Raw genomic sequence first — 121,896 nt, forward strand, 5'->3', positions numbered from 1 at the left:
TTCCCCAAGCAAGGTATTATATGAGCTGTATTGCCTACAAGTATGACCAAGAGATCCCTTCACCTATACAGCCCCACTCACTCATAGGCTTGAAATTCTACCCCAAGCATGGTGGGCCAAGAACACTGGGCCCCAGTCACTCTCACCCCCACTTACAAGGCTGAGTTTCCACACCAGGGAAGACAAGCCAAGAAGACAAAGAGTTACTGCCCCTGTCCAGCAGCTCATTTATATAGTAGCAGTGTTACTCCCAGAGAAGCAGGTTGCTGTCCCTGTCCCTTTCCAGGGTATTGGAACAGAGGTTCTGTTAAAGGGGAAGGCAGGCCATAGAACAAAGAACTCCTCATGTTATTTCTCAGGGAACTGACTTTACTTGTAACAAAATGTAGGGAAGCTCAAGCCCAAGGGAGATTTAGGTAGAGCACAAGTAAGAAGGGCCAGTAGCTCCCTGACACCAACATGTGAAAGGTAGATTACTTAGAAGCATTACGGAAGAACTAGGGAAAGAAACAGATAAGAAAAGGGGCACCTGGGTGGGTCAGTGATTGAGCATCTGCCTTCATCTCAGGGTGTGATACTGGGGTCCTGGGATCTGACTGAGTCCCACATCGGGCCCCCTGCAGGGAGTCTGCTTCTCCCTCTGCCTGTGTCTCTGCCTCTCTCTCCCTCTCTGTGTCTCTCATGAATAAATAAATAAAATCTTTTTTAAAAAACGAAAATCTTAAAAAAAAATCATCATAGGGTCAGAGAAGTGTCAAAGACTGGCAGCAAAGATTACCCTGAAAAGGGCCTGACTTTATTTTAGAGCAGACTGCTGAGCAATTTAAGGCCTGTTCAACACAATGGATCAATCAGCTAGCAATTACTGGAGGCTAACAGCTAGGTATAATGTTAATAGAAACAACAGACCAGCTAGAAGCTTAATAAGGAGATTAAAAGAGCCAAAGAGAACCCTAATTCAAGGCACTGTCATCCCAGGTGAGAGAGGAAGAAGTCAGGGGGGTTATGAGTATGCCCAAGACTGTATGGTTAAAGTCTGCATAGGGAAATGGACTTTACTGAAATAGTCCATCCAATTCACTAAACAAACAAACAGACAACCAAACCACAGTAACACCTGGTGTTGGAGGAAGGGGAGGAATCAGTAACAAGAATCGCTACAAGATGTTAAAATATTTAGTTTTTAACAACAACCAAAATGTAAGACCATATACTATTTCCAGAAGATATTAAAAAAACAAAGATTTATTTATTTATTTAATATTTATTTTTATTTTTTTATTTTAGAGAGAGAAAGAGCAAGTGGCGGGAAGGGCAGAGGGAGAGGGAGAGAATCTCAAGCCAACTCCCTGCTGAGCATGGAATCTGACATGGGTCTTGACCTCATGACCCTGATATCATGACCAGAGCTGAAACCAAGAGTTGGTGGTGCAACCAACTGAGCCACCCAGGAGCCCTGAAAATATACTTTTAGATTTAAAGATACAAGTAGTTTAAGGGGTGGGGGGGTGAAGGGGGACACTGCACCTGAGTGGCTCAGTCCATTAAGTGTCTGCCTAAAGCTCAGGTCATGATCTCAGGGTCCTGGCATTGAACCCCACATCAGGCTCCTGCCTAGTGGGGATCCTGCTTCCCCCCCCCCCCCCCGCCTGACTTGCTTGTGCTCTCTCTTTTTGTCAAATAAATAAATAAAATATTTCAAAAAAGACACAGGTAGATTAAAAATAAAAGGATGGAGAAAGGATATCGTAAGGCAATAAGGTAAGAAAGCTGGAATGGCTATACAAATAACAGACAAAATAGATGTTAAGACAAAAATATTTTATTTTATAAAAATAAAAGGGCCAATTTATCAAGAAAATATAGTCATTATAAACTTCTCTATAACAAATGGGATTTGTCCCAGGAATACAAAGCCAGCTAACCATCCACATGTCATTTAGGATAACATCATATCAAAAGAATAAAGGACAAAACCACAGGCTATTTCAATAGACTGAGAAGAGGTATTTAACAAAATTTAATAACCCTTCATTTTAAGAATACTCAACAGTGTAGGAATGGAAGGGAACTTCCTCAACATGAAGAAGGCAATCTATAAAAAAATCCATCCACAGCCACCATCATCCATAATGGTGAAGATTAAATACTCCCATAAGATCAAGAACAAGACAAAGATGTCTGCTTTTGCCGCTCATATTCAACATTCTACTGGAGGTTCTAGCAAGGGCAATGGGCAAGAAAAATAGGTAAAAGATGTACAGATTGGATGGGGAAAAGTAAAACCATCTGTATTTACATGACATGTCTTTGTATATATAGGAAATCCTAAATAATTGAATAAAATACTCTTAGATCTAATAAGTAACTTCAGTAAACTTTCAGGATATGACATCAGTATACAATAACAAACTGTATTTTAACAATGACAATTACAAATACCAAAATGACAATGACAATACCAAAATGAAATTAATAGCATCAAAAGCTAAATTTCTTAGGAATGATTTTAACAAAAGCAATGTAAAACTTGTGTTCCAAAAAAACACAATGTTGAAAGCAGTTAAAGAAGACTTAAATAAGTGGAAAGATATCCTTGTTCATGGATCAAAAGACTTAATATTGTTAAGATGGGAATATTCCCCCAAAATGATCTACAGATTCAACACAATCTCTTTCAAAATCCTGTGTCTTTTTTTTCTATTCAGAAATTGACAAACTGGTCCTGAGATTTATATGGAATGTGCCCATAAAAGCCGGTCTCCAAAAAAATTCTTGAAACGAGAAAAAACAAAGCTAGAAGACATACACTTCTCAATTTCAAAACTTACTGCAGAGTTTGGGCGCCTGGGTGACTCAGTCAGTTAAGTGTCTGACTCTTGATCTCAGCTAAGGTCATGATCTCAGGGTCACGAGATTGGCCTGGTTAGGCTCCATGCTCCATGCAGAGTCTGCTTGAGTATTCTCTCTCCCTCTGCCACTCCCCCTGGTCACTCTCTCTTTCCTTCTCTCTCAAATAAATAAATAAATCTTTGTAAAATAATCTTTACAAAGCTTTAGTAATCAAAATTATGTGATATTGGCATTAAGAATGCACATACAGGGATCCCTGGGTGGCGCAGCGGTTTGGCGCCTGCCTTTGGCCCAGGGCGTGATCCTGGAGACCCGGGATTGAATCCCACGTCGGGCTCCCGGTGCATGGAGCCTGCTTCTCCCTCTGCCTGTGTCTCTGCCTCTCTCTCTCTCTCTGTGACTATCATGAATAAATAAATAAAATCTTTAAAAAAAAAAAAAAAAAAAAGAATGCACATACAGATAAGTAGAGCAGAACTGAGAAAACAGAAATCAATCTTTTCATTTATTGTCAATTGATTCCTGACAAGTGTTCCAACATAATTCAATAGGTAAAAAATAACTTTTGGGGGGCACCTGGGTGGCACAGTTTGTTGGGCGTCTGCCTCTGGCTCGGGTTGTGATCCTGGGGTCTGGGATTGAGCCCCGCATTGGGAATCCCAGCTCAGTGGGGAGTCTACTTCTTCCTCTCCCTCTGTGTGCTCACTCCTCTCTCTCAAATAGATAGATAATAAATCTTTAAAAAATAAAAAAATTAACTTTTTCAACACATGGTGCTAGAAAACCTTATATCCACAAGCAGAAGAATGAAGACATACTCCATCCTTATACCATACTTAAAAGTTAATTCAAAATGGAGTATGGACTAAGGTAAGAGCTAAACCCCAAACTACAAAAAAAAAAAAAAAAAAAAAAAAGGAATAAATAATAAATTTTAATGATCCTGAATTAAGCAAAACTTTCTTATATACACAACCCAAAGCCACAATGAACAAAAGAAAAAAACAGATAAACTGGATTTCATCAAAATAAAAACCTTGTGCTCCAAACTATACTATCAAGGAAGTGATAAGGTCAATTCACAGAATGGGAAAAAAATCTTGTAACTCACATGTCTGATAAGGGACTTGTATCCTGAATGTATAAAGAGCTCTTACAGCCCAATAATGAAAAGATAAATAACCCAAATAAAAAAATGGACAAAGGATCTGAAAAGGCATTTCTTCAAAAATTGTACATAAATGGCCAATAAGTACATGAAAAGAGGCCCGATACTATTAGTCAAAGGGAGAGATGATTCAAAACCACAATGAGATGTCATTTCATACTTGCTAAAATGGCTAAATAGTAATGATAATAAGAAGAAAGAGGAATAGGGGAAGAAATGTAATAACTAATGTTGCCAAAGCTGGCAAAGATATAGCAGGAATGTAAAATGCTACTGGAAATCTAAAATGAGTCAGTTTGGATTTCTCAAAATGTGAAACACAGCATTACCACATGACTCAGCAACTCTACTCTCAGATACATACCCTCTGATGTTTCAAGAACACATTTTGCATTGTGCAGGTTTCCGAGACTAGAACTGAGAAGATGAGACATTTAGGAAGAGTCCTGGCAATTGATAAGAAGGAGCCTTTCAATTATATCCTCATTGTTCAGTTGAAACAAATTCGTCCTTATGTGTGTTTACATTGTAATACAATCCACATGATAATTATCAGTTTATTTAATTCCTTGAGAAAGATCAATTGAGAAAGTTTCAGGGCACTGTAGGGCACTGGATACTTACCCATCCATTGGTGTACATAGAAAGAGTTATGTTTTTGTTTTTTTGTTTTGTCAGAGAGAGAGAGAGAGAGACAGAGAGAGACAGAGAGAGTAGGGGAGGGGCAGAGAGAGGGACAGAGAATCCAAAGCAGGCTCCATGATCCTGAGATCATGACCTGAGCAGAAATCAAGAGCCAAATGCTTAACCAACTGAGCCACTGAAGCACTCCTACATAGAAAGAGATTTTAAAGGTAAAGGGAAAAAGACCACTCTCACTTGCAAGACAAAGAATGAAAGGAATTATTCTGGAATTATAGGTCAGCAGCAAGCTACTGAAATGTGTCATGCTTTTGGTCTAATTATCCAATAACTGTATGGGCAGTAGAAACCCGGCCTGCTCTGACCTTTGGTGCCAGGTGCCAAGAATCCTTGCTATCCTTGTCCTCTGCCCTTGGAAACCCATCTACTCACACAGTCCAGTGGTGGGGGAGGAGTGACCTGCTGTCCTCTCCCCAGTGGATCCCTTATAATTTAAGTGACCATATCCGGTCCACCCTCATGGGACTAATTAAGGGTGGTGCACCCAGCAGAGGGATCATCCATTCCCCTAGGTCTCCAGCTGTGCATAGCTGGAAGCAGAGTTTTGGGGGCTTGGTCCTCTTCCTTTTCACCCTCAGTTTTGTTTCCCGAAGGCAACTTTTTTTGTCTTAAGAGAAGCTGCAAAAGAAACGAGGGCTGACATTGACTCCCTACTCTGTACCTGCGTGCATGATGGTTAGAAAGTCCACTCTCTCCCAGAACAGGTTTCAAACAAAATGATGAGCACCTGTTTCCTTCCTTCCCAGAGTGTCTGGCAGTAATTGACTTTACCAGAAATTATTTGTGCAGTACTTTTGGGACCGACAGAATTAGCTGCTTGCCCCTGAGCTCCTGTTACTTTTTCATAGCTGAACTTTGTATTTTTTGTTTCCCCCCAGGAAGAAGAACAAGAAAGCAGAGCTAGAGAACTGGCCAGTGCTGTCCAGAAACATGATTTGCTTTCCAAGCCCATAGCTAGCAATTAAGCTGGATGGCCTTGGATGGAGTTCTGGCAGACGATACCCCTAAATTGAAAGGCTGCATCCCACGCTGGAGTGAAGTCAAGAGCTTTGACCCTGCTTTCAGGACAGGAGAGCTGAACTCTGTTCCTGCTCCCCAAAGTCAACTTTCCACTGCTCAGAGAAACAGAGGGGGCTGCTGAATTGTTTCATCAACTCTGGAAGAGTCCCAAACGTGATTCCCTCTTGAAAGCCACAAGATCAGACCTGTTTCTGGGGTATATCCTGAACACTCAGCTCAGATATAAGAGAAAGGCTCTTACAGGGAGGTAGCTTTTTGATAATTGAAGCAACTTGGAGAGGATTATGTCTTTTTTAAAGTTTATTTTGCTTATTGAGATATAATTCATGTATAGCATTACACTATTTTCAGGTGCACAATGTAGCGATTGGTATTTGTGTATATATTCCCAAATGATCACCGCACTAAGTCACACTAAGTTAGTACGCATCAGCACACATACTTACAAATCTTTTTTCTCGTGATGGTAATCTTTAAGATTTACTCTCTCAGCAACTTTCAAATTACAGTGCAGTACTATTAACTGTAGTCACTACATCCCCAGGACTTATTATTTCATAGCTAGAAGTTTGTACCGTTTGACCACCTGCACCCTGCACCCACTTTGGCTCTCCCCCACCCAACCACTACCACTGGCAATCACAATCTATTCTCTGCATCTATGAGTTCATGTTTTTATTTTAGATTTTAGAAATAAGTGAGATTATATGATATTTATCTTTCTCTGAGTTATTTCACTTGGCATTATGTCCTCAATGTCCGTCCATATTGTCACAAACGGCAAAATGTACTTCTTTTTTTATGAATGAATAATGTATTCCTGTGTGTGTGTGTATGTGTGTGTTTGTGTACACACTACATTTATCCATTCATGTGTGGATGGACACTTAGGTTCCTCCATGTCTTCTATTATAAATAATGTTGCTGTAAATATGGGTGCATATATTTTTTTGAGTTACTATTTTCATTTCTTTCATATAAATACCCAGAAGTGGAATTACTGGATCGTATTGGAGTATTATCTTTAATTTTTAAAAGAATCTTCATGCTGTTTTCTGTAGTGGCTGCACCAATTTACATTCCCACCATCAGTACACAAAAGTTTCCCTTTTTCCACATCCTCACTTGTTATTTCTGGTCTTTCTGAAAATAATCATTCTAATAGATATAAAGTGATATCTCATTGTAGTTTTGATTTGCATGCCCCCGGTGAATAGTGATGTTGAGCACCTTTTCATATACCTGTTGATCATCTCTATGTCTTCTTGAAAAATGTCTATTTGGATCCTCTGCCCATTTTTTTTTATGGCATTGTTTAGTATGTTTTGCTATTTAATTCTGTGAGCTCTCTCTGTACTTTGGATACTAACCACTTATCAGATGCTTTGTAAATATTTTCTCCCATTCAGTACATTATCTTTTCATTTTGGTGATGGTTTTCTTTGCTGTGCGGAAGATTTTTATTTTGGCTTTCCACTTATTTATTTTTGCTTTTGTTGCCTTTTCTTTTGGAGTCAAATCCAAAATATCATTGCCAAGACTGATGTCAAGGAGCTTAGAACCTATTATTTTCTTCTAGAAGTTTTATGGTGTAAACATTTATGATGAAGTCTTTAATCCATTTGGGATTGTGTCTTAATGTTGTTAAATGAATTTGTGCCCATGATTCTTAGTCCAAGGTCATTATAGAACCACCCAGGTAAGAGAGATTTTACTCAGTTAAGATATTCTCTGTGGGAAATAAGAAAGGACTTCTGGGACACAAGAAAGCAAAGGCAAAGGTGAATTTAGAGGTCTAGACATTATTTCTACCTTCTCCCCACTCGTGTTGTGGCCTAACCAAAGTTGAATTTGGTTTGAGAACTAAGAACATGCAAGGTTTGTAAAGCCCTTAAACAAAAGTCATGAACTGTCAGTGCAGTTTCTTGTGATATAATTGACATAGCTCTGAGGACCAAGATGAGTGGGGTACCAAGAATGGTGCTACTTTGTCGGGTACTACTTTTTACTCTGACATAAGTCTTATTGTGTGGAGAAGGTGACTGGTTTCTGTGATCAATAGAAAACTAGAAAGCTGGAGAAATCATCCACAGATAACCTGCATTTGCTCCATCTGGGGCAGCCAGCTTCATTCCATTGAGTTCAGTGTTGGTGTGCATACACACACTGTGTGTGTGTGTGTGTGTGTGTGTGTGTGACAAAAGAAAAAGAAAAGGACTGAGGATGTGATCTTTTTACAACATTATGTCCACTTGCAATGGAGTACCCATATCTACACACCCAAACTGGATCTCATTCTACTGAGAAATATGTTAAATGATGTGATTCTGGTGTAATTGAGTCCCTTTGAGAAATGTCTATATTCTGCTTACCCAACAAAAAAGAAGAATCATTTAGTTAATTTTAAGAGAAGGGAAAAAGACAGGTTTGGGAAAGTTAAAAAGAGCTCCTGTCAGGGGTGCCTGGGTGGCTCAGTCAGTTGAGAGTTTGCTTTCAGCTCAGGTCATGATCTCGGGTCCTGGGATTGAGCCCAGCATTGGACTCCCTACTCAGTGGGGAGTCTGCTTCTCCCTCACCCTCTCCCTTTGCCTCTGCCTTCTTCTCTCTCTCAAATAAATAAAATCTTTAAAAAAAGGAGAGTGGGAGAGAGCTCCTATCAGAGTAAGTTGTAAATACCTCTGGGTGTAAGTGGGATGGATTTCCTTATCAGCATTTCCTCAAGCAAAGCTCCAGAGTTTGATTCAACAACTATTGACTGAATGACCCTGTCACAAAGATGTTGTCCAGAACAAGAAGGCAAAAGGAGGAAGTCAATAGAGGAGAAATGAGGTGAAAGAACACAAAGGAAAAGCATGATTCTCCCCACCAAAAACCAAACAAACAACAAACAACAAACAAAAAAAACCCCTGCTTTGTTTGGTATTATTTTCTTTAACTCCAAAAGCCACGACAAAAAAAAACAAAAGCCACGACAAATTCAAATGGCAAACCCTAAGGTGAGTACTCTGAGATATTAAGAAGGAAAAGAGAAAAGTTTTGCCTTACATTAGTCAGGACAATTTAGGTTCTGCCGCTGTAGCAAATAATCCTGGAACTTCAGTGGCTCAACACAGCAAGTTTACGTCTCACTCACATTATGGTCCAATGTGGTTTGGGAAGTCCTTCTTTGTCACACACCAATGCCATCTCAGGCATGTGGACTCCGAGATCACGATGGCAGGAGAGGGAGTGTGGAAACATTATTCCCGCATGTATTTGCCTCTGTGTAGAAATCACGTATCATTTCCATTCATGTTCTAGAAAAATTTGTCTACATGTCCTCATCCAACTACAAAGGAGGCTGGGAAAAGTGACCAACTTGTATGTTCAAAAAGACGAGATGATCTTGGAGAACACATAGCAGAATCTACTACACCTCTGCAGTAGCTCTAATTAGACTCAAGGTGCAACCCTGTTAGTGATCATCCACCCATGGCTGAGTGTTGATTCATAAACATCCTCCTGTGGGACCTGAGCACCCGAAGCGAAGGAGACTCTATAGAATGTCGCAAGGCAGTGGTGGGACAAGAATAAAGCCGTTTCCTGCAGGTATCTTCATAAGTGCAACTGTTCAATAGTCCACTGAGAGTTGGAGAGGCTTGTGAAAAACCTCTAAACATGAACTGAGCCAGATTAGAAAGGTAAGAATGGCTGGTATGAGGTACTTAAATGTGTAAAATTGTGGTCCAAAACTTGCCTTAGTGTAATTGGTTTTGAAAAGGACACCAAAATTCACTCATGGTGGGTGCAGCAAGATGCTAGGTGGGGCTTTCCCAGTTGACTCTGATTTTGGGCAGACATCACAAATTTAAGGATTTGTCATTAAGGAATGACAGTGCCCTCCTGGTCTATCCAGAGGTGTTAGACAAAACCCCTGCAGGACTTCCATGCCACAGCCCCTAGCAGCCAAGAGAAGAGGCACTTCAGCCCTACCACCAGAGAGAGTGCTCTAAAAGGACAACTCAGAGGGGTAGCTTGTCTGCCAGCTGGATAATTAACATTTGACATCCCCCCCCTGCCCCTGGCTGAAGGTGTGGGGAGCTGAAGAATTATCCTTCCCACAGCAGCCTTGGTGTTGGGATGTAGAAGAGTTTAAACAAATCTTGAGAGAACAAATGGGACATTTCTCCATTGGGATTCAAAGATCAGCCTGGTGCCTGACCGTCAGCAGAATATCATTGGCAGCGGGAGGTCAGCTGGGACCATTGGGATGGCAAGAAAGTGGGCATCTGATTCCTCATGAACCAGGTGACTCACACTGAAAGGACTGGCTGTGAGGTGCTTCACCACATTGGGCAAGGTTTGAGGGGGTCCAGAGAAGGCAATTCGTGGGAGTCCCGGTGGGGCTGCAGGGGAGGGGAGCCTGTCCCTCAAATTCACCAGAATGCCGCGCCCAGAAGGAGCTAGTGCTTTGGCATCACGTAGAAGAGAGGGCACTCCACCATTTGGAGACAATTTCAGAGGACACCATCTGAGTTAAGATCTGTCCTCCTCCCCTCCTCTCTCTTCCCCTGCAAACCTGATGAGGAGAAAGACAGGAGGACACAGAAACAAGGAGAGAAAAGTAGACCTTGTCCCCCATCCCACCGCCGGTCAATAGACTCACAGGATGTAAACTAGAAGTGGAGAGGTTTGAGCTGGATTTGAAATTAAAGTTGTGATATTAGACAGGGCTAGACTTCAAGTTTTTGTTTTAAAACTAAATAGAATAAGTTAAAATAATAGAATAAAATGAAATAAAAATAAAATATACTAAAATATATTTTAGTGAGGGGTAAGACACATGTAGGTTCACATCACCACAGAGACAATCAGGCTCTGTCTTGCTTCAAGTGTCCCTTTGTCACACCCTCCTGGAAGCCACAGATCTAATCCCTGGAACCCACAGATTTCTCCTTGGCCACAGATTTGCCTTTTTTTTTTTTTTAACATGCCACATCCATGAAAAAAATGTAATCTTTGGAGATTCATTTTTTTCACTCAACATGCTGCTTTGAGATTCATCCAAGGTACTGCGTCTCAGTAGTGAACTGAGAAGTATTTAACTTTCTACATGTACAACTATTTACGTATCGATTGGGCCTGTGCCCATTATCACTTTATTACCTGTCAGCCCCCAATTGACCATTCATCACCTGCTCTGCGTCACAGCCAGGGGAAGAACGTCAAGCTCCATCAGTAGTGGGAGCTGGAGGGGCATTGCCGGAGGGTCCTGGGTCCACCTGCCACCCCTTCTGTTTTCCTCACTCGTGCTGCGACATCACTGAGCAGTGTGGGTGTGTGAGACATCTGTCGAGCCCCACACAAGCCCTGCACTCAGAGTGAGCAGTCTTTCAGTGACCTTGCCGGCCTCAGGCCCACGGTGGCACTTCTGCCATCCCCCAGGCACCCCCACATCAGCAGCCACTCTCCTGCGGACCAAAGTTTATTCCCTCAAGCTCCATCAGGGTGGACACGATGTGTTCCAGACCTCATTCCCCCAGACTTGTGCTGATGCTACCTCAGGTCTGTCCACCAGCCTCGGGTTGCCATGTCCCAGACACAGGCAACCGGGAGAACTTTGCCATTGGCTGGTACTACACCTTCTTTAATGACATCTGCACCCCAGCTGGAGGAGGGCCCCCTTCCAACTCTGTCTTCCTATTCTTTTTTGGCCCTAAGATACTTCTGATGTTCTTTTCACATTTTTTTGTAGATACTCTCTTATAGCCAAATAATTCTTTAAATTAAAATTTCCCCTTTAAAATTACTGTGTGGTTTCCATCTTCTGATTGAACCCAGACTGGTACTAGTTGAAGGTCATTGAGGTTTGTTTGTTTGTTTTCCAGATATTGATGATATCCCGGGATCGAGCCCCACACCAGGCTCCCTGCATGGAGCCTGCTTCTCCCTCTGCCTGTATCTCTGCCTCTCTCTCTCTCTCTCTGTCTCTCAAGAATAAAGAAATAAAACCTTAAAAAAAAAAAAAGAATCATCAGGCAATATTTGTGTGGATATATTTTTGCACTTTTGCCTTTGTTCCATTGATCTATCACTTTGCCAATATTACATTGTCTTCATTCCTGTAACTTTATATTGATTCATAAAATTGAGTAGTGTAACTCCTCCAACTTTCTTTTTCAAATTGCTTTGGTTATTCTAGATCATTTGACCTTCCATATAATTTTATAATCAGTTTGCCTGTATCTATAAAAAAAATCTTGCTTGGATATTGATTGAAATTGTGTTAAACTTCTAAATCAATTTGGGGAGATTTGCTGATTTGAGAATATGTTGATTTTTTTGTATCAATTAACATGCTATGCGTGTCCATTTATTTAATTATTTTTTAATTTATTTCATAAGTATTTTGCAGTTTTCAGTGTATGAAACATTGGCATGTTCTGTTGATTCACCCCTAAGTCATTCTTTTTTTGAAAGAAACTATTGTAAATGATAGTGCTTTTTAATCTTTGGTTTTGAATTGTTTATTTGCTGGAGATTTGATTTTGGTTAAAGTCATCTATTAGCCCTAGGATTTTTTTTTTTTTTGTAGCTTTCTTTCTATACAGAAAATCAAGTGGGATAAGGACAATTTTATCTCTTCTTTTCCAAACTGAATGCATTTTATTTCTTTTTCTTGCATTGTTGTACTGGTGAGAACTTTCAGTACAAGCTTGAATAGGTTGTGAAAGCAAACATCCTTGCTTTTTTTTTCCCCCAATGCCATGGAGAAAGCAGTGTGTCACAATCAAGAATGACTTTAACTACATTTCTTTTTTTAACTATAGTGAGAAAGTTTGTTGAGAATTTTTATGATGGGTGGGTGATAAATTGTCAGATGCTTTTTTGGAATTGATTAATTATGTGAATTTTCTTCTTCAGACTGTTAATATGGAGGGTTATATTGAAAGATTCTTGAATACTAAACCAGTTTTGCCTACCCAGGATACCTTAGCTATGGTTTATTGTAGCTATGGATTGCTGGATTCAGTTTGCCAATATTTTCTTGAATATTTTTGTGTCAATGTTTATAAAGAGTTTTGGTTGACAATTTTCTAATGTTTTGTTTGGTTTTGGTATTAGGAAGATTCTTGCCACATAAAATAACTCTGGGAAAGGAACTAGGGGTGGAAGGGGAGGTGGGTGGGGGGTGGGGGTGAATGGGTGATGGGCACTGATGGGGGCACTTAATGGGATGAGCACTGGGTGTTATTCTATATGTTGGCAAATTGAATACCAATAAAAAATAAATTTATAAAAAAATAAAATAACTTTGAAAATGTTCCCCTCTCTCTGTGTGTCTCTCATGAATAAATAAATAAATAAAATCTTAAAAAAAAAGAAAAGAAAATGTTCCCTCATCTTCTATTTTCTGAAAGAAATTGTGTAAAAGTTGGTGGAGGGTTTTTCTTCTTTAAGTGTTTGGTAGAATTAGACAGTGAAACATCTGATTCTGGAGATTTTGCACTTGGATATTTTAAACTACAAATTCAATTTATTTAATTGTATTTGTAATTCAGCTTATCTATTTCATCTTGGATATATTTTCATAGCTTGTAGGTTTTTTTTAGAATTTGTTCATTCCATTTAGGTTGCCAAATACATGACTGTGTGGCTATCCATAGTATTCTCTTCTCATCTCTTTAAGATATGCAAAGTCTGTAGTGTTATTATTTATTTCATTCCTGATTTTGTAATTTGTGTCCTCTCTTTTTTTTTTTTTGATCAGTGTTGCTCAGGGTTTATCAAGCTTATTGATCTTTTCAAAGATCCAACTTTGGGTGTTGTTAATTTTTTCTATTGTTTTCCTGTATTCAGTATAATGAATATAATCATTTTTTGTACTTTATCTTTATTATTTTCTTCCTCTTCTTGCTAAAGTGGAAATTTAGATTGCTAATTTGAGATGTTTTCTTTTTCTAATACTTAGAACTTAATACTTTATATTTCCCCCTAAGCACAACTTTGGTCCCTCCTGCAAATTTTGATAGGTTGCATTTTCCTTCAGTTCAAAATACTATATAGTTTCCATTGAGACTTCCTGTTTTAGACAGAGACTATCTAGAAATGTGCTAATTTCCAAGTGTTTTGAGATTTTTCCCTATTACGTTCTGTTATTAATTTCTAGTTTAAATCCATTATAGAAAATGTATTTTGTATAATTCTTTTATTTTTTGTAATGTTTGCTATATGACTTAGGATATGGTCTATCATGGAAAATATTCCATGTGTACATCAAAATAACACATATTCTGCTGTTATTGGGTGTTCTGCTATAATCGTCAAATAGATCCAGAAATTATCAATGAAATGGTATTGTTCAGTTCTCTGTCCTTAAGTTTTTGTTTACTTGTTTTATCAATACCTGAGAGGAGAATATTAAAGCCTCCAGGTACAAGTGTGGATTTATCTATTTTTTTCTTTTGGTTGTCAGTTTTTACTTTGTGTATTTTGAATCTCTGTTGTTAGGTGCGTACACATTTAAGATTGTTACATCTTTTTAGTAAATTTATGCTTTTAATCATCATTGATATTGTCTTTATCCCAGTAATTTTCTTTGCTCTGAAGTCCACTTAAGTTGATATTTATACAAGAAATCCAACTTTCCTGGGATCCCTGGGTGGCGCAGCGGCTTGGCGCCTGCCTTTGGCCCAGGGCACGATCCTGGAGACCAGGGATCGAGTCCCACGTCGGGCTCTCGGTGCATGGAGCCTGCTTCTCCCTCTGCCTGTGTCTCTGCCTCTCTCTCTCTCTCTGTGTGACTATCATAAATAAATAAAAATTAAAAAAAAAAAGAAATTTATAAGAAATCCAACTTTCCTTTAATTCTGATCATATAATATATTTATATCTAACTTTTATTTGAGATATGTTTATTGTAGAGGGAATATAGTTGGGTCATTATTTTAAAAATGTATTCTAATAACCTTGTCCTTTTAGTAGCTATATTTATATATTTTACATTTAATATAATTATTGATATGTTTAGATTTATGTCTACCATTTTATTACTTGCTTTCTGTTTGCTTCTCAGTTTTTTGTCCCTTTGTTTTCCTTTTCTTTCCCTCTTTTGGGTTAAACAATTTCATTCTTCTATTTTCATTTAAATTTGTTTTTTAATGCATGGGAAATATCAGAAAGGGAGACAGAACATGAGAGACTCCTAACTCTGGGAAATGAACTAGGGGTGGTAGAAAGGGAGGTGGGCGGCTGGGGGGGTTGGTGACTGGGTGACGGGCACTGAGGGGGGCACTTGATGGGATGAGCACTGGGTATTATTCTATATGCTGGCAAATTGAACACCAATAAAAAATAAATTTATTAAAAATGAATAAATAAATAAAATCTTAAAAAAATAAAATCTTTATGTTAAAAAAATAAATTTGTTCTTTGTTTTAGTGGTTGCCTAAGGCATTAAAATAGGACATACTTATGTTTTCACTTTCTATTTAGAATCAAGATTTTACCACTTCAAGAGCTATATAGATACCTACCACCACATAAGTTCCCCTTCCCTCTCTTGTTAACTTATATCTACCTACATTTAAAACCCTATCAGAAAATGTAATTTTTGCTTTCAGTGGATTGTGTCCTGAACATTTTAAATATTCTGTTATGCAACTTTGGATCTTGTTGAAATCCTATGTAGAATGCTATTTTTATTTAACAAGCACTTGACCCAGTTGGATTCAAGCCCCAAATTCTAACCAGCCTTGTGGTTTCAATGTCAGTTCTATTTCACGGTCTTTCAGTTCTACTTAGACTTATTCCATATATACACCTTTCAGTGGTCAGTCTGGAACTCTGGAAATGGCCTATTCTATAGTTCAATTCTCAAAATTTATGGTAGTCTATCTGGGGCCAGATTCGTGTATATGCAGCATAGGAATGAGACCAGGGGTTTGCAAGCAACCTCATGGGTTTGCTTTCCTGGACTCCTTTCTGTCTGCAATCCCCCAGGTACTTTCTGGTTCTAAAGGCCTCTTAACTTCTTCTTCTTCTTCTTTTTTTTTTTTTTTTTGCAGTTCTCTGGCTAGAGTGTTGGTGTTTTTGTACCTACTCTGCAGTGCACTTCCCCAACTGCTTGTATGTCTACACCTAAATGGTAAAAAGACAGAGAGTCCCAAAAAGGACAATCAAAAGAGGTTTGCCACACTCTCTAGGGACCACAGCTTCTTGTATTAAAGTGAACAGTTCCCCTTCCACAGAGATGCAGGCTCCTAAGGGCCCTCTTGCCTCAGCTTTTGCAGAATTACATAGGGGCCAGAAAGTAAAAGAACCTAGAAAGGAAAAAAAATAGGAGAGTGTTAGGAAACCCCTTTCCCAGTCTTTAAGGTAAATGAGAGGGCTTCTTCTGGAATCCTCTGTCATTACTAACATCTACTTCTGAATTTCAGACTGTGTTGAGTCCAAGCCAAGGGATATCAGAGGAAAATAAAATCATGGAACTTTGAATTCTTGTCCTCTTTAACCATTCTGCTCTGATTTACCTTCAAAATCTTCAAACTGATTCTCTAAGCATTTTATTCAGATTTTATAGCTGCAGTGAGTGTGAGAGACAGTATACTTATTCCTTCTTACCTGGAATTGTGATCTGGAAATAATATAGATAGAAAATGTAGCTATTAAAACCCAGAAGACACCAGGATGGTGTGAAATTTGCCTGAGGTGTCATCTAGAATTAGTAAGGAGTACTCTCCAGTGTGTATTAGAGGTAGAGTGACATCATCCAAACTAGGACACATTTTCAGAGTAAGATTTATAGTTGGACAACAAATCAGAAACTGGAATATATGGTCACCATATCTAGAAAATGGAGTGGGAAATGTAAACACTTTTCTTATTGTAGTGCACTGAGTTCAACTGTTTGGTTACCATTAGTTTCTTATATACAGAAAAATTTGTTTCAGCTGCCCAGTTTGTTTGGATTGATTTGCATGTAAGAAATGTAAATCAATCCTTGTTCCAAATGCTAATTTTTCATCTTCTATGTATCTAATAACCTGGAAAAAGTATAAAGTATATTCCATAAATGTCAGCTTAGAGAGTTCCCCCCTCCCTTTTTTTTTTTTTTTTTTTTTTTTTTTTTGAGTAGGTACACACCTGAGGCTGAGTTTGAACTTCTCTGAAGCTAAGAACAAAACTCTGGACCACTGGATAGATCAGTTTTAGCAAAATTTATTTTAGGATAAAATAAACCTGGGTAAACTGGCCCAAAAGAGGTTTCTGAGTCTTAGATCTGAGAGAGAAGCTGGCAGGAAAACCAGGGGTTCTGGCCATCACCATGGCACAAGGACACAATGACAGTGTGGATTCTTCCCCACTGAGACCCTACAATGAGCCTTCCCACAAGAAACTTCCTCCAGGAATAATTTATACCTTTTAACTCATCTTTAACTTCATCACTGAAATTCCCAACAAGGATGTTGCTTGGTGCCAAAGCCGCAGTGGTTTTTATGATGTGGGAGCCTCTGTGGAAAAAGAGTTCAGAGCATTTCATACAGGCTCCAAGCGGTGGCTAGATGATGCTCGATGACTTCTGTCCATCCTGAACTGGGATCACGCTCATATGGTGAACGTGACACATTACAGTCAAATGAGTCCAGAAAGTTGCTTGTCTTATTGCTCAAATGCATCATTCCACTCAGACAGGGATGACAGAGTGTGAAGATTTTACATTCCTATGTGACCAGAATATTAACTACAGATTGAACTCTCCTAAGGAGGACACACGAGAATGAGATCCATCTGGTCCATCAGAAACTACGACTGGGTGCTCTAGCATAGCACCCTGTCACTTGGGACTCACCTGGGATCAGTAGGTCAGGAAGCATGTGCAAGGAGTGCCAGCCTCGCCGGGCAAAGGGCTCAGACCAGAAAGTTCTGTTCAAGCTCCATTCTTGCTGCCTTTTGACCAACGTATGCATTTATTTCCTGAACTCTTAATCTGGGCTGCTAACTCCTGCGACTGCCTTTCTACTTTATAAGTAAATACTCGGCCATTCCTTGTCTCCTCATTGGCCTGATCTTTTTTTTTTTTTTTTTTTTTTTAAGATTTTATTTGTTGGGATCCCTGGGTGGCGCAGCGGTTTGGCGCCTGCCTTTGGCCCAGGGCGCGATCCTGGAGACCCGGGATCGAATCCCACATCGGGCTCCCCGTGCATGGAGCCTGCTTCTTCCTCTGCCTGTGTCTCTGCCTCTCTCTCTCTCTCTGTGACTATCATAAATAAATAAAAAAAAAAAAAAGATTTTATTTGTTTATTCACATGAGAGATAGAGAGAGAGAGAAAGGCAGAGACAGGTAGAGGGAGAAGCGGGCTCCCTGCGGGGATCCTGATGCGGGACTCGATTCCAGGACCCCGGGATCATGACCTGAGCCAAAGGCAGAGGCTTATCCTCTGAGCCACCCAGGCGCCCCAGGCCTGATCATTTTGACCTGCTTGTACCTACTTCCCGTGGCCCAGGGTAAGGTTGTGTACTTCATGCTCTGCCCAATGGCCAAGGGGATAGGAGGGGCTGAAGTTAGCCCTACATTGCTCCCCTAGCCTTGTGTCCAGCACAGGGCTGTGCCTCAACCCCCCACCCCTGGAAGGGCTCTTTCCTCTATTTCATCTGCTCAGAGGGGGCACTTCCCTCAGGGACAGAGTAGAGACTGATGGAGGCCCTGTCTGCCCCTGGTTCCCCCGTGGTTTCTGCCTTTCGCACTTGTTTTCTGTACTCCAGAGTTAATGGGTGAACACGGATGGAATAAAACTAGGTGTTTCTTTCTTTCTGAGGAGCTTTAGGCAAAGTTTAAATCATTCACTTCTAACAAAGTAATATTTATTTGATTGCAAATATATATATATACACACATATATAAATTTATACGTATAATACTTAACAGACATGAGAGCAGAGCAACAGAGCAAAAGTGGCTGTATCTGCCCATTCTGCTCAGACCACTTGGAAAGTCTCTGGGGCACTGTGTGCTGAACGCATGCAAGCATCTAGAGAATTTACTCTCCCTCTGCCCACAGAATATCAGAGGCTTTAACCAGAGGTTCATTATCATTCTGGGGCCTGTCAGACTTGCTCAGGGTCGACAAAGCCCTCCCCATCTTGTATCAGCTGGATCCGTGCTGTGTGTTCTTTCCACTGACATCTCTACTCCCCAGGGATGGGAAGGAGGTGGCTCAGGGTCTGTCCGCTTGACCATTCTCTAGGCTGGGAGCTCCTCCCAGTGGTTTCTGTTTTACTGAGTCATTTCCAGTGAAAAACTTTGGAGATACTTCCGAGATGGTTCCACCTGAGTCCTTTAGAGCTTTTCACTGGCATGTGGTAGCGCATCTGAGTCCAGAACCGGGAATTGGGAGGGACTGACTTTAAGTTTCTCCAAGTGACTGTGGGCAAAACCCGGAGAGCTTTCTTCACAAGATGAGGTAGAGACTCTGGCTCTTGGAAGGAGCAGAACTTAATTAGAATTAGTTTCAGTGTTTTATCATCCAAGGCAAGATTCACTGCTGCTTGTAGTTCAAAGATACTGGGTCCATTAACATAGTTGGGGCTCAAGATAAATATTCCTCTTCTACTTTTCTTAATAATGTTCACAATATCCTCTGCATACACTGGAAATAAAGAATTCAATTAACTGTTATTGCTAAACCTGGGGTCTTAATAACCCCGAATGTCCCAGATCGACCCAGATTGTTCCTTGCAAAGGCACTTGTAGGGAAGGAGGGAAGGAAGCATGGTTTACTATGTCACTTTTGCTGCATCAACTCTACTGACAGTTGAAGACAGACTCTAGTGTCCGGTGATTCTCAACTTTCCATTCCTCTCTTTGTGTTCTCTGTCCTCAAGCTGTCAATTCCTTTAGGAGCAAAGCTAGTTGGCATAGTTAGGAATAACAGGGGGACACAAGATGTCCCAGGCTCCATGGTGGGGTGCCTGGGGCAGAGGGAGGGGGGAACTGAATGAGATCTGTACCTCTGATGAGTGGCCAGGGTTGTGCCCCACCTGACCCAATGTTGAGGGTTGTGGCCAGCAGAGTCCTACAAAGCCAGGGGACCATCTGTTTCGAATGACAGAGATAATTTCCTACAGAGGAACCAGGAGCTATATCTTTGATTGGGAAGGCCTGCTACATGTTCTGCAACACATGTCCTTCTGTGCCGTGGCCCAACATAGTCTAAGCTCATGAAACTTTCCAGAAGATGTGTATCCCAACAGAAGGAATGACACCAAAGCCCACAGAGCACTTTTATTCAACTTTTCTCTTTGTTCTATATCTTCTCTTGGCACCCAGGACCTACCTCCTCCTGGGGCCACATCTCTGTCGAGCAAACACAAGTTGTATCCGTACTTATTTTCCAGAACTTCAGGGAACAGATTCAGAGCCAAGTATTCCTCACTTAAAGATGAAGTGGCCTCATTCTCAAAGGAGCTCCATTTCGCATAGGATATGAAAGCATCAAATACCTTTTTGTCTGAGGAAGAGAAACGATTAAAAAAACAGTCAACCATTTACATGTTTCTCACTATCGTGATGTATCTACATATGCTTGCATCCTATGATGTATGGGCAAGAATTAAGTGTTGAGCTCCTTATTGAACTGATTTAACAATAAAACACAGCAGCTGTGTCCATTTTATTTTATTTACTTTTTATTTTTGTGTCCATTTTAAAATCACATTGCTGAGTAGTATCGACTGTCTAACCAGATTCGAATTCTAATTTATGACACACTGCTGCCTTTTCACTGAGTTCAGATCAAACAGCTGTGGCTTCTGTGATTAAATCACAGGGATGAAGGAGGTGGGGGGGGAATTCCTCTGAGTTTTCTTTGCACTGTGCTGTTGCTATCTCATGAGTTACACATCCTAAAGGAGTCTGTTCCATCAAAGCATGGTAATATCCAGCAAGCAAAGCACTGCCAGGACCCAGCAACTTGCACAGGAGACAGCTGACGGCACATGTACCTATATTAGAAATCCTCGTGTGTAAAATGATGTAATAATAACTCCCCGGTGGACTGTTTCCAGGGTTGGGTGATATAATGTATATAAAGTGCTTGGTGTCTGGCTCACAGCAGGCACAAGATAAATATCTTTTTCCCCTGCTTTCTAGATGGGAAATCATATTTATAAAATTCGTTTCAGGATATTTGCAAAGTCTCACATGCTTACTTCCGTTGAGTGGATTATTACAAATGCACATCGAGTACTGGGATGTGTTATGTAGCTAACTAACCAAGAAAGGTAGAGAATCTCAAAAGTTAACTTATGGGCTTTGGAATCTGGACATGCCTGGTTCAGATTCCAGTCCTCTGCACCATGGCGGGCAAATAGCAGTGTTACAAGATAGCAAACAATAGTCCAGGTGGCAGATGCTTGCTTAACATGGACATAAGGAGAGGCCTTAGTGGATGAAAATGCCAGCAATAGAAAAAGAAGGAGAGGGGAGGTCCAGGAGATGAGAAAAGGGGATGCCAAAAAACCAAGGCCCAGGGGGCTCATCTGCAAAGCTCCTCATTGCCCAGGTGGGAAGGAGGAGGAGGCTCCTGGGCCATGGTGGGCATGGAAGGTCTGTGTGGTTTAAATGTGTGACACACCCCCTCATCACCTCCATTCCTTCCAAATCCTGTGAAACTCCAACGAGCTTGGGTTTTTCTCTAACTGGAAGCATTACATTTCTTTGGTAATAAAATTAGTGGGAATGGGAGTATTAGGTCCTTCTCAACTCCGACAGTCTATGTACGTCTAAGATTGTGGATATTTCACATTTATGTCCAAGGAAACAGACATTTTGCTGTAAAACCTTAGATTGGCCACAGAGGGTGCTAAATCTCCATACTTTAAAACCAGGCACTGCCTCCTCATCAGCCACTGTGTAAAGTAAAAAGGGAAAGTACAGATTTAAAAATTTCATGATCAACTCTTCTGTACAAGCTCTAGAATCTTAAGACAAGCAGCATTTTAGTAAAAATATACATATATGTCATCCAGGGGAATGAAGAAGACATTGGTTAAGTAGCTTGCTCAATTCAAAAAAGCTAAAAAGCTAATTTAAGGAAATAAACCAAAAAAACCAAAAACACAAAAAACCCAACACTCTTAGCTTCAGGATTTCTTGCATGAATTCTCAATAATTAGTCTAAAGAAAGGTACGATTGATACATCTCTTTACCTGTCCTCTTCCTGGAAATCTGACAGCTCCTCACTGCGTTCCTGGTGTGGGGCAAGCCCTGGTATAGGAAGTGATTTTCCCCAGAATCCAGCAAAAGGGATCCTGCCCTTTCCAAGCAAGAGAATCACTCACTAAAACTGCAAACCTTCTAATCTTAGAGACCTCCAGGGCTAGGAAAGCATGCGAACAGCTCTTCTATTCTAAAGAAGCAAACACTAATCAGTATGATCCTGTCTCCTGTGGAAGTGGACAGATAATTCCATTTATTGTAATAGTACTTGGGTTTTATAGAGTTTCACACTCTTCGAACATTGACACCATCTTCAAAACCCTCATTTTATACGTGAGGCTAACTGAGGTAATAGCTAATGGGGGCTCTAAGCCAAACCACCTGAGTCCAAATCCTTGATTCTAACACCATCCTGCAGTCCAATTTTGGGCACAAGACTTCATGTCCCTCTGCCTGGCTTGCAGGATTGCTGTGACAGTTCTCCTAGCTAATACACCTGACTTGCATGCCCTCAGCACTCAAGAGGTAATAATAGTTGGCACCATCTACCGAGTGTTTACTACATGCTGTTCTCAATGATTAATATGTCTTAACTCAATGAGTGCTCATAGCATTCATTGTAATTGTGATTACAATCCCACTTCAAAGGAGAGGAAGCAAAGGCACAGAGATGTCAGGTCATTTGTCATATTGCATTAGGTTGGTGAGCAGAGAGATTATTTTCAAGCCCAACATGCTCTATCTACCATAATACCATTGGTCAGCAAGATTCCAGTAAGTGAACCGAAAAGCAGTTGTTTCTCCACCTGCTCCCAGCTCTCCCAGGTGTGAAGCCACCACATCTGGAAGAAGGTCTCAAAGCCAGAGGGCATGACTTTCTCCATTGGGGAACATCCATTTCTTGAGCTTCTCCCTCTAAGCCAGTTCTGAGTGGAAAAGCCAGAGGCAAGTTGAGGTCACCTTACCCCCGAGTGTCTCATCCTTGCTCTGGTAGGTTCGGTACAGCAGGACTATTTCAATCCAGTACATGTAGAGCAGAGCACCTGCCGTCAGCATGCCTGCCAGAGTCATGACGGTGCCAAGTAAGATGTATATGAACACCACTGGGGGAAACATGGTAGGCATGAGCAAATACAGAGACAGCTTTCCTGGGACAAGAGCACATTCCGGCCAATGCTGTGGGCTGGCCCAGCACCTTTTCTGACTCTATTATTTTATCAAAATCACTGCTCTTGGAAGCTTTCTTTCCTCTTGAATCTGGAAACACATGCGATTACATCTTGGGGCAACTGTCTTACAATGAATTGGAGACAATTCACGGGAATGGGCTATTCCTGATTGAGGTGGCCAGGGAAACTGGTCATGGCCACTCTCATTATTTTCCCCCCATAAACCTCCACACCACCCATTTGGATCCCTCTCATTGCATATTAGAAATTATTTTCATGCACTATCATCACTACTAAAGTCTAAACTTCCTGAGGCCAGGAGCTACGTGTGGCTTGGTTTCACACCCTCCGTGGCACCTAACACACGAGCCCTTCCACACACCTCTGCTGATGGGAGCCCCATTACAGAGCAGCCACTATGGCCAAGCACAGATTCTGTCTAACGTAAGCCTCACCAGGATTCAAAACTTGCTTGTCCTTGGAATCATTTATTAATTGAATGAATGAATGATATCAACTTCATCATTGAGTATCTTCTTAAAGAAATTTCAAACCTTTTCTTTACCAGGCATTTCCACTGCAGTTTTAAAAGGCTGTGATCTGTGATATACACATACCACCCAGAGCAGTGAGCAAGATGACTCTTCTCTCCGTTCTCCAATACCCAATCATCACATTCTCTGGATGGAGAAGCAAGGAAAAGAAAACCCTAAAAGGGATCTAGGTCCTAACACAATACCTGTTGCACAGGACATGCCCTTTAGGTATTTGTAGAATGAATAAATGAGTAAGTGAATGAATGAATGAATGAATGAATGACAGGTTTTTCCAACAAGCCTCAATACACAGGGTATTAGTTAAGAGGACCAGTTCTGGATAACTGATATGAAACTTATTAGTGATGTGTCCCTGGTCATAGTATTAAATGGCTTCATATGAGCAAAATGCATAGTGTCCAGCATGCAGCAAATATTAATTGCTATCATCACTGTCACAAATCTCTAGGAAAATTCCCCTTCTCTCAGATAAAAGCTGTTGTGTGCATGGTGTGGCAACCTTCCAGGCTTACCTCCTTTCTTTTCTTTCAGTTGGATGGACTGGGTAGTGTTCCCGATGGAGTTCTGGGCAAAGCAAATAAACTTCTTGCGAAGATCCCTCTGAGTAACTTCTTTCAAGTGGATAACGCGCTCATAGACTTCATCCTTTATGGTGTGCTTAACTCTAGGTCAGAAGGATGGATACCCTACTCATTCAGTAGCATAAACTGACCAACTCTTGCTGTATTTGGAATTCATACTAGCAGCCAACAGTTTCGGCTTTCAGAAGAGCTATGGGATCAAATAGTAGCAGGAAGTGCCAGAAGAGCATAATATTGACCATCTTGTGATGGGAGCTCATTTTTGATTATTGAATCTGCTGGGCATCATTTTACTCACTTAATCAGAATTTAATTTAGTGTGGGCCTCATCTGACCTCCATTACTCTGAGCACTCCCCTTGAAAACAGACAATAATGATAATTTAAGAATAATATTGAATACTGACTCATTTCCACAAAGGGCTTATCATGTATCTGTGCTCACTCTTTTGAACACTAAATGTGGACAATTAAGTCTCCTTCATGCCTCACTTCACTGGAGCCCCCATAAGGTAAGAATATGATCATCCTAACTTAACCAGCAACACAGACCAGGCACAAGAGGTGGGTGACAGCCTAAGGTCACTCTGCTTGGAAGTGGCACCCTGAGTCCTGGACCTAGGTCATTCTGCCCCACTCAGCAAGTTGTAAGAGTCAGTATTTATTCACAATATGAGTTTCTAAGGTTGCTGATTTATAGTCTGTCTTTACATTGAGGAATATTGTTTATATGGATGGTGTTTTTAGGCTGTGTTGCTTGGAGCCTACAATATCAACTCATATTCACTGAATGCTTCCTACTGGTCAGGAACTGTGATGAGTGTATCACCTCTACTGGAGCAGCTCCCTCAAGGGACCTTGTGAAGTAGATGTAAGCATCCATAGATTGCATGTGGTGGGATGGAGTCTTGCAGGGGTCAAGGGTCAAATTGCCAATAGGTGGGAAATAGATTCAAACTCAAGGGCTTGTGTGACCTCCCTTGAGTTAGAAGTCCTTGCTGGATTTTATTACTGTCATCAAAATTTGGTCTTTATTTTTTGCAGTGACATGTACTTTTCAAAATGACACTACACTTGTTCACTGAAATTGTTTTAAAAATCAGAAGCAAGTGCTTAATACATAGACTATTACCTTGGAGCACATTCTGGAAAAACAAGGGAGTCTATTTTTTAGCGATGGTCCTGACAGATTGGATCCAAACCCTCCCTTAATCCTTCCAGGGACCAGCATCTAGCTTCGTGAGGTATTGGATAGCTCTGAATAGCTGGAGTTTTCCTTTCTATTGAGCCAAACTATCTTCCCGGTAAATTCTGTCCACTAATGGGGGTCCTGAGCTCTAGAGGGTGACAAACTAAGTCTAGTTTCCATAAAACATAATGGCTTCCAAGGATGTCAAGAAAGCTATCCCATGTCTGCATCTCCTTTTCCATTTGGATTGCTTCAACTATTCCTCACTTCTCATAGTTTTGGTCAGACGCATTATTGTGCGCTTTCCTCTGGATACATCCCAGGCTGTTAACATGTGGATCCCTGAACTCACCAGGGCTCTCAATGGATGGTACTGGGGAAAATGAGGAGGAGGGCATCCTTCGTTCCCCATTGGTTGGACGTGCTGCTTCTATTCAGGCTGCGTGGGTCGCTACGTCTGTCTGCCTGTCAGCTTGATGTTTCAAGCAGCCTCATCTAACTGTTGCTATAAACCGAACTTCACAACTTAAATATTTCATAATACGGCCTGGTCAGAAACTGCTGTTTAACATGAACTTGCCCTTTGTATTTCCGCGCTTTTCTAGTCACCACTAGGTGGCGCGAGTGGCCACTCCGTCAGCTGCACCTGTTGGCTCACCTCTGGGGGGCCGTTCTCGAGGTTTCCAAAGGTGAAAGCATTTAGGGTGGGCTGCGGAGCATAACAGTCTGCTGATTTCCTTCTTACCTGATGGTCTCGGGTGTTGGGACTTCACTCTCCTGGTCAGAATCTTTAACGTACCATTTCACTACAGGGTTAAAGTCCCTTTGGTGGCCAAATCGTGCCCTGCAGTTAAGAGTTAAAGGCTTTCCTAAAAATGAAGGCGACACAGAAAATAGGAAGGAAGTCCGTGAGAACGCTTTGTCCGGCGCAGGAGGAAGACTCCAACCACAGACCGCTCATTACTGCAATCACGTTGGCAGGTAAAAGAGATTGTCAAAAATAACCCAACATCTACCTGACTCTCATTTGGAAACAAGGAAGACCAAGTCTGTTCATCTCCAATGGGCAATACTTCTATCTCAAACCTGCGACTATATAGGCATAGCACGAAGAATTCTGATGGGGCTGAAGGATAGACCCCAGCAAGATGAGGAATCCCCTCAGTCACTGACTCCACAAAATGAGGAGTCACTGGTGATGGTGACTCACTCAACGCTGATGTTGAGTACAAGGTGCGTCATAAAGAACATTTTACTGCTCACCAATATTTGCATGTTCAAATAACATTGTCAGGTTACTGTAATGTAGTTTAAAGAAGGAATTGTTTAAATATTCAGCAGTTTCTTGAGCAAAGCACTACAGTTGGGAAGCATATTATTACACTTATCCTCTTTCTACTCATTTTTCCCATAAGGGGTATCCAGATACACTGCCTCAAACTCAAATTTTCACCTTGAAACGGTTAAAGACTCCATTCAAAAATCATCTGTGCGCCCTAATACTGTCCCCCTACCCTGTCATACTTTCAAATTCACTGAAACCATACGTGGCTCAGCTATGTTTGAATCATTAATTGTGTTTCTTTCCTCCTTCCTTGCATCCTTGTGATGCCGCTGGTTTTGCAGTCTATTTCCAGAATCAGGACACGCTAATACCGCCATCTAGCGGTATTTAACCATAGTCTCTATTTTTACATTTCTGTAATTAAAAATATTTTAGCATTTAAAAGAGCATTTATTTCACTGCAACAACCAGCATTGATTTTAAATAGAGCAGTTCTCATTTTACTGTGTGAGAAAGTGTAGATGTTATTGAGGTTGATAAAATACAAGGGGACCAGAGGAAAATCACTTTGCCCCTCCTACCCACAAGAAGACACACTTAGGAATATGAGTTACTTGAGCAGGAGATACAGTGTTCCTCCATAATTGTCTTAAAGGCCACACCAAATACCATGTTTGCGAGGATTCATGCTATTCAGATTGGTAATTTGGTTAAATTTACAGACTTAACCAATGGACCTAATACATATAACACCTGTTTCTGGGATGAGTAAGAAAGAATCTAAAATCTGTTGATCATGTCCAATCACTAGTCACCTAACATACAGTTTCCTACATTTCTCAGTGCATCCAGATGAGGCCAGTTTTCTTTCATCTATTTACATATTTAAAACTTGAAACTTAGAAAGAATAAGTAACTCTATCAGGTCACAAAGGTAGCCCGTGGCTCAACCACGATTCACACTTAATTCTATTTGACTTAAAATCCCAAGGCTCTTTGGGGCACCTGGGTGGTTCAGTGGTTGAGCGTCTGCCTTTGGCTCAGGTTGTGATCCTGGAATCCTGGGATTGAGTCCCACATCAGGCTCCCTGTGGGGAGCCTGCTTCTCCCTCTGCCTATGTCTCTCATAAATAATTTTTTTAAAAAATCCCAAGGCTCTTTTCCTTATATCACACTTAGAGCTGCTCCCAGAAGCACAGGTCATTCAACGGAGATAATACAATCCACCTTACCAAGTTCTACTTCCAGCACATCCTTGATGGGATCCAGAATATCTGGTTTGAGAGTAGTGTCTTTCACTAAAAGATGAAAATAGAAATTACTATTTGCACTGGGAAATCTGAAGGCCTGCTTGCTGAAGGTGTGTGCATCAAGTGGCACTTTGATCTAAATGCTTTGCAGATCCCCCTTCAACTTTGATTCGGATTCTATTAAGGCTGGGAACTTAGATTTCCGTGTGAGAAATGAACCTCCCCAAATGACCATGACATCAGGTCATGGGTGCTAATGAAATACCAGTAAATCCTGGTAAATCCTCATCCACCAGGGTGTGCTTTTACTTCCACACCAGCCCTGCTCAACCATCGCTGACCTGAGCCCCCCCGTTCCTGTCTTCTCCTACAAGATTATTTTTCGTACCATCTGGCTTCTTCTCCGGAAGAAGAACGCACCTGAGAAAATGCTCACATCACCTAGACTGGAGTCCACCTCCTCCATCACTAAGTACATGGTTTATTTCAAAATAAAGTTGAGTCGGGAACTCCATTACTCATTTATCCCTCAGCTTCCTGCCACAAACTGCCAAACTGGGGCTTTGTGGTCAAACTCTTCCTGACTATGTCCCATCTCTTGATAAGGGAAAATTCATCACCTCTGCTCTGGGCATGGTCCACTTACTTCTTGGGGACCTCCTTCCCTCAAATACTCCATCTCTCCCCCTGTATATTTGCCTCTTTCTCCTCTCTCACCTGCCCCATCTTCCCATTGGCTTCTTCCCATTGGTATTTATCCATGCTCAGTCTCTCCATCTTAAAACAGAGAAAAATCCCTGCACCCCATTTCCCTGTGGCACGCATTCTCCTTCCTTCCCAGGCAGATCCTTGAAACAGTGCTCTGTGCTCATCTCCATTCTCTCACTTCTTGTGGAGTTGGATTCCATCACTCCACAGAAACTGCTTTGACTAAAGTCCCCAGTGACCTTCTGGCACCTCAATCCACTGGGCACAACTGAGTTTTTCTTCAGCTTTATTTCTCAGCAGCATTGGACACTGCTGAGCACTGTCTCTGGGAACCCTCTCATCCTTTGGTTCCCTGCTTCTCTGCTCTCTAGTTCACCTTCTGCCTCTCTGCTGTTTCCAGGTGTGTGTCTGGGGGCTCTGCTTTCTGTGCTTCTCGTGAATATCAGTTCTCTCCCTTTTCTCTGCTGTGGTGCTGTTCACTCTTTAGGCCTCTTCCCTACAAAAGGTCTTGAACCTCGAAATGATCTCTCTCTCCTATGTCATCAATTTCACTTCCTCCCACTGGCACCCACTGGCTTATGTAAAGAATGACTGCCATCTGCACAAACCCAATGACCAGTTCTCAAACATCACCACTGAAGCAGAGTGTCACTCCCTCTGCCCCGACATTCTTTAGTCACTTGCCCTGGGACAGTTTTCCTCTCTTCTCACACCCCTGCTCCACCTCCTCTGGGGATTCCCTCCTTCCTTCTGACCTCTGCAAGTATTGCAATGCTCCAGGCCTCAGTTCCAGGCCTTCTTTCTATACTAACTCCCTAGGTGACCTCATTCAGTCTCTTTGCTTTAGATAATCATGTTGACCACCCTCAAATTTCATCTCCAGCCCTAACACCTCCAGACTGGTTTATCCAAATTCTTCCTTGCCATTGGGATTTGGATCACTGAAAGTCCTTTCAAACCTAATCCTTGGGGCACCTGGGTAGCTCCATGGTTGAGCATCTGCTTTTGGCTCGGGTCGAGATCCCGGAGTCCTGGGATCGAGTCCCACATAGGGATACCCACAGGGAGCCTGCTTCTCCCTCTGCCTATGTCTCTGCCTCTCTCTCTCATGATAAATAAAATCTTTAAAAACTCTAATCCTTAATTTATTTTTAGATCCTCTTCTTTTTCAGCCTTTTCTTGCTTCATGAATTGGTGTCACCGTTTACCAACTTAACTAGGCCACAAAACAAAAGCATCCTTCGTTTCTCTCTTTACACATTAAATCCATCATCACGTTCTGTTGACGCACAAATAGCCATTTCTCATCACCTTTGCTAAGTCTGTGCAGTGAGCAATCAGGAGCATCTTTTTAGAATGTGCATCAAACCTGCTGCTCCCCCATTTGTGCCCTAGGTCAGCTCTTACCTATGCAATGCAATGCTTCCCTCCATCAGTACCTAACAGAATGTCTATCTAGTTGCTCAACCTAAAACCCCAACTCTTTTCTCCTGGATCCCACCTCTTCCCTCTTCCTCACTGCCAATTTCCAAATCCTTTCAGATGTACCTCCTCTGTATTTATTGAGTCTGTCTGCTTCAGTGCATTCCCACTGCAACTCCTGGTTCAGGCCACCATCAGTCATTGCTCTCTCCATTCCTGCTCCCCCCAAACCCATTTTATACACAGCAGTTGGAGTGATCTATCTCAAAGGCAAATCTATTCATGATGCTCTCCTGCTTAGAACCCTCAAAAGCTCACCATTGCTCCTTAAATGAAGTTCAAACTCACTAAAACAGTGTGATGTCAGTCTTGTTTCCAGACACTCACTCTCAGTGGACCTTCTTTTTCTTCCCAGACTGTGTGTACTCTCTCATCTCCGGGACATTGACTATGCTGTTCCCTCTGCCTGGAACGGCATCTTGACCATCTTCATTGCTCTGGTCTGGGCTTGCCCCTCAGTTCTCACTTGGACATGGTGGGTCCAGGTGTGGGTTTGGTGGGCCTCCCATATGCCCCACTGCTTTCTCTCCACTCATTACAATGCATTGGGATAGCCTGTGTGCCCCACAAAGTGGGAAGTTCTGAGCGGTCACAGAAAATGTCCAGACACTCATGCTTACAGCCTTAACACCAAGCCCAGTGCCTGATACATATTAGATGTTCAACAAATATTTGTGTAAAAAATGAATATGTGAAAGAATGAAGGAGTGAATGAGGAAGACAGGAATGCTTGGTTGAGATGATGCAACAGATATTGTAAGGCATACCTTGGAAGAAAGGGAAAACCAGATTCTGCCCCTGGTTTTGATGGGCTGAGTTATCATGCCTTGAGTGAAGAACAATCACACATCCCTTGGAGGGAGCAAATGGTACAAGTGGGGTACTTGCATTCTAACTTCTCCCCCAAGAAGCAATATAATATGAATGTAAATTACTGACATCCAGGAAGTAGGTAGAAGTGGTTAACTTGGTCTCAGTGTGTGTGTGTGTGTGTGTGTGCTTGTTTTTTTAAGATTTCATTCATTTATTCATGAGAGACACAGAGAGAGAGGCGGAGATATAGGCAGAGGGAGAAGCAGGCTTCCCAAAGGAAGCCCGATGTGGGACTCGATCCCAGGATCCCAGGATCAAGCCCTGAGCCAAAGGCAGATACTCAACCTCTGAGCCACCCAGGCATCCCGGCCTCAGCATGTTTAATGTAATTTGTACATTACACTAAAAGAAAAGGAGGTAAAAATAATCAATGTATTTACTATGAGCTGAGTCAACCATTCTGTAGCTATTTAATACAGAGTATGAATGACTGACTCAGTTGTGTTTTGGCAAAAGCCATGCTTAAATTAATTGCATTATACAATTTATTCATGTCGGCACTTGTTAATCTAGTAAGAATGACCCAGTGGAGAGACTAGGTCCCAGTGGAAAGACTAGGCAGGCCACAGAAGAATAAACCTAACAGACCAACAAACATATAACAAGATATCAAACTTCATGGAAATTTAAATTGGGATTTAAAAAGGGAGAGAGGGGGCAGCCCAGGTGGCTCAGCGGTTTAGCGCCGCTTTGGTTCAGGGCATGATCCTGGAGACCGGGAATCGAGTCCCACATCGGGCTCCTTGCATGGAGCCTGCTTCTCCCTTTGCCTGTGTCTCTACCTCTCTCTCTCCTCTCTCTCTGTCTCTCATGAATAAATAAATAAAATCTTAAAAAAAATAAAAAGGGAGAGAGAGAGAGAGAGAGATCTCACTTGACATCAATCAAAAAGTGTGACAACACCAAACATTATTTGGGAATAATGGGAATCTGCTCCTTGCTGAGGGTGGTGTAAATTGACAAAATGATACCTTAGAATAATAACATATATTTTTAACACAAAACATATTCTATAACATAAAACAATATTCTATTTTTTTAATGCCTACCTACATTTTTAGAAAAGCATAAAGATATAAATGGAAGAATGTATACAAGATTAGACTACAGCTGGGAAGGGAGGAAGCAGGAAAGGATAAAAGCATAGGTCTCAAGCTGTCCCTGCAATGTTTTGTTTCTTTACAGAAAAAGCAAGATTTTAAACATGTGGAAAAACATGAACATGTATTAAAGCTGGCAATAGGTTCATAGTGTCACTTACTGCTATGTATGAAATATTTAACATTATTTTTTAAACTTATTACAAAAATAAGCCAGGGATTGTCAATGCAGGAAAAACCCAACTTGTGACAATTTGAATATGATCCAAAACTAGGCCTTCTCTGGGGGCTGGAATCTAGGTTAATGGGAAAATTAATGTTTTCCCACATTTAAGGCTTCACATGACTACCAGTATATGATTATCTTTTTTTTTTCCCCAAAAAGTAAACCATTACTAAGCCAAAGGAAGTTAACTTTAATTGGGTAATGGGGCTTCAAATCCCAGATCTTGAAATGAAAATCTCACTTACCTATGGTTCTCACTTGAACAACAGCTCTGACTATCCATGAACTTGTATTATCCGACTGAGTGTAATCACATACATATGTGCCCTGGTTGGTTTCATAAACTTCATTCACTACAATTGGGTTGCTCCTTTCTTTAGGGAGTAGTTTTCCATTCTAATCCAGGGGACAAGAAAAATAAGTAATTTTCCTTAACCAGAGATTTGTTATTAATATTCGTCACAACAACAGAAAAACTTCACAAATGAGAGCATCACCCACGCTATGAAGAGCTTCTGTTCAAAAACTGTATTTGTAAGATTCGTATTTGTTCATGAGAGGCGTTTTCAGATACAATTACATTATCTGTTAAGATCGAGGCACCAAATCTGACTAACCCACAAAGAGTTATTTAGCCTAGAATTTCTCAAAGCATGACTCAGGCCTCTGAGAACATTATAGAAAACTCATTTCCTTTAGTAGCTGATACCTCAATGAATTAAAAAAAAAAAGTGTATTTACATTTGTGGAAATTGACATAATTTCTTGTGTAATGAGGCTAAGATAAAGTTTCTTCTCTAAATAAATTTAACTAAAAAAAGGTGAAATTTGAATTTAAAATATTAAGTTAATAACTAAACAGGAATACCTAGATATGACAAAGAATGACCGATGAGTGACAAACAATGAGCTCATGGTGGACCCAAACTAAGGTGAGAGCTAAACTGCAATTAGGAACATTTCTCTCTCTTACTTAGCATATCCATCAGGGATACTCTTCTAAGGTCTAACGTTCTCCCCCAGCTGAACTTGCCATTCTTTCCTGCTCTCATTCCCTGCTACTGCCCCTCCACCCACTTGCCACTCCCTAAATAACCATATTCTTTCTCCATCTATGTGTGTGTACATCTCTCCCACTACTTCCCCCAACTGGGTCGGCTGCAGCTCAGTCTTTAACTCCAACTCAGGAGGTAACTCTCATGGTGGGAGCAATCAGGCGCTCTCCCAGCAGAACCAGTTTCTCATGCTCCCAGACCTCTATGATTGCACATAGCCTTCTGATCATAATTTATGTGCACGGTTACCTCTTCCTCTATCATTGTTGAGACAGCCTTTGTGCCAAGACACATCACTGCTCCTGGACACACTGGCAGGAATAAACAGAAGTCCCTCCAATCAAGACTGCAGAGTCATGACTGCTTTCTAGGATTGAGAGAGTGCTCAGTCGAAGAAGGCAGACCCCTGAGCAGTAAGCCAGAGTATGATGCACTTGGGCAGCCTTGTCTCTGTTCACAGGAAGCAGGGATGCTCCCTCTGGGCTAATCAGAGCCTTGAGGAATATGTGAGAATCACTCCGTTGAAGCTGAGTGCCATCTTAGAAACCTTTGAAATGGAGCTTCTATATAGGAAATAAGGCCAAAAGGAAGAGGCTGATGCATGTAGATGGATCGGGTCTTTGTGTCTCTAGTACACAGCAGACAGGCCAGCAACAGTGAGCTCTTTGTAAATGATGAATGAATAAAGTATGTGTAATTGAAAGGTTTTGAAGCATAAGAGCCATGTAATCACCTTTGTATCACTAGGGGCTAGGACATAGTCGGGGCTAAATAAATATTTGTTAAATGGTGAAGTATCACTGTACCAATAATTCTGTAGCCCCTGACTTCTATGTAGCACATGGCCTTCCAATCTTCAACAAATAGCCCCCAGAGTATATGACTCTTACCACAGCAGTCAAAAACAAAGAGATAAGCAAAAAACAAAACAAAACAAAATCACAAAATAAGTACTTCTTATCTATACAGATTAAAAAATCCTTTCTCATGTACTATTTCATATGATTCACTCAAAGGATCCCCTGACTTGGATTGCACAGACTCTATGAGAAAACTGAGGTTCTGGAGTTTGTGTGTGGCTCTCTATCACAGAGCCAGTAACTGAGAGGACCGAGCATCCATGTGAATTTTTCTAACTCTTGAGTTTCATGTTCTCATTGAGGAATTTCCCTTCCACTTCACCTGCAAACTCAGAGGAACAGGGATTCCCCTACTCCAAGTCTCTGGTGTGGTTGTTGTGGCCCAAGAAGGGACTTCCAGTAGGTTGGCAAGGAACAGGTCAGAGAGCAGCAACGGCAGGCCGGAAGTAAAAAAAAAGTGAGGCAGACCAGGTTAAATATCAATCAGCTGATCTCAGGGGTCAAGGACCTCTTAAAAGGATGGGTCAGGGCATGGGGTAAAAGTCAGAAATAAAACTCTAGAGAATACAAGAATCACATCCAAAGAGCAGAAATTGGAGCAGAGATGTGTCATGAATCACACAAGGAAGTGATGGGCTGCAGAGTCGTGGGCTGAGACCTCAGCTGTGCCACAGGGGGGATGGGTCAAATCAAAATTGCCCTGATTTTTTTTCATAAAAAGCTAAGTATGAGGGCGCCTGGGTGGCTCAGTCAAGGGTCTGCCTTGGGCACAGGTCATGATCCCAGTATCCTAGGATCAAGCCCTGCATTGGGCTCCTTGCTCAGTGAGGAGTCTGCTTCTCTCTCTTCCTCTGCCCCTCCCTCCCTACTCCTGTGCTCTCTTGTTGTGTCTCTTTCTCTCTCTCAAATAAATAAATAAAATTTTAAAAAATGTAAAAAAATAAGCGTGACTTCATATGTATTATTAAGACTTAATAAGATGGAATTAAAAGGAAACATTGAAGAAAACATAAGGGAGAGGTAATTTGTGTCAAGAACGATGGGAGTCCCACTCCAGTAAGATGATAGCAAATGATTTCAGTAGGAAGGGAGGTGCTGATGAGGCTGTTTTACTCAGCTGTGCCACACTCTTGAACAAAATACAGAAGGAGGAACATCTCAGAGTGAACCTGTATGACTTGTTTCAGTAAGTTCTAGACACAAGCGAAGCTTGCAGAAACAAGGAAGACAGTAAAACAGGACTTCTAAAGGAATGTGTAAAGCAAGAAGAGCACAGAAAATGTGTTCTAGTAGGAGCAGTTACTGAAATATTTCCAGCCAGTATCATCAAGCTCTAACACTACTGTCCAGTGCAGCCCCTCTCGGGAGTACAATACACACGGTGCTATTCTGTGGGGGTGGTGCTCCCCAGCATTGGACAACACAGTGGAGCTCCTACTGGGGCTTTTGCTACCTAGTCTGGGAGGACTCCCCGTATGGACATCTCGAGCCCTACCCTCCCTGATGGATTTGACATTTCCATGACTGTTTTAATCACTCATTATGTCCAGATCTGCATACCTGACCTCTTCTCATTCCTCATTGAATTAATGTCTACTTTCTCAACTTGCTAAATGTTGTGAATATATTTGAGCCAGAAAGACCCAAAACATGAGTCATCTCTTTTATGTCCCCCTGAAGTATTTTACCTTGTATTTTATTCTTGAAAATATCACTAACATCCACCAACTTCTTTCTGTTCCCACTGCTCATTCCCTGGATCAGGATTCACACTCATAAAGTTCAATCACATCAGCAGGGACCTCCAATAACCATATCACATAACCAATGTACAACCGTTGTGTTCAGCTCTAACCACACCTCTCAGGAACACTCTGGTCCTACCATGCTGAGCCACTCACCATTCACACGATGTGTCCTTCATGCTTCTGCTTCCATTGCCCATCTACCTTTTCCTGCACTTCAGTCTCTTGCCCTATCCATCAACTGACAGCATTGTATTTTTACATAAATTCTGTACTAATAATTATCTTCTAGGTGGAAAAGGGTACATTATGAAAAGTATCATGAAAAGCTAGATGTTCATCTCTAGCCAAAGTCTTGAATGGATTATTGGACAAATGGCTTATGAGCCCTTAAAAAAGTGGGTTAATATCAGCCAGCTTGCACTCACTACCAACATTCATGCCAGTCTTGTAATTTTCTCCCATGATAAAATGAAGAGACCAGAGGCTCAGAGGAATATAGAAATATAATAGATGTTCTGGCTTCACTATAGTGAGTCATTTGGAAAATACTCTGATGATGTCTTTGTTAAATAAAAATAGATACATACGGGCTGAATGAGTCAACATTTAGGTGACTTTTTAAAGTTAATTGAACAGTAATACTTCCCAAGTTGTGGATTAAGGGACTGTATGTAACTAAAAGGATCATGCTAGAGTTAATAGATGAGTTGACTGGCTCAGTACCAGGCCATTCAAAATGTTTGCTAAGAATATCATGTCTGCATCTTATCTACAAGTCACACAAATCTGAGAATGATGGCTAACATGGTGGATTTCAAAATCAAAATGCCAACCTCTTGATATGTTGAATGATGAGCTTAAACCATCAAATCAGAATTTAATAGGAATACATGTAAAATCATGAACATGGGTTACAATTCTACTCTGTTAGCACAAAGCTGAATTGGCCTGACTGCAGTTCTTGTGAAAAAGAAAAAAACAAACCCTACCTGCCAACTAAGAATGAATCAACCACATAAGGGACCTGTCCCAAAGCTAATGCAATCGTAGACCACATTGATACACTGTTTAGAAGAAAGAAAAAAAAATAGTTTCTCTGTTTTCACTATTAGTTAAGCAACATGTGGATTATAGCATTGAACAGATGTTAGGAGGTTGTGCAGGATTATGAGCACTCTGAGACTGCACAGTGAGAATCACCGAATGGGCCAGTATATTGACCTTGAAAATACTTTTCAGAAACCCAGTCAAAATAATCGGTACTTATTCCTTACTTGGAACCACACTGATTTTAGGTCTAGCCAGTCTCACCAACTCAGCAGTTCCCCATGTCACTAGGCTCAAGGGATGCCAGGCAGTACTAGTGACTATGAGAAGAGGAGGCCATAAAGGAACCGAGAAGGAGAAGTGGCAGGTCTGTGTGTGCACATTCCATGGAATGCAGGGCTCAAATGATGCAGCAGCTCCGTCATCATTGTGGCCAGTGAGTGTGGCCTATGAGTGAGATTGTCTTAAAGCACCAATGGAAAGATTACTCAGGGCACAAGTCTAACTGACAAGAGGTCACAGCAGTGTCACTGACACCTGTATCACCAACACCTGTATCTCAATGCCAACCCCACTGCCCTGTTATAATTTTGCCTACTTCCAAGATTTGCTTAGCCAGAGAACATAAAATGCCCTCTCGTTCAATGCAATTCTCATTTATTTAAGATGATGCCTGTTCAGCTAGTTTTTAATTATATTTTTAGAAATCAGCAAAATATAGAGAAAATGTTTCTTGAGTAAATAATAGATAATTCATTTTAATTCTGACTTCTTGGTCACTTAATAGTTCAGTGAAGAATCTCCAAGCCTACATTTTTTTGATGGGTCAATTAAAAATCTTTTGAAACCCCCAGAGCCTCGAGCCCCTGGATTTATCTCAGTGGCATATTCTGTACATCTGACGGGGGCATCCCTGGCCAGGAGTTTCATCTGAATTCAATAGCACCATGTTTTCATCTGCTCAGCCAGTGTTAGCATATGTCATCTCTTCTGAGGTGGCTCGGATGCGACCCACCCATCACCTGAGTGCCGGGGGTTTAGCATGAAGGCAAGGAGCCTCATGTCTTAGTTGCTGCCTAGTACCACCACTTCTAGTGATACACTCCTTCCATAAGGTCTGTGCGTGCGTGCCTGTGTATGTACGTGTGTGCACATGTGCGTGTATGCATGTGCACACATACATGCAATTAGGAAACATCACATGAATAATGACCTATCCAAATCTGCATCAGAAAGTACAATTTTGATAAGAGCCATAATCGTTCACCCACTTTTAGGACAGATGTCTATTCACTGCTAAGCACATCCTGATGTTGCAATTGAGACCCCAGAGATATGAAATCGAGACCCCACAGACCTCCTTCTGTGAATGTCATACACCGTTAGGATTTTGTTTATAAGAGATACAGGCATAAAACTGACAGCTATTGTGTGGCTTCTGTTTACCTGAAAATGAAAACTGCCTTCAGGGATACAATGATTGAAAATTTAAATGTGTTTTCATCTGAAATGACGGGGGAGTGGTGGGGGGGTGGCAAGCCTGCTTTACTGGCCTAGGAACAGCCGGCCCTGACATGGCTAGGAATCTGTCAGCCCAGATCACAAATACTTTTGAATCAAGAGAAGTTTTGTTCTTAAGAGAACTGAAAATAATGAACAGAACCATGGACTTTGCTGCCTAACCTCATTTTAGAGGTTATGAAATTTGTATGTTTCTTAAGTTAGGAGTTTATGGAGGCCAACATTTTTTTAGTGTCACTTTAAAATACAAATGTGAGACTTACAGCACATCACATCACTTGTTCTCTCTCTGTATATTAATTCTATAGTGGACATGATGACACCTGTCTACCCATTGTCAGCAGGTCTCAAGGGAACCAAGTGAGGATATATCTTCTCATACCCTGGTGCTTGTACCACCAGGACTCTCTGATTGCTGAGTCTTGGAGTGTGTAGAGCCACCAGATAAACATGGCCACTGGCATAACTGACCAGTGGCAATTTTGGGGACGCCTGGGTGGCTCAGTGGTTGAGCATCTACCTCTGGCTCAGTTCATGATCCCAGGGTCCTGGGATCGAGTCCCGCATCGGGCCCTCCACAGGGAACCTGCTCCTCCATCTGCCTGTCTCTGCCTCTCTGTGTCTCTCATGAATGAATGAATAAATAAATAATAATTTTAAAAAGATATTTTTATATTAACAAACATATGTTTTGAAGTTGAATTTAATGTTATACACAACTACTTAAGGCAAAGTTTTAGACTTTCAACAATTATTACAATTACAGGAGGCAATGGAAATTCTATTCTTTGTTTCTGCCACCACGAGGTCAACTACCAGGAGGCTATGTTGACATGGGGTTATGTGACATTTATGTATCTGTTAGCACTTGGAAAAATCGTGAGACACAATGGCAATAAGAATTGTTTTTGTCATGAAGCTTATTCACATGTGGTTCATAACTCAAAATCATTAGGAAACTTGCCTCTTCCTCATCCCTGCCCCTTTTTCCTCTTTATACTGTACTCCCTCCCCCCCACCCCAGTCTCACTTCTGCAAGGCACCTGTTACCTGGGCCATCTGCGTTTGCCATAACTGTCCTCCCAGATGTGCTCTCTTTGGAAAGCATTCCAGTCTCCTATTTTATTCAGAAACCCTCCAGGACTCACTTGTTTGTAGCTCCCTTCCCCATAGGAATGCCCATTGCTTTCCAAAGACAATAGGAAGGAACTTATCTGGTCTTCTGCATTGGCTGATGCTCATAAGTTTATGTCTTACCTCAGGTATAATACACTTGAATTTTAGAAATTTTGCTGGCATGGATGAAAAAGATGGTTCCCAGTGGTTACCTATGAGAGTGACCACTTTAGAAAGTTAGGTCTTCTCTGTAGGCACAAGGTCAGTATTTGCAAAGCTCTAGACCTCAGATCCTCAAACCCACGTTTCTATAAAGTGTCTATGGGTAGGTTACCATAAAAATGATACTTTATGGTAACTCCATAAAGCTCCAAAGCTGAGAAATCATTCTTTGGAGAAATCATTCTTACCTGGTACCAGGTCACCTCTGGACTTTGTGCATCACTTTGGCAGTTGAGGCTAGGGCAATTAATTTTGGCAATGCTACCAAAAAGAAGATATTGCTGTGATACAGAGTTATTTGGTATACAGGATAGATTTGTCTTAGGCTTAACTTCTAAGATGGTCTTGATACAACAGGCCTCATCCTGAGGGGTCCTAGGAGAGTTAACAAAGGCCTATGAACATAGATGTTATATCCAGGTAATACAGGGCTTAGGAATGTTTTCGTATAAGAATGCATTTGGGACGTACCGGATCCTAGGTCTACAGATATATGACCCAGCATTACTTATTCCTGCAGTCAGAAAGCATAGGTTGCTCTTGTCCTGGGTGATGTGAGGAAAGTTGTTAGTTATTTCCCCTAATGAATCACCATTTTGAGTTTGTAGGTACCACTGGACATCAGATAGGTCCTCATGACCACTGCAGGGCAAGTTTTCAGAGCCTTGGGTTGGTAAGAGTTGACTTCTGTGGTGCAAATGGGATTTCTGTAACTCTGTTAGGTCACAAAATAGGACAAACTCCTCACTCCTTGAAGAATATTCCCAGAGCAGTTTTTTGGTGAGGCAATCTGAAAACCACAAGGAACAAAGAGAAAGGGAGGCGCATTAGAAGACAAATCTCTCTCTTGGCAGTGAGTTTTTGTATATGACATCTAAAGCACAAGCAACCAAATAAAAAATATAAGCAAGTATTGGGTGCCTGGGTGGCTCAGTCAGTTAAGCGTCCGCCTTCAGCTCAGGTCATGATCTCAGGGTCCTCTTTCTCTCTCTCTCAAATAAATAAAATCTCAGAAAAAATAAACAAGCTGAACTACATCAAACTAAAAAGCTTATGCACAGCATAAGAAATGATCAACAGGGGGATCTCTGGGTGGCTCAGTGGTTTAGTGCCTGCCTTCAGCCCAGGGCATGATCCTAGATCCCGGGATCGAGTTCCATATCAGACTCCCTTCATGGAACCTGCTTCTCCCTCTGCCTGTGTCTCTGCCTCTCTCTCCTTCTCTCTCTCTCTCTCTCTCTCTTTCTCTCTGTCTCTCATGAATAAATAAATAAAATATTTTAAAAAAATAAATGATTAACAAAATGAAAAGATAACCTATAGAATGGAAAAAGTAAGCAAACCATGTATCTAATAAAATATGCCTGATTAACATCCAAATATAAAAATAATACATACAACTCAAAAGCAAAACAAAAAAAAAAAAGAACAAACAAAACCCCCAAATAAGCCACTTATAAATGGGAAATGAACCTGAATAAGCATTTTCCAAAGAACATATATAATTGACCAAGAGGTACGTGAAAACGTGCTCAACATCACTAGTCATGAGGGGACTGTAAATCAAAACCACAGTAAAATATCACCTCCTACCTGGTAGGTTGGCTTATCAACAAAAAGATAAGAGATAAGAAATGCTGGCAAGGGGGCAAAGAAAAGGGAACCCTTGAGTACTGTTGGGATCATAAATTGGTACATCCACTATGGAAAAGAGTAGAGTCTCCTTCAAAAAAATTAAAAATAGAACTACCATAAGATGCAGAAATTTCATTTCTGGGAATATACCTGAAGGAAATGAAAACAGTATGTTGAAGACACAGTCTGAACCTCTTTGTTCATAGTAGCGTTACTTACAATAATCAAGATACGGAAATAAGTGTTCATCAACAGATGAATGGATAAAGATGTATTACACATGCACACACACACACACGAATATTATTTAGTGGTAAAAAAAAAAAAAGGTAGAAATCTTGCCTTTTTCAACAACATAGATGGATCTTGGGGGCATTATACTAAATGAAATACGCCAGAGAGACCAACACCAGATGATGTCACTTACATGTAGTCTCAAAACAAAACAAAATCAAACTTATAAATAAAAGAGATCAGATTTGTGGTTACCCGAGGCTGCATGAGAAGTGGGGGAATTGGATGAAGTGGTCAAAAGGCACACATTTCTAGTAATAAGATACATAAGTAAGGGGAACATACTGGAGAACACAGTGACTATAGTTAACACTGCTGTATGGTTGATCTGAAAGTTAAAAAAATGCGTTCTAAGGGTTCTCATCACAACTAACGAACAAGGAAGTTTCTTTTTTTCTTTTTTGGTAGCTACATGAGATCATGGATATTAACTAAACTCATTGTGCTAATCATTTCACTACACGCATAAGTCATTTTGCTATCTATCAAATTTGTGCAGTGCTGTATGTCACTTACATGTCAACAAAACTGGAGGAAATAAAGATCAAACTCTAACCTATGTTTATAAAGAGTACATGATTTAATGAGGAATTAAGCTCCCTTGTCTGTCTTCTTCACTGCTTCCATTTAGAAGGTCAGGCTCTAATGCCCTCCCAGTGGACTTGAGCTGGCTAGTAGCCGCAGCACTTAACTATTAAAGACAACTGAACCACTCCTCATTCCTCTTCAACTGCTCCCACTGAACACCTGGCTACCATAACTGGGCTCCTTATTGACGCTTGGTATCAGCTGAAAGCTGTTCACCCCAGTCATTTCTGTCTTCCTGCACCCATCTCAACAGCAGAAAGGAAATGCTCTGCATTAATAGGTCAAGCTGCTGATATATCAGACTATCTGTCACTTCAAATATTGACTTTAAGACTCACAGTGAACATGATAAGCGAAAACCCTACCTGAAGTAGTCATTCCTTTAATTTTCTCTCCTGTGACAAGCCAAAGAAAAATCCAGCCCAAAGAAAGCATCATTCTCCCTGGGTCCTGTCATCACTTCAGTGAGTCTGTTGCGTTGCCAGGCTGTGGTACCTCATGTTTCAGAGCTCCTCCCTGAGAATCGTCTTCATTTCTGTAAGTCAAGAAATGAGAAATGAAGAAATCAGAACCAGTGACCAAAATGCAAGTCGCACAGGAAGCTTTGAAAGGGGCGGGTCCTACCCAAATGCCCACAATGGTGTGTAGCAGTCTCTTTGCATGTGTCATTTCTTATACGTCTGAAGGAGGAAGAGTATCTCAAGCTCAAAGGAAACACTTGGACCTCTGCTCCATACCATATGTTCTTTGGGTGCCCGTTCTTCATGGAATTCTTCTTCTTCTTCTTCTTTTTTTTTTTTTTATGTTATCACCTAGAATGTGTATTTCCATGAGTCATTTGGAAACTTAAATGAAACTTTTCCTGAAAAGGTGACCCACGTTAATTAAAAATGTCAGGACTCCACAGTTATGGAAGCCTCTGCTATGGCTCATATGTGTACAGCTTGAGAATGTCCACGTGTCTATCTTATTTACTAATTATTTGTGTTAACTGTTAGAGAATAGACTCTCTGTTCCGCAAATAAGAAAGGAAAAGTTGTCACTGTCTTACTGTGTGTATCACTCTTCAGCTTGGTTGTAGGAATAAAGAATTTTACCTAAAAATCTGCCCTAAAACACTCTCATACTGGCCTGGGCTTTTTAAAGTTAAGATGGGATGGGGTTGGGAGGGGGTAAACAATCCTCTGAAATAGAAAAAGTGAGGGACAGGATCACCTGAAGAGAGGGAATGAGAACCTGATCTGTGTTCATGGTACTTTTGTCTCTCTTATCAATAGGGTGGCCAGTGGAATTTTCAAGCCATTTATAAAAGATGAGAGATAAGGACATTGGGTGGGTGTCTTCATCCATTTGGGCTGCTTTACCAGAATACCACACAGTGGGTGGCTTATGCACAACGGAAATGTATTGCTCACAGTTCTGGAGGCTGGGAAGTCCAAGATCAAGTCACTAGCATGGTTGTAATCTGCTGAAGGCCCTGTATCTAGTGCATAGTGCCTTTTCACTGTGTCTTCATGTGGTAAAAGTCACTAAAGATCTCTCTGGTGTCTCTTTTATAAAAACACTAATCTTATTCATGAAGACTCTACCCTTATGACCTAAGCAACTTTCCAAAGGTCCCACCTCCTAATACCATTATTATTGTGTCTTTGGAGGTTAGAATTGCAACATATGAATTTGGGAGTGAACACATTCAATCCAGAATAGTGTGTAATGGGTGGTGAGATGTAGCCTAATTGAGGAGAGAGAGGCAGAGATATAGGCAGAGGGAGAAGCAGGTTCCATGCAGAGAGCCTGATGTGCGACTCGATCCCGGAACTCCAGGATCACACCCTGGGCCAAAGGCAGGCATTAAACCGCTTAGCCACCCATGTATAATGGGGTGAGACCAAACAAATAGTAGAGTCCCTGTCCTCAAGCATCTGTCACAATGTGAAGAACAATGTAAAATAAAAAAATTGAAATAGTAAGAAAGACTTTTATTCAAGAATATTGCGATAGAGGAGAGAAATCAGGCTCAATTCAAAATTCAAGAAGAATAGGGGAGGATATAACCAAGGAGCAAGGTAGGCAGTCAGGAGCTAGAAAATTAACTAAGGAGGCATCGAGTGTAGAGGTATTCTTACGAAATTGACCCAACAGAGTTCTTGTGCAAGGTGTGTTAGGGGCTTAGACATCAAAGGTGGGAGGATGGCTTAGCAGGACACTTTTCCTAAGAATGGACTGGGCAGACCAGACATATGACTGAGGCTGTGTTCAAGGCCTAGTGGAGGAGAGGTCTCAGAGAGCCTGACCAAAATTTGGTCATGAAAAGAGTCTTTGTCAACACAAACATGCAAATAAACAATTATAGGAGAATGCAAGACAGAAACCAATATGGTGGTGACAGAAAAGAAAAAATAAAGAGGGAAGGAGGGAAGAAAAGAAAGAAAGAGAAAGAAAGAAAGAAAGAAAGAAAGAAAGAAAGAAAGAAAGAAAGAAAGAAAGGCAAAGAAAAGAAAGAGGGAGGAAGGGAGGGAAAGGAAAAAAGTTACACGAAATGTCCACTGGCCCTTTAGAAACATTCACACAATACCCGTGTTCTTTAGGAAGCTGACAAAATCAATCTCCCTCTCTTTCCACATCTAACCAGCCAATTTCCTCCCCTCACCCCTCCCTGTCTTCGCTGGATATTCCTGTGACTACTGCCTCCACCTTCAACTTTCCTAGGTCCTTACTTTCCAGGTTCCTCTATCTTTTCTTAGAAATAAAATACTGGAAAAAAAAAAGAAATAAAATACTGGGCTTTCCTCATCTTATGAAATTCTTCATTTCTGACCAGTTTCCAATACACACACACACACACACACACACACACACACACACACCCCATGTCTCCAACATCTTCAGATGCAGGAGGAAGAAATTTTAATATCTATAATTTTTATTAATAATTAATGTTTATCTAACAGAAACATTGAACTTAAAGTGCCTTTGGAGATCCAGCTGGAGCACCACAAAGGCAGCTGGGAGGAACTAAGAAATGCTTCTGGGGGCACTGCAGCGGGGGAAGAGTTCAAGCCAGGAGCCTCTGTAAGCTGCAAGGAGAGGGCAGACAGATTTCCCTGAAGAACACCAGCCTGGAGAGGGTGGGTCAGAGCCAAGGCTGAAATGAAAAAGGATAAACCCAAAAGGAAGAAAAGAAACAGAGCATGGAGACCATCTTGATCCTAAGCACAGAGAAAGTCTGGAGGAAAAATGGGATGTCAGTGTCAGGAGCTACAGAGTTGGCATGATAAGGACTAAGAAGTGTCCTCTATATATGGCTCCAATAGATCAATCAGTTTGTGCAGGGAGGCCGGGGGTGAGCTGATGGAGAGAAGCACAAGAAAAGGTAGTAGCAGAAGGAATGTGAGAGGTGAGGACAAGCTGTGTGGTCCACAGTTTACACTGTGCAGGGAAGCCAGACGTGGTGTCTGAGCATTTGTTGACAATGACAGAGCTTGGACACCATTTGGCTATGAGCGGAATGAGTGTGCAGGCGAGCGGGCCAGGTACAAGCGAGAGGAAGGAAGTAGGAAGAGATGGAATCCCTTGGACAGGAGGCTTCAGAGCATTGCAGGGTGGAGGATCCATCCAGACCAGTTTGCCCAGGTGGGGACCAGAGTACTGGCTGCTGACCTGTTGAGAGGACAGCGTGCGCAGGGGAGGAGAGGCTTCATGGGATGGTGGAGCATCTTGAAGAGAGCCAGGCACGGAGACTAGAGTCACTGCATTGTTTATCCCCATTGGTGACAACTGGTGGCTCTTCTTAGAAGAACTGTGGTCAAGGAACAAGGCAGAATCAGCAATTGCCTTTCAAGATGTGGTCTCCTCTTCACCTTTCTTTCCTTTAACTCAAAGAATTAAATCTCCCCATCTCCAGCCTCTAGATGCCTCTAGGCATTTTCCCAAAAAGTGAACCTGAGAATGCCATTTCCATGCTGCAATCATCATCAGCCGCACTTGAGAAAACGAATCCATTCCAGGGACACCTGGGTGGCTCAGTCGGTTAAACGCTGGACTCTTGATTTCAGCTCACGTCATGATCTCAGGGTCTTGGGATCAAGCCCTGCATCAGGCTGTAAGCTCAGTGGGGTGTCTGTTGGAGGATTTTTCTCTCTCTCCCTCTGCCCCTCCCCCTGTTCATCACACACTCTCGCGCTTTCTCTAAAATAAATAAAAAAAAAAGGAATCCATTCCAACCACGGTTTGCAAAACCCTGTGGGACTTGATTTGGCTCTCTCATGTATTATTTTGCATTTTGTCTCCAGAGAGACCTTGTCTGGCTATTGGCATAATGAATTCCATCCTTCCCTCCTCACCACTGCACCAGCCAGCAACCATCTCTTGTTACTTATTTTATATTTTTATTTTTATTTTTATTTTTATTTTCACATGTTCTATGTTAGCTTTATACCTCATTGTCTGGGAACTACAGAAAATCCAGTGTGTGTGCCTATTCTCACTCACTTGATCTTTTTTTTTTTTTTTTTTTTAATTTTTTTTTTTTTTTTTTATGATAGTCACAGTGAGAGAGAGAGAGATAGATACAGGCAGAGACACAGGCAGAGGGAGAAGCAGGCTCCATGCACCGGGAGCCCGACGTGGGATTCGATCCCGGGTCTCTAGGATCGCGCCCTGGGCCAAAGGCAGGCGCTAAACCGCTGCGCCACCCAGGGATCCCTCACTCACTTGATCTTATGGTCAAGTGAAGGCAAACAGAATTTGGCAAATATCTAGATTCCTGCTACTCTTAGCCAATTCCACAAAATGCTCAAGTCACTATAGTTTTATCTGATAACAATGATGTTTTTATAAAGTGAAGACTCCATAAATAGAGATATGTAAATTTTCTTGATAAAGATTTCATGAAAAGGAATTATGTGAGAAATTCACTTTGAAAATTATTTAAGCTCTTTTCTCAACTTATATTTTCTGGTTAGGAAATCTAGTGAAAACAATGTACTAATTCTTACATTTATTTCCTGTTCTTAAGACATAAAAAAAGAGGAAGGAACTTTGGCTCCTTATTTCAGTAACTGTCAGCTTCTATATCCAAAGAACACAGGAGAATATTAATTTTCAAAGAGTTCTACTATATTTCTCTTCCTAGCCAGAGAAATCCCTAGAGAAGACACAACAACCATTTAACTCACACATATTTGGGAATAATGAGTTATGCCTTGAGAAAAAAAGAAAACATTTGTTATTTTGCAAATGACCATTATCATTGCCAAATCTATGGTTATACAGAGAAAAATCAAATTAATTATCTGTATCAGTAGAAGTAAATGTCCTGAAGATGAAGCATCTAAAACTCTTCTCTGACCAACCACCTCAACTAGATAAGGTTTTGTGGTTAGGCTTAGTTGAAAGAATGAGTAAGCCTGTTTCCTTTACAGGAATTTCCTGTAAAGAATATTAGCACTCAATTTCTCAACTTTTTTTTTCTCTTTCATCTTATAAAACTAACCTTTGAAAGTGTAACCCCTATGATATAGGCTTAAGCCTCTCTTAAGACTACTTTTAACTCTGGAAGAGGAAAGAAATCACTCTCCCACACTGTTTATCTAAGGCAACAATTTATTGACAAAGAGGGAAATAAACTTAAAGTCTAATTTCACCAAGGTTTCTTGGTACTATTTATTAATAGAGAAAGCTTCAAAATATAACATATAATTAAGAGCACTACTGTTCCTTTGATAGAACAACTAAAATAACTTAGTAAGGACCCTGAGATCACACTCATTCAAAAGATCTCTGCCGAGGGATGCCTGCATGGCTCAGTGGTTGAGCATCAGCCTTTGGCTCAGGGCGTGATCCCAGAGTACCAGGATTGAGTCCACATCGGGCTTCCTGCATAGAACCTGCTTCTCCCTCTGCCTGTGTCTCTGCCTCTCTCTCTCCGTGTCTCTCGTGAATAAATAAATAAATCTTTTTTTAAAAAAAAGAGTTCTGCTGAGAAAGCATATTGATTAAGCTTCAAGATCACCTTCCCTCAAGAGTCTTACATTCTGATAAAGATAAGGTTGATTCATCTGAGCACATCAGAGCTCCACAACTACCTCTAACTAGAGGAGAACATAAAACACAAATGAAGACTAAATTCACTTTGGGATGAAGGCAAAATAAGTGTTGACCTGAGGTGAGGGTAGGACGGATGAAGGCAAAATAAGTGTTGACCTGAGGTGAGGGTAGGACGGTAGAGAATCAGCAACTATAGCCAGAAATGGACCCCCAAAAGGATCTGCCACTGATCATAAATCTGCCTGGGATTCCAAGACAGTGTGACTGCTTTTCTCAGACCTATTCCAAAATAGGAAGCAGCTAAAAGGATATTCCAGGTGTGTGAAGCTCCAGCCTCATAGTGTCCTGTGGGAGCAACAGGAAGAAAGGCAGCAGACCTGGGGCGGGAGGAGATATGGGTAGACAGAAGGAGAAGGTTAAATGTAAGGTGTTGTTTATGACAGGTATTCAGTAACTGTTGAACTGGATTCAAGTGAATTGGAGTGTGGGAACAGTCCTGAAGTGTAGAGTTCCTAATACAGACCTGGATACTGAATTTAATCACTTTAATAGGATTTGGATAGGTTTTCAGGACATGGGCTATCCCAATGTAGGCTTTGTGGGGATAGCCTCCCAAAATGGCGGCCATCAATTCCTCTGTTCCCCTCATGTGTATTCTGCCTCACATGTCCAGAAATAGGGTCTATTTTCCCTGTCCTTGAATCCCTGTTGATTTTGTGACTTGGATTAGAGATTTAAATGTTAAAGAGTGAATATACACAAGTATTGGAAGAATGGGTAAATTCCTCTATAATCAGGAAATGGATAAATACCAATGCAAAGCAGAAATATAAGTGATAGATCAGGAAAACAAAACATTTGCAACTTACATTGCAACTTACATTGCAGTGTCTTAATAGCTTATATGTAAAAGTCTTCTAACAACAGAGATGAAAAAGATCAATATCTTTACAGAAAAACTGGCAAAAGCTAAGGGTAGGTATTCCTTACATTGCTAATGGGAATGCAAAAGGACAATCCCTATGAAAAGGCAATACTAAGCCAAAGTACATATGCATTACTCTCTGACTCAGAGATGCTACTTCTAGAAATCTATCCCCAAAATATTCTAGCCAAAATTTGAGAAAATGTATGCATAAGACTATTCTTTATAACATAATGTAAAATTGCAAAAGACTGGAAACATTTGAGACTGGTTGAATAAACTTGTACAGTCACACAAATCATGTGTCATGTATCTGTAAGAAAGAATGAGAAGCAGCACCACATGCAAATGGGAAATGATCTCTGAATGTATTATGAAATGGGAAAGCAAGGTAGAAAAATTGTATGTAATATACTACTGTTTATCTGTAAGAAGTGAGAGGATTTGAATATGAATGTATCTTCATTTATAATAAAAATGGAAGGGAATATTGACTTTGCTTTTATTTTACAGATTTGCTCTTCAAGGCCATTATTACATTATAATAAAACAAAACAAAATTTTAAGAAGCAATTCCTAAAAATCAGAATCAAAGAAACTTAACTATTTATTGAGTTGGGTGTATACCCTTGGGTGTATATGAGCAACTGCAAGATAGGCTGTAAAGAGAGAAAAGCTTATCATCACAAACCTGACACAGAAATACAGATGTTGGTCTCAGAGTCCCCTGCCCTGACTGTGATCATTACCGGTGTAGCATGCAGGAAGGACCCTGTAGCCTGCCCACAGCTCATACACACTGCTTCCTGTTAGATCTGTGGCTTCCTTACTCTTTGAAGAGCCTTCCATTGCTCCTGAGCTCCCCTCACAGAGTAGCCTCTGCTCAGAAAGATGGCTTCCCCCAGAGGCTGAGTCTCCTTCCTCAGAGCTGCACTTCAGTTATTTCCTCCTAGTATTTAAAGCTACAAATGGACTTGATCTTGGGCACTGGTTTTGTCATTGTCCTTGCTTCAGACAAGTATGTTGATAGCTGCAGGGAAGCTCATCCTCTCTGCACTTCACTGACCATCCTGGCCAACCATTGGCATCAATATAGTGTGAGCTCCTAGTACCCATGAGAGGTCTAACTCCCTGTATCTTGGCAGATTCCCTGTATCTTGGCAGATGCCATAGTGGACATGCTCCAGTCAAGTGTACGTTTTCATCCTGTGGAGGTCTTGAGTGCTATTTCCCATACCCACCCTCCATCCTTACCTTAGTAGCCTAGAAGAAAGGCTGAAGATCCTTGATACTCCTTTTCCTCCTCTGAGCTAGTCCTAAGCAGCCATCCTTCTTGGCAGGCTCTGCTCTAGACACCTCTAGTATAAGGGGCCGTCCCAGGAAAGTGCCTGCACCCTCCAAAAACTTCTCTCAAGACTCACTGTCCAACAGGCAACTCCCAAGAGAAGAGACGATACATCTCTCTGCCCCCATCTGACTAGCTAGTTGTGTGACCTGGGTCAAGTCCCTGGACTTAGCACATTTCAGGCTTTGGACTATGTGGGTAATAAGCTCTCTCTTTGCTTTAAGAGAATATAACTTTATTTTAATAAACCTTTTCAGTACATAATAAATATACATGGAATATTTTATACATCTCACAGAGCTGGCTGTTTACTGATTCTCTGAGAGGGACCCCACAGTTTAAGGACATCTGAATCGACAGAAGAGAATGCTGTTATTCTATCAGTAACAGTTATTTGTTGGTCCTGGTTGGAACTGTTTGTTCTTAAACTTAAAAATATCCATATGAATTAACTGGCTTGTGAAGAACTAGTACCTGTGCTGGGTATTGAGTGGTTTCATGGCTTTGTAGAAGGAAAATCTCCTTGTGCTCCTGGTTGGAAGGTACAACAAAGAAGGTAGATACAAAGAATCTGACATTTTAAAAAAAGCAGAAGAAGATAGATATAGGAGTCTGTTTTGAATGACTCATACCTTATTAAAACAGGTGGGAATCTATGTTGAGAATGAGAAAGTGGAATCTTCACGTAAGTGACAAAGGCATCAAGAAACATCTCAAAATTAAGGGCACTAGACGAATGGTTTAAATGTCTTTTAAAGCATATATTTAATGTATATATTTAACACATCTAATACAAAATACACTCAATACATTTTATAGCATACATAATATAAAAGCAAAATCAGTCTATGTATTAGAGACTCTGATGATAGCAATAAAATTTCCCTAAACTGTATGTTTTTACACATAAAACATTAAGCTAGTAGTTAAAATTTTTACTTTAGCCACCCAACTAGCCCACAAAATTTTAAGTTCTATAAAAAGTAAATCTCTTTCTCACACTGAAAATCTAATCTCAGGTTTTTAAAAATTTTCAGCAATATCTACCACAGCTTTTAAAAAAAAAAAGATTTTACTTATTTATTCATGAGAGACACACAGAGAGAGGCAGAGACATAAGCAGAAGGAGAAGCAGGTTCCTTGAAGGGAACCCGATGTGGGACTCGATCCCGGGACTCCGAGATCACGCCCTGAGCCTAAGGCAAATGCTCAACCACTGAGCCACCCAGATGCCCCTCCACCACAGCTGTTTTAAACAGTCTGCTTTAAACTTTTCTGGGACATTCATGCTGCAACCATGTATTTTAACCAGGCTTCCAGATTTACCCAACTCTTTACTTTCTGTGTAAGGCGGATATTTGTCCCTCACTCAGTGATTTCCACAGACAGCCATGACAGCCAAGGCCACCAAGAAGGCCCATCCACAGTGCTGGGCTCACCTTAGGGAGATAAGACACGTGTCTTCCAGTGTCAAAAGTTTCATGTGTCTAATGGAGAAATATCTTTTGCTCTACTGATACGCTTCTCTATATATACAAATGTCCTCAAGTCAAAACTGCCTTCCTTCCAGATCTTTTTTTCTTTCCAGATCTCTGCCTTCCATTTTCATTCACTGCTAAATAACTCATCTAACAATAATAACAATTAATAGTGACAATTAATAATAATAATAGAATTAGCCACACATACACTTCTAAGTCTGTGCCAAGAACTCTTGTAAGTACTTTATTTAGATTTATTCATTTAGTTCCCCTGTGAAGTAAGTAAAATTACTATAAATTATAATTTACAGATAAGGAAATAGAGGCATAGATTGGTTCAAAAGGTTCTATGGGGGACGCCTGGGTGGCTCAGTGGTTGGGCACCTGCCTTTGGCCCAAGGGAGTGATCCTGGAGTCCTGGGATTGAGTCCCACATCGGGCTCCCTGCATGGAGTCTGCTTCTTTGCTTCTCTCTCTGCCTCTCTTTCTCTCTGTGTCTCTCATGAATTATATTAAAAAAAAAGGTTCTAGGGGTTCACAGAAGTAAATAGCAAGCCCAGGATTTGAGCTCGAGTGACTTGAGTGCATGGCTCATGCTCAACCATCATGCCATGCCACCTCCACTTTAAAGGCATGTTAAATATGTCATTTTAAAAAAATCAAGCAAGTACCTACCATATTTACTGTGGCTAACAGATAATAGTGACTAATGGCTAATATGGAAAATATGATTTGGCATCTACCCTGCCTGTAAACATACCTGTTAAATAAATAAATGTTTTAGGCCAGTTTTGAAAAACCCAACAGAATTACCTTCATTAAAATGTGTGTCTTTCATGAATAATAAAACAATTTGGGGAAGTTCCCTCCAAACAGGCCCAATTAAGGAAGCCCTTTTCAGTGCTTTAGGGGTTTCCAATAACCCATTGGCTTGCAGCTACAGCTGGAACACATTAAATGTGTCCTGAGGCTGAGGTCCTGCCACGCCTTGGTCCCCTAATGTACACAGCCCCAGCAGCCCTTTGCCACTTCCCAGGCACTGTCCATGGTGCTTAGAGGTAGGCTGCCCAGTGCTACAGTGAAGGCCCCATTCTCGTTATTATGTCACCTACTGGATCATAGAAAATGCTCTTCATGAACTTAAAATCCTTTAGTTCAATCACTGATATTAAAAATATAAAGATATGCCCTTTTAATAAGGCACAAGGTATTTTGCTCCGTGTCCAGCCTCACAGTTACTGAATATGGATTGAGAATGAGCACCTGTAGCCAGTTATAGAGGAGGAAGAAACGGGAGATCCATTGCTTTTGAATTCCATGTTTCCCTGGGAGCAAGTCTTATTCCTAGTAACCTAATGACAGCTTTCATCTTCAAACTGTAAGTAGGATTTTCAGAGAGGTCAATATTTTTAATAGTACCCTTTGGTAAAAACAGGTTCATCGACTCTGGGCCCAGAGCATCAAGAGTTCTTTCTTATATTCAGGTTTCCTAAAGATCAGAACTTTGAAAGAACAGTCAAGTCTTCAGATTCAGCTCTACATGGCTTGACCATTTTTGCAGGCATCAGATAAAGAAGATTTTTCCAGAACCTTGAATTATACGATGGAGGTTTATCAGCATTCCACTTCAGAACTCTGTGAGATTTCAAAAGCTTTAGTGATTGGGGGAAGAACGTGAAGTCACTGACAGGTGTAAATTCAATTAAGATGATTTTAATTTTCCTTTCTACCAGTGCTTCGTGGAGTCCACTTTCAAGTTCATACCTGACTTCATTAGACATGTAGCTTTTACTTAGGACAATGATTAGTCTTCGACTTTTTTCTATCAATGAGTGGATTTCATCAACAACAGCTGAAAATGCAAGATTTAGCATAGTAATTAAGGAGAACACAAAGGGCATATGGGAAATGAAAATCATTTTGCATGGTCTAATTTTGTATTATTTAACTTTACTTCACTAATAAGTTTTTCAAGACAAACCACTTATTCTCAATTTTGTATACCTATTAGAAATAACCATCTAGGTAACAGCAATATTGAACACTTGGCACTTACTCTGTGCCACACTCTCTTCTAAATGTTTTATTTTATATCAGTCAACTCATTAAAGCATCACAATAAGCCTTTGAAGAAAGTATTGTTATTACCACCATTTTACAGATAAGGAAGCTGAAGTACAGAGTCGTTAAGTAACTCAGCCAGAGTCACACAGCTAGTATAAAGCAGAATCAGAATCAGAACCCAGGTGGTCTGCTTCTGGAGAACCTGTTCTAATCGTGATGCTACCTTGCCTCTCCAAAGGCAGGAAGGAGCACACTGAAATCATAATTATATATATATAATATAAATCATAATTATAATATATATATTTATATATCCCATTATTCCAGACCAGAAGCCGACAAACTTTCTGTAAAGGGCCAGATAGTGAATATTTCAGACCCTGCAGGTCACCCTACTCATCTCTGCTATTTAGTTCAAAGGCAACTACAGACAACATGCAAACATATGGCGAGTTGCTGTGTTTCAACAAGGCTGAAAATCTGGATTTAACCCATGGCTGGTCAACTGCCAATTTTGGATCTAGACCTTTACTCCTTCTCAAATAGAAATTTTAATCCAGACTAATTATCATTAAACATACAAACATTCTTTATTTTTATTTAAGAACTAAAAAGAAATCTTTATTTCTTTAAAAGTAGTATATTCTCTCCTTCTAACTGGTAGTATTTTCCCTTATTTGTAATCTAGGAGGGGAAAAAACAGTTATTTCTCATTTGCTGCTATATCTTCAATGCCCATCTCAGAATTTTGTATGAGGAAGGCATTCAGTCAGTATATGTCAGGTGAGTGAATGATGGTGGCAGTAGAAACACTTACATTGCATCCTTGGTAATGCATTAGCACCCAAAATATTCTGACACTGGGTTTCAAATATTTTCTCTAAAAGACCTCAGAGCAAATATGGAAATGTTATCAAATTTCTTGGCTTTGAAATGGAATTTGCTTCAACATATGTTTTATGGTCATTTGTATTCAGATACTAATAAAAAGCTGAGTTTCATAACTAAAATCTCCAATCTCCCTTATTTATCCTCTTCTGACTCTCCTATGATCTGCTGTAATTTTCACACCAGTGTCAATCCAATTAAGAACAATTATTTTCTGGTAATAATGAACTGCATATAGTCCCAAGGATCACATATTAAATTAGGAACTGGTCCTGCTTTACAAACTATTACCAAGAGAGGTATTCTTACTGTGGGACATTTCTAGATAAATGCCTCAGGAGATGCCAATTCTAGGCCTGGTTGTAAAAGTGGAATGCCCTAGGGGGCACCTAGGTGGCTCAGTGGTTAAGCATCTCCCTTTGGCTCAGGTCATGATCCCTGGGGTCCTGGGATTGAATCCTGCATCGGGCTCCCCACAGGGAGCCTGCTTCTCCCTCTTCCTATGTCTCTGCCTCTCCCTCTGTGTCTCTCATGAGAAAATAAATAAAATATTTTAAACAAACAAACAAACAAATAAATAAGGAATGCCCTTTCCCCAAAGGTTGAGAACTGGGAAGCCCAGTAAAAGGGCCAAGCCCCAGAGATGCCACTCTCAGAAGCAATGTAGTTAGCTTGTTTTCTCACTATTGATTATATTGATTTAGCTGGTTATCTCTGGTTTAGAGAATCATGTTCATTCCTTTGTTTTTAAACAAACCAGGATTGCCTTTTGTAAGGCTAAACTATTCATCTTTTATTTTTTTTTATTTTTTATTTTTTTTATTATTTTTTTTTCTATTCATCTTTTAAAAAGAAAATCTCTCCACTAGTTTTCTATCTGGTATTCCCTTTCTTACCTCCTCCAGGCACTACATCCCTTTCAAATATGCATAATTTATACCCAAAGTGTTTCTCCAACACCTCGGGCAAGATCTTCACAGCGAAGGTGTACTCCTCTCCATTCTCGGGTCCACATTCTCTTAGGTAAGACACAAAAGCATCGTATGTTTTCCCATCTAGGATAAATAAGTTTTAATCTTTTAAATATTACAGCGTAAATAAAAGTTTAAGTACAAATTTGAATGAAAGTCACGAAAAATGGAAGTGGAACCATTGAAAAGGAAAAATTAAATAGAGCCTCCTCTTGTCCAAACTCATCAAATTATACTCATTAAATATGTGGAGTTCCTTGTATATCGATTAGAGTTCAATGAAGCATTCAAAAAAGAACACAGAAAATATTTTTGCTAGAAGACCAATGAAAAATAGAACAAGAATATTTAAACTAGGTAATTCATAGGGTCTATCAAGTATTTTTTGGCTCTGATTCTTTTTAGGCATTATTCTTTATCTCTGATTTTTTTTAAATGATCAAAACCAAGAAATAAATTCAATTATTATTAAAGACAAACAAAAAATAGTATGCGCAAATGTCAAATACTAATCAAGCAACCAATTAGCAAAGTGTTTTCTAAGCATGGACCGTAAGACTCTCACTGTTTGACACCATAGAGTGATGGTGAGAAATAAAAGACATAGATCCAGGAAGTAAAGGAATTTAAGGGCAATAAAAGGCCAAGGAGCCCAAATATGTCCTTGTTCCAGGAGTAGAAAACAAATCTCACCTTGGCTTTCTCGTATCACCTAATTCTACCAGCATCCCAATATGTCTACCCTCAAAATGACCCCTGGGAAATGCAAAGACAGAAACAAAGCTGACATTTAGATCTCTCAGCCATTTTGAGTTTATCTTTGTGTATGTTGAAAGAGAGTGGTCTAGTTTCATTCTTCTGCATGTGCTGAGTGAAATAAGTCAATTGGAGAAGGACAAACATTATATGTTCTCATTCATTTGGGGAATATAAATAATAGTGAAAGGGAATAGAAGGGAAGGGAGAAGAAATGGGTAGGAAATATCAGAAAGGGAGACAGAACATAAAGACTCCTAACTCTGGGAAACAAACTAGGGGTGGTGGAAGGGGAGGAGGGCGGGGGGTGGGGGTGAATGGGTGACAGGCACTGAGGGGGCACTTGACGGGATGAGCACTGGGTGTTATTCTGTATGTTGGCAAATTGAACACCAATAAAAAATAAATTTATTATTAAAAAAAAAAGAAGCAAAGCCGAGCATTTACACTGGTGAGCAGGAAGAAACAAGAGAGGTGATTTAAACACTACACTACAGCAACACATGCTGTGATATTTAAAAATATTATATGGCCCTCGATGCCAATATGAAAACTTCTGGTCTGTTGAAAGGTTTTCATTGGTAATAACACCTGCTCCTCTTTAATTCCTGATAATGAAGGAGTATTCAGGAGGCTAATGGGACAAAGTCAAGACCAAAGTGTTACCTAAATAACAAAAACCATTGTACTTACTGGGTAACCACAAAATTATATATACCTCTCTCTTCTACCTTCATCCAATCTATCTGAGAAGACAAAGCAGCCAAATACAACGACCTGGAAACATTTACAAATAACACATGAGCAGATGCAAGACAGTGTAGCACAATAAGCAAAACAAACAGAATCAATGTGGTCATAGAGGAAGGAGTGATCACCAGGGGCACGCTTTCTGAGAAAAGGAAATTCTGAGTCAGGTCCTAAATGATACAATGGATGCTACCTTGAGACTGGTAGAGGAAGAAGGGGAAGCGGGAGGGGAATGGTCTATCCCTGTCTTGTGATAATTGGTTAGATGGTACAGGGGTTGGATTTATGCTTGTATTATTGTATTACTGAGATTATGAATTTGCTGCTGAGTTGAAAGGTTGGATTTATGCTTATATTATTGTATTATTGAATTATGAATTTGCTGCTGAGTTGAAAGCTAAATATTATTGGATCCTTTATCAAAACCTAATAGGACAAAACCATTTTAGGGCCATTTTCCTTGTGGTGCCCCATCACGTATGGTCCACAATTCAGCCCAGTATTTTTAGTGCTGTCCAGCGTCACAAAACACTTTCCATTTCGGGTAAATCTTAAATTCTACCTACAACATTGAGGTTCAGCACTTCAAGTCAGAACCTATCGTTGAGTGAAGACAACTGCTTGGCAGATTGCGTGCATATAAAAGAAAGGACATTTTAGTAAAAACTAGAGAATTAACATGCATATCGAAGGTAGGAAAAGTTGGTAAAAAAAAAAAATAGAGCCAGTTCCTAGTTTAATCAGTAAGTAGGTCCCCCAAGTACTTCTGCTAGATTGCTGTGAAATACAGTATTTAATAGTGTCAGAGCTTGTGCCTCCATTAGTAGCCATTATGTGAGTAATTAGATCAGACATCAAGATGTAAGAAATAAATAAATACACTTTTTGAAAAGGTACATTTTTTGGAGTCATGATGTTATACTAATTGTAATAAACCAGTAAGACAATTCAGTCAAATTTGTGTTGTGATATATAAGTGATACAGTTTTCCTCTTACCATGAAAAATGGAAAAAACGGTTTTTCAACTACTGATTAACTTTCAAATGCCTAATTTCAAACAATTTTCCTCCTGGTTTAACAAATCTTGTAATTTATATTAAAATTTATTTTAAACCCAGGTAATTGAAGAGTTTGCTGGCTTTGATAACTGACAAAGTGAAGTGTTCAAGATAAGGTATTTGAAAGCTAATAATAATTATTTTGGGTCCTGTATAAACAAAACCCTCATGTGAATGGCTATTTGGGACTTTAAGGAGTCAGGCTAGTGCTTCTCAAACTGTGTTTGGTGAATGACCGTGTTTTCATTTAATTTGACTGGTTTGGGTTGATTGGTTTCTTTCATTTCCAATCCTTCATACGCCAATACTGAAAACATTCTTAGATATTGCAGCAATATCAAATTGCTACAAAATTTTTAATTTTTGTACTTGTATCTCTCTTTCTGCCTTTTTCACAAATGATCTCTGTCATGGGTCACATTTTAAGTGGAGCTGATGGAGATCACATCTATAAATGTTTCTTTTTTTTTTTTCTATAAATGTTTCTATGCACACCACACTGGGAGGTAGGAAGTGTGAACTGAACAAATTATCTGTGAGTTGGGTCAAACACCACAGAGAGGAAAAAAAACCTTAGTTGAAGATCAGAAAGAGAGCTATTAGTGAATGCCCATTTTGAGATATGGCACTGCAAGTAGAGACCTGTTCAACAGGTACCAAAAATAAACCTCTCAGCTGGTTGTAGCATTTCTCTCCATCTCCAAAACTGCATATACATGCAGGCTCAAAGCTGAATTAATTAGCTCTGTTAATTTTATATTATTAACTAAAAGCTGTAAATATGAATAATGAATCTAGAAAAATCTCACAGGGACAACATGAGACTTTTTTCATAACTTAAAGCTAGGAGGGTATTTCTACTTGTGACCACAAATCTAGAAACCATAAAAGGATAAACTTGAGTTCATTAAAAAAAATCTCCCATAATGTTAAAAAAAAGTATACCTAAAACTACTAACACTATGTCAATTATACTTTAAGAATAATAAAAAAAATCTTCCACATATCACACTACTATAAACAAAGTCAAAAAACAAATTACAATCTGGGAACAATATTTTTATCTCTATTATAGACAAAAGGTGAACCTCCTTAAAATATAAATAGTTCCTAAAAATAAACAAGAAAAAAAGCCAACAACCCAATAGAAAAATGGCAAAGGATATGAATGAGTACTTTGAGAAAGTAAATGCAAATGAGCCTTAAACAGATGAAAAATTACTCACACTCTTGCATAGTAAGTGCAATGCAAATAAACTGAGATACAACTTTACCTATCAGATTGGCATGTAGCCAAAAGGTTGTGGGTAAGGCCATGGGAAAAAAGTTACCCCCATTCTTTAAAGATGGTAGTAGTATAGTAGTATGGAAGGCAAATTGGCAATGTCTGTCAAATTAACAACTGTATCCGCCCTTTAATAATGACAGCAATTCCAATTTAGGGGCTTTTTCCTTTAGTTATATTGTACACAGATGAAACGATGACTCTACAAAACTATCCGTCATACCACTTCCATAGTAACAAAAGGTTGTGAAAAACTCAAAAGGTGATCAAGTAAGCAGTGATACATCTGCAAAAATAAAACACTGTACAACTCTAACAAATAAGAGACTTTATGAACTCATAGAGAAGTGCATCCAAGGCATAGCGAAGCAAAGTTCCGGAGAGTGTACATAATATGCCAAAACTTGTTTTATTTTATTTTTTTAAGATTTTCTTTATTTGTGAGAGACAGATAGAGAAAGCAATAGAGAGCACAAGTGAGGAAGAGGGAGAATCAGGCTCCCCACTAAGGCTTGTGGGGTTTGACCCCAGGACCTTGGGATCATGACCTGAGCAGATGGCAGATGCTTAATCAACTGAGCCACTCAGGCACCCCCAAGATTTGTTTCTAAAATGGGAGTGAAATTTGATCCTATGTTCATATGTTTTGGATATACTATCAATAACAGACTGACAATATCAATCAATATCAGGCTGACAGGGAAATTTTCTACTGTATCATTTCTTAGACTTTTTGCTTTTTGAACTATGTGAGTCACACACACAAGTGCAATGGATTAGATTGATATTTCTAATTCAGTAATTTTCTTTTTTTTATTAAAGTATAGTTGACATAATTCAGTAATGGGCCTTGATACTTCTTTAAAGAAGTATCAAGTATCAAGAGAACTTCTTTAAAGCACCTTTAGAAATAGAGAAACTGAGACACAGAATCACCGAGTAGAAACAGCCATAGATAAAAACACAGATCTAGAAAGCTAGAACCCAGATCATACGGCTTCTAGTACAGGGTTCTTGCAAGCACATGATGCAGGCAGCCTCCTTTGTCAGGTTAAAACAACGCAATTCCATTTACATGAAGTTTATTGAATGTGCACATTGCATAAGATGCCCAGATTGTGTGTGAATAATGACAACCTCTCACAGGGCATTTAGGAGAACATGACATACATGTATAAAACAATTAAAGAAAAAAGAACAATTAAAGAACAACTTTTGGCAACATATAAGTAAGCACACAAAAAAAGATGATACTAGACAACGTTCACAATGATATGTTCAAATCAATTTTTCCTATGGAAAACCTCTACCCCACACTAAGACAACAATATAATCAAAACGAAATGAAGATTAATGTTTCTTTACTTGGTTTCTTAATGAAGCCATGAGATAAGAAATCCCAGGATTCCAATATTCGTTACCTGTCAATGTTTCATCTTTTCTCATGCAATGTCTATAAAATAGGGCCAAGTCAACTCTATAAATGACACCTATAATCACTAGGCACACAACTCCCACTGAGATCAAAACAGCTATGATCATTCCTCTGGTGAAGACGTAGCCTGATATATCAGCCATATCTTCTAGAAAGAAAAAGAAAAATGGGAATAATAAATGAAAGACAGTTTACCAGTGTCTTCCACCACCGCAGCCCAGCTGTCAGTTTTTACACTGAACACTCATCTAGTTGTCTACCCTACATATCCCTCCCCTTAGTCTACACTCCTGCTTTTAGTCTGGAATACTGCTCTTTCTACCTCAATTTTTAAAGAATAAAAATGTGTACAAGGATATTCAGAGACCTGAACTGAAAGCCTTGTTATATGGCCTATCCCTACTTGAGGAAGGCAAGTCTCTAGGAGGATAAGATACTAGAGTGAAATGCAGAGGGACCCAAACCTAATCTCAGCTCATACACTGAGAACATAAATGGACCTGTGTAGTCTTGAAAGAGAAAGATCGTCTAGGCTCCCCGCCTGGCTCCGTCACGCAGTTTGTGTCCCAGGGAAAGTCACTGATGCCCTTAACTCTCATGTCTTCATCCATAAAATGAAGCCACTTCTGAGTAGCTCTTGGACCAATGGCCCTGGGTTGTACTGTATTGGTGGAGGACGAAGAGGGATGACTCTGGAATGCTCCATCAGGTAGGCAGTGAAAAACTTTAGGAGTCCACTGATGTGAGCCATCAGCTGTCTACCTGCCAGGTCCAGGGACTGGCCCAAGGAAGGGAGGCCTCGGTTCATCTTTGTTGAATGAATGACTGTACCCAAGGGCCCCCTGTGCCCAGGGACCAGCTAAGGTAGGCTGGAGGTGGCAGGACACCCAGTGTCATTAGCCTCATCCTCCATGGAGCTGCAAGCTTGCCTCCCATCATTGTGAATGTGCCAGACCTGCCCTGTCTGCCTCCCACACGACGCTCAGCCACACATCTCTGTCTCCCGGTTTCTACCTAGGTCTGTGGTATGACTGAGCGGGAAGGAACAGAGTTTGTGTTTTCATTCTCTACATGGAATCAACATGCAGTGAACTCCAACTGAGCCCCGGTGAGCCCGAAGGCCTGTGACACAAAGTGGACCACTTCACTTCCCAGAGCTTGTTTCCTGGGGTGTGAAAGGAGGAGTGGTGATCTTGGAGGGGTCTCACAGCAGCAACATTCTAAGCTTCCACAAGCTTATCAAAATAAAACTTTCACATACCTTTTTTCAGCAAGACAAAGTGGATGGTGTCTGTGCCTCCCTCACTGGCCACAGAGCAATTATATGAAAAAAGTAGATTTTTTTCATTAATATTCTCAATTCTCAATATTCTTGATGCATACAATTTGCCTTCCAGGGTCCTGTAAAAGAGGAAATAATTCATCAATAGGCTTTGGTTATTGCCAGCAACATTGCCCACGAGAGAGAAATTCATATGTGCAAATACTCAAAAGCAGTGGCTCTGTTTGCTCCATGGAACCTTCCCTTTCTGATGGGCGCTCAGAGTGTGGGCCACCACAAACCTCTGCTCCTCCAGGGAGCATTAGCGCAAACACAAACAGCCCTCCTCAGGCCACCTGGGGAACTGCCCAGAATGAAAATGCTGGAAGGTAATAATGCTGAGTTAAAAACACAAGAAAACATTCTCTCAATGATTTGTCCCTATTTCTCTTCTCCTAATTACTTAGTGTTCCTCCTAACGGAGGTCTTCACCAATAGTGACAAGGCTGCAAATGGTTCGGCACGGATACAGACTTTTATGAGGCTTATCCATGCAATCCTACAGATTGCTTTTATTTTATTCAGCATTGAAAATAAACTTAAGAATGACACTATTCGGGACCCCTGGGTGGCTCAGTTGGTTGGGCGTCTGACTCTTGATTTTGGCTCAAATCATGATCTCAGGGCCCTGGGACTGAGCCTCGCATTGGGCTCTGAGCTCAGTGTGGAGTCTGCTCGAGATCCTCTCCTTCCCCCTCTGCCCCTTCCCCTGCTCACATGCTCTCCCTCTCTCTAAAATAAAAAAAAAAAAAGTTTTTAAAAAAGGAAAAGGAATCTTTAAAAAAAAGGAATACTATTCTCAGACGTACCCACAGGCACATGAGTAATACCAGTTAAGCTGCTCAGAGAGTATCAGAAAATAACTTAGATGACCAGTAGCAGCAAGCTGTCTTTTTCCTAAAAGATTCAAGTTGCTCTGTCGTTGATGCCAGGCAACTACTCATGATATCTGCTTCCCTGCCAGGAACAACTCTGAAAGCACTCAGCAGGTGGGGTCACTCACCTGCCACACCCCCAGCAGCAGGTGTCTCTAGAACTTGGGACACGGCACCCACCACAGCCTTGAACGGTCTCAAATACATAGAACATAATTCGGTACAGAAGTCACCAATCCAGAAATATCAACTATCTGACTTAAGGGAAAGACCCCAAAGTAAGGCACCAAAGGCCAGTGAGAAGCCAAAACAGATGACAGAAAAAGCTCCTGCACCTAACTCTAAAGAAAGACCATCCTGCTCTCCTAGCTGAACTGAAGCTCTATTTCAAAGTTTGGTGAGTTGGTCTTCTATCCCTCCAAAGATTAGCAATAGGTCACTAGAAGCGGGACCTGCAGAGCTCCAGTGAAGGTCTGATGCTGAGGAGGACAGCCACACAGCTCCCCTGGACCAACATTCACATGTCTGCTACAGGCCAAGGCGACAGACCCCCGCCACACACACTGTTAGGAGCTTGTGGGGCAACTGTCAGCAAGAATGGAGAGCTGCTGGCATGATGACAAAGAAGGTTTTGAAGTGTAAAAAGCAGGGACCAAAACCCTCAAATGTGCAGCCAAAGTGACAGACACCCTGGGATCACTACTCACTAAACCTGAGTGTATCAGTACATTAGTAATTAAGGGAATGTCCCAGAGTCATTTAGAAACACTTCACTGACTACAGGCGTAGCATGTTTTGTTTTATTGTGTTACTGGAAGAACATAGGCTGTGCAAGTATTTTTTTTTTTTTTTGCTATGCAAGTATTAATACACATGTGATTTGAAACTTCTTGCACTAAAGTTGCCTCCTAGATATTTATATCTGACCAATGCTCTTTTTCTTTTTTCTTTTTTTACCTGTTCTTATGGTGTTTCTGATTTCCATTAATGGACTCTTGACAGCAAAATGCGGCCATAATAACTATGTTCCATGTCAATCTGCCAACAATGAATGTCACAGGGTAGGTGACGGGCCCATTAGTGCTTCCTTGAAAACTTACAACTGACAAGCTTTGGAGACTCTTCCATACTTGATAAAATACCTTCATGCTTACTTTTAAGAAAGATAATCATTGCAATAAACATTCTAAAAAGAAGCTACAGACTACCTCTAAAGCACAGGAGGCAAAATCTATGTCAGTGGATCTCATGCCTATCAAAGAATTCCCCACACATATAAAACTGTCTTCAAATGACTATTTCCTTCTTTGGGATTTTCTGTATTTCTCAAGTTTCCGATGATGAATTTTTTTTGAACAATCGGAAAAAAAAAAAAAAAAAAGAAGGTATGCGTGTGAAAGTAAAGTACAGGATGTGGATCTGGAGAGGTAGCAGTAGATGGCCTGCGGGGGGGCACCCAGGGCCATGCAGGGAAAGATACTCTGCAATCTACAGACTCCCTCATGATCTTGCAGTGATGTGTGGGCGTCACAGCAAGGCATGCCTCCTGCACACAAGGTGTGCAAATTAACCTACACAAACCCCAGTCTCCTGACCTGGTCTTTTCTCTGGCACATTACTAAAAATAATTTTTAAATTTTCAAAATCCAAAAAACTGTGGGCTGTGGCCTAGCTAATCTTTTTTAAAGATGTCTAAATAAAATCCCCATCCCCGTCAGAACCTGACTGATCAAACGCTCCTTTTGTAAGGTGATGAGGAAAATCCTCACTGACCTTCTTTTTCTAGTTTAGATCTTGGCAAAAGACTTCTGCATAATTCATCAACTTAGAGCATGGTAATTATAATTATAAAATATGTAAATTATAATTAAAATTTAAACATCCAATCAGCCTTTCAGGACTCTGGTGTTTTGGGGGGGGGGGGTTGTTGTTGTTCTTTTGCAAATGCACTACTGGGTATCTATCCAAAGGATGCAGACATACTGATTCCAAAGCGTACATGCACTCCAATGTTCATAGCAGCAATGTCCACAATAGCCAAACTATGGAAAGAGCCCAGATGCCCACAACTCTAGTGTTTTCTATATCATGTATCTACAATACAATGTGATTTGCATATATCGTGATATATAACACATCAGATATACATACCTAATTCTTGTTATGTCCTCTTCATGTACGTTAGGTTCCTTCCCATTTTCCTCCCACACGTTCCAATAAACTGCATCCTTTTCATTCGCCAAAGCAGAGCAGTTGAGTTCTACATCTTTTCCTATGTAAAAGTTGACAGCCAATGTTCTGATATTGGAAACTCAGATTTCCCAAAGGTTTAAAATGAATACAATCAATATGTGTGAACCTAATATATAAAGTGCTACATCCCAGCAATAAAACAGATATGTACCTTTTTTTTTTAATTTTAAAAAAATGTATAAGGCAGAGCCATTAGGTAAGCAATTATAAGTCATCATCAGATTATGAATCAGCTTCTCTTCAAATGTTTACCTTTGAATCAATTATTAAAACTTGGAGTAGCCAGTGGAATTTTTTTCAACATACAGTTTAGTAGGGAGTGTCAGGCCAACACTCCTATGGCAACTTCTAAAAAAACAAAATGGACGAATCACACACACAAAAATAAATTAGCAAAAAATTAAAGACCTTAAAGTGCAGGGAAAACAAAGAGAGAGAGCAGAGCTGAAAAAGCAGTCAGGAAAAAGCCCTTCCAATCAGAGCTGAGATAGCCAGCCATCTTATTCCTGGGAGAAATTCGTTTTGGTTTACATGGTGTAGAAGGAATCTCACAGAGAAAAGAGAGCCCAGTGGAAATTCTGACAGCTACATGGCTTGCAGGATTATTGCTGTAGAGGCTGCAAAGGCTGAATGGTTTTGCCTACAGTACTTAAGTACATAAGTACTTCATCGTACTTATGAGATAAAGTCCCACTTAGAGTAAAAGGTGTGCAACAAACACCTGACTAAAGCCCCTAAGTGCACCCCGTACCTCCCCTCACTGCAGCATAACCAAACTGCAAGAAATCACAGAGGAAAGTTTTCAGACTCATGAAAAACTATCTCAGATGAAAGCAAGGGAACTACAGGAACAAATGAAGAGTACAAGAAAACATAAATATTTGAGTAATTATAAAAGAATGTGGGCTATTTAAAGCAATAACAAGGTCAATTTATTGTGAGTTTTAGCACATATGCAGGAGAGAAATACATAAAATAACAGCACAAAGTGAGGTAGGAGGACAAATAAATGAACTGTCACAAGGTCCTCACCAGCTGTGGAGTGATAAATGTACAGAGACATACATTTCTCCTTTGCAGTAAGACGAAGATACATATTGCAATCTCTAGAACTACCAATGAAGGATACGGTAGGTGTAGCTAAAGGGAAAACCAAGCAGATTAAATAAAGGAAAGAAAAATACTTTATGAACCCAAAAGGAAGGAAAGAATAAGAAAGAACACGTAAGCCCACTAAAAAACGGGCAGCAAGATGAAAGGCTTCACACCACCTCCATCAGTAATTTATTAAATGCAAATAGGCTACGCACTATGCAGACTGGATTTCAAAACAGATCCAAATACATGCTGTTTATGTGAAACGCATCTTGTGTATTGGATTCACAAAGAGATGTTAAAAGTAAAAGGATGTAAAAAAGATAAAGCCTGCCAATCCTAAACAAGAGAAAACTATTATGTCTATTTATTATCGGAGAACATAGGCACTCAGGAAAGAAGTATGACAGATAAAGAGAAAAATCTTATAATGATAAAGGATCAATTCAATAGGTATCAATTTGTATGTGCCCATAAGAGAACCTCAGCATATATAAAGCAAAGATTGACAGAACTAAAGGATACAGAGATAAATTGACTATCATAGTTGGAGATGTTAACAGCTCCTGGTAACAGATAAAGAAAACACATAAAAGACCGGTATTATGCTGAGTGAAATAATTCAATCGGAGAAGGACAAACATTATATTTTCTCATTCATTTGGGGAATATAAATAATAGTGAAAGGGAATAGAAGGGAAGGAAGAAGAAATGGGTAGGAAATATCAGAAAGGGAGACAGAACATAAAGACTCCTAACTCTGGGAAATGAACTAGGGGTGATGGAAGGGGAGAAGGGCGGGGGGTGGGGGTGAATGGGTGACAGGCACTGAGGGAGCACTTGACAGGATGAGCACTGGGTGTTATTCTGTATGTTGGCAAATTGAACACCAATAAAAAATAAATTTATTATTAAAAAAAAAAAGACCAGCTAAAATATAGATGGGCTGAACAATACCATTGGTTAATTTCACGTCATTGGTCTTTACGGAATGATAAAACCCAAACCTGCAGAACATCCATTTGTGTCAAATGCATTGGAACACTCATCAAGACTCAGGATATTCTGGCCTGTAAGCAAGTTACCTACAAATTTCATGAGACTGAACTGATACAGTGTTGAATATTGGACCAGAATGGAACCTAACTGGATGTCAGTAACAACAACAACAAAAAACAACTAGAAAATTCCCCCAAAGATATGGAAATTAAGAAGAACAAATGATCCATAAATGAAAGAACAAATCACAAGAGAAGTTTTTTTAATGTTTGAACTGAATAGTAATGAAACTCTGGCATACCCGTATTTTTTAATAAACAGCTCAAGTCGTGATTAGAGGGAACTTTAGAGCTTAAAAATGCATGTGCTACAAGAGAGGATAGCTGACATTAATTCTCCTTGTCTCCATGTCGACAAATGAAAAATGAGGTGCAAATTAAGCACAAAATGAGAAGAAAGAAATAATAAAGCTAAGTTCAGAAATCAATCAAAAGCAGGCAAACTACAACTACAAATGGCAACATATTCGGGCTATATTGGGTAGGTGGGGTCCCACAAATGACTGTGACAGGCCATGGGCCAAACTTGTGGGCTTAGGAAACACGTACCAAAGCCTTGAACCCCAGCTTTGCCAGTTTTCACTCGTTTAACTTTAGACAAATTACTGAACCATTCTGGGCTTTGGTCACCTAATCCACAAGATAGGAATAATAGCTCTTGGAGTTGTTTGGAGGATTTAATTTAAGAATATATTGCAATAGCCTAGTACAAAACATGGTTTAGCACATGTGAATTTCTAAACTTCCTTTCCTTCTGGAAAGGAATTACTTATATATAACTGGAGGTGTTGATTCATCAAGACCTATCTAGACAAATCTTAAATGTACAATTAAGTCCATTGATTCAAAGCCCATTGATCTATCAATCAAATATTCAGACCACAGAATAAGTCTGAATCCTTCTTCTAGAGAGTCTTTCACAAAATTTTCATATTTAAAAGTTACCATAAAAACTATTAGAAAAAAGCCACAGCAGGGCAACCAAAACCCTATCTAAAAACCACAAGCGGTTCTATGTTTTCAACAGACTTCATTTTCATCAGCCTAAAAATGGCAACATGCAAACAATGACAGGCTTTTCCTCCCTTTGTAATATTCTTAACTAAACCTAGCATGTGTGATGCACACACAATATTGATTAATCATGAATTAGATTTAGCCTTGAAAGACTCGCTTAACCCCCTTCCATTCTTAAATGCAGAATATATATATATGTCAAAATATACCTAATTCCACCTTCACGTGGTTAAGCTTTGGTCCAAGAAGAACAGGAATTATTTTACTGCGATCTAAAAGTGAAAGAAGAAAAGAAAACTGAGTCAGCATTGCATTGAGCTTCTCTAAGTCAGGTACTTGTGACACACTGACACCCTATAACACAGATTCTGAGAGTCATCCCTTCACATTTACTTCTGCCTTATTGTCATTTAAGTAACAGTTGCAGCTGATATTGCATGTTTTGCTTTCTGTCCACTCAGAGCTAATGTAACTGGAGAAAATGCATTGCATTTGGTTTCCCTCAACTCAAATCTGTGGCTTCTGTAACTAAAAACCAGAGGAAGATGTTCATCCAGGCAGACAAGCACACCTGTAGGACACAAAGTCATGTGGAAGTGCCTTTATTCCTTCTGTCTGCCCCCCTCGACTCCTCGAAGATAGATTTATTGGGCACGGGATTTAATTCAAGAATATATTTTGATCACCTAATAATACAAAACAGTACAATACAAAACACCTACAACAAAACTCCATGCGGTAGGCAAGGCACTGGCTCTCAGGTGTCAACCTTTCCCGTGCAGGCACAGAGGGGAACACCCCTTCAGTCTTATGCTCTGAATGCCTCCCTTGCCTCACCTTAGTTCTGGCCCTGCGGGGGTGTCCACATCTGTGGGCTTAGCTCTGCTTTTGTTCCTGAGTGACTTCTGACCCTGACTAGAGGTACATATACTCTCCGCCTCAGCCTCTTTCTGAATGCTTTCAAACAACCTAGGGCAGCTACTAACTGCAGAACACTTAGAGCATACAGTGAATGTTGAATGTTGTCAAGTTCTTGATAGTCCTACTGTCAGCACCGGCAACTTTCTTTATGATCTAGACTCTCCCTTCTTGTACAGCACGTGCTTCTGGGGCATTTACAAGTAAGGTACAGAACAGTCATTATAGGTGCTCAGAAAATTCCTGGGGCTTACAGGTGCTCAGCAAACAGTGAGTATGCACAAGGAGGGAAGGGAGACTGGGGAGCTCTCCTGCAGCACCCTCACCTACCTAAGCCCTCTCAGCAAGTGTGATGCTGCAGAGTGAAGGGTAGAGAACAGAGTGGTGATTGTGTGGTAAGAGCTAGAAGATGAAACTCGCAAAGTGAAGCCCCCAGCAAGTCAGATTTGGTTCCTTTGGGATTCAGATTCTCTGCACAAGCCTGGAATTCATATAGGTGGACAGCAGGATTTGGGATGTCTCCCAGAGAAATAAGAACTCTCAGGTCTTGAGAATACTGAGTGACATGAGTGGATTCAAGGACAAAGAGGCAAGAGGTGGTTTTGTGGAAAATCGTTATTGGTTATCTTTCTCTGGATCCATCCTTCTTCCCCCCTCAGGAACGTCAGTGGGAGCCCTGGGAAGAGGTGGTGTAAAAGGACACCTTTGAGACAGTATGCCATCTACTAAAACTTGCAGTACATCATTGAAAACCCAGAGACCCTGTCCCCAGCATGTCATCCTGCCCATCTGTCATGTTCAACCTTTAAACTTAGCTCAGTCTCCTGGACTCTCTCTGTACCCTCACACCCCACAGATGAATCCAGTTTCATATACTAGGGTATTCCTGTGTAGCTTATTACTTCTCCTGCCTTATAATCAAGTTCCTCGAGAATTGTATATTATTTACTTCATTTCCTATTTCCCTGATGCTTAGTACAGTTCTTTGAATATAAACACCCTTGACAAATATCTGTTGAGTGAAAGTATAACTAAGCAACAAGAAATTCCACAAATTACTCAAACATGAAATAAGAGTGCTGACTCATGGGAGGCTCACCTTCATAAAGGTCATTTACTACCCCTCCCGGAAAAAAAAATCCTTCCAGTGTGGTGCATGATGCCCAAATGACTTGACCCTTATATTTGACTTAGCGATGTGGTCACAACTCCAAGTAAGTTGCCTCTAGATTCCTGTGCTACATTACAAAAAAAAATTCCATTTTACAAAGACACATTTGTTTCTTTCTGATTCTAAAATTTCTCTTACCTCCAACTACTGTTACATTGAAGGTTTTGGTGACATTAAATAGTTTTCCATTATGATGAATGAAAAACACACAGGTATAATATCCCTGATCATTAAATTCTGCATTCTTCTGTAAAGCTGGGTTTTTATTGTTCTCTATCTTTTCACAGTTCTGTTTTGTACAAAAAAAAATAAAGTTAAAATATATTTTAAGTAAAAGCAGTACCACATTATATTGATTCAAAAATTGTTAAGATTTTTATCGAAAAAGGGAAACAATGAAAACTAGCAATTTCCAAGGTGATGTCCCAGTGACTTAGCACTGCATCTAATTTCATATACTCAGGACTACCCATCCTGGGGGTGGGTAGTGGAGGTGGGAGCAGAATCATTCAGAGACCCAAGTACCTAGCAGACCACCCACCCCCTTGATGTCTTCCACCAGAAGACAATGGACTGATGGACTGATCACAAATGTATCAGGACATTCAAATCCATAGGCACACACAAACGTGTCTCTTCATCACAAATTTCCATATGGGTCACAGGAATGAATAATAGCAAAAAAAGCCACCTTCTTCAATCTAGCCTCCAGTCACCCACAGAAGAGGTTCTAAAGCAATCTAAAATCCAGATACAGAAAATGGAAGCTAAATTGCTAACCCTGACTATGTGACACTGTTCCCACAAACACTGAACAAGGAGAATGTACCACTCACAGATTTCTCTTGAAGGTGCTAAAGCTGGCAGCAACTGGGGCTAGACCCAGAGGGTACTTAGCATGGTTTGGTGAAGCACTCACATATATCCCTCACCTCAGTAAATTGTTTCTTTATATGTCAAATTTTTGAACCCAAACTGTTTTTTCCAAGGCACATTAAAATATCAAAGACTTCATTTTTATTTCCAATCAGTTGATTTAGCTTCCTTGCTCTCCTCCCTTCAGGCAATGATCTGTAATTAGGCTGAGAATGCTGAACCCTGTGGTTAACCATAGAGCTGGAAACATCCTCAATAGATGTATTTTCTAAGTTTAAGTATCCTCATATTGAGACTTCTTGAAATCTAGTACACTGAACCTCACAAATTTATATTACTCTAAAATATTTACACATGACAGGAAATAGAATCAAGTCAACTAGACTGACTTAGACATTTAGAAAACATTTGGATAAGAGCTTTCCCTGAAAAATCACAACAGTGGTAAAGCAAAATATGCAAACAAAGGTTTCTAGGAAATCATCTGTAGCTTCAACTTTCTGAAAGGCTTCTGTCAGGATCACTTTCCCATAAAGATCTTTAAAATTTATGTAACAGAGTCACATTTTTCAGGTTTGTTCTTCTATAGAAATAATATAATTTGTATTGTGCATCTGCATGTATGAATACTATGCATGTGTATATATTATATATGTGTATACTGTAAGGTTATATATAATACATATGTGAATGTGTATATATATATAATCTCTATAGTGTTGTCTAAAAGAGCTCTTACAATTCAAGTAAAAGGGGATCCCTGGGTGGCGCAGTGGTTTGGTGCCTGCCTTTGGCCCAGGGCGTGATCCTGGGGACCCGGGATCAAATCCCACATCGGGCTCCTGGTGCATGGAGCCTGCTTCTCCCTCTGCCTGCTTCTCCCTCTGCCTGTGTCTCTGCCTCTCTCTCTCTCTCTCTCTCTCTCTGTGTGACTATCATAAATAAATAAAAATTAAAAAAAAACAATTCAAGTAAAAGGTATGCCAGCTGAAGAAAATAGATCATCCACAAAAGAAGTAATACTAAGGTGCAATTGATATATAAAAATGTTCAATTTATTATTAAGAAAAGAAATGGGGAAAAGCTACTAAAAATTACAGAAATTTTGCATGTCAAATTCATAAATGTTCTAACAGTATGACTTCTCAGTGTATGTGGTGGTGGTTGAAAAGATGGTTTAGAACTAGTGTAGTTCCCGAGAGAGGAGTTTTTTTTTTTTATTTATTTTTTATTGGTGTTCAATTTACTAACATACAGAATAACCCCCAGTGCCCGTCACCCATTCACTCCCACCCCCCGCCCTTCTCCCCTTCTACCACCCCTAGTTTGTTTCCCAGAGTTAGCAGTCTTTACGTTCTGTCTCCCTTTCTGATATTTCCCACACATTTCTTCTCCCTTCCCTTCTATTCCCTTTCACTATTATTTATATTCCCCAAATGAATGAGAACATATAATGTTTGTCCTTCTCCGACTGACTTACTTCACTCAGCATAATACCCTCCAGTTCCATCCACGTTGAAGCAAATGGTGGGTATTTGTCATTTCTAATAGCTGAGTAATATTCCAGAGAGGAGTTTAATAATGTGGAGCAAAAGCCATAAATCTGCTCATAGCCTTTGATACAATAATTCTACTTGTAGGGATATGATTGAAGAATAAAATCATACATACACCCTAAGACTTATGGGAATGATATTTATTTTAGCCTTATAAATAATAGTGGAAACAAGGAAACTAACAAATACCCCAAACCAGAGGATTAGTTAGACACAAGTGTAATACACAATGGAAGCCCACGTTTGTAAGAGTGTTTAAAGATGTAGGGGAATAATCACAATATAATTTTTAGTGGATAGAGGAAAACTACAAGCCATTAAAAATACCATTTTTTATTTTTAAAAAGCTTAAATACCACTTTTTAAAAGCAAATGTTTACACGCACACACACAAACCCCAAAGTCTCTGGCTGGTGGAATTCTGAGTGAGCTCTACTATCTTCATTGCTCATTTTTGCATCTTCCATTTTTATAAAAGGAATTGCGTGATTAGGGAAAAAGTATATATAATAGAATTTAATTTTTTAAATATATGTGGCAGAAGAAAATGAAAATCCTTAGGCTAGCATTCCTAAAAATTAATTTATCAAAAGAGAAGGAAAATAAAGGGGGGGCAAGGAAGAGGAAGCTGTTATCTTTTATTGAACATTAAATTTGGAGCAGGAACTCATTTCAGCTGCCCTGCCAGGGCACTTTGCTTAGACAGGCCAGCTGAGCTGTGTGTGTGTGTGGGGCGGGGGGGGGCTCATGCAGCTCGCACATGACAAGACAAAAATACTCCTCCGCCAGCAGATCCTCATTTTGGATTTTTGTCTTTTTTTTCCTCAAGTCTTAAGTTAACGTATTTCTTAAAGATTCGTTTACTTATTTTTGAGAAAGAAAGAGGGGAGGGGCAGAGGGAGAGAGAGAATCTGAAGCCAACTCCCTGCTGTGCCCAGAGCCGGACACGGGGCTCAATCCCTGGACCCTGGGATCATGGTCTAAGCTGAAATCAAGAGTCAGACACTTAACCAACTGAGCCACTCAGGTGCCCATTAAAATATTTTAAAAGCATTACCTTATACAGTGATGTTCTATTGGACAGTTTTTGATAGTATGTATGTTCACAGTTTATATGCAAAGATTTTTGAACTTCCACAATTTTACTAATTAGTTGTTTTTCAGCAAAACAGCTGTATTTCCTTCTTGCAATGACATTTAATTTCCATTCACGGGTATCATTTCTATGAAATAAAGATTTAAAGATATTTTATAATTAGTACAGACTTTGCAAATACCACCTTTTAGTAACCAATCCAGTGAAAATCTTTCCTTATTTGTCTATAAATAAGAGACTCATTCACTGATGCCCAGACCCTGCTCTGCCCCGTTTTGCTTCAGTTGCAGCAAGTATTTAACAATTGTCATGGGACAATGGTAAGGGGCAGTGAAAGAGAAAAACCTGAGCAGTTCTACGTGCGCGCACATGCGCACGCGCACACACACACAAAACCCACTGCTGACCATATATTATGGGTGTCTGGACATTGTCTGGATCATTGAAAACTTCAATGATCTTTGGAGATAGACAAGTTCAAAGATTCTTAACCCAGGATGGGACAGCAGCAGCAGGTTTTTGAAGTCCACAAACTCCTGAACTTGTTTTCTGGAAGTTTGTATATATGCATTGGGTTTTTACATTTCTCTAAGCAGTTTCTTCCAATCCTCTTCTCTTCTATTACTGTTGAGTAAAGCCAAGTGTGGAGTGGCTGCATAGCTATATTAGCACTTTATGTGCCTTACTGAGCTAACATTAGTTTGAATAGGTCTTGATGTTGTTCCTTCTGATTATAAATTAGTAGTCTGCAAGACGAAACAACTTTAACACAGTTTTTAAAAAGGAACTTCTAAGCAAGGAAATGTTTGCAACCTGATGTTTGTTTAAGCAGCACATGCAATATATGGATCCATATACTAAATACAACAGCCATGTGTTAGGTTGTCCTTTGTGTCTGACACATTTGTACCCACCCACCCCAGGCTCTTGCAGTCCCCCTCCAGGTCTACAGTGTGGAAGGAAGACTAGCATTTACTGAGCTCCAGGAATTGCACGTGTGTGTGCAATGGGGATGGCGATTTCTCTTATGTGAGGTAATTAAGATAATCGTCACATAAAGCTAAGTACCTCGCCCAAGTTCCCATACTGTACTGCCCAATACTATGCTTTCAGGGTCGATGTGACTCTGGCCCCTCCCTCGGGGGTGTATTCATACAAGACTGGTCAGGGCTGGGCAGGAAGTGGTGGGTGCCTTGACAAGCTTGTCCTAAAGATGAAAGGTAGGTAAGTCAATGGCCGTGGAACATAATACAGCTACCGGCCCTTTGGAAGGGATTCAGAATCCCATTGGCATCATCCTCTTCTCATGTGTATCTAATGTTTTCCCGACTTCAGCCCCTCTGGGCTGGACAGAGATATATTTCTAGATCCTTCTGTCCTGTCACTTATGAGGAAGAGAGCACATGCATATTTCCATCCTATCAGGCCATACTGTTGTCTACATCTGCAATCCCCAGTTCCTAACACTCGGTGAGCACCGTAGCAGAATGCCTCTGTGTCCCTGCCACCGCACTGGGAATGCTGATAAACAGGTGGGCACTGTCCTTGCTCAAGGAGCTGGAAGGCCAGTGTGAAGCTGAGGCAACTGACCCAAAGCAGTGACCGTGCCTCCTCTCCTACAAGGCCATCCATTCCTGGTTACACAAGCCACTCCTGCCACACAAGAAGGGATTTGAAATGCTCTAGCTCATTCTTGGGAGACCCCTTACCAAGTCAATCCTGCTGCTTGTCAAGTTGGTACATGATCCTGAGAGTTCTGCATGCACTTTTCTCTCTATCTCCATGCCCTCCCCTCCCATCTATCATAGAAAACCCCCTCTCTCCTGCATCTCCTCCCTTCTTGGTTGATTTCCTTCTTAAATTTGATCTGACTTCAGGATACAAGCATGTCTCCAGAGGCTTTGATTATTAGCAGAGGAGTCCTGAAAAATGAAAGGATTATCGTTCTAATGGAGGGATTACAGGAGTGGAGTCTGGTCTTCAATGGATTCCACATGAAATTACAGAGGCTCACTCACCTAAATCTGTGCACACATGCACACATGTACACACACACACACACACACACACACACTCCTCTGAGGGAAACAGGATACTCTTCACCAGTGCACCGAATTTGAAAAAAAAAAATCCCCATCTTTAGCACCCCTAGGTGTCCAAAACAACCTGTATAGGTTCCCATTGATTTTTCTTTTTTATCTTTTAAAAGATTTTATTTATTTATTTGAGACAGAGTGAACAAGAGAAATAGCATGAGCAGAGGAAGGAGCAGAGGGAGAGGAAGAAGCAGACACCCCACTGAGCAGGGAGGATTATGATCTGAGCCAAAGGCAGACACTTCACCAACTGAGCCACCCAGGCACTGTACTCCCACCCCCTAATACCCCACCCATTAATTTTCAAAACCACCTCAAGGCCACTTCTCATTACATCACTTTAGTCTCGTGTTATTCGTTATTCATCAGCCTCCAAGACCCTTCAAAGTTCATCACCATAGCCATTGAGCCACCTTGTTTCTCCTGCCCTCTGGGCTCCTCTTCCTGATTCTCCATACCTCTCTGACAGCCTGTCTCTATTTGATGCTTCCACTTTTCCTTCCTAATCCAGGCTGTGTTCTCCACCTTCCATAACAGGGAGACAGTTAATGCCTTAGACATTAGACAGTCCCTACCTGTCTCCAAGTGACATTTTTGGATAGCTGGCTCTTCCTCTCAGTGTGCTCTTCCTGCCCCGTCCAGGGTTCTTTCTTTTCCTTTTTTCTTTCTTTCTTTCTTTCTTTCTTTCTTTCTTTCTTTCTTTCTTTCTTTTCTTCTTTTTCTTTCTTTCTTTCTTTCTTCTTTTTCCCTCCCTCCCTCCCTCCCTCCCTTTCTTTCTTTCTTTCTTTCTTTTTCTTTCTTTTTAAAGATTGTATTTTTTTATTCATGAGAGACACAGGAAGAGGCAGAGATATAGGCAGAGGGAGAAGCAGGCTCCCCCGGGGAACTCAATGTGGGACTCAATTCCAGGACCCGAGGATCACAACCTGAGTCAAAGGCAGATGCTCAACCACTGAGCCACCTAAGCGCCCCTGCTTTCTTCATTTAAATTGTGCCTTTATTCAATCCAGATTGCGGAGATTTTTTTTTTTACCCCATTGGTGAGTATTCATTCTACATTAGTGTGGAAAGACCTAGCTGTGACCCATTTCTAGAATTATCTCTCTTAAATGAACACATAAAATTCACTGGTCAAAACAAACAATGAAAAAGAGTTCTTGAATTTCTTTCTGACTCCTAGGAGTTCCTATGTATAAAAACAAACCAAAATGACCTCATTTTGTGCAAAACCACAGGAGTGATAACAAGGTTTCACTGCGCTATCTCCCTCTGCTTTCAATAGCACTATTGATAATGATCAGGACCCACCCCAGAAATCTACTACATCTGATAGCACACCACCATCACTCACTCACCTGGCCCTGAGCTATCTTCCACAGGTCAGCCAGTCTCAGATCTCTATAAAAATACACACATACTCATATATATATGCAAGTACTACACAATGCCACAAATGTGCCAGATCAACACCATGTCATCAAGCCTAATAAGCCATTACATAGAACATCGCCTGTCCCAGTTACTCCTTCCCAGCTTACCAAATAAAGTATAAAGAGAACTTAGTTCAGTGACAATCACTGAAACATTCAGTTAGTTTCTCTCATTTCATAGAACTTATGACTCTTGATTATGAGTGTCTTGGCAGAGGCTATAGGGGTATGTCCTGGGAAGGCGGTGCAAAGCTCTTTCTGTGTTCCCCTCTCTTGCTGGCCCTGTCTGTAGGTCTGTGACTGGCTGTTAAACCCACGCACCCTTCACTCACACTACCCCCTGATACTCTACAAACCCTGGAAAACTGGACTAGGATGTGTCAGTACCAATTCTGACCTCTCTCCCCAGCCTGAGGATACCACCCAGGGAAGCTGAGGTTGCCCCCTTTCACCATACCCTGAAGGCTTCACTATGGAGCCTTCACCTATTCCATTTGCCCAGCAACTCTATACAATGGGAGCAGCTGAATTGTAAAATGACTTTCATTTGGTACCCACTTATCTTTGGTAAGGATCCCCTAAAAGAAATTAAGGTAATCCTTTGTTAAGATCACTAAGAAGATAAACACAAGGGCAACTATTTAATTTAATTTGTCAATGATGAAGGCTTTATGCATGTTGGAGGAAGGGTAGGGGAGAGTAAATACATGGATTATCCTTTCAGATTGTTGTATATCTGATTTGCTGAACTCATTCCAAGAGTTCTATGAAATATACTAACACAAGAGAAGCTATACTCACCCCATTTGGAAAAAGTAAGATCCACTGTCCTCCAACTCAGCTGGCCAAAACTCCAAAATATAATCGTGCAGAGTAATTCTGGGTGAATTCCTTGAATTTAGCTCAATGCGCCCATGTGATTCATTGCTCTTGTACCATTTTATGGCGGTTGCTTCATTCTTGTGCTCAGATGCTGATGGGCAATATTTCAGATAGAAAGGTTCCCCTCTGACCGCAGTGATGTTAAAACGTGAAGTACAAGTTTCTTCATAAAATTAGCAGAGTAAAATAAAATAAAATTAAAAAAAAAAAAACAGAATGACAAGTGTAAACTTTTTCTTTCCTAATGCATTAGGTGAATAAGCCAGCTTGGTAAGAAAGTCCTGAGTAATCTCAGTGTCCCAATCCTGTGAGTTCTCTTATTTCAGGGTCAATACTTTTACCAACATGAGGACACTCTCAGGACATAAATGTAGACAAAATTTCCAACAGCTTTTCCCAAACAGACAGTACCAAAACTTAACCTACCATAGCTAGAAGACAGAGAAATGTAGTGAAATCTTTTCAAAGAAAATGTTATACATTACAACTTCCTCCTAAGGAAGGCCACAGACGTCACTGTGGTGCCACACCTACCCCAAAACATCTCTAGCTGGGGAAATCTCCGTGGAAATGAAAACAAGAAATCTAGAGGCCTCAGGGTTCCTCATCTGTCTCACCGGAAGTGTCACTTCTCCTGCTCTCAGTCAGTTTACCTGACCATTCCCTGGGCAGGCAGGGGGTTGGTTAAGGTACTCCCATGTAGCTTAGAGTGTGTGTGAGTTCATGATCTCTCTGGGTTACCATGTGGATCATCAAGAATTGATTAATACAATATCACTCCAAACCTGGGTATCTGTTCCTTCCCTCCTTGAGTGCTCTTGCAGGCTCGCTCTCTCCCTCCCTCACTCCTTCCCTCTTTCTCCATCAACCCAGATGCTCTGACTTTGGAAATTTATCTGCTCCTTTCAGCTAACAGGATCATCATTCCCCTCCCTCTGAATATCTGATAGTTCAACATCAGCACTCATGGACCCTTTCCATATCCTATTCTTTGGTGGCTTCAGCTTGGCCTTTTATTGAAGTATAATTAACACACAATGGTATATTAGTTTCAGGTACACGACATATTGATCAACAGTTCTATACATTACTCAGTGCTCACCATATAATGTTATTACAATATTTTTGACCATACTTTGACCATATTTTGACCTATGTGTATTTCTCATCCCTGTGACTTATTTATAACTGGAAGTTTACACTCTTACTCCTCTTAATATACTTCATTCATCCCCCCCACCCACCTTCCCTCTGGCAGCAACCTATTTGTTCTCTGTATTTAAGAGTCTGTGTTTGTTTGTTTATTTATTTGTTTTGTTTTTAAGATTCCATGTATAAGCAAAATTATATGATATTTGTATTTCTCACTTATTTTATTCAGCATAAGACCCTTTAGGTACATCCACGTTGTCACGAATGGCAAGATCTCATTCTCTTTTGTGGTTGAGGAATATTTTATTGCATGTATGTATATACACCACATCTTCTTTATCCATTCATCTATCGGTGGACACTTGGGTTGCTTCCCTATCTTGACCATTGTAAACAATGCTGCAATAAACCTAGGGGTGCATGTACGTTTTCAAATCAGTGTTTTTGTTTTCTTTGTATAAATACCCAATAGTGAAATCACTGAATTGCATGGTGTTTCTATTCGTTATTTTTTGAGGAACCTCTACACTGTTTTTCGCAGTGGCTGCACTAATTTGTATCCCCACAAACAGTACCCTTTAACTGAATTTTGAGAATGAGAATCTTAAATTAAGTAGAGTATTTCTCTGAGGGCATGAAGAAAATGCCTTCTTTATAGTTAGGGTCTATTTCTCAAAACAACTGTCTAGTTTAAACCAATGCTGTTAACCACAATGTAAAAAGGAAGTGGCTCAAATGATAGAAGAATTCTTTGAATACATGGGATGTCAAATCTACCTCAAAGTACAAGTGTTAATGAATATCAGCCTTGTGTTTGCTGGTTGTTATAGAAACTCCATTTTACATTTCAGTACTTTAACACAGAAGTTGTGATACATGTGTAAGTGTTGGTGTCAGTTTTAATTGACATCCGAAAGGATGGTATGTCAAAAACAATTTATTTTCCTGTTTCAGAGATATACTATACATAAGACAAAGTACACAAATCCTACAGTATGTGCTCTTCTGTGTCTGGATTCTTTCCTACTCCATCATGTCTTGGATAGGCATCCATGTTGCTGCAAGAAGCAGTGATTTGTTCTTTTTCTCATAGTTTTTATAGTTGTCATATTTGACAATTTATCCATTCTGTTGTTGTTGAATATATGTGTTCTTTCTATGTTTCAGCCTACCTTTAAAAAAAACACTTCCATAAATATCTGTGTCTTTGTTGTGATAGACACATTCACCATTTCTTTTGGGGAGTACTTACCATTTGCTGAAACCTAACCTGGATTACATACTCGCCAGGGGTAGATGGTTGGAGAGCAACAATTCTATACATTACTCAGTGCTCACCATGATAAATGTAGTCACCACATGTTATTACAATATTACTGACCATACTCCGTTCACACCTCCCTGGCCGCTAGTGGTTTCATCAGCTACCTAATCTTATGCTTAACACTACAGGTGTTGTTGATTAGAAATGAGTTTTGAGAAAAAAAAACAAGAAAAAGAAATGAGTTTTGAGGGCAGCCTGGGTGGCTCAGCGGTTTAGCGTCGCCCTCAGCCCCGGGCCTGATCCTGGAGACCTGGGGTCGAGTTCTGTGTCGGGCTCCCCACATGGAGCTTGCTTCTCCCTCTGCCTGTGTCTCTGCTTTTCTCTCTCTCTCTCTCTCTCTGTCTCTCATGAATAAATAAATAAAATCTTTAAAAAAAAAGGAAATGAGTTTTGATTGGAAAAAAAAAAAAAAAGAGTGGAATTCAAGGTATACGGGCTGCCCAGAACAGGTACTCCCATTCTTACAGGAACAGAGAGTAAGAATCCAGCAAGGTCAACAACCTAGACCCTTTGAAATGATGTCTGTCTCTGAAATTGCCTTGAGTTTGGACAATAAATAGGATATTGTCTTTCAGCTTCTACTAGGTTAAATGAATCCTCATGTAGAATATTGTCATATTTGCCTAGAGCGAACCCTTTATAAAAGGTACTCTTCTGATTCCTGAAAGGACAAATTGCTGGGACCTTAGTAACCCTTTAGAATGGATTGCATGGCTATTTTCCAGCCTGAAACATAGTTCATTGTAACTTGGGAGCAAGGTTATTAGTGTATGTCTATAGAGCAAGGCACCCATGATGCACCCTTTCCTGCACCTTGCTTTTCACCCAGCAGTTTCTAACAGATTATTCCATATCAAAAGCAGCAGATCTATCTCCTTCCTTTAACATCTGGGTAGTATTGCATTGTCTGCATTCCAACAAACATGGACCCACTTCAGTAAATATTGGACTGGAATTATTTGAAAGTATCACTCACTTAAATTCCCTATCTCTTCAGCAGTAATTTTCAAAGTAGAGATATGGGCTCATGTGTTACCCTTTCCTAGATAACAGATCAAGGCAAATTAATATTTCTGTTCCCACCTGCTCCTCCAAAGCATAAAGAGAACCTTGCTATTCAGTCATGCATCTCTTCTCCAAAGGATCCTATAAAGCCACAGAATCCTTCTTGATAAAAGTCTCCAAGCCATCACCGCTCAGTTAAAACTAGTACTTGCCACCTGATATGAAGCCTACGTGTTTTCTCCGGTCTATGCAGTCTTTCTTATGTAGTCCTTCTAACTTGAATATTTCCCCCCAGCCCTGCAAGGTATTCCCACTCACTGTCTTCACTACCTAAAAAATGAGATCACTCTTGGCCTTCATGTTTGGAGAAAAATAATGCGTGTAAAACTTTCTAAAAATCAATAATAACGATGGCTGTGAACTCTTCAGTTTTCAATAACATAAAGCAGATTTTCATCTCTGACAAATGTAATTTGTTTCCAGATACAATCCTGCTCTCTCTACATAAACTCAGAGGGCTAAATGTTTTCTTTTTCAGTAGTTCCATATAATTCTTATTTGATATCATTTCTATGAACGTTTTTTTCTCTATGCCAGGGACACCAAATGGGTGGTAACTTTCAAAATAAAATTCAAAACCACTAATTTTAATAAATTCAGCATCTTCAGTAGACACCTCCACATAAAAAAAGTGAAACCTTCATATTCCCTCTAGACTACCAATTAAGTATGCTTGTGAATGACTATAATTACTTACCTAAGGTTCTTGTAAACATAAGCGCCAAAAGTGTCAAGAGTAGTTCTATATGATGCATATTTAGGATTCTGCCTCCAATGCTTTCTCTGGAAAATGGAATAAGACAGGTTCAGCCCAAACTTGCAAACAAAAGCACACCTGTGTCATGAAGGAGAATTTTTAAAAATCTTCTGGCACACAGACTTTAAAAAGAAATCAGTGCAGGAAGTTTTCACATCCTTTAATATAGTCATCAAGTATTCTCAGAACTTTCAGCTACACAGAATTCATAAAACTTCAAGGTAATGAATTTCAGCATCCAGAAAATTTCCAACTAGCGCAATTTTCTGATACAAGAGAGTCTGCTGTATTTCGAGCCTGGTCTACTAAATCTTACCTCAAAGATCAAAGTTGAAGACAAAAGTATTTCCAGAGAACCTACTGGTCTATCAATAGACAGTCTGTAATTTACCAAGACATGTATGGCAGGTGTGCCCAAATAGGGGTGTGTTTGTGTCTGTGTGTGCTCCTTTTTCTCTCATCACACCAGAATGCTCATCATGATCTTCATTTATCACTTGACTTTTTAAAGACTCACCTTCAGGTGCCTATGTGGCTCAGTCAGTTAAGTATCTGCCTTTATAGCTCAGGTCATGATCCCAGGGGCCTGGGATCAGAGCCCTACATCAGGCTCCCTGCTCAGCAAGGAATCTGCCCCTCCCCCAGCTTGTGCTCCCTCTCTCTCACTCTGTCTCTCTCTCTCTCAGTCTCTCAAATAAATAAATGAAGTCTTAAATAAATAAATATCCATCTTCCTTCTTCAGAACAAAGTTTTTCATGAGCTAGAAACTATCTACTTTGTTCATTACTGTATCATAAGAGTCCAGACCAATGCCTAGCACATAGTAAGCACTAACACTTGTTACAGGGGAATAGATGTATGGATGTGTGTGTGTGTGTGTGTGTGTGTATTTACACACATACACCCACATGTGTTTATTTTAGGAAACAGAGAGACGAAGCAGAAATTCCCTACACTCCAAATGTCTAATCTACATGGACGCCGTCAACTCAGATCTGTATTGAATTTAAGTCCTTACTCCAACCCATCATTTGTCCCGTGAATTACAAATTTAGAGAGTAGAACAAGGGAAGGGGGCAGTGGGACTCTTACACTGAGTATGAATATTTCAGAAGCAATCCCATGCTCCCTGCATAACACACACTGAGCTCCACTGGGTGGAGGAAGCACAGCGTGATGAAAGAGCTCGCTTTCTGGGGCACACAACCCTGGGCTGGCATTCCATCTGGAGCCCTGACTAGCTCTGCAACCTTAGGCAAGTTACTTAAAAGTGTCAGATCCTATCTGCTCATTACCAAAATGGAAATTAGTAAGAAGGCTTATCACCAAAATTATTGAGTAATTAGATCAACCAAAGCAATGAAGGCTTTCTGGATGCATGGTAGTGTCTCCGTCCCAAATAATTCTCTTACCAACTGCCACTCACCTCCCATACTTAAAAAAAATGGCTGTTAATGTTCAAATCCTGGATGAAGTTTAACAGCAAAACCATCAAACCACTTACATCAATCTTTATGAATAACATCACAAAGCATCTGCTGTAATTTCCAATAGATAATAATAATGTAAAGACAAAAGAGTTAAGAATGTATGGAAAGTACCAACTATTCAAATTAGACTATTTCTATGGTTATGTGGCTTGAAATCAATCCCCCACCCACACATATTACATACATTTATTATTAACTATCTATTCTTTTACCTCAAATAGAATGAAAAGTGTTTCCTCTGGTTAAGACTGACACAGCCTCATAAAGGGCACTGCTGTTTTTTCTTGGTTTTGGCTTTCGTTAATTTTCAAGGTCTACTGAGAAATAAATTTACTATGAAATAATCCAGCATTATTAACTCTGAATTAACTCTGAGTTAATTCAGAATTTCAATATGAAACATGTTAACTCTGAATTTCAATATGAAACATGTTAAGATCCCAGTGTACAAAGTAGCTGATATTTGGGCTGCTCTGTGTGTATGTATATAAATTATAATGTACTTATTGTGGTTTTAAAAGATTAAGTTATTAAATAATGGAACTCATTTTCGAAAGAAAAGCTAATCTGGGAAATGTCACAGATATCCTAGTAAGCCTAGTAAGTATTATAATTTATAAGATATTTTTATTACAAAATAACCTCATGACTATCTTCTTGTGTCAAAGGGTATGGATCAGTTTTGGGGGCATGACCTCTGGCACCAAACTGGTTGAATTTGGATCCTCATCCTATTGTTTACCAGCTGAATACCCTGGGCAAGTCACTTATCCTCCCTGCTCTTTAGTTTCTTTATTTAGGAAAGAGAATAACAATACTACATCCCAGAACTGATGTGAAGGTTTCATGAGTTACCTTTGCAAAGTATCTGGTGCATAAGAAGTATCACTTAAATGTTAGTTATTTATCTACCTTTCTTGGTGTTATGACAATGGCAATACAATCTATGATCAAAGAATACATTTTATTTTTATTTTTTTTAAAGAATACATTTTAAATGAGATAAACACATACCACCAAACTGCATTCTAGAAATGTAATAATTCATACTCCTCAGCTGTGCAAGATAATATCCATCTATCACACCCACATAAGCATCCTGCATTCTCATTCTTTAATTCTCTCTTTAAATTGGTTAATGGTGTTTCATGTTTTTTGTTTGTTTGTTTGTTTTTTAACCTGCGTTTCTATTGCTATAAATCAGAACATAAGGGTGCCTGGGGGGCTCAGTCAGTTAAGGATCTGCCTTCTGCCAGGTCATGATCCTGGAATAACAATCCCAGGATCCTGGGATGAAGCCCCGCCTCCAGCTCCCCGCTCAGCGGGAAGTCTGCATCTCCCTCTCCCTCTGCCCCTCTCCTGCTCATGCTCTCTCTCTCTGTCTGAAATATACATAAAATCTTTTAAAAAATAATATTAAGCATATATGTTTTTAGCTATTATATTCCCTTGTGTATGAACTATTTTTTTAGACCTTGGTCCAATTCTTAGATGTCTTAGCGGGGTTTTTTTTTTTTTTCAACTTATTGAATTTACCCTTCAAATTCCTCTTTTGCTGTTTCACATATGGGAGACTTCATATTTATGCAGTCAACTCCACTATGCTTTTTCTTGGTGATTTTTCCATTACTTTTGCATGTAGGCCATTCCTTTCCCCTCAGTGGTCTGGTGTATGTATATTCAAGGTATGCTTTCTTCCTTTTTATGGCTTAGGGGCTTTTTTTAACATTAAAATGTTTTATTCATTAACAATTAATCTTCTTGTTTGGTATGAAGATAGGTCTAAATAATTTTTTTTCTCAAAGAGCTACTAATTATTTCTCTATAATTAATTAAAAAGTCCCATCTTCCCTTTACAGTGTGCTGAAAGCATAGTTATAATGGAAGGGCTCTCTGCAAGCATTCTATGGAAATCTAGCAGCATGATTGCTCAGGTGCAAATACATGCAAGCGTGTGTATGTATGCAAGCATGTGTGTGTATGTGCTTGCACACATGTACACACACACCACTCTTTCCTCTTCCACTGTGCTTTGTTTTTTCATTCATAGTACTCATCACTAACTGACATACTTTATTTTATGTTTATTATTTGCTGAATTGATGAATTCATTAAATTCATTAAATATATAAAGTTTGGTGTCTTAGGTGATCATCTGATCCACTGTTACATCTGCATAATCTTACCTTTGAAATGCTCCTTAAAGCATGATATCTTGGAAAATATGTTTTAACAACTGATGTGAAGTCTAGGGTACTCATTCTACCCTGGATCTTAAATAATAATCACAATACCTAGGTCCTCACCCAGACACCTGAAAATCCTCCTGGCGATTCTAATATGCAACCACGGTAGGAAGACACTAATCTAGCGGACTTGTTTGTGTACCTAAAAGTACATTTAATATATCATAAATACACATTTAATAATAATTCACCATTTAAGACATATTAAGTATATGTGCACATACACAGATGTATATGTATATAGATATGTATGTGCACACACACAAAGAACATTCACAAACTTCCCCTAAATCACTGAATGGCATGAAGTTTTCCCTAAATGATAAAGTTCTCTTCTAAAAATCGTGTGACGAAGGGCAAGCCAACCGTTCTGACTATAGTCCAGGGTCCTGCGGAGTGTCTGAATCTCATCCTGGAAGGTTTTGCCCACTTGCCCTGTTCATATACCCTACCCTGAGAAAAGTGACCATTTTCTAAAAAAACCTAATTCGCAGAAACCCATAGTTGTAAGGCTACTTCTTGGTAGCCTTCTTAGTTGTGAGGCTGAGTTCTTTCTGCGAAGGAAGCTGAGACTTGACCAGTGAACTGGCCCAGATTATAGAGCGTTACACTGACTCACACAGGAATAGATGTAGATCTCCTCGACTTAAATCACTCTACCCAGCAAATCAAAATTGAGCACCTCCTAAGATAAACTGCCTTGAGGAAAACCTTAACACCAGTGATTTGTAAAATAACTCTTCTTCTGCTGTGTTCGGTGCCTAAGTGTTTAACTCAGCCATTGAGATGATAAAACAACCAACGCAAAGAGGAAAAAAATGATCTTCGACATAAAACACACACAGGTGCACATGCGCACACACATGCTTCCACATGCTTTCACTCTAAGGAAAGTAGAATTTATGTTGAATTAGGCTTTTCATCTGCAAGGCCAGGAGAATCATTCCCATTTCATAGTCCTTGTCACACAGATCTCTGTGGCTTCCCTAGGCCTCCTCCACTCCACCTGCGCCTGTGCTAGTCCTGCTACCCGAACCCTTCCCACTTCTAACTGCAGGGTCCTTGCAATTCTTACAACCTGACTCTGATCACCTTCTCAGGGAAGCTCTCCAACTGCCAGTGCCCCAAACAGCCTTTGTCCACACACCTGTACCACGCGGCATTCCCATTACTCCTGGATTCATCCCCACTCCCTGGGACCCTGTCTTTCCGTGTTCCCAGACCTCTTGCTCACAGCCTTTGTATGTGTTTTTGTGCTGGCAGGGAGGGGAAGGGTTGGTTAGCAGTCGCATTATCCCAGAACCTGAATAAACCCAGTTTCTCCCAAATGTACACCCTCCCAAGCCACTCAAGGTCCTCAGGATGAGAAGTGCGCCTGAGATCCCAGCACTGCACAGCACCAAAAGGAGTGTTTGCTGAGGTTCCCAAGAATAGAACAAGGGAAGAGGGTGAAATTAATACAATAACCTCAGGTGTCTATACCTGACAGGGATCACCCAGTCATTAGTTTGTCTCCTAACCTGCAAAGCAACTTGCTTGGGGTTCTAACTCCTGGAAGCACCTCAAATTAAAAGTAGAGATTTTGGAATCAGGGAAATTTTGGTGTGAATCTGTGATCTATTACTTAGTAAGCTGGATGCCTTTGGATAAATGACTAAACATCTCTCTGCTTTGGTTCTCCTCCTTTCATTAAGCATAATGATAGTGCCTACTTCAGTCAGCCTACAGGAGGATTGAGAGAAAATAATGCATCTAAAAGTTTTCTATACCATGCCAGATAAGTGCTTAATTTGTAAAAGCTACCGATTATTTTAGCTCTTCTCACTTTTTTAGAAAAAAAAAAAAAAGAATTATAGGGCAAGTTTTAAGGTCTGAAATTATACTAGCTGGAAAAATGGATGCTGTCTCACCAATTATTCATGTGTGCATGGGCGCACATATATGTGCGTATATATGCAGACACCTGGACATCTACTTATATAAATAATATTTTAAACTATATATACATGTATATGCATATCTGCATGTATACATATATATGTACACAAAATCCCTACTTATGACAGCTCCATTTATGCTTTTTTGATTGTATTGATGGTGCAAAAGAGTTACACATTCAGTGGAAACCATACTTTGCACTTTGAATTTGAATCTTTCGCATCCTAGTGATATGCCCTATGATCCTCACTAGCTGCAACTCCCAGTCGGCCTGGGGATCATGAGGGTGAACAACAGATACACTTAGAGCCATTCTGTACCCCCATGCGACCGCTGTTTCTCCTTTTCCGTATACTATTCCATCAAATAAATGAGATATTCGACCGCTTATTATGAATTAGGCGTCGTGCTGGAGGATTTCACCCAACTGTAGGCTAACGTAAGGGTTCTGCGCACCTTCAGGTAGGCTGAGCCCTGATGTTCCGGAGGTTAGACGTATTAACCGCATCTCCCAGTGACTTCGCATATTTTCAACCTAGTCTGGGTTTTCCAGGGGCACCCCCGCCCCCCATCAGCGGAGGAAGACCTGTTACACATAGTGGCACACACCCTTAACGATCTTGTTTCCAGAACCCCCGTGCCCTGGCTGGGCTGGCCCGGCCGGCGGGGCTGGCGGCGCAGGGGGCGCGGAGGGGTGCGGCTGGCAGCCGGGGCGCTCCTTACCTTCAGAGGGGAGTCCCTGGCGGCCGGGGCGGGGGCCGGGGCGGGGGCGGGGGCGGGGGCGGCCGTCCCTCCTGCACTCACTCGGGTCGCGACAGCGGAGGCAGGCGTTCCAAAGGCGGGTGAGAAACTGCGACCCGCCGTCTCCCCAGCCCTGTGCGCCCCCGACGCAAAGAGAGGCGCCCCACGTGTGATCAAAGATGTAAGGCAACTCGAGAAGGCTGGGGAAGGGAAACAACAAACAGAAGGAACAGAGGAGGCTCAGAAGGAAGAAAGGGCGCCTGGCAGCGGCGCGCGGAGGCTGTGGGTGGGACGCGGCTCCAAGTGGGGCGCCGCGGGGCCAGGGGGCGTGTCCCGGCCTGGGATGCTCCAATCAGAGACGCTCGTCGTCGGGGGTTTCTCCCCGTGGGGGGGCCTGGGGGGCGGGGATCCTCCCAGGCTGCGGTGTCCGTGGACCCGGGGTACACACGGCTTTCCTCCGGGGTGCTCCTGGTCTGGGGCGCCCCCCCTCGCGCGGGGGATACGGACTCTCCACCTGGGCGCAGAGGAAAGTCCGGCGCGTCGCCCTTGCGCCGAGGCCACCGGTGCCCCAGGCTCGCGCGGCGAGTTTCGGGAGCTCCCGGGGGCTGGGCGGTGGCGGGGGACCCGGAGCGCCGGGGCGCGCGGGGCTGCTCGTTGCGCGCCCTGCAGGCCGCCGACGGGTTTGCACCGGGGTCACGGGGAGAGGGAGCGCGCCCGCCGCCGAGGGGCACCACCTGCGGTTAAGGGGGAGGAGCCCGGGCGGCCCCAGACGGGACGGAGGCCCGGGAAGGGCATCGAGCACACAGGACGGCTCCCCCAGGTCATCCAAAGTGAGGAGGAGGCCGTCGGCTGAAGCCCTCAAGCCTCAGATCTGTGCCGAGGCCTTCTGCGTGGGCGAAGGGTTCTCTCCTGGAAAATAGTAGAGAGGGGGCGGAGGTGTTGAACTGAGATTTTACACTGTTAAGAAAAGGAAGCCAAAGGAGAACGTGTGTTTCAAAGTTTTCACCCCGTGGAAGAATGCGGGGTACATTTTGAGAGTGATCTGTAGCAGGATCTTTCCAACAAAAGAGAAGAATGAAACCCACGGCTGATAGGGAGAGGGTTTAATGAGTCATTTTCATTCTTTTTGTTCAGTCAAAAGAATTCATCGTGTAATAAATGAGAAAAGTAAAACAATGATCTCGATAAAGGCAATAAGAACAAGCATCTGACAAAATGCAACAGGCTTTCTTCATGAATAGCACTAGGAATACTAAAAATAGGAACGTTCTTAATCTGATAAAGAACATTTGTAAGAAGCCTGCAGGTAATTTCATCATTAATATTGAAACACTTTGCTTTTTTCCTAAGATGGGAAACAAGATAAGGATGTCATCTCTCACCTGGGACAATCCTTCTGTAATAAGTAAAGAAATAAAAATAGAAAGCAAATAGATTGGGAAGGAAGAGATAAAAACTATTGGTTCTGATGGAAGGCATAATTTTGTGTAAATCGCCCTTCGAAGTTTACAAAAGAGCTGCTGAAGTCCTAAATGAGTTTGGCAGAATCATGGAATAATAAGCCAATATGCAAAAATAAATCGGAATTCTATATTCTCTAATGGAAATTTGAAAAATTAAATTTGTTTAAAATACCATTTACAATACCATAAAAAAAATCAAATACCAAAATATAGATCCCTTGGAACATATACAAGATGTTTACCATGAGATCTACAAAATACTGCAAAGAGAAATAAAAGAAAAAATGGACGGATATACCATATTTATGGATTGGAAGATGCATTGTTAAGATATCTATTCTGTACAAACTGTGGAGTTTATAGAGTCCATACATTTTTATTTTTATTTTTATTTTTTTTAATTTTTATTTATTTATGATAGTCACACACATAGAGAGAGAGAGAGGCAGAGACACAGGCAGAGGGAGAAGCAGGCTCCATGCACCGGGAGCCTGACATGGGATTCGATCCGGGGTCTCCAGGATCGTGCCCTGGGCCAAAGGCAGGCGCCAAACCGCTGGGCCACCCAGGGATTCCAAGTCCATACATTTTTAGACTCTATATATTATAGAGTCTAAATATTTCCTACAATCCAAATCCCAGGAGGAATTTTCAAAGAAATTGAGAAACTGGTTTTAAAATTTATATGAAAATGCAAATCACCTAGAATAGTCAGACCAATCTTGGGAAAGAAGAACAAAATTAGAGGACTTATGCTGACCTGAATGCATACAATAAGGCAATACTAATCATGATAGTGTGATATTTGCATGAGCATAGAAATAGAAAATAATATAGAGTAATAGATCCACACATATATAGCCTATTGATCTTTACCAGGGCATCATGTCAATTCAATAGGAAAAGATAAGCCTTTCACAAGTGTTGCAGGAACAATTGGGCATATCTATGGGAAAAAAATAAATGGGGTTGACCCTTACCTCATTCTATATGCAAATATTAATTCACAGTGGACCATAGACCTAAATATAAAAGTTGGAACCATGAATATTTCATAAAGATACATGGGAAAATATCTCCAGACCTTGAGATAAAAAAATAAAAAATAATTAAAAAAAAAACTTAGAAAAGACACAGACAACACTAACCATATAAGAAAAACTGACCAATTGAATGTTACCTAAATTAAAAACATCTACTAATCAATGATACCGTTGAAAAAAAGAAAGAGGCAAGGAGGCAAGCCTGGAAAAATTGTCACCTTACATCTATCTGAAAAGGAATTAGTATCCAGAATATCTAAAAAATTTCCACACATCAACAACATGAAGAGAAGCAACACAATTTAAAAACGTGTAGAAGATTTTACTTTCACTGAGTGATAGACACATGAATCTTACTGGTGAATAAGACATAAATGTTCAATATCATTAATCGTCAGACAACTGGAAATTAAAACCATAATGAGATTCATTGAATACCCACTGAAATAATTAAAATTCAAAGAAACCTAACAATACCAATCATTGGTGAGGAGGTGGAATAAGAGCAGTCTTGTACATAACCGGAGGAAATGAAAATGGTACAATTAGTTTGCCAGTTTGCCAGTTTCCTAAAAAGGACCACACTTAGGTATTGAGCCAAAAGAAATAAGAACACATGTCCACAAGAATATTCACAATCTCCATATTCACTATAGGTACCATGTGAAACAACCCATATGTCCATCACCAGGGGGAGGTTAAACTGAGTACAGCCATGCAATGGAATCCAAGTCAGGAATACAGAGAAACAAAGTATGGACACATACAAAACATGGATGCATCTCCAAAACGTTATGTTGTGTGAAAGTACAGAGTCACAGCACTGTCTGTCTGACTTTATTGATGGAAATTTCATGATCTGATCAAAACTAATGGAGATAGAAATCAGAACATTATTGGCCTCTGAGGAAGGAGAGAGATTGGCTGGGAAATATCAGGATGGAACTTCTCCAGTAGGGAAGGTGATGGAAATATTTCTTTTTTTTTTTTTTAAGATTTATAATCTATCACTCTTTTTGAGAGAGAGACAGAGAGACAGAGAGCACACGAGTTAAGGGAGGCGGAGAGGGGGAGCATCTCAAGCAGACTTCCCACTGACTGGGGAACCCAATGTGGGGCTCGATCTCATGACCCAAGAGATCATGCCCTGAACCAAAATCAAGAGTCAGATGCTTAACTGACTGAGTCACCCAGGCACCCCTGATGGAAATATATCTCTCTTGTTCGGGATGGTAACTACACAGGTATGCGTAATTGTCAAGACTCATCAAACTTAAAATCTGCATTGTATTGTATGCAAATATGACTCAAGTAAGGGCAATTCCTTGTGTTTTTATAATTCACCAGAATTTTGTAACAGGATCATACAATAGACACCTCACTGGGTTGGACTGAATTCATTCTATTCACGAAACCCCTCCTGGTGTCTGCTGTGGCTTTGAAACTCATAAAGAAAGTAATGTGCCTCATTCCCCTATGTATCCTTCCACAGCCTTTCCTCTCTCTCTGCCCCTTTCAAAGAGATATTTAGCACATGTTCATAAAAATGTAAATGTTGGATATTTGCAAAGTAGCTTACAATTTGGGCAGTTAAAATATATTTAAAAATAAAGAGATTGGAGATCCCTGGGTAGCTCAGCAGTTCAGCGCCTGCCTTTGGCCCAGGGCATGATCCTGGAGTCCCGGGATCGAGTCCCGCGTCCGGCTCCCTGCATGGAGCCTGCTTCTCCCTCTGCCTGTGTCTCTGCCTCTCTCTCTATGTCTATCATGAATAAATAAATAAAATCTTTAAAATAAAATAAAATAAAAATAATAAAGATATTATAACTTCCTTGTTATATCCTATAGAAAGAGCCCAAATTTGGCTCGAGGCATTCAAGTAGCTAATATAAAGAGGAAAATAAAATCATTTCCAAAATTCTCCATGTCCATAAATCAAACACCTGTCTGTAAGTCTAGGTGGGTAGGGAAGCTGGATTAAAGGTACATGTACTCCTGACAGTATTACTTATGGTCACACAGCTGGCGGAGAACAGAGGATATCTTGTTGATTCCAAATTATGTGGTGTTAACTAATCAACTAGAGGGCATCCTTCTCACAGGCTGATTTTTTTAGTTGTTCAATAAAATCAGATGTCACCACAAAAAAGCAGATTTAGCAAATAAAAATTCCCAGTGAAATTTTAATTTCAGATGATATTTCATTCTTTGAATTCAGCTTTAACTGATGTCTTGTATTTTATCTGACAACCTTAATCCAGGGAGTATAGATTCAGATTATAGGGTATGTAGAGGGATAGGTAACCACAGATCCTTTAGGGCAACCTTACAGAAATAAACAAGTTCTTTTCAAGCAAGGCTCTGTAAAGCATTGAGTGACAGTTCAAGATTTTACTCCCTGTCAAGGATCTGGAGTGCAGTTTTCTTTTGCAGTTAAATGCAAAATTGTATACTTTTAAAAGCATCTCAGCTGAGGGTGAACTCCTTTAGGGAATTAATGGGAGTGGCCTTGACTGTGCACCTTAACTTCACTTTTGCCAAATGTTTCTGCCAAAAGCCCTACTGATTTCATGGAAATGTTACAACAAACCAATTTCTCAAATTTAAAAAAGAAAATCATAATTGAGAAATGTAAGATATACTGACATGATCATTCCTGAATTACGTGTAATGATGGCCATTTAAATTCAGCACAACTCAAATATACAACAATAACTAATGAGGTATGTCAGGTGTGCACAGCCATGAAATAGAACTCTGTGAATATTTAAAATGTTAAAATTTGGGGCACCTGGGTGGTTCAGTGGTTGAGCATCTGCCTTTGGCTCAGGTCATGATCCTGGGGTCCTGGGATTGAGTCCCATATCGGGCTCCCCACAAGGAACCTGCATCTTCCTCTGCCTATGTCTCTGCCTCTGTCTGTGTCTCTCATGAATAAATAAATACAATCTTTAAAAAATAAATAAATAAAACGTTAAAATTTAAGTGACATGTCCAATTTTTTTTCATGAAGTAAAATAGAACAAAATATAAAAAACCACACACCATGTGAGCTCAGCTATATAAATTATATGTTTCGGTACAAATTCAAATTTACCTTAATGTTTAAAAGTCATTATCTTAGGATGATGGATTTATGGATAATTTTTGCTATTTTCTTCTTTCATGTTTTTCTGTTCTTCTGTAACTTTTAAAGTGAGATAAAAATATTTCTAAAGAGAATAAAAATCTACGAAAGAAATTTTAGAACTGCAAAAACTTGATTATAATGGCAACTGGGGATGGCACTCCAGTAACATCGGCAACATTGAGATGATAAAACTCAGCATCTGGTCAAATAAAATGTAAAATATTCTGGTATGTGAGGAATGAGATGTACTGCTAAAGTTCTGCTTGTGGGAATCTAAGTGTTCTTCAAGGTTACATGAAAATTTAGCTCTAACACATCTAGTTTGAAGTTCAATGTGCTGAATATTGACAAGGAATAAGGAGCAGGAAAACAGGAAAGAGAGAGAAAGTGGAAAAAGCATAATGAAGAAATCCTAGGCCACCTGGAGAAAGATCAGCAAAGGGAGAAAAGGACGGAAAAGTGAGCTGAAGAGAGGGGGAGCAAGGATAAAAATTTCTGGGCTTTTTGCAACCACCCAGAATCAGGAAAATGAAAGTAGAGTTGATGGATGAAACCTGAAGCCTGCACAATCTTGACATTCCCACTCCTCATGCCTCTGCTCTAGTGTCTGGTCCAATGGCGTAATCCAGCCAGGAAGAGTTCAGGTCAACGGAAATCTGGTGCATTAGCACATCAAAGCAAGCACTACTGCCCCTGGGCACTCAGGGAAGCCAAACTGGATGTCTTCCCTGGCAGTCTGTTGGGCACAGGCATGTGGTACCTCACATGCTTCCAGAATTTGGAATTCAGCGACTGTTTGTTGGCCACATGGTCTTCCCTCCACTTGATGGTACCTTGCACTTCCACAAGGTGCTTGAGGGAATCTTGAAGCTCCCCAAACTGTAGTCCACCTGGCTTGCTCAGAGCCTCCAATTCTATAAGAATCACCTTGGCGTCGTTCTGGATGAGGGCACTGTGCAGGGCGATCTCCTGCTCGTAGGCAAACTCCCTGCTGTGTGTGATCTCAGGAGTCAGGATAAAAATGTGGCGCCTACTCTTTCGTATGTTGGTTTCCACTGCGGTGGCTGCATCTAGGAATAAAGGACACGGGTCAGATTTCTTGTTGCTGTGTTTTTAAGTGTAAAATACTCAGATCTCACTGCAAGAAGGCAATAGCATGATCAAAGAAATACAACTGTGGACAAAACCACTCAAGATATTCTCAGAGGGTGGCAGCTGAAAGACTAAATCATGTAGTTGCATGACCTAGGGAAATAAACGTTGAATGGTGCCAGGTAGAGACCTTGTGTCAACCAGGATCCTAACTGGAAGCTCAGCAGACTCAAAAGGACTAACTTAAGAGAGTTTAATAAAAGGACAATTTATAAAAGATGTGGACAGAACCAAGAGAAATCAACGAGAGGTGCCTTGGAACCCCAGCACTAGAAATAACCAGGGAGACATTACCACCCTCCAGGTGTGAAGGGGAGGAAGCAGTCATGGAACCTAATGAGTCTAAAGGCAGCGAATGGGAGCCCATGTCTTGGGAGAGAAGAGCCCAGCTACCCTGGCAACCTCCCAGGATGCCTGCCTCTGCACTCCTGCCAGTGCTTCCATTGGCCAAACCTGGCATTGAACAGAGGGCAGGGGTGACATGGATTCCATAATGACTCACTACCCTGGGCCATTGGATGGTCAGGGTGCAGAGTGGATTTGAAGGAGCAAACGGAAGGTCACTAGCATGGCAAGAAATGCACCAATGCAGCCAGTCACTAACTTTTTCTAAGGGGCGAGTGAAGTTGTTTTGCTAGATTGGATTTTACTTTGATTGAAGTGGGGTCAGAGGGGCAGCCCGGGTGGCTCAGCAGTTTAGCGCTGTCTTCAGCCCAGGGTGTGGTCCTGGAGACCCGGGATCAAATCCCATGTCAGGCTCCCTGTGTGGAATGGAGCCTGCTCCTCTCTCTGCCTGTATCTGTGCCTCTCTCTCTCTCTAAAAATAAAAAATAAAAAAATAAAGTAAAGTCAGAGGACACAGTTGGAGGAAGGGTCATGGGAAATTTCCCAGGTGAAAAACAACACAATGCAGGCCATACAAGCTGGAGCATCTGTGAGCTGACATTCACGTTGGGCTGGAGAGAGGCAGAACTAGAAATGAGGTCAATGGATCAGAGAAAAAAAGAGATGAAGGGTTTACAGCCAGACATAGCATGTAGTGTGACACCACAAACAGTTGGTGTCCTAGCAGCTTCCTGAGCAGATGTGGAACACGAAAAGAGCATTTGAGCACCATGACTCATTCCTCTCTACCAGCATGAGTAGCCAAGGGGAGAGAGGCTCTAGAGAAAACTTGGGTTACATTTTCCTGAGTTGTTCATTTTATGAGTCTCTCACAGCCTTATGGGGTGATTAACTTTGCCTGAATATTCCAGGACAAATCAGATTCAGCTGCTATGTGTTCCTCTAAATCTACAGATGCTTGAATCCCTCTTTGCAGTGGAAATGCCAGTTTAAATTCACAGTCTACTAAGCATTAACTTTACTGGGCCTACTTTCATGAAGCTCCTGCCTCATTCACATTCCAAATACTTCCTGGTCTCTGAGGAATTCAAGAAGGGCTGTAAGGAGGGCTCATGGGTACTTGACATAAATATAGAGAGAAGCAGAGAACAGCTACTGAAAGGCCAGAATTGTAACAAACTGTCAAAGATGCATGGAATTACTAGAAATATTCCAAGTCAGAAATATTGCAAAACCGAAGACAGTTCTAGTTGTTGCGAGAATATACATTTCAAATGTTTCTCCAATACAAGGAAAGTCATAAAGACCCCTGAATCCTTGCAAATATTTTAGCCAATGCTTCTGGATATTAGAACAAAATTCTTTGATTTTTGGGTCTTCTTTCAGCTTTTCTAGAGAGAATTAAGATATGTCAGGTATCCTAGCAGTGGACATGGGAAGTCAAGTAGGGGCAGTGCCTTGCTAAATCCACCTAGGCAGGACACCTTACCAAGGCTTCACAGCACTGACACTCTTGTGAAAACCTCATGATCAGGTTGGCCATGGGGGCAGGAGGAGCAAAGAGTAAGTATCTCCTTCTTCTACAGAAATATTTAAAAGCTCTGGTCTTAGGCCTGGAGTAGTTATTGTAATTCCTTTCCAACAGAGGGATAAGTTCACCTATCTCTTGGCCTTCTGATGAATGTGAATTTCTGTCCTTGAAGTATGTTGGTAGCTTTACCTTCTCCAGGTAGCAGATCTCTCCCATAAATGCATAAGTTATAGCCACATTTATTTTCAAGAACATCAGGCAAAATCTGGTGGACAAAGTACTCTACAGCACTGGCCCTCTCTGGACTATTTTTATAGTTCCGTGGATAGATAACATAAGCATCGTAGATCTTTCCATCTGAAAATGAGAACAAGAAATACAACTTTAGTAGTTAGCTAGTAAAATTCCCATTTGATTATTGCTACATATTCTTCACTGAATTTATTGTTGGTGGTGCATGAATCCCACCTGTCCCCCCAAATATTCTAGAATCCAGAGATGGTGACAACAATCTACTGCCATAAAATGTCATCAGGACATCAATCTTAATCCCAAAGTTGGCTTCTTTCCTGTCTCAGACTGGATGATAGAGAGTAGACAAGAGTCAGTCCAGTTTTGCACACACCACATGGTCAAACTTAATTAATAATTTACTGATAAATATTTATTTTCATTGGTAAGGAATCTTCTGTTGTTTGGAGTTGAGCTCAATTTAGCTGTTGTTGCTTACCCTAGGAAGTGAAAATGCGAAAGGAAAAAAATTTTTAAATGATCTGCATGTCCCAGAAATCAAATAATTAGTCCTAGTTGAGTGGACCATATGGAAAGTGTAAAGTACACCTGCCTCCAAAGGAAAGAATGGTGTTCTGATTTAGCAGGCATAAATGTATTCTTTCATTTATGTGCATAAATAGGACTCTTTATGGAGTGGGCTTTCTGGTAAACTACACCTACATTCTGATGGCTCTTTCTAAGCTATTCACATCTGGAAAACAACAACACTTCTGTTAATGTTTGCAGTTCCATAAAGTTTTACCAATAACACATTTTCCAAACTGTTTAAACTTTTCTGGGCTTGGGCCAATTCTGTTATTAATTTAGAGAGGAAGGAAATTTGAACTGTTGAAATGAATCTCAGAACCATAAGGAGCAACAAAAGATGATAGAGAATGGCCTGCTGACAATGTTGGTGAGCAAAATCTAAGTTTAGTAGCATAGCTATTAAAAGATCAACAGACAAGTAACCCACAACCATTATGAATCTTTTTCTTTTTCTTTCTTTCTTTCTTTCTTTCTTTCTTTCTTTCTTTCTTTCTTTCTTTCTTTTTGTTGGATCTTTTTCTTTTGAAAAAAAAAAATGTGAAACTTGCCACTTACCATTCTTAGTTTTGTAAGGTCTAGCTATGTCTCTCCAGAGCAGAATAACCTCAATCCAGAACACTTTTAATATTATCACCATGACATTGATTAGCATTAACAAGACGCTAAATCCCGCAAGTATGTAGTAGGTGCTTTGCTTGTCAACTATTCAAAAGATAAAGGCAGAACAAAAAAGATCACTATTTTTACTAGAACAAGGCAAAATAAACAAATATATGGATGCTGACGTCTATTGGGAGTACAACAGATTCATACAAGACATGCCTACCTGGAATTTCCATGGCTGCTTTAAGAATCAGTAAGTGAACATTTATTGAGCGCCTACTCTGTGCAAGGCAGTGAGCTAGGCATCCTAGGGGATGCTCAAAGCATAAAAGGTGCCGAGGCAAAAGTAAACTTAACTAAGATAGGAGGTAACAGTGTAATTTGAGTTGGTAGAGGTTCTTAGGAGTGCTCACTCCATGCTAGACTGGGCCATGAAGGCTTCTTGCAGGATGAGGTCCCTGAAGAATAGTTAAAATTTATAGAACTGCAAGATAAGAAAAATGCACTCCTCTCAAATGTACTCCTGCAGTAAGCCCAAGGCCAGAGACGGGGTATGTTCTCTGAGGAACTGGGATATTCCAGTTTGGGGAATTAGTGGAAGACGCAATAAGAAATGTGGGTCAGGGCTAAGTTCTGGCCAGACTTGGGGCTCCTATTAAGGCATTTTGCCTTTATTTGGAAAGGTCCCAGGAGCCACTGAAGAGTGTTGGGTGGGGTGTTAACAATGAAAGTGGTTGACAAGCAAGATTAATCTAAAGGTAGCAGAAGATTTGTTTCTGTGGGAAGAGAAAAATGAATGGGAAGTTTTTGTAACACTTGTGAGAGATAAGGAGAGTTCAGATTTGTGTAATAATGACAGAGGAACGGATATGTCTGGTGTTAGGGCATTAAGGAGAACGAATCAAACGGTCCTGGGGTCTTACTGCATAGAAAAGTAGGGAAGAAACCAGGGTCATGTAAGTCTCTAAAGCATAATTGATGAGGAAGTCAAATTTCTGGGGCTCTAGGTTCTAAACACACTTCTTCCTTTTCTCATCATGGAACTGTGTCTTGTACTCACTGCCCCACAAAATGCATGCACAAGATGGTTTCCGATTTCAAGGACTTGCAACAGATACATACAAATTGAATACAAGAATTGTACTCATTAATGGTATTTTTGGCTGTTTTAAGTTTACTTCTCTTTAAAATTAAGTATCCACTTACAAGTAGTCCCACTTAAGGATGAATGTGACAAGAAGCTCAAAGATTTGGCTATTCTAGTATTCCCCCCGTATTTTTATCTGAAGTCTCAGAGCATGGGTTCCCAGCTTTGTCATAGAAAATCATTCATCCATATTCACAGATTCCTCCCATAGCTCATCAGCATCCTGAGTATCCAGCATCATGAAATCAAGAATGGCCAAGTGAAGAGATTCAAAACCAGGGGCGGGGGGTGGAGGTTGCAAATTGGCAGAGCTTACTATCTGCACAGTCATCAATTTAAATGATAAATACTCCCAAAGTTAAGCATTTCAACAGGCTTCCCCTCCAGGTCTCTCTCTCTCATTCTCTCTCTCTAAAAGTCCCATCTGGATGCCCTCTGGGAACCTACATATCTTGGGAGGATCCTGGTGAAGTAACTGTGCATGTGGCTGGCCACTTCCACTGGAGGAAAGAAGTTAATCCAAGACAGGAATGAAAGTTCGAGTTCAATATCTTTTTGTTAATGACTTTATACGTGTATAAATAATTCCCTGTGTGGTAGCTAAACACTAAATACTTTCTGAAAGTGTTTATAAACAGGAAAACACCACTTAAGTTTGAATCTGGCTCTAACTATAATACTTGGTAAGATATTCAACCTCCTTGGGTTCAGTTTCGTTATCTGCAAAACTGGATGATAGTAACAGTCTCTTCCTCATGGAATATTATTCCAATACATAAGAAATTAAGTGGAAAATAATTAGACAAGTCCAAAGGAAACAATGAATAAATGTGTACTACTATCATTATGAGTATCAAATATTTATTTAATCATGTCAAATAATATGGGAACATAAGCTTTTAAAGTTTTTGTTTTTGAAATTTGAGACAATGTTGTGATTTCTTTTATTTTGTGATGAGAAATAAAGGAATTCATTGTGACAAACTGCCATAACAACAGTTTTTGTTTAATGTCCAGAGTTGTCGAAACAGAGCATAACCATGTTAATTTGAAGAAAAACAGGGGGACGGTAATACATACAAAGAAACTAGAAGGAAAAAAGTCACTAAGTACACGTAACATGAAAACAATTCCAATACACAGATAATCAGAGAACATTCACAACGTGACAACATAAGCAAGGCTTACATTGTAGGGATGTTGAGGCAATGACAGTGCTGGGTTGGGGGCACGGCTTCCCCGATCCTCAAGGATCCACTGTGCTAGCTCCCACCACCAGACTGCCCAGATAGAACATTGTGACATGGTCCATATGTCCTGGGGTGAAACCTGGCGACCCGTGGAACTTGATAGCACTCAATATCATGATTCTCTTTGTTTTTAAAAAAACTTACAAATTGATGGTTTAAGTCTGAATTAAAGCAAAAATCCCAAGCACCACTTCAAGTAGAGACTTAATCACAAACACATCAAATTGGTGGTCTCCTTTTCCATCATCTCCATTTTTTTTTCATCAGGTTGTGCCTCTGTATGTTTATCCAAGTTAATCCAGCCTATAATTCCACTTAGGGGTATCAACTGAGGGTTTAATCTCCCTTGGCTAAGTGACAAACACATTAAGTAATTTCCACATAGTTGTGCATGGAATAACAAGTGTAAAAATATCATATTTTTCTCCCCCTCGCCCTTTTATACTGGATTAAGTGCTTCATCTAACAAACAGGATGTCTTTGCTTGGAAATGCAAACAAGGGAGGAAGTTGACAGGTGCTCAGGAAGGAAATGCTTGTAAAACTATTTTTGCTGACATCACTGCAAAGCAGTGACATACCAGGGCGGTGGGAGGAAGAAGCACTCTGCCCCCCAGAGGAGGAATGTGTCATTACTGACGTTGGTTAGCAATGGGAAAGGTGAGATTAAAAGTGCAATGACTCTGGGCTGCCTGGATAGCTCAGTTAGTTAAGATCTGCCTTTGACTCAGGTCATAAACCCTGGGTCCTGGGGTTGAGTCCCACATCAATCCTCGAGTCGAGCTCTGCTCAGCAGAGGAGTCTGCTTCTCCTCTCTCTCTTGCTGCTGCTCCCCCCTTTTGTGCTCTCTCTCTCTCTCTCATATAAATAAATAAAAATCTTTAAAAAAATAAAAGCACAAAAACTCTCAAGATGGTCTTATTACTGTTTTGGATTCTTACAGACAATGTGTCCTCTCGTTACCTATACCCAAGACAGATCATTCTCCGCACCTTGCTTCCATATGCTGCTGATTATTTGTGAAAGAGAATGTTACATTTTAAAAGATTATATATAGTGTCTGAATGTGATCTATTGAAGAATAATCAGCTTCCTATTTTTTATAATTATCTTTTATTGCATCAAATTACAATGAAGTCATTAAAGGCATGCTAGATTCAGATAAACCTACAGGGAAATTATAAGTAATTTGGCCTTTTGAAGTCACTGGGAAGGTTATCCAGCTTAACAAACATAAATGTAAATTGTTATTTTGTTGAATAATTAAGCCTTATAAGCTAGAGCCATGGAGATGTACAAAAAATGGTTTTTCTTGATAACTTTGGTGTTTGTTCATTTATTCATTCAACAAATGTTTGTTGAGTGCATGCTAGGTACCAGGCATTGCACTATAGACCAAGGACACAAAGACGAATGAGACGTCATTCCTGCCCTCTTGGAGCTTATAGTCACGTTCAGCAGACTCCCAAACAGATTTTTGTAAGTGTGATGAGTGTAGAGATAGGACAGGGCCCTATGGGAACACCTGAAAGAAACAAATATACTCCAAACTAATGGCCAAGGAAGGCTCTTCATAAAAGATACCTATATTGCATGTTGAATAACAGATACAGTAAAGAAATTAGCTGAGCTACTAGATTTCCTGTGAATTTTACCCGTATCTAGATTGTAGTTCCAGAGAAAGGGGTGAGGAGGTGGGAGAAATAAGTGAACTATTTTCTTTTTCCTTTTTTGAGCTTAAATAAATTGAATTTTTAAAAAGACAGAAAAAGAAAGACATGTAGTCAAACAATGTATTTGTTGAAATAAATTCAGTTATCTGTATAACTGAATACTATGAAGCCTTTACAAAGGCTGGTGTAGAACATTTAATATCATGGAAATATTTCTACTATAAATTAAGTAATTATAAAATAAGTTGCAAAACTTTCTATGTAACTCGTAGAAAAACATGTTTATAATCAAAATACATCTGAAGAGAATTTTTATGTGGCAATATGAAGGCTGAAGAATAGTCAAGACAATCTTGATGAAGAGCAAAATAAGAAGACTCATGCTACCCAAATTTAAGGTTGATTGTAAAGTTACAGTAAATAAGACAATATAGTGTTAGCACACAAATAATTTTTTTTGCAGGGGGAAACTCACTATTTCTGGAAAGGCCCAGACAGTAAATATGTTAGGCTTGCAAGTAGAAAAAAAACAAACAAATAAATAAATAAATTTGCTATTTTCTGAAATTTAGCAACGATAGCACATGATGTCTTATTACAAAGTAGTGTCTAAGAAGTTCGCACTGGGATGGGCAGTAGTTAAGTACTTCACCTTTTCATCCACTTTGCCAGCCTCACTAACAAAATGTGCAAGCTTTATGACCAAAAAAAAAATGATAAAAGGGGACATGTTTATAACATGTCATAAAAGTCATGAAAGGTAACAGCATGTTCAATGGTTTACAGTTAGTGTGTTGTCTTTCATATATAATGAGGCAGAGAGAGCTGATGAAAACAGAAGGATGGCCAAGGAGGCAGTTGAGTGTTAAAGAGGAACTAAGATGAGAGAAGGTAAGGTGGGAGGGGACAGGGAGGAGAGTGGTGGAGGAGGGAGAGAAGGCAGAGGAGGAGGAAGGGGAGGAGAGGAAGAAGGGGTGGAGGCAAAGGGTGGGAGGAGTGAGAAGAAGGAGGAGGGATCAGGGAGAGGAGAGGTTGGGAGGAAGAAGGAGAGGAGGAATAGAAGGAAGAGGAGGGAGAAGAGGGGAGCAGTGGAGGGAGAGGAGCGGGATGACAGAAGGGAGAACAGAGGGGGGCAGGTGGGTAGGGGGAAGTAAAGATGTAGAGGCAACGAGGGGACCCATACTACAAATGGTCAGTGTCCTTAAGAGGAGGAGCACATTTTATGAGATGGGACACTTCCATTGTCGGGGAACACCCGCCCTGGAGCCACACTCCAGCACACTGTTCCCTAAGAAAATGATCTCAGTTGATGCAGTTGACTCGGGTGACCCAAGTCTCGGGAGCACTCCTTACTTGGACTTTTCCACTTTAGTCTTATGGTGTGCCGTATCTTGCCATGCAAATTCTGAGCCAGACAGTCATACCGCAGTGATAAATCCTCTTCTCTCACGTCATTTATTCTTAAAATGGTGCTCTGACACGTCATCTCATTGCTAAAACTGAAAGGGCAATGTGTTACTTTTAGTGCTTACTTGGCTGCTGCAAACTGTGTGGGGATATTTTCACTTTCGTATAAAAATACCTTTGATTTGGCTCCCGTTCCTCTTGAATTCTTGCTTCACCAAAGTTCTGAGCTGTAGTTCTGTTCACCAACCACCGGACGCCAGACATCATCTGAGAGCCTTTCCCAAAGCAAGCAGAGCAGAGGATGTTTGCTGGTTTTCCTAGATGAGAAGTGAAGAAGTTCACCAATAACATTCAGTTCTGTCAATAGTATTGCATTCAGGGTGAAAAAAAAATAGTAGAACCCCCTGTGTGTGCTGGGAACTGATCCCATTCCCCTTCCTTATCATCAGCACCTCCATGTCCTGGGCCCTCACCTCACCTCTATCCCCTTTGGTCACGGTTTGAAGGAAGCTCTGTTCCCACTCCCCTCTCACCTACTGCATTAACTAAGAGGGAAATAACTCTGGTTTCATCAATTCCACATTAGAAGATGGGGCTTCTTTTTACTCTAAATTAGAATTTCTTTGTAACTTCTCTCTTCCACATCTTTCTCCTTTTATTGAATTATCTTCATCTCTCTGGAAGCCACTATGTTGGTAAAACTGTGTTTAACTTGACCGAGCTCCAATCCCAGTATTTAATTGTTCAAGAGAATTCTCCATTACAACTTTTGCTTGAGGCTTCCTCCACCCTGAACTGAAAGCTTGAGGACTGCCCTCCTGCCTGGGAACATGCATTCAGCCATCCCTCACTGAGCCCTTGGTTCCTGGGTCAAGAAATAATGCATCTGAAGAGGGATGAGGAATGCAGAGTGTCTCAGAAGGTGATAACCGTTCACACAAATTATTAAAACACAGGGTATTCTAGTCTTCTATGGAAAGATTGACAAATGACAAATGGGAATTGAAGGAAGAGGAGGGAGAAGAGGGGAATACAGAGGGAGATGTCATTTCAGGGAGCAGGTCTGCCATGCTCTACATGGAAATGGTTTCCTTGGACCTGATCAGATGGAGGCTCTGGATGGGGCTCCCAGAGGGAGGTAAGGAAGGTGGCATGAGGAATGGTATTTGAGCTCAGTGTTGAGAGATGAGAAGGAGGAACAACATGGACAAAAGGCAAGAAAGAATGTGGAAATGCTGCCCATCAGTGTAACAACTGTGAGGAGGCCAGTGTGGTGGGGACACGGGGCACATGGGGTTAATAGTTGCAGATGGTCCAGGATATGGTGGGAACCAGTTCTTGAAGGGACTTGTCTTTAGACCAAGAACTTTGAGTTGTATCTCATTTCTGGTGGGGAACCAGAGAAGGCAGAGATAGGTGGAGTCGGAAAGCTTGAGTTCTTATCCTTCTATCATTGATTATCCACAACCTTGGGCATGTTATTGATCCTACTGGAGCCAAAGTATCCACAAGTATAAATTGAGAACAATGTCTGCCTCCTGGAGAGAAGTAAAAATGAAATAAGATAATACTGTGAAAGCACCACGAGTTACAAGTACAGAATGGGAGAAGATATTTGCAAATGACATATCAGATAAAGGGCTAGTTTCCAAGATCTATAAAGAACTTATTAAACTCAACACCAAAGAAACAAACAATCCAATCATGAAATGGGCAAAAGACATGAACAGAAATCTCACAGAGGAAGACATAGACATGGCCAACATGCATATGAGAAAATGCTCTGCATCACTTGCCATCAGGGAAATACAAATCAAAACTACAATGAGATACCACCTCACACCAGTGAGAATGGGGAAAATTAACAAGGCAGGAAACAACAAATGTTGGAGAGGATGCGGAGAAAAGGGAACCCTCTTACACTGTTGGTGGGAATGTGAACTGGTGCAGCCACTCTGGAAAACTGTGTGGAGGTTCCTCAAACAGTTAAAAATATACCTGCCCTACGACCCAGCAATTGCACTGTTGGGGATTTACCCCAAAGATACAAATGCAATGAAACGCCGGGACACCTGCACCCCGATGTTTCTAGCAGCAATGGCCACTATAGCCAAACTGTGGAAGGAGCCTCGGTGTCCAACGAAAGATGAATGGATAAAGAAGATGTGGTTTATGTATACAATGGAATATTACTCAGCTATTAGAAATGACAAATACCCACCATTTGCTTCAACGTGGATGGAACTGGAGGGTATTATGCTGAGTGAAGTAAGTCAGTTGGAGAAGGACAAACATTATATGTTCTCATTCATTTGGGGAATATAAATAATAGTGAAAGGGAAAATAAGGGAAGGGAGAAGAAATGTGTGGGAAATATCAGAAAGGGAGACAGAACGTAAAGACTGCTAACTCTGGGAAACGAACTAGGGGTGGTAGAAGGGGAGGAGGGCGGGGGGTGGGAGTGAATGGGTGACGGGCACTGGGTGTTATTCTGTATGTTAGTAAATTGAACACCAATAAAAAAATAAATAAATAAAGTATAAAAAAAAATACAAATGTAAATGCTGGGAATTCCTAATATTAGCAAGTGCCCCGGTGGATGCTTCTTTACATGACATTTCATTGAATCCCCAAGGTCCATTCTGTTAACTGCCTGACCCATGCCTGGGGAATTCAGACCAAGGGTCATATGGAAGGATTCTCCAGGTAACATTTATAGCATTCTTAAAGTCTTCTTACCAATTTCCACTTCTTTTGTTTCATTTTGTGGAGGCGCTAGAATTACTGGAAACCAAGAAAGGCTTTCCTTATCTTAAATCAAAGACAAAGAGAATATTAATATTAAGATAGCATTGGATGGTCATCAGTTTGAAGCTTGCATTTTCATATTTCTATCCTATTTCATGGCAATGCTCCTCAAATTTTTCTGACAATGACCCACAGCAATAGATACACACACAAATGAAAAAGAAAACATTCATGTAATACTTTATCTTACTACCTATGATACTCTTTGATATTTCCTAATCTATTTTATATCATTAAAACAAATGTTAGGACAGCCCCGGTGGCTCAGCGGTTTAGCGGGGCCTTCAGCCCGGGGCCTGATCCTGGAGACCCGGGATCGAGTCCCACGTCGGGCTCCCTGCATGGAGCCTGCTTCTCCCTCTGCCTGTCTCTCTCTCTCTGTGTCTCGAATGAATAAATAAAAATAAAAATCTAAAAAAATAAAAAATAAAAAATAAAAAAATAAAACAAATGTTAGACCAACACATCAAATAAATTGCATGACCTGGCAATTGCTAGAAAACCATAATTCCACAGAATAAGCACAGCATTACAGTAAAGAAGATTTCAAAAGTCCCATGAAACATTAGCATGTATTTAAATGCTTGTTGAGTGAAAAAAAAAAGCCCTATGAATATGACAAACACGTAAGCCCATAACTTCCACTCACGGATTTCCCCCATTGTGGCCCATCCCGTAAGGAAATTCTAATTGGCTGTGGCACCGATGCCTAGAGACAGTGAAAGAGCTCTTCTGGAGCACTGCTGATTCCTACACCACTTGATTCCCATTTATTTCAGGACAGTGTGATTAAAGATCCCAGCAGGTTTCAATGTTAAACAGTAAGAGACATCAAAAGAAATGTGGTCCAGTGCTCTACAGTGGTAGAGCAGTTTCAGTAGGTTCTGTAAACCTTCCAAACAAAAACCTGTCTCCAGGGTCACTTTACCCTGAGAAATCTGCCACACTCACTGGTGCTACTTCATCTGTATCCATGGATTAAGTGATGCTAAGGAAACCCTGATTCCTTGTAGATTTGATAGGTGTGGTTGTGAGGTGTTTCCTCTGAATAGGGTCTTATGGACTTTAATATTCAAAAAACACTTTTTAGAATCAAATTATCTACTTGAGGTCCTTGATAATGTAGAAATTATTGCAAACCAGGATTGTGCGAAAGGTGAAATAGAATGGTGCCACTTGGGCCAAAAGGTTTTGGAATGGAGCCAAGAAGCCATTAAGGAGATAGGTCCCATGTCCTCACTGGTGGAACTATGAATTTTTGAACTAGTCAGACCACAAATATTCCAAGACTGAGCTCAAACATCTGCAACTTGGTACAATAAGGGACTCACTTAGTGATAGCCTTAGTCACCAATTATATTAGTAAAGATTAGCTTTTCACTGCCAATACCCAACAGAATTCTTAGTAAACAAAGTATACAGGCATTCCCTTTTTGCTTTAAAAACCCCTGACTTTTGCTCCCTAGTGGGACACTATTTGGGTTGCTACCCAAATTTGTTGCAATTCTTTGATTTCAAATTTGCTTATTTATTGCCTCCTGACAGCTTCAGGCTGACAGTTAAAAACCACACAATATGTTTCTATCCCTTTATAGAACTTGTCACTAAATTTCTAATCCAGTTAATTATATTTGAGATTAAATGGATTTTTTTCTATCTATATAACTTCTGACAACAAATTGGGAAAAGAAAAGTTAATCTGGCTCTGCAAATACTTGTATTGCCATCCAAAAAAGTTTATTAAGTTGACATTCAGATCATGCCATCTTTGAAAAGTTAAGTCATAGAGGAAAGAACAGATCTGGCTTTAGATTAGTAGCATAATCTCCCTCTAAAATTTCTTAAATCTTGATAGTGCATTTTTTTTTTTAAGATTTTATTCATTTACCCATGAGAGAGACACAGAGAGGCAGAGACATAGGCAGAGGGAGAAGCAGGCTCCCTGCAGCGAGCCCGATGTGGAACTTGATCCCAGGACCCTGGGATCACGCCATGAGCCAAAGGCAGATGCTCTTTCACTGAGCCACCCAGATGTCCCTTGATTGTGCATTCAGAAAAGCTCTTTGCTCTATTGTAGAGAATGTGCAAGATAAGCTGAAGCTGGAGGACATCTTAGGGAGGATCATGAAGTATAGTAGTGCTCCCGATTCCCAGTTTTACTTTTCACAGTCAATCTTGGCCCAAAAAGATGAAATTGAAAATTCCAGAAAGAAATGACTCATAAATTTTAAATTGCTCACTGTTCTAAAGAAAATGATAAAATCTCACGGTGTGCCACTCTGTCCCACCCAGGACGTGAATAGGACCTTGGTCCAGCCATCCACACTGTGTCTGTCACATGCCCATTAGTCACTTAGTAGCTATCTTGGTTATGAGCAGACTGATGGTATCACATGGCTTGTGTTCAGGTGACCTTTATTTTACTCAAGTATGCCCCCAAAGCACAAGAATCATGATGCTGGCAACGCGGAAAAGCCAAAGAGAGGCTTTAAGTGAAAAGGTGAAAGTTCTCGACATAATAAGGAAAAAAATAATCATACACTGAGTTTGCTAAAATCTATGGTAACTTTTGTCATAGTATATTGTAATCATTCTATTTCATTATTAGTTATTATTGCTAATCTCTTACCATGCTTAATTTATCAATCAAACCTTATCATAGGTATGCATGGATGGGAAAACACGTAGTATATATAAGGTCAGTACTATCCCCTGTTTCAGGCATCCAGTAGGGTGTTTGGAATGTGTCCCCTAGGAGTCTATAGGAAAATCAACAAGAAGGGCACAATTCCTCTTACATTATTTTTTTTTCAAATATTCTATTTTGTTAAATTCAGTAGCTTACTTTGCACAACGAATGATCTGGTTGCTGTCACGCTGTAATTGATTCCATTTTCATTGTGCATAAATCTGCATGTATAATCACCCGTGTCCTTGCTAGTTGCATTGTCAATCAGCAAAAAGGTCCTGTGTATGTGAAACCTTGGTCCTTGAAGAACTTTGCAATTCTGAAATGAAAAATTCCATTCCATTTTTGCCAACTCTTTACTTGCACCTGTTTTGTATAATTCTCATCCATTTCCCCCCAAATTTCCTGTTACCTTAAACCACTCAACAGGTGCTGTCCAATTGTAGAAGTCAATTGTAGGACAATATACTTTGGAATTTTTTTCTGATCCATATGTTGTTGAATATATCAGATGATCTGGAATACGGCAATCTGGTTGTTTTTTATATATGGTGACGTTCACATATCCAGTCTTATTGGTGGTAGGACTACTAAAATAAGTCAAATGATTTAAAAAGTTACTCAGCATTATGAAATGACTTTATCCAATTCTAGCTTTTATGTAACACTGCTTTTTTTTTTCTTCAAATAATTGATGTACTGGGGTTCTTTTCTTATTTAAAAACAGTTATTAAAATCTAGAGTTCTAAATACTTTTTTTGTGTTGCATTTGAGATAAAACATAACCCCTCTGGTAGCCCTGAAAATGACTCCCTTGCCATTTCTTTATACACTGTATCTGCTGTCATGCCAAGAACAGACTATTATAAAGATAATTGGTATTTATTGACAGTTCACTATGGACCATTCATGGTACTAACATGACATCATTTTATTCTCATAGGGATGCTTTGAAGTAGGCTATATTATCATATGTATTCTGTAGATAAGGAAACAGAGGGACAGAAAAGTCACTTGTTGGCTTCACACAGCCAACAGAATTCAAATTTGAAACTAAAACTGGTCTGACCTCAGAACCCAGGTGCCTAACTGCATTTTGATGTAGTTCATCTGATAAAGTGTACGTACCAAATCCAAGCACAAGATCAAAACATTTAAAGATGTATATGTATGGTAAGTAATCAGGCACACGATTGTACGTAACCCCCCTCAGCTTACCTCTCAGGTTTAAGGCGTTGGTAACTGCCCTTTGGCACCCACCCTAGGCCTCCTTGGTGCCTGACATCCAGATTGCTGGGTCTTTTTTGCTAGTTTGTTCTTACTTCCAGCCAAAGTGAGATATTGCTCTCAATTCTCTTGGTCACTAGGAAAGCTAAGTCATTTCCTAATTGGCTACAAGTTAATTTTTGCAGTTCTCCCTCTAAATAGTTCATAATCACCCAAACCCCAACCTGATGGTGTTTCTAGAAGTACTCTTCTATTCAAACCACTTTATAAAATCAACAGTCCCACAAAGGTCTAGAAAGGGAAAGAAAGGGAGGAGAGCTCATGCCATCAACTATCAAAGGAAGGGGAACAATTGCAAAGATCATGGTGGCTGCCTGGTTAATACCTTCTGATAATGCAAGTGTAAATTCCAGAATCCTTGACTTTGGCTGGGAGAAACTTAAGACGTTCCCCCGAGGCGAATACACGATTTCTTTTCTGGGTGGTTATACTTTTGTTGGTTTTTGAGTCATACCAATCCACAGGATACCGAGACTTTCCTTGCCTAGGACATCTCACAATTAAAGCCTCATTTTCCAGCCCCCAAGATGATTTGCCTGCAAATACAAGAAACAAACAACACATAAATCTGATCCTGAAATGATCTAGAAGGACATTATAATTGCTATATTCTATCCTTCTACGATTAGGTCTAGAAATCAACCACTCTTTGTGACATGTCACTGAGAAAGAATAGTAAATGATGAAGGTCTTTTATGAACTGTTCTGATGGGTACCACAGATAGAGTTAACTTGGAGCTAACCCTCCTTCACACTGCTCCAGTGGGAAAGCAGCCACATCCGTCTCTAGGAAGTATGCTGCAGGGCAACAAATGCTTACAGCGCCTCCTACGCACAGGCAGCACATTAAATTTTGATGTTTTAAAATTATGTAAAGCTAAAATTATGATATATTTGTTGTGAAGAATTTTTCCTTATAGATTTGTAGTACTGAATGTCTGTAGAGCATAAATGAATTTTCCAGGTTTCAATTCAACTGGAACAACCAGAAGCAAGCAGTTTTAAATAGGGTAAATGATGGGGTGCCTGGGTGGCTCATTTGGTTAAGCGTCTGCCTTCCCCTCAGATCATGATCCCAGGATCCTGGGATGGAGTCCCACATCGGGCTCCCTGCTCAAGGGGGAGTCTGCTTCTCCCCCTGACTCTGCTCTTTGCCACAGCTTATGTATGCTCTCTCTCAAATAAAATCTTTTTTTTAAAAAAAGGGAAATGTTTTTGAAATTAATTTTACAATTTTAGTTGAAAAGCAGTACTTAGGGGCATCTGGGTGGCTCAGTGGAAGAGTGTCTGCCTTTGGCTCAGGGTGTGATCCCAGGGTCCTGGGATTGAGTCCCACATCAGGCTCCCTACAGGGAGCCTGCTTCTTTCTCTGCCTATGTCTCTGCCTCTTTCTTTCTCTCTCTCTCTCTCTCTCTGTGTGTGTGTGTCTCTCATGAATAGATAAATTTTAAAAGAAAGAAAGAAAGAAAGAAGAAAGAAGAAAGAAAAAAAGAAAGAAAGAAAGAAAGAAAGAAAGAAAGAAAGAAAGAAAGAAAAAGAAAGAAAGAAAGAAAGAAAGAAAGAAAGAAAAAGAAAGAAAGAAAGAAAGAAAGAAAGAAAGAAAGAAAGAAAGAAAGAAAGAGAAAGAAAGAAAGAAAAGCGGTACTTACTAAACTTAGCTGCTGTGTAATGTTCAAGAATTGTCAGAAGTGCCAAGACCCAAAGTCTCATTGTCAGTTTATCAATCCAGAACAAGTGTTAGTTACTTGAGCAACTTGCTTGTTGAGATTATTCAAGGTGAATCCGTGACATATGATGGTGAAGGTCTCCCCTAGGAGGTTGATGGTGCCCCCTGAGATTTACAGTTAGAAAGAGTTTTAGTGTCTCCACTGAAACATAAATCACACAGAATCACAAGCAAAATTGCCATGATTTTTACTTGTCCAATACCCCCTAGGAGAATTCATCAATCAACAGGTATTCATTAGGTAGAAATATGTATAACAGCAGGGTTTCAGATATGAAACATTGCATTTATTCCTACTGAACCTTTGGACAACAGAGGCCTTGCAATAGTTGTACTATTTCATAGTATCATGAGAATGGACTGGAAGAAGCTGAATTAGGAGGAAAGAAAAGTAGTTGTCATTTTTGAAACAAATTAAAACTATATTTCAACAGACCCTAGAAAATACAATGTTATAAATGCTAACATAAATCCACAGATATGCACATAGGCTGGGGACTTGCCTGCACACATGTGTGACCCACATGCAGACACATACACAAATAGTCATCACAAAGCAACTAAAAATATAGGAAAGTGATTGGTAAAGTGTTAATCAAGTGATTGCCCTAGACACTACACAAAATGTGTCCCTGCCTCAGCGTGTCCCCAAGACTCACCAAAGTTTTTCTAAGAATTGTCGAAGGTCTGTGAAAAATATTACATGCTTTTCTTTTTCCTTTCACCAAAAGAAAAATTTAACTAGATGTTTTTTTCTTAAAAAGGCATGGAAGGGATTGAACTAATACAGAAATTGGCAAACAGAACGACAGATACAACAACCTTAATATATATAGTTCAAGAAAGCACATTTCCTCTAAACATCAATTGTTGGCACTTTTCCTATTACTTATATGGACAAGTTTTTATTATAAACTTTAGATAAGTAATTGAGGCTTACCCAAACTGAAAGGCAGAAGGGAATAAAATCCAAGTCTGTGACTGAGCAAGGAATAGTTTCCAGCTCCCGAGTCTCTTGCCCTGAAGACTCCTCAGGTGTATGGCCTCTCTCTTATATTTTGAAGAGGAGACACTCAAAGACATCCTGAAATTCATCACTCCACCCACACTGAAGTTAGATTTTTAGCCACGATTTATGACTGTTCAAAAATCCTGGTGCATCATGTACCAAGAATTCTTGACCTTGGTACATAAATATTTAAACATAAGGACAACACTGAGTAATGCCTTAAGAGGAAATAATTAAACTACCTCCTCTTTTTACCTCATTGGGTTCTCAATGATACTGAAATCCTGGCGCTTTGGGTTGGCCTTTCCAGATATCCCTCAACACTTCATTTGGCAGACATTAGCCAAGCAAGCTCATCTAGTTTTGGCAGCTTTGATGGAGACAGTTCCAAAAACAAAGGAGGAGACAAGCAACAAGAAGGAAGCTGGACTTTCCGGAAGTTTGTAAATGCTCTGTCTGTGGTTCAGAATGTGACATCGTCTTGTCCAAAGCCAGATTCCCCGGCATCTCAGCTCCTCAGTTCTAAGTCCCTGTAGGGACTCATTTCAGTTTGGATGGAGAAGGGAAATTTTTCTAACGAGTTCGAGAGCATAGAGGGAAACTATGAGTAAGAAGGTTACCACGGGAGGCCCTATAAGGAAGACCATACCTTCAACTCTTCGACTCCATACAAAACACATGTTAATTGCAAAATTAGATTTCAGCTATGCATAGATGGAGTGACTCTATTATGAGTAAATGCAACTCATTTTTAAAACTTATCACATCCCCAAAGGATTCAGGGACTAATTGCAGACCCACACAATAATATAATGATAATAGTTAAGCTTTATCTAGAACTCACTCTGTGCCAAGATTCTGTTCTAAGTGACTTACATGTGTTAACTCCTTCATTGTCACAACACCCAGGGAGGCAGGTGCTATTGTTATAATGCCCATTTTCTAGATAAGAACACTTAGGCCCAGAAAAGTTGAGTACCTTGGGCAAGTCACATACTGCTAAGAGACAGAACCCAAGCAGGCTGTCTCCAAAGGCTAGACACCTAACCACGAGGTCACACTGCCACTGAGTGAGCAAGGTGGCGAGAGGAGGTGCTGCTAACAAAGGATTCTAATAGATTTTCTCTCCCCCCAGCATTGTGGCTGACAATGTTCTTGAGCAGGCATCTCCATCTGCATGGGGATTCAGTCATAATTTGGACATCAGTCACAGGCTCTGAGAGGAAGAAATGCAAAGTCTTGTCATGGTTAGGAGATTTATCATGTGACGTTTGGTGTCAATTTGAGGGATTGGGTCTGCTTATTTCTATTCTCAATTTAGTTGTCCAAACTCTCATTATTAAGATCGTATGAGTTTCACGCTGAGATAACAGAATCAGGAGCAGGTGACCTTGGAACAGTGCCTAGGGCATGGTTAAACTCTAGATAGCATTTTGTTAAATAAAATAATATGAACCTAAATGTTCTTATACTTGAAGATGAACTTTTGTTTCGCATACTAAAATATCTTTCAAAAATTTTGATTAAATGTAGGCATTTCTTCGTGAGACTAGACCACACTTCCATGGGTTTCCTAGTTTCAAATAAGATTTCTTAGTTAAAAATAAGGTTTCAATTAGAATTTTGACATGATCATAAAACCTTACAGAAGCATTTAGTAAAATCTAATGATTATTGTAAAATAATCTAGTAATTCACTCAATGATTAAGTCCTTCCACTCAAAGTACTGAAGTGTTTTTTATCAATACCATTCAAATTTTATAGACTAAAATAAAAGCCATGGATGAGACTGGTTAAATCATCACACCAAACTCATTCACTTGTGGCTAGGGTTGAAACCAAACTTATTGAACCTCAAAGCCAAGGCTTTCTCTTTTTTTTTTCTTGAAAGCAACTAAAAAAGAAAAAAATAGAGCCGTAAAGCTTTCTTTCTTATAATTGTGGGCTGGGTTATTAAACAAAATAAGCTAGTCTAATTTCCCAAAAGCTTCTTTTTAATAAATAACTAAAACCACTTTGGCTGCTCACTACTATGACACCATCCAACATAAACATATGGTAAGTCATAATAGCTCAGTCAGACAAAATGTGAAAGGCAATGGCTTCTAACTAATAAATAAAACAGAGATTTTGAGCACTCATTGACTTCTATCAAGCAGAAAGCTTTCAGTGTCTGCTTGTTTCTCTAGCAGGTACCTTCTTTTTAAGATTTCTCAGAACTACTTTTCATTTTAAAAATTAATCTCACCTAATTTGGCCCCAATTTTGTTCTGTCCTCTGATTTTGGGTTATAATTTTGAAATCTAGTGTGTCCCTATTTATGATCTAATTCTCTGACATTTCTGCTAAAAAAATAAACAAAATCCCAAAGCCCTTATTTTTCAGAGTAACAGCTAGTAACTTGCATTTGGCCTGTGGCACTCAAATATTTCATAACTGACAAGATATGGTGCAAGACTTCTCCATTTGTCTTGCCTGGTGTCATAACTAAATCATGATGTAAGTATCATACTCCAGACCTGGCTATGTATGGGCTGTTCTTAACTATAAACCAAGTCAAAAGTGAGGGCATTTTTGTTATGTTACACGTACATGAATCCAATTGGGTTAGGTTCTAACTCAGTAACACAAGAATAAGCAGAGTAAATCTTTGCCCCGTTTCATTAGAGAGTATTTTGGATGTCACTTTCCTCCCATTTCTCCTGATGGGTGTTTGTAGAACCTGTAACAGATGGGGGGACAGGTCCTGTGTGGTGATAGGCGGTCTTGGGAGAAGGCTTTTGTGGGCAGCACCATCCACTGCATCACCGTGGGCAAAGTATTTATCTTTTGATTCTTCTTTGCCACACTTCAAACTTTAGGAGCTCTCAATGCTCTTTCCCTGCCTACCCCTAAGAAAAGCAACTTCTCCCACAGTCTTCCTCAATATCAGTGATGGCAACTCCAACCCTCCAGTTGCTTGAGCCAAAACCCACCATGTGTGGTAGACTCTTCGTTTTCTCACACATCTGATCTCCAACCTATCAGGACACCCTATAGGTTTAGCCTTCAAACACATCCTATTTGTAACCACTTTTCCCCACTTCCCCTGACACCTTCCTCTCCCTAGCCACCATAATCTCTCACCTAGACTTCCACAATAGCTTATAATAGCTACCCATTCTTCCACCAGTTCTCCTCTTCAGGCTGTTCCTAATAAAGAGGCTCCAGAAATTTTATTAAAACCTCAATCAGATCGTATAGGCCTCCAATACCTTCCCAATTTATCCAGAGGAAGAGCAAACCCTCTTACAGCCCATGAGGGCCCATGCAATCTGAGGCTATTCATCACTTTCCCAACTCCTCCTTTCCAACTGTGAACACAACAGTGCAGTTTGTACACTTGCTCTTCCTTCTGTCTAGACAGCTTCTTCCAGTGTCCTACCAAGCTAATTCTCTCACCTCCCCAAAGTCAATGTTCTTGTGGTGCCTTCTCAAAAAGACTTACCCTGACTGCTTAATTTTCTTTCTTCTTTCTTTCTTTCTTTCTTTCTTTCTTTCTTTCTTTCTTTCTTTCTTTCTTTTTCTTTCTTTCTCTCTTTCTTTCTTTCTTTCTTTCTTTCTTTCTTTCTTTCCTTCTCTTCTGAATAATTTTTTTCTTATTGAGCTTAAATTCACAATACATAAAATGAATCAGTTTAAAGTGACAATTCAGTAGCAGTTAGTATACTCACAATGCTGTGGATCCACCACTTCTGTCTAGTTCCCAAATATTTTCATCACTCCAAATAAGATCCCACTCCCATTAGTAATTACTTCCCCTTCCTTTCATTTCCCAGCTCCTAGCAACCACCAATCTGCTTTCTGCCTCTATGAATGTGCTTCTTCTGAATATTCCACATAAATGGAATCATCAGGTAAGTACCTTCATTTAGCATAGTGTATTCAAAGTGTTCATCTATCTTAAAGAATGTATCAGTACTTCATCCCTTTTAGTGGTTGAATAATATTCCATTGTATGAATATACAACAATTTGTTTATCGATCCATTCATTCACGAACATTTGGATTGCTTCTACCTTCAACTATTGTGAATAGTGCAGTTATGAACATTGGTGTCAAAGCATTCATTTGAGTATCTGACCAATCGACTGTAAATGGCAATATTTCCTCCTCCATCCCTTATCTTCTTATCCAGCTCTGGCCTTTTACTAGGGTATCCATCAACTTTTAATTTTCTACTTATGAACTATGTTTCTTGCTTGTATTATGTTCTCCACCATTAGATTATTAGCTCCATAAAGGGAGGTATTTTTTGTGAGTTTTGTCCACTGATACAGCTCATGGCCAGGAATAGTGCCCAGCACAAAGTAGATGCTTAAAAATGTTTGTTAAATGACCTGGTACAACCGACTAGGTGTTGAAATGTTTGATCTGGAAAGGAAAGGCTTGTATATGAATGTTTGATCTGGAAAGGAAAGGCTTGTATATGAATCTCAACAGGAGCAATGTACTTTGTGCTGGGCTTGTACATCTCTCCCTTGAAACTCTGGCTTTTCTGTTCCTCACTATTTCACAGTGAGGTGAGGCCCCAGGCACTCTTGGAACATCCCATGGGAACCTCAGAGGCCAAGGAGAGAGTCTCCTTCAAGCCAGAAGGACTGAGAACAGAGAGAAGGGAGAAACAGAGATGCTGGCCATATGAAAACTAGCCAGCAGTCTTAAGTGTTTACATATGTGTAATGACTAAATTATAACCAAAATCCCCCCAAGACTAACACTTTATGACTGTTTTATAACCTACAGCCTGCAAGTGTCATCCTTCATTTACTTCATGTATCTCTTTCTTTCTCCTGGGGCCAGGGTATCCTTTATTTTCCCAGCATTAGAATCAGCATCTATAATTTCTGTGAGAAATCTAAACTTTACCTGAGAGTCTGAGTGCATAGAATAGCCAAAATGTTGTTTAAAAATAAGAATAGAGTTGGAGAAATTACATTACCTGACTTGGAGACTTAATATAATGCTATAATAATGGAAATGGTGTGGTATTGGCATAAGGATGAACATACAGATCAAAGGATCAGGAAAAAGAGTCCAGAAATAGATTCAAACATACAGAAAATTGATTTTTGATAAAAGCATCAACATAAGTCTATAAGGAAAACATAGTTTCCAAGAAATAATGATAGAAAGACAGGCTATCTATATGGACGGAAGACATATCTTTACCTCACATTATACACAGAAATAAAAATAAAATGGATCATATTTGTAAAAAATTACATCTTCATAATTTTCCTACTGGACTAGGACAAATATTTCTTAGACTAAATATAAAAATCAGTAAACATGAAAGAAAAATTAATAATGCAGACTGTATCAAAATGAAGGACAGCATTAAAATTTGAATAGGCCAAACTGCATGCAGACAAAATACAATTTATACATCTGATGTAAGACTTATATCTATAATTTATAATTGACTCATCTAGATCAATATGGAGAAAACAAATAGCCTGATTTTAAAAATAAGAAAAAAAAATAAGAAAAAGACAAACTGCAATTTCACAAAATATACCGATAGCCAACAAACACATAAAAAAGATGCTCAAAATTATGAGTTATCTGAGAAATGTAAATAATCAAAACTACAACGAGATTCTATTTCATGACTTTACAAAGATCAACAATACCAAGTGTTGGCAAAGATGTGGTACAACTAGAACCCCCACACATCCCTAGTGGGAGGGCAAAATGATAAATGATTGAAAAACCATTCGGTAACTGCTTACCATTGACTCAGAAATTCTTCTCCTAAGGATTTACCCAAAGGAAACCAAAATCTATGCCTACAAAATGTTCATAGAATCTTGATGACCAGAAACACACAAATAGATAAACTACTTTTCTCTCATGATAGAGTGCTACTCGGAAAAAAAAAAAAAAAAAAAAAAAAGGAAGAACACAAGGACACACCATGAATGGATTTCAGAAACTGGCTATGTGATAAAGGCAGGTGTAAAAGAATATACACTGTACAATTCCATTTCTATAATGTTCTAAAACTGCAAAGTTAATGGGAGGGCAGCTGTGGGAGTCAATTAACTGTACGGGAGAATAAGAGAAATTTATGAGATGATATCTGAATTGAGATGATAGTATTTTACAGTGTACATTTGTCACACCTTCTGGAATTTTACACTTAAAATGTGTTCTTTTTATTGCATGTACATCTCAGTGAGTTGATAAACAAAACCAAAAGTTAAGGAACATCTATTCTGTGCCTTCACATTTTCACTTTTAGTATTTCCCCCAAGAAAAGTAAAAGCACATGTCTATTAAAAGCTTACAAAAGAATATTTATGAATGCCGTGTTCATACATCAGAAACAGAAAACAATTCAAATGTCTCTTAGCAGGAGAATGGATTAAAAAAAGGCAATTTAAAAAAGGAATCACTGATATTATACCATGATCATGATGAATCTCGACAAGGTCACATCCAGTGAATTTGAGTTCACTGCAAAATAAAAAATAATAAAGCCCTGCCCATTCCCTGCCAAATTATGCCAAGAAGAAGAAATGAAACACAGAAGAGTACATATTATTCATTACACTTCTATGAAGCTCAATGGTTGGCTAAGTAACTTAGCTGGGAATCATAAATGATATGTTTGAGACTGTGGGAATTTGATGGGGAAAGGGTGGGTAGGAACTTTCTGGGAAGAAATGCTTTCTTAGGGTGTTTGGGATGGTGATTACATGAGTGAGTATAATCATTAAATCTCATTCAACATTTAAGCCCTGTGGTTTTAATTGAGCGTTAGTTATTTCCCAGTAAAAATAATAATATAATAAAGTCATATTCTCCCACGTAAGTAATAAAAGCAGCATTGTACTGAAGTCAAGAGACCGAGATTCATTTCTGGGATACTATGATACCATGCCAGTGGTTTATCATCAAACTTCCCAAAATAAATGATCTGTACGGAAAATTGTTAATTTGGGGGCAGGGGAG

At 40.2% G+C, this 121,896-nt stretch overlaps 3 protein-coding genes across 9 annotated transcripts; all 3 read right to left on the bottom strand.

Annotated features, from left to right (window-relative positions):
- Nucleotides 1-15,754: 15,754 nt before the first annotated feature.
- On the bottom strand, nt 15,755-43,013 carry IL18RAP (interleukin 18 receptor accessory protein). 4 transcript variants are annotated; one of them, XM_077914931.1, is made up of 10 exons: nt 42,813-43,013; nt 40,402-40,720; nt 40,119-40,305; nt 32,607-32,757; nt 27,955-28,020; nt 26,183-26,306; nt 24,181-24,332; nt 22,908-23,045; nt 20,059-20,232; nt 15,755-16,044 (listed from the first exon to the last, which is right to left on the bottom strand). In XM_077914931.1, exons 1-10 carry the CDS (start codon nt 42,883-42,885, stop codon nt 15,863-15,865), a joined length of 1,566 nt encoding a protein of 521 aa, XP_077771057.1. In that variant the 5' UTR covers nt 42,886-43,013; the 3' UTR covers nt 15,755-15,862. The 4 variants fall into 4 exon arrangements, with proteins under 4 accessions (XP_077771057.1, XP_077771054.1, XP_077771053.1 ...); XM_077914928.1 differs by lacking the exon at nt 15,755-16,044 and adding an exon at nt 18,013-19,371 and having other exon boundaries at nt 40,119-40,191; XM_077914927.1 differs by lacking the exon at nt 15,755-16,044 and adding an exon at nt 18,013-19,371.
- An 8,492-nt stretch (nt 43,014-51,505) lies between these two features.
- IL18R1 (interleukin 18 receptor 1) lies at nt 51,506-90,448 on the bottom strand. 3 transcript variants are annotated; one of them, XM_077914936.1, is made up of 11 exons: nt 89,795-90,448; nt 83,337-83,422; nt 79,018-79,261; nt 74,652-74,817; nt 71,301-71,451; nt 69,283-69,345; nt 65,802-65,922; nt 62,716-62,855; nt 61,441-61,599; nt 56,095-56,253; nt 51,506-54,098 (listed from the first exon to the last, which is right to left on the bottom strand). In XM_077914936.1, exons 2-11 carry the CDS (start codon nt 83,392-83,394, stop codon nt 53,743-53,745), a joined length of 1,617 nt encoding a protein of 538 aa, XP_077771062.1. In that variant the 5' UTR covers nt 83,395-83,422; nt 89,795-90,448; the 3' UTR covers nt 51,506-53,742. The 3 variants fall into 3 exon arrangements, with proteins under 3 accessions (XP_077771062.1, XP_077771060.1, XP_077771061.1); XM_077914934.1 differs by having other exon boundaries at nt 61,441-61,602; nt 89,795-90,446; XM_077914935.1 differs by lacking the exon at nt 89,795-90,448 and adding an exon at nt 85,100-85,162 and having other exon boundaries at nt 61,441-61,602.
- Nucleotides 90,449-92,619: 2,171 nt separating this feature from the next.
- Nucleotides 92,620-115,069, bottom strand: IL1RL1 (interleukin 1 receptor like 1). 2 transcript variants are annotated; one of them, XM_077914933.1, is made up of 11 exons: nt 114,828-115,069; nt 113,811-113,992; nt 112,487-112,697; nt 111,287-111,464; nt 111,031-111,193; nt 108,117-108,188; nt 105,553-105,652; nt 105,324-105,469; nt 99,854-100,000; nt 98,666-98,833; nt 92,620-96,518 (listed from the first exon to the last, which is right to left on the bottom strand). In XM_077914933.1, exons 2-11 carry the CDS (start codon nt 113,869-113,871, stop codon nt 96,133-96,135), a joined length of 1,632 nt encoding a protein of 543 aa, XP_077771059.1. In that variant the 5' UTR covers nt 113,872-113,992; nt 114,828-115,069; the 3' UTR covers nt 92,620-96,132. The 2 variants fall into 2 exon arrangements, with proteins under 2 accessions (XP_077771059.1, XP_077771058.1); XM_077914932.1 differs by having other exon boundaries at nt 105,553-105,694; nt 114,828-115,059.
- Between the last annotated feature and the right edge of the window lie 6,827 nt (nt 115,070-121,896).

Source organism: Canis aureus, chromosome 11 (assembly GCF_053574225.1).
Source record: "Canis aureus isolate CA01 chromosome 11, VMU_Caureus_v.1.0, whole genome shotgun sequence".
Taxonomy (NCBI): Eukaryota; Metazoa; Chordata; class Mammalia; order Carnivora; family Canidae; genus Canis; species Canis aureus.

Excerpts from the sequence above, each read along its gene's own strand:
- IL18RAP (XM_077914927.1), bottom strand. The coding sequence starts at position 42,885 with ATGATGCTTTCTTTGGGCTGGATTTTTCTTTGGCTTGTCACAGGAGAG. Across the intron at positions 40,721-42,812 it reads TAAAGGAATGACTACTTCAG|ATTGCCTCACCAAAAAACTG; the intron begins GTAGGGTTTTCG and ends TGTGGTTTTCAG. Across the intron at positions 20,233-22,907 it reads CAAGGATGAGACACTCGGGG|ACAAAAAGGTATTTGATGCT; the intron begins GTAAGGTGACCT and ends TCTCTTCCTCAG.
- IL18R1 (XM_077914934.1), bottom strand. The coding sequence starts at position 83,394 with ATGCATCATATAGAACTACTCTTGACACTTTTGGCGCTTATGTTTACA. Across the intron at positions 65,923-69,282 it reads CCACGTGAAGGTGGAATTAG|GAAAAGATGTAGAACTCAAC; the intron begins GTATATTTTGAC and ends ACTTTTACATAG. Across the intron at positions 54,099-56,094 it reads GGATGTAGTGCCTGGAGGAG|CTGTTGTTGATGAAATCCAC; the intron begins GTAAGAAAGGGA and ends TTGCATTTTCAG.
- IL1RL1 (XM_077914932.1), bottom strand. The coding sequence starts at position 113,871 with ATGAGACTTTGGGTCTTGGCACTTCTGACAATTCTTGAACATTACACA. Across the intron at positions 111,194-111,286 it reads CACCTGTTGAGTGGTTTAAG|AATTGCAAAGTTCTTCAAGG; the intron begins GTAACAGGAAAT and ends TTTTCATTTCAG. Across the intron at positions 96,519-98,665 it reads AGATCTGCTACCTGGAGAAG|ATGCAGCCACCGCAGTGGAA; the intron begins GTAAAGCTACCA and ends CTTTATTCCTAG.